Source organism: Prosopis cineraria, unplaced genomic scaffold (genome assembly GCF_029017545.1).
Source record: "Prosopis cineraria cultivar Desert tree isolate PC_DT_omini unplaced genomic scaffold, ASM2901754v1 PC2, whole genome shotgun sequence".
Classification (NCBI taxonomy): domain Eukaryota; kingdom Viridiplantae; phylum Streptophyta; class Magnoliopsida; order Fabales; family Fabaceae; genus Prosopis; species Prosopis cineraria.
Window position 1 is genome coordinate 5420912 of NW_026555333.1, and position 127089 is coordinate 5548000.

The 127089-nt window shown below is 33.5% G+C and overlaps 7 protein-coding genes and 1 long non-coding RNA gene across 11 annotated transcripts; 3 read left to right on the forward strand and 5 right to left on the reverse strand.

The window, feature by feature from the left end:
* Positions 1-3695: 3695 nt before the first annotated feature.
* On the reverse strand, positions 3696-5908 carry LOC129303904 (protein DETOXIFICATION 48-like). Its single transcript, XM_054943489.1, has 2 exons — positions 5568-5908; positions 3696-5409 (listed from the first exon to the last, which is right to left on the reverse strand). Exons 1-2 carry the CDS (start codon positions 5682-5684, stop codon positions 3922-3924), a joined length of 1605 nt encoding a protein of 534 aa, XP_054799464.1. The 5' UTR covers positions 5685-5908; the 3' UTR covers positions 3696-3921.
* Positions 5909-8586: 2678 nt separating this feature from the next.
* Positions 8587-15431, reverse strand: LOC129302868 (sucrose transport protein SUC4-like). 2 transcript variants are annotated; one of them, XM_054941744.1, is made up of 6 exons: positions 14694-15431; positions 12140-12879; positions 11161-11224; positions 11033-11076; positions 9625-9784; positions 8587-8838 (listed from the first exon to the last, which is right to left on the reverse strand). In XM_054941744.1, the coding sequence occupies exons 1-5, from the start codon at positions 15193-15195 to the stop codon at positions 9626-9628; spliced, it is 1509 nt and encodes a 502-aa protein (XP_054797719.1). In that variant the 5' UTR covers positions 15196-15431; the 3' UTR covers positions 8587-8838; position 9625. The 2 variants fall into 2 exon arrangements, with proteins under 2 accessions (XP_054797719.1, XP_054797718.1); XM_054941743.1 differs by having other exon boundaries at positions 8791-9298; positions 14694-15430.
* Positions 15432-39995: 24564 nt separating this feature from the next.
* Positions 39996-43341, forward strand: LOC129303303 (receptor-like protein kinase 7). Its single transcript, XM_054942523.1, is given in 3 exon segments — positions 39996-41589; positions 41592-42608; positions 42707-43341. Coding segments are annotated over 3 exon segments (2949 nt in total). The 5' UTR covers positions 39996-40049; the 3' UTR covers positions 43099-43341.
* A 12366-nt stretch (positions 43342-55707) lies between these two features.
* Positions 55708-59607, forward strand: LOC129303044 (receptor protein-tyrosine kinase CEPR1). The gene is made up of 2 exons (XM_054942042.1): positions 55708-58651; positions 58968-59607. The coding sequence occupies exons 1-2, from the start codon at positions 56173-56175 to the stop codon at positions 59351-59353; spliced, it is 2865 nt and encodes a 954-aa protein (XP_054798017.1). The 5' UTR covers positions 55708-56172; the 3' UTR covers positions 59354-59607.
* Positions 59608-72043: 12436 nt separating this feature from the next.
* LOC129298100 (uncharacterized) lies at positions 72044-72657 on the forward strand. The gene is made up of 2 exons (XR_008590303.1): positions 72044-72184; positions 72314-72657. It is a non-coding gene; the product is annotated as an uncharacterized LOC129298100 (long non-coding RNA).
* Positions 72658-76371: 3714 nt separating this feature from the next.
* On the reverse strand, positions 76372-80219 carry LOC129303224 (xylulose kinase 2-like). Its single transcript, XM_054942384.1, has 11 exons — positions 79988-80219; positions 79109-79763; positions 78888-78976; positions 78234-78298; positions 78076-78131; positions 77743-77863; positions 77572-77646; positions 77447-77500; positions 77255-77349; positions 76999-77173; positions 76372-76811 (listed from the first exon to the last, which is right to left on the reverse strand). The coding sequence occupies exons 1-11, from the start codon at positions 80044-80046 to the stop codon at positions 76579-76581; spliced, it is 1677 nt and encodes a 558-aa protein (XP_054798359.1). The 5' UTR covers positions 80047-80219; the 3' UTR covers positions 76372-76578.
* A 1855-nt stretch (positions 80220-82074) lies between these two features.
* On the reverse strand, positions 82075-85537 carry LOC129303219 (xylulose kinase 2-like). 3 transcript variants are annotated; one of them, XM_054942377.1, is made up of 11 exons: positions 85434-85537; positions 84604-85258; positions 84425-84513; positions 83876-83940; positions 83698-83753; positions 83373-83493; positions 83200-83274; positions 83077-83130; positions 82888-82982; positions 82626-82800; positions 82075-82461 (listed from the first exon to the last, which is right to left on the reverse strand). In XM_054942377.1, the coding sequence occupies exons 1-11, from the start codon at positions 85490-85492 to the stop codon at positions 82397-82399; spliced, it is 1509 nt and encodes a 502-aa protein (XP_054798352.1). In that variant the 5' UTR covers positions 85493-85537; the 3' UTR covers positions 82075-82396. The 3 variants fall into 3 exon arrangements, with proteins under 3 accessions (XP_054798352.1, XP_054798351.1, XP_054798350.1); XM_054942376.1 differs by having other exon boundaries at positions 82075-82513; XM_054942375.1 differs by having other exon boundaries at positions 82075-82519.
* Positions 85538-99999: 14462 nt separating this feature from the next.
* On the reverse strand, positions 100000-114219 carry LOC129301991 (uncharacterized). The gene is given in 25 exon segments (XM_054940645.1): positions 100000-100290; positions 101127-101177; positions 101615-101820; positions 101897-102109; positions 102112-102154; positions 103280-103525; positions 103621-103680; positions 103773-103962; positions 104207-104340; positions 104453-104692; positions 106242-106526; positions 106589-106702; positions 107365-107449; positions 108086-108270; positions 108363-108505; positions 108900-108993; positions 110616-110670; positions 110870-111000; positions 111002-111065; positions 111189-111253; positions 111762-111916; positions 112875-112960; positions 113056-113190; positions 113261-113339; positions 114030-114219. Coding segments are annotated over 25 exon segments (3540 nt in total).
* Positions 114220-127089: the final 12870 nt, after the last annotated feature.

The following is a 127089-nucleotide window of genomic DNA, read 5'->3' on the forward strand; positions in this document are numbered from 1 at the left end:
AGCATATCCAATATCCATATTTTGAATATAGTTTATATTAATATAGATGTACGGAATTTAGAATATTGGGGAGGGAGGGAGGGAGAGGCTATATGTATATACATACATATATACAAACATATATATAAATGAGGTCAATCGTCGGCACACAAGAAAGTGGTCATTATAGGGAGAGGCATTGATGGAAGGAGCAGAAAGCTATTATTATTTGGGCATTAAATTTATGGTTGATAGCAATAAACCATCTTTTCCGTGCCAACTTGATATTGCCTTGATATATTCTTTTTCCCACACATGTTCATACGCAGTGGACGATACTTACTCCTCTTAAACTAACATATCTTAAACCCTCTCTCACTCTCTGTGATTCTCTGTCCATACGCGGCTAGCTACATACATTATAAAACAACCATAGAGCCTGTCATTATATAAGACAACTTTTACAGTTAGGGTCCATTATATACATAATACTACAAAGTTTTAAATGTTGAGGATTAGGAAAGATATATATGTATATATATATATATATAGGTGTAGAGCACATAATAAATATGGGTGTGGGGGCTACTGGAGTGGAATTAAATAGTGGAAGAGGAAGAAGAAGAGAAGAAGTGAAAAGCAGAAATGGATGGGAATATTGTGGCATCTGTGAAGCGTACGACATTATGAATAAGCCACACTCAAATGTTAGACCATAAATGAACACATTTCAGGGAGGAGCTTTAGCAGGCTCTGTCATCATTAAATATATGGTAGGACCAAAACCTTTACTCTTCAAAAATATTGTGGGGGCTATCTCACTCCCTTCCCAGCACACACATATATACACACATACACGCATACATCTTGTCAACCTCAGTGACAAAAATAGCCAAAGCAGAAGTTAGATTTGGATTTTTCAATTGTAGATATACAATTAGATTGATTTAACTGGGACTCATTTTTATTTTATTACATGGTGCTGGTATATATAAAATGTGAGAGATGGGTTTGGTGAGTGACAAGACGTTGGCATATATACGGCCAATAGCCAGAGATAGAGGCGATTAATTGATCTAGTAAGAGTGTTCGACTTCCAAGTGCGTCACCAACCTCACCAAAAAAAAGAACACGTTGAACTGATTCTCTAGTCTTTTTGTTTAATTATACTTCACTTTAATTCACACTCACATATATGTACATGGCTTGGTGAATCCTTTTTGCACAGCATGTGAACGCATTTCGGCCAGGTGGGGCGGCTTCAATTCAACTGCTTCTTTCTCCTCTAAACCTTTTCTTCTTTCTATGAAAAGTGCCTATTGTTATATAAATTGTTTACGTATATGGGTGCATTATATTATGCTGGCCAATTTTAAGGCATATATAACTATATAAGCTGACATGGAACGGCCCACGTGTCATACTCTCAACGTTTGCTCTTATAATCAACAAATTTCCTTCTGCGCCACCCATGACATTGATTGAACTCTTAGCATCTAAGAGCCTATTATATAAGATAGTCAAAATGACAAATCTGATACATTTACTAATTAATCGCTGCTATCAGTAAAAAACTAAACGGCCCGCGAAATTCAAGTCTATTATGACCAGCTATATATGATAAGGCGGAAACTTCATATAAATATGAAAGACTAAGAAATGTGGCAATAGAGATGAGATAATATACATAATGCCAAGAAAAGTTCTGTCGTGTGCGTTCACATGGATAAATATACTGAGTCGTGTTGAAGAGAATAGTGTGAGATAAACAAATAGTTTTTTTTTTTGGGGGGGGGGGGTAGATGTGTCCAAAATTTAGTGAGGGACATGCTCATGAGTCAATAGAGGGTACATTATCAGTACATTGATCCTCCACGTTTAAAGTCCTCTTGCTTTCTTCTTTGGACGGGTATATATGAGATTCAGAATATATATGGTGGGATGAAATGCATATATGTATGAGATGTGCAGATAAATGATGAAAATAAGTAAAATCAGCATACGGAATATGGTGGGCATACACACAGCTTTCACTTGTCTGCAACTCTATCATGTCATGCTGCCAATTCCTTCTCATCAATTTGATTTCCTTGCTTCAAAAAAGTGCAATATTTCTAAGAAAGTGCAACATTGATTCCAACAAGAACAGTGCAGGATATAGCATATGTGTTGGCTTTTGAATATATACGAATGGACGCTGTGTTCATTGTTGGCCACAGATGCAGAAGCGAAGCACATGGAGTAATATCAGGAAGGATAGATACACTGATAAAGATGAAGAGACATATAATGAAAGAGTAGAAGATAAGGGGAGGAAGAAGACGACAAAATGTGGCGCAGGGAGACAGGGGCAATAATGAAAGGCTGTATTTTGCTTCTGAAGATTCAAACAGGCCCCTCCAATTCCAAGCAGATATATAGGCCTGTTTGAAATCTATTTTTATTTTATTATTATGAAAATTAATATTTCACAAAATATATTTTAAAAATAAAAAATTTTTATTCTTTAGAATAATAATCATAGAACAATTAAAAGTTGTTTCTATTTTTGTTATCCAAAATACTATTTTTATTTTTTTATTTTACAAAACACTTTTTAAAAATATATTTTCAAATAAATTTTTTTATTTTTTTATTTTTAAGAATAGAAAACTATTTTCAACTCTTCTCTTCTCTCTCTTTGGCTTTTTCTGCATCCCCCAGCCCCTTCTCCGTGCGCGCAAATCAAAACACCATTGCCAACACCTCAGTCTTTTCCTGTTTAATTTCTTCACCTCCATTTCTCATGTCAACCATTTACCTTTGACTCCTCTTCTATTATTCTCCCTTTTTAATTTGTCACGTAAATGATTTTTTAATTTCTGATGAGATTTTTTACCAATCCCCATGAACGTTCTCTCAAATTTTCATTTGAGTGTAACATTTTTCGAGAGTTTTGTTATTATATTCATACTTTTATTTAAAATTTCTTTAAAGAGGATATAGTACTATTCATTTTTTAATAAAATAGATATAATTAAATAAATTGTCATTCTTATATTATATAATTAATTGCTTTACCTCTTTGCGAAACAATAATTAATCAAGAAAAATTCAAATGCGAAACAGCTAAGTCATATTTATGAACTTCTTAAAACATGAACTTCTTTTATTCTTATTCCTCAAGAGAGTAGTTAACCATAAAATTGACGCCACGGCCATTACAAACATGCATGGATGCAGCTGAGGATGGTGGAAGGGGAAGAAGAAAAGAGGGATTTATGCGGAGTTTAAAAGGAGAGGTGTTATTGTATATCCATTATTTTTCCATTTTGGTACGGCCAATAATTTACCAATTTGGGGAGATATCTTTTCGAAATGTTTCAAAGCAACTGATACCTCTCTCTGTCTCCCCTCGAAAACCCATAGCCCACAACAGGAAACTAAGGCCCCGCTATCTTCTTTCCTATCTCTCGCTGTCTTTATCATTACTTGTCAATGCTGTGTTCGGATTCACTTTGAATAAAATTTATTTATAACTGTATTTTCAATCAATTTAATCAGGAACTCAACTCAAACATGGTATTTTTAATAAATGAGAGAATTAGGATAATATTTCTAAATATTTAAAAAAAAAATTGCGCGACAGCTCTTATCCATCCAAACAGGCTCTAACACCGAACACCAATTTCCATGCCATTTTTAATTGTTAGATGAATTCTTCGACCAAGTATCTATTAATTTATCATATTTTTAATTAGCCAAAAAACTATATTTTTAAACTATAAGCAAGTCTAATCAAATACAAAAGATAATCATGGTAGCATAAGTGAGGAAGAAAATGATTATATTGTACAATACAATCCAATAAATAAATAGGCTCATTTCAATCTCGCTCGTGGAAATAGAAGAATGGGGGGATACAGGAGTAAAAAACCATGACGGTGAATCGATTAAATCGCTTCATGTTGAAGGTTGGGCAACGGGCATGATGAGGGGTTGTGATTCAAGAGAGGCTGGATCACTGATCACTATGTCTTTAAGTGAATCCTTTCTGTTACACTCTGTTTTTGTGAACGTAGGCAATGAGCCAGACTTGGCACCAGCATCAGTTGAAGTTAGCTCTCTTGCTCTTTCTGCGAGCACATTCCAATCTGTTCTGCAAAGAACAATCAGCATGAGGCAGGCACACGAGGCTTGAGCGGCAAGCAACCCGAGCCACAGCCCGGCAAAACCCAGCTTTCGGATGAACCCTAAAAGGATCGCCACCGGCATGCCCACCAGGTAAAACGAACCCAAATTGATGTTAGCTCCAATGGTGGGTCTGGCGCTGCCTCTCAGAACTCCACACCCGATGGTCTGTGGGCAGTTTCCTAGCTCGCAGAGGCCGGCAATAGGCAATGCGATGGCGGTGAGCTTCAGGATTTCTTCGTCGCCGGTGAAGAATCTCCCCCACTGATGCCTCATTACGGTGGCGAAGCCCATGGCCCCCAGGCCCAAGCCAACGGCGCAGAAGAGTGAGACGATCATGGAAATGCGGGCTTTTCCCGGGCGATTCGCGCCGAGCTCGTTTCCCACTCTCGTGGAAACGCCGAGGCTTAAGGATGATGGGAAGACATAGACTAGAGATGTTGTTTGGATCAGAATTCCCATGGATGCAATGGTGGCTTTGGGGTTGCCCAGGAGGCCGCACAGCATTATCATGAGCTCGTACCACCACCATTCGAGACACACAGAGACACAGGTCGGCACCGCCAGAGCAAGAATAGAAGACCAGCCCTTGAGACAGTCAATGCTCAGAGGGACCCACGAGTCCTTGCAAACATTGGAGAAGTAGACAAAGGAACAGATGAAAAGGAAGAGATTAAGGTTGGTCCAGGCCATGGCTATGGCCACACCAGCAATGCCCATCTTGAAGTGAACAACCAAGAGGAAATTTAACGGGACGTGCAGGAGAACAGAGACGGCCGAGCAATAAGTCAAGGGCCAAGTGATGCTCTGGGTTCTGAGAAAGACTCGGAGAGGGTGGAGAAGGGAAAGAAAGAAGAGGTCAGGAATGGAGAAAGAAATGAAACTTTGTGCGATTGAGGATATGGCCTCATCTTGACCACACCACAAGAGGATGGACTTTATGTTGAGCCACATGAAGGAGATAGGGATGCAAGCGGAGAGGAGGAGGAGGACGGTTCTTTGGAGGGTGAGGCCGAGGAGCTTGCCTTGCTTAGCGCCGTAAGCCTGTCCACAAATGGGTTCCATTCCCATTGCCAATCCAGAGATGACAGAGTAGCCAGTGATGTTGGCGAAACCTATAGAGAGAGAGCCTCCTGCGAGCTCCATCTCGCCTAGATAGCCGAGGAAAAGCATAGATATCATAGCCCTCGAGTACATAAGCAAACCAGTTATGGCTGTTGGGCCTGATATCTTCCCTATGGCTTTTATTTCTGACACCACCTGAAAGAGCATGCTAGTTAATGACGAGTATATATGTCATAACAACTTGTAGTGTTCTGTTTATTCCTAACTGAAAGAGAGAGTTCACTAGCGACTTTAGCTAGTTAATGCACATTAGCATTAATGGCTTTGTTGCAGTTTCGTTTCTGTTTCATTACCTGAGTAAGAGTTGGCCATCTGTGAAGCTCATCAGGAGGATCCATGATCTTGTGGCTAGTTATGAGATGATGGGTTTGTGCTGGACACGAAGAAGATGGCTGCTTGGGATTGAACATGACTCGCTAAGTGTGGATAAAAGGGAATAAACGTAGAAACGATAAAGAGATATTAAGAGGTTGGAGGATATGATATGAGAACCCCAAGTTGCTGGCTTGGCGTAGTATTGGTTGTGCGTTTTGTTTGTATTGTGTCTGAGAGAAGATGGTGTTTGTGTATGGGAAGGGAGGTGAGGGAATGGGTTTATATGCATGAAAGCTCGGGCCCTACCGTTGCTCAAAAATGAAACGTGTCGTAAATAGGAAAATGTTAAGACTGATACAAAAAGGGAGGTTTTAAAAAGAAAGAGAAAGCTTGAACGGAAGAAATGAATCTGTGAAGTATTGTTTGTAATTATAAATTGATTCTAAAGGTAAAAGACGAAAATAAATGAGTGCGAAATAAAAAAGAACATCTGGTTTATTTATAATATCTGTCTTTTCAAATGCATGGCTGCTCGAGTATTGCTTGATTACTGAGAATCCAACTTGAAGATGCTGTCTCTCCTGTATATGGTTTTGCGGAGAGCATAATATGTTTCTTTAAATCAGGAAGGTGAAAAAGAAAAAACGGGGCATGGCATCTGGAGAAATAGGAACAAACAGCCAAAAGCGGTAGCGTTGAGTGCGGAGAGGAAACAAGTTCGGTCTTACCTGTTAGAGGACGGTAAAGCTACAGAGAAAAAGAGAAATGGATTTATTCGCATTTAGTGGTTTCCTAGCCGTCAAACCTATGATTTGTTTGGTCTGATAATGATGGATGGTGCTAGTGGTGGTTTTAACTCGCTCGGGTTTGTTAATGGTAAGTGGACAATCTTCTAAATCACCACGTTTGGGCCTGGACTTCTGTGTATGGCAACAAGAAGAATTTTATCCTCAAAATGGGAATGACAGGTGGAATGGAGGAGGTGGAGAAGCCAATTCTGCTTCTTGTGAAATCAACCCCATTTTTTTATTTCTTCCTCCTCTTTTTTCTCTTTAGTTTATCAGGTGAGGTGGAGTAATTGTCAAGTATTTCTGTGGTTGGGAATATTAGTGCCAATATAAAATTTGAAGAAACAAGCCTTTTTCTACTGTGGCTGGCTCGTTGGTTCGTAATCTTTCGAGCAGAGAAGTGCCTTGCATGTTCTGAGACAGCCATGCATGTTTCATTCTTCCCTTACCAAACTGATGAATCCCATTCTCAACATAATTCTCGTGTCTACAACCATCTCAAGATCCCCAAAATTTTTCCCTCACTAGTTGCCCCAATAGAGTTGAAGCAAGTTCTCTCCAGAATCCAATTCCAGGCCCCACAGTTTCTGAGCTTGTTCTCAAGGGCTCCAGAATGGAAGGAAGGATTACTATATATGAAACATGCGTTGCATGCACTCGAAAATCACCAGCATTTTGGTTCTGTTATGATAAAAACTTGGGAGACAAGGGTTAAATCAAGTGGATAATATTAATATCAGCCTGAAATGAAGCTTTTTAGAAACCCAGGTGCATCTTCATGGATATATATATATATATATATATATAAAATAGTGTGGACTATGGAGACAGGTGTTTGATGACATGGATGGGACCACAAGGGTGTTAATGGGCAGATGGTCATATGGAGAAGAGACAGATGGGAGACGCGAAACCCTGGAGAGAATAACGTGCTCCACTCTCAACCATTTAATCTGTATCATAAAGGGGATGACTCTCCCTGACTCCGCATGTATAAGTGGGCATTGGCTATCTCCTTCTGGGACAACAACACCCCTATCATCACCAACCACAAACACAGACAAAAGATTGAAGATAAAACTTCTTTTCCCTTCCCCCCCCCCCCTCTGAGCTTTAGCATCCTGAACAATCAGTCTTACTTTATTCTATTGGATATCAATACTGCTTTTACACAACCATGACCATCCTATGTCAGATTCCATCTGTCTCTAGCTCAAACAGCTGCTGTGAACCAAAGATATGGATCACGCGACAGAACCAATGCTTAGAAATTAGCAATCCAACAGAACGGGGAAAATGAAAGGCCACAAATCAGTGTCATCAAAAGAAATAATATGATAAATTGGAATTCCCCTTTACAATTGGCATTCTGATGGAATGGGCAGGGGATGCAGAATAAGTTGTAGATTCACAGCATAGAATCCCGCGATGAATGTATTGCCATCAATCAAACAAGACGTCTAGTTAGTGGAGATCAGACAGAATTTTTTCCCCCAAGAGATAACGATATAGAAAGCAAATTTCGGAAGAAGAGTGGCAAGGCATCTTTAGAATTTGACGTTAATAAGGATTATATTACCTTAGAAGACCGAACATATCCTCTAAATGCATCCATCTAACTCTAACCAAACTTTTCCCAACTAAAAGAGGCAACTAGTCCCTGCGGCTCCTATCAGGAGTCAATTTTTCATCATTCTTTTTCGTTTAATACAGTTTACAGTGGGTAAAAATCGTAACATTTGAGTCCAACGCAGAGCAAGAATTAATATATGCCACGATTTACATGGAGAGGATCCAGGAAATGTACCTATAAAAACTCACTGAGGTGAACTCTACGGTCCTTCTCAAATATAATGGAAAACTCTCTAATTAATCATTAACTTCTGCACATAGATACAGCCCAGCAATGATATTAATGCAGTTTGCCTAACTAAAGGATGGCCTGCTTATAATCTGATATAATAAGACGTTCGCCCAACATTTACCACTTCCTTGCCTCAAACATCTTTCATACAAATCAAAGCAGTAGATTGAGCCATATCGATTTTAAAAGGCTGCCCGGATGGTAAATTCCTTTTGTGCAGTTGCGACTTGGACCACTAATAGTTTCAACTTTCAACAAGTGATAACCTTAGTGCTGGTGTTGACATGTTTAAATACTCTTGAAGCCTTTTGTAGCTACGCATTGTACGGAGGAATTGGAAGCAAATCAGGCAACAGCGAACACTCGAAGTGCATTAATAAACACAAGAATTTATTCCACAGCTCGTGGGAATGCAAAAGAATCAAAATAAAAAAAGCCATGTACACAATTTATGACATTTAAAAGAAATACGTCCTCACGAGCCTTTTTTCTTTTAAATACTATTGAGCCGTGTCTCCATGAAGGTTTTCATCCAACGGCACAATTCAATTCGCATATTCACTGTTTACTACTTCTAGGCATACTCAGCACAGTAGCCTGCACATATATATTAATAATATCAATATGTATTGGATTCCAATTCGTTGTGGTAGGACCACCACCACCAAATGATGAACAATGCCTCAGAATTAAAGAATTTTCACAAGGAATAATTTCCAAACAGCAGCAACTCAAGTTTGTTGGAAATGATGCCCCATAGTGAATTTGGAACCTATAGAAAATGCTTCAACTACTTCCCACGGCACATAGCCATAAAGCAACATCTTCCTAAAGAGGGACTGATTTGCAGTGAAATTCTCCACCAACTGCAGATAATCTCTACTCATTCAATATTTGGTGACAGCATTTATCATTAGATTTGAGTTCCCAGGATGTTAGGAAAAGAAATGCTATATGAATTGCTTGTTTTATGCTGTTCCCTTGACGGGCAGAGTATCCATCCTTTCCTAAAACCTGCGAAGGGTCCCTCATAGTATAAACCGCCAGACAATTCTCTCTGTTTTAAAATAGACCATCCGCTAATTAGGGTCACAAAAAAATAAAAAATAAAAAATAAAAATAAAAATTGAGTTACCAAACATGCAATTCAGAAAATAATAGCACTCAAAATTCAGCTCATTGGCTTTAATTAGAGACCAATATGATAAATATAAACCCCAAGCATTCAATCATTTGTTAGAAGAGACCGGGAAGGAGGATCTTGATGAAAGGAAGCTCAGGAAAAATATAACAAAGAAAAATCTCACAAACTCTTTCAACTTGTTCAATTTTCACCATCCCCTCAGAAAGAAATCAGAGGCAAAAGTATAAAAGATGCGGTACCTCATGTGTGGGTTCTGAGCTTTTGACCGCCAGATCGAGGAATAGCCAAGACTGCAATGAGTCCACTAACAAGAGATGCAATAGCTGCCACAGCAAAGGCTGGGGCGTTCCCTCCACCAAATAGCTGATCCCATGGTCCACTTCCAAGGGACACCACCATCTGTCCAAACATGATAAGTGTATAGCTCAAGTAACTACGGAACAACAAAACCTCCTCAAAGCCAAGATCGTTTCTTAGAATATGTCCAACAGGTGAAATCAGCCTATTGTTTTTAAGTTTAAATATATACTCAAATAATCTGGGGGAAATTTCCCTAGGAAAGAAAAATCCAAACCATATGTCAAATTATATAAACTGCGGCCCTTCACTGATACTTATACATACACGTCATGTAAAGGATCAGAAACATAAGTGAATATATGGACATAAAAAGCTTTGGTTAGAGTTCAAGCTTTCAATGATATTCTAAGCAACAACAGATCACACAAAATCACATAGTATGTTTTCACTAATTTCTGCAGATAAATGACAAGCAAAGAGCTAGAACTATGAATATAAAGATATGTATGCAGAGTGAGCTTTCATTGAACATCGTGTTAGCGAAATGATAAAAGATCCAGACCCTACCTCCAGACAAGTATCCAATAAAGACTGCATTTTTTTTTATTACAAACATCAAGCACTTTGCTTGACAGGGTGCAGAAAATAGCATGTGAAATTGAGCAGTATATATTGAATATGTTGCAAGGAGGAAGTTAAAATCTTTATGCAGGTGTGATATTTATGCCTTCTACTAGAATATTTACCAGCAGAAAGATTCTTGAAATTTTAAGGGTTCTATTTTACTTAGCAAGTGGCTTCCTCAAGCGTAAGTTTCCCAGGCAGAAATGCGAACAGATTAAAAAGTTGCTATTTTTTGAGGAGCTTGTTTGTTTTATCACTGTTTTCTTTTTTTGTTGAATTGAATTTCCATTAATTTCATTCTCGGAATTCTCTCCTAATTAGCTTTCTTATTTTCAGAGAGAGGGATCTCTCTCCCCCGCCCCCCTCCCCCGCAGGGTGGGGGGGTTTCAAAAAACTTGTAAGGCATCCCTTAAATGTAAAACACAGGATCAAATGTAAAATACTCCTGCGATGTCAGAATACCCTGCTTTAATCAAGGCAAACGTAAAACACAGGATCAAAGGTTCTAATCTTTTACTGGATCCAGTATTCATGATATAACATGCATTGAGCCTACATTATTTAATTACAACACATTTATATGATACAATTTTCTGAGGAATGTAAAGCAAAGAGTATCACCTAAATTCCGGATACTTTTTTTTTTTAATTATTTGAAGAATTACATCTGCAAGCATATTTCATTTTATTTATATACTTAGAGGAATGTAAAAGCTGTAATACCTGCGGGATCACTATTGCCAAATTTAGGACACCCATTGATAACCCTGTAAGGACCAATAATCAATATCAAAAATTCTGCAGTCCCATCTCGAAGAAGGAACAAGTAAGGCCATAAAATAGGAGGCTACCTTGGCCAAGTCCCAAAGACTCAATGTGTGAGGAAATTAATGCATATGGAACACTGTAAGTGATCTGCAACAATTATTCCGCTAAGTCAATTAAATCAAATCTAGAAGCCTCAAGTAAGATATACATCTTCAACTAATGCACTATTTGGATGACCACTTTCAAATTAAAAACCCACAAATAGTGTAAACTTTCAACATTTTCACGATTTACAGGACTCTTACACATTATGCTGTCTGACAAATAATGGCACTCAATTTAAAAGGTATTAGCAAGGTTTCTTGGAGCTAAGTCAGAAGATGCATGGGGGCAATCAAGGGTGGTGATTTCAAAGTCCTTGTATAGTTCAAGAATGTGCTGAAGAGAATGTAGCCAAGTCAAGTCAATTAAGCCCCTTCGCATGTATGGTTCAAGAATCTGAGTATTATCCTGTGCACGAGATGCAAAGCAACCCATGGTGGTGATTTCAGCATCCCAGTATCTTAGTATAAATGAATCCTCCGCCACCAGAAGTTGGCTGACATTGTAAGAATTCCTATCTTAATAGCTCAATGCTTGGGTTGAGGAGAATGGAAAGGAAGGGGAGGAAAGTGAAACTTTAATTTTGACAGTTACTTTGATTTAGATTTAAATCTGAATTTGTTTATCTCAAGATATGTTTAGATAACAGAGAGTGGACAAGAAGAAAAGAACAGAAACGTTAATGTAAATCTAAGTAGAAGAAAATGTTAAATTTAATATTTCACCTCCGCTTCCTTCTCTTCCATTCTCCTCAATTTAAAAATAAGTTTCAAGAAGTGCTTTATTGCATGTTATGCAAAATATAGAAAAAAGGAATTAAGTTTTATATAATGTTTAAGAGTTTTATATGTTGTTTATCATTCAACACTGAATTATTAGATCCATCCCAGCTTCAATATAGACCTTAGGAAGAAAGAACATCAAGGTGCTTCTAGCAGTAGATTATCTTGAGCAACTTACCGACAGAGGAAACCCAAGAATTGTAAAAATTATCAATGACACAATCACAATTCCAATCGGTGGTAGATCTTTGCCCAGGTAGCCCATGTTCTTTGCTACATAGGTCACCACAAGCATTCCTATAAAGCAGATAGTCATTAGGATGTTTGAAATTCCCCATACAAAGCCAGCCCCTCGCTTCCTGCAAAGCCTCTCCATGAGCAATGATGTTATTCCAAGAACAACTGAATTCAGCAATAAACCAAGGGCTCCCATTCTAACTCCAGCATCATACTTGGCGCCTTCATTTGGATCACCCCCATATATCTCGCGGCCCATCCAATCAGTATCAAAGAGGATAAATGGAAACCATCCAATCCAAGTCAAAGCAGTAACAGACAAAATTATCCATATAGGGGACGTGAAATATCTTAATGTCCCAAATAGCTCCCACATGAAAGCTTCTCCTGCGCTACCTGATTCTCCTTCTGCTTCTTCAGCATGAGGTACACCATTTGAACTTAAAGGCACCTCATGAGCAGCAGTAATGCTGATATATGTGGTGACAGCAATGAAAACAATGTCCAAAAGGAAAGCAGACTTGAGATTTGCACAACTGGCATTGCATGCAGGAGTATAGGTAAAAGAGAAAATTCTGAACCAGCCGTTGTATGATCCAGTAGCATAGCCAAGAATGTTACCAATAGCCATAAACAGAGAGTAATAAGCATTTGCCACACGTGTCCTTCGGTGATCCTTGCCTGACATTCAATGAATACAAAGTCTTACAAAGATAAAGAACATGAAGTGGGGAAAAAGGGATATCAATGCATTGAATAACTTTCCCAAGCAAAGCCCGCACAGCAAACCCGCTCCCCCCCAGAAATGATATATTTATTTATCAATGTTAGTTTGTTGACAAAGCATGGAATATGACACCAGATAGAGACAACAAGCATATAGATGAGTCTGATGACCATGACATAAAGTGATGTCACAAGAATCCAAAGCACCACATGCATGGCATTCCACCTAGACTCATCAAGCAGTTCCAACCTATTTCTATTTCCTAGGCACACCCACACCCACACACAAGGGGTGGATTCCACTCAGACTTCTAAAGATATATGGAGGGTCCATTTCATATTCCTCAATTCAACTTCAAAAGAAAGAAAGCTTTGAAAAATCAAAGCTCGAAGATCAAGAACCCTTTAAGCTGTCCAAATCCTTCAAAACTCCTCTCCAATCAAGTTCGCCATGTGTCTTCAAATTCTACCAATGGATATGTTCTACCACCAAATTTAGAACAAGTTTGCCAGTGCAAAGCTCAAGACAGTTAGAGATCAAATAAAACACTTTCTAGATTTCCTATCAAAATTGCAAAGAAAATCTTTAAGAGATAGTAAACTCATTCAACTTAGTACTAACAAAAACTTTGTTTCCCACATTCTTTAAATTCATTGTAATTGAAATTTTTGTACAGTATTGCATGAGAACAAATGAAAATACTAAAAAAATTTAGAAATATCCAGAAGCAAATACAGGAATATAATTTCAAACTTGAAGCAAGAGTTCAAACAATGCAAGTTCTAATATAGAAATGGTAAACAAAAAAGAGGAATGATACATGTAGCACTTAATTTGTCAATACTATGCTTCTTCTCTTCTGTTACCAGCAAAATAATCCGCAAATGAGCATCTAGAACTGCTAAGTTGCACTCAGAAAACATTTCAGTCCTATATCCCAACATATTGTCAATACTATATGTTCTCCAGGGGATTTGTGAGATGAAATGAATAACTTGGATCCAACTTATAGATATAACGTCAGTAGGAATTTTTCAGCTCTCCTTACCAAGTGATGATCAAATCAATAGAACGTTCTCTAGTTCAACCCAAGTAAGGGGATCTGGGGTTACCCATAGCTCGGAAGTACTGATCAAAGGAATTTTCTCACCTTCCTGGGCATACTTATTTACGCTACTTTGAATATAAGACTTTGCAAGGAACCCCACATCCAGATACAGGAAAAAGGAGATAAAGAGAGGACCTCTATTTCAAACTGGAAGATTTCATTCCACCTTTAAATGGTCCATATCTGTCATGTTGTAAAATACCGTTTTCAAGACCTAATTACCAAAGTATATATAGAAAATCGTGTTCGCGGGTAACTTCAATACTAAGTATTATAGTTCTTATTCAATAGTCAAGCTCATCTAGACACAAACTAATTCAAGATATAACTGGTCAAATTCATCAGAAACCATCCAAGTCAACTATGCGTTGAACATTGATGAAGATTCTAGATGGATGCCAACACAACATCAAGGAGCACGATCTTTTCTAGAAGCACATTGGTTACTGACACAAATTGCAATAACGTACGTGCTAACATCCGGATAGATGCAGAATAAGTCAAGTGTAATTTAAAAAGAATCGACAAACAATGACGATTCTCCGTTTCCGATCGGATGTTAGCACTATATCCTAATCGAGTTGGGCGATAGAATGTTCAATTCCTCAAACGATTGCAAATTCAATGCAAAGGACCGAGAAAATTGGAAGAAGACTTTACCAGTGAGATCAGCAAGCAAAGCTCTACAAGGACCTTGAGTCATGTTGTTGGCCATGTCCAGAATCCAAAAGCCAAACACAAAAAAGGCCACAGCTCGGGGCCTTGAATTCTCCGTGTCACCGAACAACCAACCAATGTCAGCGGCGTAACCAATTATCAGAACCGAGGCAATGATCGACAATGTTCCAACCAAGATAAACGGTCTCCGGCGGCCAAACCGGCTATTGCAGCGATCACTCATGAGCCCAACCAGAGGCTGAACAAAGAGACCAGAGAGTGGGCCACAGAGCCATATGATACTGGACCAAGCGTGAGAAATACCGAGCTGCTGTACATAAGGCGTGAGAAGAGAGAGCTGCAGAGCCCAGCCAAATTGAATGCCACCGGCGACAGAAGCCACTCGAAGCAACTGCCTGAGCGGGACCCTGGGCCGAGTCGGCGTCCGTGCCGTCGACGGCCGAGCTCTGGACCGGTGGTGACGACTAGACTCCGGATTGGTCATCGGGGGGTATCGTGACGTATCGTCACCGTCCCAATCAACCTCTCACGCACGCACTCACTCTCTAGGTCGATTCAATCTGGGTGAGACCGGTTCCAGCGGGTGACCCGCACGAGTAGGAAGAGAAAGAACAGGAGGTGGTGGCGGTTAAGCTGAGAAGCGTTGGTTTCAGGTGCGGACTGTCCAAGTATGAAGCAGACAAGGAGGAATCTTGGTAAGTGGAGGTATAAAAGTAAAGTACTACTCCCCAGTCGCTTTTAACTCCTCCCTCAGTCCTATATATGTTTTTAGAACTTTTTTTGTATTTTTCTAAATACAAGATGTTACCAGCATTAATGTTTTAAATAAATGAGTTATTATATTTTTATTATATTAAAAATAAAAAAATATAAGTACTCATTAATTTATTTTTAAAAAATATTTATTTTTTCATTCACAATAGTTGGAGGCAAAACTAAAACATTAAAATCGTTTTAAGTAGATAATTAATTTTTATTAATTTAAATAATTTAATTAAAAATATCTTATATATAGAAAAGAACGGAATATTTGATAGAGTTAGAATAATAAAATTATTTAAAAAATAAATTATTTTTTAATTTTGTCCTTAAATTTAAAAAGGATAATTTGATATATGAAGATATTTTTTTAAAATTGGTTGTAGGTAATTTTAAAATTGTATATTAAATATTACCAAAATAAAAAAATAACTTATATAAAAGATAAAAAAAATCTTTTAAAATTGACTCATAAAAAAAATGAAATAAATGGAGTTATACTATTAATCCTTTAAAGCAAGTAAGTACCGTATAGACAATCATTAGCATTGATGAGTTCTACGTATCCCTTGAGTGCGGGAAGGAACGCCGAGGCCTGCCCTCGTGGGCTGCGGCCTCGTCTAATTAACTACTCTATGTAAATAAATAAAATGAACGAGTAATATATTTTATTATATGCATACAGTTATACAGAGCCGCTGAATGCGCGTTCACAGGGCCAGTTTGCAACTCCGACCTCCCTCTCTGTCTCGATCAACGGATATGTCAAATGTCTGTTTATGAATAAGTCCTTGATCTGACAAATGACAGAATTACCCTGGAAAAGATGGCGATGAGGAGATGAAACGACAAGTGGGACGGGATATTAACAGATTTATAATTTATAATTATAATTTGCGATTTTGTTATTATGGACCAGTAACAAGGACAGCTGAAATTGTAACTGCCGTCTACATGTGTCAAGCAACGCATGGATGATTTGGCATAAGCAAAGGTCGGCGAGCCTTTTTCCAGACTCTATCACTTAAATGTGGCCTGCGTTGCTTGATTGAGGAACGCTCCACCGATCCCGCCATATTTGATATGAGGTCACCCCCTTTCTTTTTCATCTTTAAGACTGTAAGTATACTTGCACCGAAAGGGCGCTGTATAAATTACCCCACAAGAAAAAAAAGGCGCTAGCAAATAATACCTGAAATGGTCAGGCTAACAGTTATAACTCAAGACTATGAAATAGTGAAATTAAATTTAAAGACCGTAGACATTCTCTGCAGTTAAAAAATTTTACTTCTAACTAAAACACTCATCATGCCCGTGCTATTGAGAATATTGAAATTGGGCTAGAAATTTTTTACCACTTGTGTGAGAAATAACTTAAACTAACTTGAAAAATATTTGAATTTTGAATTTGTGATTTAGTTCAAGTGTACCAGCTTTAAAAAAAAAATTATGTCACTGCTACCAAGCGTATTGGATTTGGGTTGAAAATTTCATAATACTTGCTAGGGAGATAATTCTAATTTGACTTGGAGAATATTTAACTATCAAACTTGTGTTTTAGGCAGAGTATAGTAATTTTTTGCGGTTTCAATTTCACTGTACTATTGATGATATTGGGATTGGATTAGAGATTTCTTAATACTCTATTGGGAAATAACTTTAACTAAACCTGAGAGATTTGTCTCGCCAGTAGCCAACCTACCTTGGTGTGAGGGGACACTTGCCCCTTGTCACTTTTGCAAAAATTATACGACAAAATGTAAAAATTACTTTTTTTGATCCTATTAGTTCTAATATTTTGACCCTACTTAGTTTCAATTCTAGTAGCTTGTCATTTTATCCCCACTGACTTAAGCGTTTTAAATCCGCCACCGTGTCTGCCTTCTAAACTCGTGATTTAGTTCAAGTGCGTTGATTTTTTATTTTATTTTCCATGTCATTATTAACAAGGACATTAGAATTGGGTTGAGATTTTTTTTTAATACTTGGCTGGAATATGATCCTAACTGGCTTAAAAATATCTAGTTGTCAAACTCATGATTAGTGCACCAAATTTTTTTTTAATCCATTTGAACCACGATATAAGTTTTTGTTAATTAATTTATGTTCCTAAAAAGGTTGGTTAAGATTTTAATTTTCTAAAAAAAATTCACATATTTTCAATTGTGCATTTAAATAAAATAAATATAACATTTGACTCATTCAAAAATGCTCATTAATACTTGAGTGAAATATAATAAAGTAATGGTGTAATTAAATACTCCCTCTATTTAAAAATATAAGATATTTAATTGAATTTCACCTTTAATAAAATAGTTGCTTACTTTCAAACTAACCTTATTTTTTCATATTTATCTCTATTAAATATTCTACAATAAATATAAAGTCACTATTAATAAGAGTATTTTTTTTTTAAAAAAAAGCAATGATTACACCTTGAAAGATTAAAAATGTTTTATATTGTTAATATCTAACTCCTCAAAAACTGCCTTAAATTTTTTAATGGATAGAGTATATACATACATACATACATATATATAACATATCCAATATCCTATATTTTGGACTAAGTGGGGATCTTAGAAAATGTCCTATATTACTACCTCCATTAAAAAATGTAAAGCATTTTTTTAAGGGTTGTATGTTAAAAAATACAAGTCATTTTTAGTATTTTAAGGTGTAATTATCATGTTTTTCAAAAATTACTCTTAATAAATAAATTATTTTATACTTACCTTTTAAGTGAAACTTTCTATTAAATAAAAGTAAAAATGGAAAGATGACTTCAATTTAAAAAAAATAATTACTTTATTAAGGGTAAAAGTTGATTAAAAATAACTTACATTTTTTAAGAAAGGAAATAAGTTTGGATGAATATGTCTCTTGTATTAGAATGATGGAATTGAATTGGGAATTTTTTTAATATCATGCTAGGAAATAATTCTAATTAATTTTGAAAGTCTTCTTACACTAATCAAAGGGCAAGGCTGTGTAAATAGCAAGGCAAGCAAGACTACTACCTTAGGCCTCCAAAATGTTTTCTAATGCTCTTATTATACATGCGTGCCATTAATGTAACACCCTCAAATTTACAAATCGATTTTTTACAAATTATTAATTCAACAACTCATTTTTTTTCATTGAACCCTTATCATACCCTTATCATGGTAGAAAAATTTCTACCATGATACATCCAAAACAATATACCACAGGTCTTAAAATATCTCAAAAAGAAATTAGAACCATGAGGGATAGACATGATCCTCATAGCATATTATTCAAATCAGATCATAAATTAAAAGGGACAGACATAATCCTCTTGAACATATAAATGCATTTAATAAAAAGGATTAGACTTTACATGCTCCACAAAGAAGATATGTCCTAAGTTAGCACAAGATACATTGTATAATCCAAAATAAGAGGTAACGTAAAAGATGGTGTCTCATACACCATAATTACACTTCTAGTGCTTTTTTGGCTGAACTCGCTCCTGTAAAAATATTAACCACGGGGAATGAGACTTAAAAGTCCCAGTAACCAAAAATTAATATGTAATGATGCATGCGGATGTAACTAATCATGCGATTGCTAAGTGGGCACACAAAACATTTAACCGAACAATATTTTCAAATAAACTGAACAAGTATTTAATTGCATGACTACACCTTATATCCTCCTTTCGCCATGCTCGGACGCCAAATCATCCGGTCAAAGGTGAGTTGGACCAAGCGACACGCCACTCATTGGGTCCAATGAGGGCTTACCACGTGGTAATAATTAATCGAACAGAAATTTCCATTAACACCATACATTAAAATACCCTGACAAGTCATGCATCATTCAAATATCCAAACAGGAATATATCCGAACAATAATATCTCATCATGATAAACAAAAAATAAATTTTTAACCCACTTGGCAATGATTTCACGGAAGTATATAACAGTATTTATTTTCAATAATTCATAATTTTTTCAAACAACAAAACAACACATAACCATTCACAAACACACCCATCACAACACATTAATAATGGTTACCTTGTGTCTTGAATAACAAGTTCCCCTTCACAACTCCTTTTTTACCACTATCTTTATCAATATAATTTACATAATTATTTCACAATACTATATATTAATTTTACATTAAAATAAATAACTCTAATTTAAATAGTTAGAAAGTCTTAGATCTATAATCCATATTAACACTAATTTAAGATTTATGTCTCATTTAACTTTCCAAATTTTTTTCTAAAATTCTCATACCCTAATAAACTATTTTTTTATCCTCAAATCACTTCTAGTATCACAATTTCATCATTCTATATTTTAAAAATTCGTCCAAAAATAAATTAAATTTTAAAATTATTCTGAAGCCTCAAATCACCTTTCTATAATCTCAAAAATACCTATTCATACTTAAATAAATATTTAATAATCATAGGTTTATCCCTACATCTCAGATTCCACATAAATTCAACCATATAGATTTAGATTTTAACTCAAAAATTCTTAAATATGAGTTTCAACCTCAAGAAAATATTCTATAATATTTATTATATCCCTAAGATTTTTAACCTATATTTTTAATCCATCATATCATCAGATTAACTATCCTATAGAAAAATTCTAAACAAAATATTTACTCTATCCTAGAAAATAATCATATCACTAGAAAGCTAATATTATTTAGAAAATAACTATAAAATTAATTCTGTAATTAAATAAATTTTTAAATGCTAATCTAAATAGGAAAGTTAGAACATACCTGAAAAAAAAGAAAATAATCCCCCTTGCGAGAAAACGCCGAGCAACGTGAGAGGAAGAGAAAAAAATAATATAAAAATGGGATTGTGCGTCCCAAAATTATATTAAAAAAACTATAGGTTTGAATTTAATTATTCAAACCTTTGGGCTAAAAGTTGCAATTTCCTCTAAATTGCATCTTAGCCTCTCATGCTTCCCAATGCACACATAGAGCTGGTAAAAAGGGCCGGCCCTTGAAGGGCTCGGGCCTAAAAGGACCAGCCCTTTTATGCCCGAGTTTCTTTTAGGACCCTGATATTTGAAGCCTGGCCCTTGACATAACGGGCTCAGGGCTGGCCCTGTAGGCTTTAGGCCTTTTTAATTATTTTTATTTTTTTTAAATTTTTTAATTAAATAAAAAATTATTTCATTTTAATATAATACTCAATCAAGAAATGTACAAAAAAAACTAACTAAATAACATCTAAATGAACTAAAAACACAAATAAAATAATGGTAATGCAATAAGCAATAGATCGGCTAAGCCGACAAACATCCAATCAAAATTAGAAGAGTAAATGTTGAACTGAATGAATCATTATCATAGATCTAGATGAATTAGGGGATTTAAGGTTGTATTTTTTTAGAAAATAGTAGCCAAGGATTTCTATATGAAATTTATATCAATTAAGAATCAATTGTTGTCAAAACCTGAATGAAAAATAAGCTACAATGAACTATTGTTAATTTAAAATAAGTTGTTATTAAAACCTAAATGAATACTTATTGATAAAAGCTAACTCGAATCCACAAGTATCTACTCAAATTTTAACAACAAGTGATCATTGACTGATATAATTTTTTATCAGTGATTCTTCATTGCTATTTTTCCTTCTTTTTTTTTTCCTTCCATCCTCAGTAAATATGGGCTAATATGTGATGTAGAGTAAGATTTAGTTTTTTTTTTCAAATATAACAAGAGTAAAAATTATGAGAATTAATTTAAAAAAATGTATATGCGGGCTTAAACGGGCCAGCCCTCGGCCCTGCAGGGCTGGCCCTTTTAAGCCCTAAATTAAACAGGCCAGCCCGTTTAAGCCCGATTTATCATTTTGGAATCCCATTTTCAAACCCGACCCTACTCTTATACGGGCTTAAACGGGCTAGCCCGATGGGCTCGGCCCGTTTTCCCGGCTCTATGCACACACTCCCTCCTTTTTATATATAAAGGCACCTCTTCTCTTCCCTCATCTAACCAATGTGGGACTTAGAAACAATAACCTTCCACCCTCCTTTTTTTTGTTCCTTCTACCTTCTCTTTTTTTTTTAACTCACACATAAAATTATTTATGTATTATATCTTAATTAAATATTGCTTATGTGGTTTTAAATTTAAATTTTTAAATTCATAATTAAATACCTAATCATAATATTATTTTTAAATAACCTCAAATAATATAAATTTTTATTATTATCATTTTTTTCCTCAAAACTTAAATTCCACAATTTTTTTATTATATAAAAATCAGGATGTTACAATTAATATTTGTAATGTTATATATTTAATTAAATTAATCCCAGATAAAAGAGAAATAATATTGATTATTTTTTAAGTTGACAAGCTTCAATCATTCTCAATATAATATCAATTTGCCCCGTATCACCTTGCTTGAACTCCCTTTGACTGTCTCACTTTTTGACTTCCCATTTTCTTATCCTAAAACCCAAAGCATTCTGAAACATTTGTATTAATGCCTGTATGGTTTTATATCATTAAGGTGGAAACTTTGAACTTCATTGCATTTTTGTTTAAAATATATTAAAAGGGAAAACACACATTAAGTTTTTTTAATAATTTTATCTTAGGCCTCAAAACTTTTTCACGTGGCCTTGCAAAAGGGTGACCTAGTCAAAAATTATTTTTTATTGAACATGAGGATTATAGGCTTTAATTGTAATTTAATCACATTGTGTCTATGCAATGTTGTAATTATCAACCTCGGGGGATCCTTATTTGTGATTTTCCCTTCTCAATTTCATGGGACATGTTTGGAATTAAACGAAGATAATAGGCTGCCGGGTCGTGTGCTGTTTGCTTTGGAGGGAATCAAGGGATTAATAAATATGCCCACGGGACAAGCTTGCGAGCTCCCGAATGAATTCAGATATAATTTTATCTTTAAATTATTTTTTAAAAAATAAATAAATTAAATTAAAACAATGTTACATCTGTTATTTAAATGTCCGTTATTGTAATTAGTGAAATTTACTTTTTATGAGTTAAAGTATAATTTTATTTTTAAATTATTTTTTAAAAATAATATTGTCCTCGTAGTTTAAAAATCATAAAATTTTAAAAAAATAAAATTATAATAATATTAAATATATATATATATATAAAATAAAAAAAAATATAAACCTTTTATCAAGCAATTCCACTGCCATCAAGTCCATCAAAACTTTTCCGACCACCTCTATTTTAGCACTGGGTTTCCTTCACTCCTCTCTTCTTGCATTTTAATCAAACGACGGTTAGCGAATACTTCAACAACAACAAAACAATAACAGTTAATTAATTAATGAATAATTAAATACAAGTCACGAAAACTTACATATAAGCCATGAAACGCCATGTCACAGACGGCGGAGTCATCTATGAGGACGGCATGAAAATCTTGAAAGTCGCGGGCGTCCCATGAGAGAGTCGGTGATTTTCTGATGGGTTTGCGGTCGGTTAGTTTGCAGCCGAAGATAATTATAGATACAAATATAAATAATTATAAATTTATTTATATTTAAATTAATCAAGTTTCACTTATATTTGATAAATTATAAGATTATAATCTATAATATTATTAATTTATGACATTTTATTAATATAATATAAATTTTTTTCTTTATTTATTTATATATATATTTAAAATTATTTTATTTCGCATTATTATAATTTTATTTTTATTTATTTTTATAATTTTTAAATTGTGAGGATAATATTATTTTTTTAAAAATAATTTCAAAGTAAACTTACATATTAACTTTTAAGAAGTGAGTTTTATTAATTACAATAATAAATATTTAAATGATAAAAATAATATTATTTTAATTTAATTAACTTAAAAATAATATTATTATAATAAATGATTGAAGAATAATATTATTCTTTTAAAAATAACTTAAAATCAAAATTATAACTTAGCTCATGGATTTATACAAATTTTATATTGAGTGGGGCCCTCCTCCATATGGTCCCTATCGCGACACGACAGCCTGTGATTGGGTCGGTAGAGAATAGAGCGCAACGGTAGCGTGATCCGCGTTTGGGTTAGAGTCCACGATTGGTCATATGGGGACACCCTCATCGTAGTTGGCTTGCTCTTTTATTTGATTGTTCATCATTTTATGTGGCTGTGACGTCCACGTCGCGTTGAATAATTATACTGGAAAGGTCAAACTGCAAAAGATTGTGCCTGTGTGGCCGGGCATAAATAAACAACGAGGATATTTTTTTAATCTATCTGCTTGACGTGTGCTTATTTTTTTTCCCGTTTTAGTTACCCTTTCCGATCTGTGTTATAAAATATTTTTAAGTGAAATATAATCCTAATACTTAAATTAATTTTTAAATTATACACTACTTTCATATTTACCTTATTTAAGAAGCGTCTTGATTACAATTAGAAAATTTTATTAATTATATTTCCAATTGAGATTTTTTAAGAAAAGTCTTATCAATTGGTTCTTAAAACTCAAAATATTTTATATTTTTAAATATATAATGCTTGAAAAATAGCTCATGATAGTAAACGGAACAGAGGTAACTGTCACTCCCAATCGTCCTTGTGGAAATGCCTTGTCCTTTACACTGTTGAAGTTTCTAATTCTCCCTTGCGTTATTTTTGAGTAAAATAACAAACTTACAGTAATCAGTTTGCATGTGTTCGATCTAAACTTAATGTTAACTAAATAATGCAAGATCAATTTCGGAACGTGTGAGTTGTGACAGTGTGTTTTCCAAATAAATCCACTTCCACTGGCACGTATTTTAAATGTCCTTTCTAGTACAATTTACATTGTTTGCGTTTAATCAAATAGAAATTATTTGGCTATACAGACTAACATAAAGCTCTGAAAAAAAAAAAAAAAAGCTTATTGTCTGCGTGACTCATCAGACAACGATATTCGGACGTTTCTCTTTTGTTTTTATTTTTAAAAATTTGGTTCCTCTCGATCATTTCCTTGTCCGAGGAACCGTGCCTTTTTCTTCTGGAAAAATTGCATTTGAGGATTAGAGGTGTGACTTTTTATAAATTAAATTCAATAAAATTTAAAATTTCACTACAAAATCAAAAAATTTGTTGAAACTTTTTTTTTATAGAAAATAACCAATATGTCCTTCATTTTTTATATGATATTAACAAGTTAAGTTAAGAAATTAATAACTATTATTGTGGAATTTAAAATTAAAGCTACAAAATTAATAAGTAATGTAGTTCAGTTGAAAAATTTATAAATTTAATAAGTAAAATTAAATAATTAACAAGTTTTATTGAAAAATTAACAAGTAAAATTATATAATTAACAAGTGACATATTCAATTGAAAAATTCATAAATTTAACAAGTAAAATTAAGTAATTAATAAGTTATGTTGAAAAATTAATAATTAAAGTTACATAATTAAGTCTAGTTAAAGGATATTTTGGTCATTTATTTTAAAAAATTATTTTAATTTATTTTTTGGTCCTATAATGTTATTTCAAATTTTATTGAATCTTATTTGTAAATAAGTCACATTCCTTGTCTTGAAATGAATTTCTCCCATTTCTTTTCAGATTTTACAAATAAGGCTGCGCTATGAAAACGTAATAAACGAATATGAGAGATCCGAGTTTATTGTGTGGTGTCATTTTTCTGACATGTCATTTTAGGATTAACAACAGCCATGAAAATTAAATGCTGTTGTTCTACATATAGTGTGCTTGCTATTTGATTCTTGAAAAAAAAAAAAAAACAATTAGGTACACGAGAAGAAGAGGGGAAAAAGAAAAAAAAGGCTACTGCGGCAAAATAGAAATAACCACTGGCCTCCTATTAATGCACGACAGCACGAGGGATTCTCATTAGAGAGAGAGAGAGAGAGAGCGAGAGAGAGAGTGTGTGTGTGCGCGCGCGCTTGAAACCAACACAAGCGTCATGATATCCAATACAATCGTCCCATGACAAAAAGAGAGGACACATGTCAATCCAAAATATCTATAACCAATAGTTGAGTTTAGCACGCATGAAAGGTTTGATACTCAAAGTATAATAAATCAAAATTTAAATGTTCAATAACAAATATATTCACATTTAACACTTAACTATATCTTAAATATAATTATTTTTAATATAATAATACATGTGAAAAACATGAACTGTTAGACATTTGGATCACTTGATCCATCTCAAATATAATTAGATTTAATTTACATTTAGTCACTTTATTTGTAAACAAAATTAATAATTAAAAATTAAATTTTGAACCACTCACATAAAAAATGAAGGGAGAATTGTTGAAAAAAATTCACCACAAATTAATTTGATCACAATGACTTGGGAGAGATTTTGACTTAAGGTCCTTCCCTGATATTAATTCGAAGCTTAAAATGACCAAAATACCCTAACTAAATGCTATTCTCTCTGCGCCTATCAACAACTCTGGCAGCAACTTCCTCCTCTTCTCCTTACTTCCTTCATCATTCATCACCTCCTTCTTACTCGATTACTCTTCTCCATCTTCACCTCCTTCCTCTTCCTCTTAAAATTTGTGCAAAGAGCATATGGGGCATATCAATGGCATCAAGGGTTTCTCTGATAGGGCGAAAGGCAAGATTTCCATGAGCTCTAAGGCATCAATGGAGTGATCGGCATCTGAAGCGAGGAGTAGAGCACTTGGGCTATGAAGAAAGCCAAGGTCATTACTCACCATGGCTACTGTTGGGGGCACTAACAGTCTTCCTTCACCGAAGGGTGTGAACTTTGAAGGTCTAGCGTCTTGATGTCTATGTCTAACCTATTTCTTGCATTCTTTCTTTCTTTTGGTTCCTTCTTATCATCGGCCTTATAGTTTGATGACAAATATTGGTTTATTAGTATCATTGGTTTTGATGAAGAGGAGGAAGACAATACAAGAAATGCAGGAGACAAAAAAAGAAGAAGTAATTCCTTTCCATTCTTACCCTATGATGCAAGATTGATCTTTGCTAACTATGTTAGAAAACCTTTGAAATGCATCGTTCTTGATGAATTTGTGAGCATCTGCATTTGCTCTGGGGTCTGTGTAGAAAGATATATTGAAATGCATACAAGTATAGAAAGATATATCCAATGTTTATTTATATAACTTTCAGGTTTTGTTCTGGTCTGTGTAGTGCCCAGATTATTCTACTATATATCTTACTAATTTCTTGTGTTGAATGAAGGAATCTAAGCTAGCTTGTCTTATAGTTTCCAATTTGCATTTGTTTCAACTTGTGCCTGTTTTTCTTCTCATTTGGATGAAGCATTATTTGTTATGCACAGGTTGTTTATCACACTCCTAGTTTTGTTTTGTTTATGTTTTTGCTTTATGTTATTTTTTGTATAGAAAGGAAAATACATGCAACTCATTGCTCGATATGGAAATCATTGAATGTACCAGATAAGCGTTATGGAACAAACCAATTTTCCTTTTCAGCAAGCTTCTAAGGTACGTCTTGATGTCTTTGCTTTGACTTCTTATTACTCAAGGTTCCTCTTTATCATATTCACTATGATTGTTTACATTCGTAACAAACCTCTTAGTCCCTTTCATGGGCATTGTGTCATAGTTATATCAAGTTAAACGCAGCTTTAACAGCCCTTGTTTTGTCCGCAAAGAGTGAACTATCATCCCCTCTTTGGGTCAATATTGCCATGCTCATAATGGACTAGGATGAGCAAATGGACTGGAAGCTGAAAATTTCGTGAGGAAACAACTTTAAGCATCAAAAGGTTCCAATTATTATGAACTAGAAGAAGATCTTGAAGAAGATCCCATTAAAGAAGTTGAGCAAAAGCAACTAGATAAAACAACTCTTAATTACATTTCTTGGTGGCATTGAATTATATTCCCAAAGTTTGTACAGATAAAATTTTATAAAGATTGTATATATGATAAAATTACTACGTGAAATGTAAAATAAATTTATTTTAAGCTCAATGTAAAGTGTAAAACATGAACCATGTATTATGTTAATGTGAATGAATTGTTCCATATTTCAAAAGTTTCATTATCAAGTTGATGATTCAGGGACTCTTTTTCATTTCTAACAATTCATTTTTAGAATATCAAAACAAGATTTCATGAAAACTGATTTTTTTCCCCTTTAAAATTTTGTAAAAGGATGTCCTAAAAATTGAGGAAACCATTGGTGTTTCTATGAAAAATGAGACAATTTTCAGAATATGCAAAAATGCATATTTGAATATAAGGTGCATTCTATGTAAATTTTCATAATAATGATTTATGTTTTCATATATCCATAGATGTTTTCATGAGAAATGATACAGTTTTTAGAATATGCAAAATGCATATTTGAATAAAAGGTGCATTTTGTGTAAATTTTTATAATAATCAATTGCATTTTCAGAATATCTATAAGTGTTTTTATGAAAAGTGATACAATTTTCAAAATATGCTAAATACACATTCGAATATAAGGTGCATTCTATGTAAATTTTCATAATATGCATCTATAATATCCTAAAAACACAATATTGATACAATATTTAAACCTCAAATTCTAAGTCAAATTTGAATATGCATTTTTGAATATTTTAAAAATATAATTTTTCTTTCATTTATTCAAAAAACTATTTTAAATATTTAAAAAATTTTACACTTAGCGTCATATTTTAGAACCATATACTGGTATCTCTAACCATGTGTGACCCTTGTTTCAAAACATGTAAGCACCCTTCAAAAAATTGCAAAAAAAACCTTCCATTTATTTGAATATGCAAAAGTGTTGTTCAAATATATGGAAGAAATTTTGCATTTTGTTGAAGATTAATCGCATATTAAGGATGAAAAATTGCATATGGTTTCAAAAGTATTCATAAAGGAAATTAATGAGTGATATTTAAATATGTAAAAGAAATTTACATTTTATTGAAGATTAATCAAATATCAAAAAATAAAGATTGCTTGTGTTTTTAAAAGTATTCATAAGAAAAATTAATGAGTGATATTCGAATATACAAAATTGTTATTCAAATAAATTGAAATTTTCTCGCATATATAAAATTAAAATTTAAATGCATATAGTGAAGTAATCATTGCATATGACTAAAAACCTTTGCTTATAATATTTCAAAATGCTTTTAAGTTAAAATTTTTAGAACATATAGAAATGTTATTTGAATAAATGAAAGTTTATTTGTGTATAATTGAAGTTCAAATGCATATATAGTGAAAGAATTGATACTTATAAATAAAGACCCTACTTTTATTATTCCAAATTACCATCGAAAGACCTTGTTTGATATATTGACACTGAAAAATCTTGTATTAAATATTGACATGAAATTATTAATAGTGAAGGACCTTATATGAAATATTTACAATGAAGAATCTTGCTCTGCTTTTGAAATATTTACAATGAAGGATTCATTTTCAAAATTTATCCCAATTCTTTTTTAGTAAATAAATTTGTAGTGAGATTTTTTAGAAAATTTTTTCTTAAAAGCCCCCGTTGCTCAAGTCAACTCGATGTAGTAGCATCGTTAACTCTATGCTGTATTCCCTCCAATCCACTTTATTGATTACATTTTAGAAGGGTGAAATAGTTTACTTCATAAGTCATTTGATTAATAGTAATGTTTTGTTTTAAATAAAATATTTAAACTACCCTTAAAAAGTAAGAGAGAGAAAATTATAAAATTAATATTATATAGTTTATTTATTTTTTTAAAAGTTATGTTTATAATTTTATTTTTTATATTTTTATTATATTAATATTGATAAAGTTGGTAAAAAAAAAAAGGAGCATCATCCATTGCTTAAAAACAAAACTATGCTGTCCCATCTAAGTGTCAGTTCTCAGTCCCTGGCTTTGCAAGTTATTCCCCCACCCCCCTTCTGTACGCGGACATTTAGGCATAGTTAAAGTTGAAATCAAGATCTTATAATTGTATTGTAGTATTTAAAAAAGAAAAAAAATTCTTTTTGCCCGTCACACGAATAATTGAGGTTTCATTCTTTTGTTTCTTGGGCCCGAACACAAGAAGCTTAATTCATTGAAGATGGATGGCTTTAGGGGTAAATTATAAAAGAAGAATCATAGTATAACATCTGGCTGGAGGAGGGAAACTGGGGCTCAATGCAATTAAGGCCCATCGTGGCCCATAGCTTCTATTGCCAAGATTGAGAACATACCTCAATCACAGAATCTGAAATCAAATAGGCCGTCAGGCCAGCCACGAAAATCGCCTGTCCAAATGCTGGATTCTCTCTTGCGCTTCTATTTACGTGTTCATGTGTTTTCAGCTCATTTGGGGAATTTTTTTTTTTCAGCGTGAAGGGTAGGATTCACTGATAATAAACATTATTTCTTTAAAGGTATTCCCTCCATATAAAAATATAAAGTATTTTTTGAGAGATTAAATGTTAAAAAATATAAAAAATTCTTAATCTTTCAATATATAATTATTTTTTTTAAAGATGCCTTTATTGAATAAATTATTTTATATTTATTTTAGAATGAAACACTCTATTAAATAGAGGTAAATATAAAAAAATAAGATTAATTTAAAAATAAATAATTATTTTATTGAGGTGAAATGTGATTAAAACTGTCTTGTATTTTATAAGATTGAAAGTAATTAAGATAAATGAGAGAGCACTTCGAATAAAATTGTTAACTACTAGCTGAATCTCTAACTTGCTTGAATGAACCACTCAAAACGTCACACATGCTCTGAAATAATCACTGCAGCAGATTTGGCAAATGACTATTATTTTGGGATTAGCGAGATGGCTAGGCTGGTAGCTATAGATATACGGGAACTTAGAACAAGTGTTACCAGAAATGAATCCAACAAAAAGAAGCGTTAATAATTTAATAAGTGTAAACGCATCAATTTATCCCAATTCATTTGAGTTATGCCCAATCCACTTGCAAACAATCCTGTTTCACCAAATCGACGCACTTGCTTTGCATCTACTTCGTCTAACAGTAAAGTTGCCAGAGCATTCTCTCTCAGAAATATGACTCTATAACCATGGGGAGAAATTAATGCGTGATTAATTTCAAACAACCAAATGACAATGAAAGATGAGGAATGTAACGGAAGTGATGTCGGACACTGAGATCGCACTATCCATTTCATTTGACGGTAAATCAGTGGCGGTCAACGAGCAAGTCGCCATCCAGGCTGCCATGTTTGATTTATCTTAATTATCATATATTCGCCTGCAGTGGATGTCTCTTGAAACTATGGCCCAGTGATTTGATGGGAAAGCCCTTAACCCATAAGAGAAAATTGGAAGAGAGGAGAGAGTGGCGGAAGAGGAAAAATAGTAAACACAAACGATGCTTTATATAATCAGGAAAAACTGAATGGAAAAAGAGTAAACAATATAATACAAGATCGTTGAGTAATATAATTAGCAAAAATTGATGAAAATTAAGATAAAATGAGCTATAGTAAAAGTGGTAGAAATGACAAAGGAAGAGGATACATGATAGGGGTGCTTTTTTATATGAACAAGTACTAATAGTATGAGATTAAAAGTAAAATCCACCTCGCAACTTTTTACTTACAAAAAAAAAAATTGTTACTGTGTTATAAGATTATTTGCTTAATGCATGATGAGTGATCATGACATACTCACTTGACATGATATGTGACACAACATGCACCATCTCAATACAATGTAACTTTGCTAGGTGGGTCCAACTTCCTAGCAAACGAGAGGAGGAATCCAATGATGCATTTTCCTGTTCAATGTGTCTAAATTCCACAATGTTGGAAATCGTTGGCAAAAAAAAAAAAAAAAAACACCAATTATGGAAATTGGAATGCCCCAACGCAAAACAGCGCACACTGCCTCTCCATTGCCCATAAAATATAAATACATTGTCTCTCACCCACCACATTCTTCTCTCCTCAAGCTCCTCGTCTTTCATTCTACAAGTTTATCTTTTATTTTTAAGTGATAATACCACGAATCCTTAACATGCTTCCTCTAGCCTTAATTATGAAATAAAGAAAGAGATTTTTTTTGTTTTTTGTTTTCCTGAAAGATGTGTTTTTGACTTTTTATTACAACCTTTTTTTTTACACTTTTATTAGAAGTTTGAGGGAAAAAAACATATTATGATTTAGAGTGATAAGCTATTTGGCAAAAAAAAAAAAAAAGACGGGTGGAAAGCTAAAACCAGCCAGCAGCAACTTGTTTTTTTTTTCCCTTGGAAAAAAAACGATGTCTTTCCAGAACCACTTTTAAAAAGAGAGGGTGGACTCTATCTCCCTAATAAATAACTACTCAGACAAATGAAGTATATGTATTTCTTGTAATAAATCATGAATGCTACATTCAGGACCAACTATATTAGCAAGCGAAGGGAGCAATAATTTGCAGGGACGGCTGAAGGCAGGGTAAAGAAACATGAAAATGAAAATGAAAATGAATCGGAAACAGAAAAACCAGTAATATGAATGAACAGACATGATTGTCAGCAAACACTATAAGTTGTTCTCTTTTTCTTTTCAACCAGTATATATGAGTTTTCTGTTCATAAAGTAGTCTCTACGACGATTTTTGTCCCTCGCCAGGATCACTAGCTGAGAATAATGAGATGCCTTATATATCCCTTAAACAAAGTATTTCGAAACATACAAATCTTGGACAACATCGGAGCAATTAGGTGTGGCTGAATATTCTACAAATCTACAGATCTAATCTAATCCCTCTCAATATCTACCCTTCGTGGCTGCCAACAAGTTGCATAATATATACGACACCAAGAACTAACTATGCTGTCCCTCCTCGTAGATAAGATTCTAATTTGCTCTTGAATTTCCTAGCCAGCCTGGCTTATTCCTTGTGCATCTCACATGGTCACGTATATACCCTCAAGAAAATTTTAATTTCCTCCGTCCCAACAAATTAAATACCATGGAAGCTTCTTCCACACCTTTCCCACATCACCTTATATATATAATATTAAATGTCTTGCTTTATTAATTTAGTTACCTAAGTTTTGCGACGATGCCGAGTATCCATTAATCTTGTTCAATAAATTATTCATATTGAAGATCGCGAGAGGATGTTGAAAAGGAGTGCAATAGATTTGGTATAAGCAAGGTTTTGCCCCAACATAATTGAATAACTGATCAAGGCCATTTTAAACAAAGAATGACCCGAGTGAAGGGGATGGTTTGTTCAATGGGTGAAAGCGAAATTGAATTAATTATTAGGCAACAAAGTGGTGGAATGTTTTTGACTGCTTTTTTGCAGATCATCTAGAAGATATTGACAAGCATGCCTTGACAAACACACATAAGCAAGGAATCTAAGAATTAATAATTGAATAAGAAAATGACAAATCCAGTCCATTTAAGTTGTGTTTGCTTAGCCCCTTTGTTGGCCAAAAAGTGGCGTTCGGTTGCAGTGACTAGATATATTTGCAGTGAATCTTATTTTCGTGGATTTATATTCAGTTGGGCAATTAGCATTCAAATTAAATATTAAAACTAGCTAGCCCGCAAATGAATCTTATTTTCGTGCATCTATATTTCCATGATGTATAAACAAATATTTAAAAGATAACACACTTTTTATATGAGATGCCTGCACAGGGATTGTTTTGTCCATTTAATTATTGAAATATTCTATACCTAACAAAAAATGTAAGATGTGCGCAAAAAAATGGACAAAGAAGTCTTAGTTTCTCGGTTTTTAAATAGATAATATGTGATTATAAAATATCTAGAATCGCTTTTCTTGATAGATCTCAGACGAAATGAAAGCAGCTGAGAAGTTATACCAACAATTATTATGAAAAAGCTCGGTCATGTTTTAGAAAAGGAGAAGGAGACAAGAAAATCAAAAGCGGATGGAGGTTCATTTCATGGAGACCGGAGCACTAAGGTCGGCGTCACATGGTGCCAACCATTAATAATGGAGTAACACTGTCATCATTTTACCCTTTTGTCCTTTTTTTTCAAAAACAAAAGACAAAACTAATGGTATAATAACCATTAGTACCAGCACTATCGAGGTCGAAGTTATTGGAGCTAGAACCAGAGGGGCCAGAGCCACAAGGGCCAAAGTCATCAGGCCACTATCAGAGGGGTTAGAGCCACAAGAGTCGAAGTCATCAAGGCCAATACCATCTAGGCTACAACTAAGGGGTTAGCACCACAAGGGGCGCAACTATAAGGGCCAGCATCAGAGAGGTCGGAGCCATAAGAGTCGAAGTCATCGGGGCCGAAGCCATTGGAGCTAACACCATCGAGGCCACAACCAAGGGGTTAGCACCACAAGGGCCGCAACTACAAGGGTCAGGATCAAAGGGGCTACAACCACAAGAGCTAAGATTAAAAGGGCTGAAGTCACAGGGGCTACAGCCATAAGGGCCGGCATCACAGGGACTAAAGTCAGAAAGGCAAGTTTTGCAAGGGCTCTTTCCGCAAGAGTTCTCTTTTAAAGGGCTCTCTCCATAGAGGCCCCGCAGCAACTAGATCTTATAGAACCAGTCCTTAAAAACTCGAAGGGCTTATTCCAAAACCAGCTATTAAGGTCCTAAAACCTTGAGAAACTTTATTCTAAGCTAGACCTCATGGTCCTTCAAGAAAAGTACCAAATCAACCATTAATCAGAATGAGAATAAGCTGATCCTCCAAGACATATTCATACAAAATTGGCCTACGAAGGCTCCGACCAATTTGTATGCGGGGGGTATTGTTTGTACCCAAATTATAAATTTGGAGGCCCAGGCCCAACTCAACTTAATTGGCCTTAAAATAATTATATAAAAAAGAATATTTATGAAGTATTAGCCATTAAATCAAGACCATCACCCATAATGAGTGAACATGATGAAGGAAGTGCTTCATAAATTCAAAGAAAGTAGCAATCATGGGGCTTGGGTACAAAGCCAGGATCATCTATAAATAGAGGAACTCTCTCTCAAAAAGGGTATCATCAGCATTAACAAATTACTAGTCTCAGACTCGGCGTCTGTTATTTTATTTTTCTTTTTATCATGTAGTTTTGGTCTTTATTTTTCGTTGTACGGCCAGCATAACTCGCCACCTTTTTTCTTTAATTAATGCCTGTTTACTTTTCTGTATCTACATTAGTATTCTTCACTTTGCATTCTCATATCTGGGTGAACTGTGATAAGAGAGCCTAGGTTCCTCACATTTGATTAGAAGTCAGATTCTTTCATTCTTTTGAGACCCCACATTTTTGACACGTCTCGCGACACCACGCCTTAATTGTTTGTTTTTCACGAACACCTTTAAAATAATTATTAACATTAGAGTTAATATACAAATCCATCTTTTAAATTTTCACGCTAACACATAATATCTTTAAATTTTTGTTAGCATGATATTGTTCCAATATTTTTCAATTTGATACAATTTTAGCCTATGACCGTTATCTGACTGTTATTTACCTAGTTGGCAGCTACATGATATAATTTAAAAAAAAAAACAAATTCATGTCATCTCTTCCTCTTCTTCCTTATCCAATCGCAATCTTATCCAATCTTCCTTATCAAATAGAAAGAAATTCAAGCATGCTTTCCCCAAAGACTGTCTTCAAGCATAACCAAAAAAAAAACCCACAAACTCAAGAACACACGGAGATCAAAACCCATAATGAAAACAAGCAAGACTAAACCCAACAAAGAAATCTAAACATACAAACATTCTGTTCAAGCATGCTACAAATCTTGCCGTGAAGCCAGTAAAACTGGCCCATGCCAGGCAAAGCTTCATCTAATGGCAAAGGCTTATTCTCGCCATCCAGCATTTTCAGCCACTGTAAGCCATATCATATCGTGTCATAAACCAGTCAAGAATCACAACCAATACTAAACAACACATAGAATCAAAGAGAAAACGTGAACTGGGGGAAAATAGAAGATTAATCAATTAGGAAAGGCCAAAAAAAAAAAGGCATTGAAGACATGCTCCCTTCATACCACATATCAAGCATCTTATAAAAACTTGGCCCGATTTAAAATATAAAACATTGAATAATTTTTATATTTATTTTTTTAATTATATCCTTTTTTCATTTATTATTTTTCTTGAAGAAAATTATATATTAAAATTTTAATTATTATTATCAAGGCTCTTATATAAAATATTCAGTGAGAATATAAATAAAAAGATGTGGTCAAATAATGATCATTGAAGTTAAACCCTACTGACAAGATAAAATTGTACTAAATTAAAAAAATATTGAGGCAACATTGCATCAACAAAACTTAAAGATATCGGGTGTACTTGTATGAAAATTTAGAAAATAGATCTGTATATTAACTCTAACATTAATCAATCCTATTTAAAGAGAGAGAAGGGGGAAAAATCTAAATAATCAGTTTTGCTTACATTTGCAATTAGCGGTGGTGGGCTCCTCCCATGGACCCCACGTCACGAAATCATATTATGAAATTGATTACACACTGTAAATCCATATCCCCATTTGTTGCCTTATTTCTCCCCCCAAATTTAATTTTATTAGAATTTAATAATTTCCTCCATGATGTTGACGTCATTCTCAATCCCCCCCCCTACTCTGGATTGTTCAATACTTAGGCCCATAAATAAATAGTAACTTTTACCCAAATTCACTCGCTGCAGCGAAATGAACAAAGTGGTCCTCCTAGCAATGAATAATTCACAATAACAGTGCGCTAAACAAGTAGGCTCGAGCGTTGTCTCGTGATTCCGTGGGTTATAACCAATGAGCGTAGAATCTGATTCAATAATGCGCTGCGTGGTTACCGAATTGTTTTTTACCAAACCAGTCCCGTGGGGAGTGAAAGGCCCCCTTGCATCGATTTGACTGATCTTGTTTGGCAATGGGGCATTGGATTGTAAGTACGTGGGATTTGGGTTGACCCCTTTGGGAACGAGTTTGACCACAGAACCCTGGATCAAACCACTTTTTTGGAAGAAGACCGGGTGGACCCCACTCGTCCGCCTTCTTTTGATTTCAGTGCAGGGCCGTATCACTTGGGACTTAAAATGAGACAGCGCATTCACAACACCAATGTGCGTGTGAATGGTGCGATTCTTCAAATCAACTTTATGGAGTGGAGTGGTCAGTATCTCAGTGGACTTGTTGGAGGGTCCCAGTAGTGACGTGGTCCATCTTTCTTTGTCTCTTTAGAAGACCACAGCTTTACTCTCCAGTTTTCAGTCCGTTTCAAGATAATCTCAGCGTTTGGTGGGAAAAAAAAACACAAGAAAAATGAGAAATCATTTTTTTTAAAATTACATATAAATTCCACTCAAAATATTTAATTAATTTCAGGTTAATTAATAGTTAAGTTTTAAAAATGATAATAAGTTATCAATGAATCTGAAAATAATTAATTATTTTGGATAAAATTTTAAAATAATTCTCCCTTTGTTTTTTTTTTGGTTGATGAATGCCATCTTAAGTTGTTACCATCTAGGTATCTATAGAAATAGGTTTTTTTACCAATATACTGTAAACAGTAAAATTTTTTATCAAAATGCTACATCATGAAAATTATTTACCCAAATGCTACATCAAAAATCATTTATATCGAGAACGAGTTTGTGAATATGAAGAAATCATTCAAGCAAATAATGATTTTATAATCAAAAATTATTTTTTTAATAAATGAAAAGTGAAATCGTTCATTGGGTGAACGATTTTAGTTTTTTTTTATTGACATGATATTTTATTCACCATTAATCGTGAGAATATTTGCTTTTCCTTCTTGCTTTGCTTTTCTTGTGTGATTCATTTAAGTATAAGATAGATGGCCACTTGCTATTATTAAAGCTCCTTCGACACTTGAAGAGTTTGATAGAATATTTAAGTACCTAAAATGATATTGAAGACATACCTACAATAGATCCAACATATTAGTAGTGATATTGGGTATACGATAAGTTTTTCACTTTCTTCCAATAATATTATTAAGAAAAATTGGGTGAGTTGAAAAGTGATGATGATAAGGGTGGTACACAATGGGACTCAAATTGAATAGGATTTGGAGATGTGAAAGAAGGTGGTGATAATAATAGGCTAGTATGTAATGACATTGACTAAAATTTTGAGACTCTTGTTTCCTTACATTTTTATTTTCAATCGGTGGTTGGATAGATAAATAGCTACCGCATCATTTGCTCAGTGTATCTCAAGAAATTGTAGATGAGGCAACTTAATTCTTAGCAGAACATGTTGAGGGTTCATGTTAACTTGTTGTTCTCTCATTACAAATAAGATGTTGCATTGATCGTGAGCAACCCTATCTCGATAATCAATATAATGAGAGCATTTTGATTGAGAATTAATCATTAGCCAATATAAATCTTTTGTTGTGTCAACCTAAAATAAACAATAAGACATTATTACATTATAATAATTTGTTTATAAAGAAAAAATTGTATTAGTGGAAGAAGGTGAAAAACTTACCATCTATCCAATATTACTACTAATATGTTGGATTCATTGTTGGGTATATCTTCAATACCATTACATGTACTCAAATGTTTTATCAAACTCGAAGGCAGGAGGAGCATTAACAATAATAAGTGGCTATCTATTTTACATTTAAATAAATCATGCAATAAAAATAAAGTAAAAATTCTTATAGTTAACAATGAATAAAATGTCACATTAATAAAAAAAGTTGAAATCATTCACCCACTTGTCATTAAATAAAAAAATAATTTTTAATTATAAAATTATTATTAATTTGAATGATTTTTTCATAGCAATATACTTATTCTTGATATGAATAATTTTTAATATAATATTTAAATAAATATTTTTTAAGGTGCAGCATTTTAATAATTTTTTGATTGTTTGACAGTACGTTGGTAGCAAAGCCACAGAGATACCATCGGATCGTCAATTCTGGGGTTAGGAATGTGTATATATATATCAAAAGCAGAGACTATTAATCGGACCATGCGGGGATAGCTTAGCCATAGCCTTATAGGAAGAGGATGAGTCGATGAGTGATGGTTCTTGCCAAAAAAGTTGCTGTCAACTATCATCACATATTCCACGTGGCACATCACCGTTGCGTAGCTACTCGTAAAAGGTCAATGTTAGCGGCTTCGTTCCGTGTTTCCTTGGCCTTCCCCCTCTTGCCACTAATTGTTCATTGTTTTAATTTTCATACAAATCCTTTCCTTTAATTTAGTCGGTGACAACCATATCATCAATCTCTCACGTGTACTCCTCCTCTATTACTGAACACACACACACACACGCGCGTGTACTACTCCTGTGTCACTAACAATATTCTTTTTACATTCATCAACATTCTTCTGCTTTTACTCTCCCATTTAAAAATATAAAATATTTTTTAAAAAATTAAATATTTAAAAATATAAAATATTTTTAATTTTTTAAAATATAATCATTATTTTTTTAAAATTTTTTTTATTAATGGTGACCTTATATTTATTATAGGATAGTTAATAAGAATAAATATAAAAAGATAGAATTAGTTTAAAAGTAAGTAAGAATTTTATTAAAATAAAATTTTATTAAAAATACCTTATATTTTTAAATAGAGAGAGTACTTTTTATTACTTTTTACCTGCTTTGCAAAATAATATGAGATACTACCAATCTAAATTTATAAAATAATTTTAAAAATATTTTTTATTTTAAAATATAAGATCATTTGAAAAGATAAAATTTTATTAATAATATTTTTTAATGTTACTTTCTAAATAAATAGATAATTAAAATAATATTATAGCATAATGATTAATTATATTAGAACTTTTTAAGAGTTTATAATTTATTTTTTAAAAACTAAATTTATGAAATATTATTATTGTATTTTATTAATATATGTAATACTATTTAAAATTATTTTATAATTTGAGAAAGAAGAAATACTATTTTTCATATTAAAAAATATAAAATATTTTTTAAAAAATTAAATGTTTAAAAATATAACAGTTTTAAGATTTTAAGATGTAATTATTTTTATTTTTTTAAAGTGTCTCAAATAAATAAATAAATTTATATTTATTCTAAAATAAAATAATATTAAATAAAAATAAAAATAAAATAATAATATTAATTTAAATATAATTAATTATTTTATTAATAGATGAGATTCATATTTTATACTGTTGAAGGGATGGAATACACCAAACGTGACGAGATCCAGATTCCCCCCCCCCCCCAGATTTCAAAACAGAACCTTCCAACACTGTCGTTTTCCCGCGGGCCCCTGCTGGTTTTGGGTTTACGTGTCCCAACCATAGATTTCAAACAATGGTTAGAATAAACCGCTTTATAATGAAATATTGATACAGTGATGGAGAGCGAGCCTGATTTATTAAGATTTTTTGAAAAACAAAAACAAAAATCAAATCTTATTCCCCTATGAAAATCAAAATTAAAATATACCGCACGAAGAATTGCTCTTGGTCTGATCGCACCAGCACTTAATCTAAAGCTGCAATAATATTGAAAATGACAGTTACTGTTGCTAAAACGGTAATTTAAAAGGTTCGTTGCGACTTGGGAAGCCAACCCGACCAAACGTCGTCTCTTTCCTTTCCTCTGCATGCTTCGTCATGTTACTTCCCTCCACCTTCCACCATCGTGTCTCTGCCCTTGTCTTTCTCCTCTGTTTCGTCGGAGTCAACTCTGATGAACCAGAACGTCAACTTCTACTACACCTTAAAGCAGCTCTTCAGGCGTCAAATCCCAGCGTGTTTGTCACGTGGAATGCTTCTAATTCAGTATGCAGCTTCAACGGAATCACGTGCAATCCAGGCGGTTCGGTGACCGGAATCGATCTCTCCGATAACATGCTTGCTGGTTTTCTTCCTTTCGACTCCATTTGCCAGCTCCAATCGCTCGAGAAGCTCTCGTTTGGGTTCAATTCATTGCATGGAAACATCTCTCAGGATTTGAGAAACTGCGTCAAATTGAAGTACTTGGACTTGGGCAATAATATTTTCTCTGGGCCATTCCCTGACATTTCTCCTCTCGCCCAGTTGCAGTATCTATATTTAAATCAAAGTGGCTTCTCTGGAACTTTCCCATGGAAGTCACTGCAAAATATGGCGAGTCTGGAGGTGTTAAGCGTCGGAGATAACCCCTTTCACCTCACTCCTTTTCCTTCTGAAGTTGTGAACCTCAAGAAATTGAAATGGCTATATCTGTCAAATTGCACTCTTGGTGGGAAAATACCAGCAGGGATCGGTAACCTCACAGAGCTCATGAACTTGGAATTTTCCGACAATTTTATATCTGGCGAGATTCCTTCAGAGATCGGCAAGCTTCGAAAACTATGGCAGCTTGAGATGTACAACAATTCGTTCACCGGGAAACTTCCATATGGGTTAAGAAACCTCACAAGGTTAGAGTACTTCGATGCGTCAATGAATAATCTGGGAGGCAATCTTTCTGAGTTGAGGTTCTTGACTAATCTGGTTTCTCTGCAATTATTTGAAAACGATTTTTCCGGGGAAATCCCTCCGGAGTTTGGTGAATTCAGAAAGCTCGTGAACATTTCGTTATACAGAAACAGACTGACTGGTTCTATTCCTCAAAAGATTGGATCTTGGGCTGAGTTCGATTACATCGACGTGTCCGAGAATTTCTTGACGGGTCCTATTCCTCCAGACATGTGCAATAAGGGGAAAATGCACGAGCTGCTCGTACTTCAGAACAAGCTCACCGGCGAAATCCCGGCCACTTATGCTAACTGTTTGTCTCTGCGTCGATTCAGAGTGAGCAATAATTCTCTCTCCGGCGTCGTACCTTCTGGAATTTGGGGGTTACCAAACGCTGAAATTATCGATATTGAATTGAATCGCTTGGGAGGTTCAGTTACTTCAAATATCGAGAATGCGAAGACGTTGGCTCAAATATTCGCTAGACAAAACCTCTTATCCGGTGAAATACCAGAAGAGATTTCAAAAGCTACCTCCTTGGTGACCGTTGACTTGGGCGAGAATCAAATTTCTGGGAAAATCCCAACGAGTATTGGTGAGCTTAAACAATTAAGCAGTCTAAATTTACAGAGTAACAAGTTATCTGGCCCAATCCCAGATTCTCTGGGTTTGTGCGTATCCCTCAGCGACATCAACCTATCTCAAAATTCACTTTCGGAAAAATGCCTTCTACTCTGGGATCTTTACCAGTCCTTAATTCTCTGAACCTGTCAACAAATGAACTTTCTGGCGAAATTCCGGCGAGTTTCTTGCGACTCCGATTGAGCCTTTTTGATTTATCAAACAACAAATTAGCCGGTTCAATCCCACAAGGTCTGTCTTTTCAAGCTTACAAAGGAAGTCTTGATGGAAACCCCGGTCTCTGCACCGTGGACGTCAATGTCACCTTCTTCAAGCCTTGCTCTGTACATTCCGACATTCCCAGACATATCCGCACATTCCTCGTTTGCTTCTCAATAGGCTTAATCATGCTTCTCCTCTGTCTGAGCCTTTACTGGCAACTAAAGAAGAAGGAGGAATATCGAGAACGCTCTCTAAAGGAAGAATCTTGGGATATAAAATCCTTCCACGTGCTAAGCTTCACAGAGGATGAGATTCTAGATTCCATCAAGCAAGAGAATCTCATAGGAAAAGGAGGCTCCGGGAACGTGTACAGAGTCGCGCTCTCCAACGGCAAAGACCTCGCCGTTAAGCATATATGGAAGACCGACAGCGGCGGTCGGAAAAGGAGCCGGAGCAGTGCTCCTATGATCGGGAAACGCGGGGAAAAATCAAAGGAATTTGATGCGGAAGTTCAGGCATTGAGCTCAATAAGGCACGTGAATGTGGTGAAGCTGTACTGCAGCATAACAAGCGAGGATTCGAATTTATTGGTGTACGAGTATATGCCCAATGGGAGCTTGTGGGATATGCTTCACACTAACGAGAAGATGCAGCTGGATTGGGAGACAAGGTACGAGATTGCCGTGGGAGCAGCGAAAGGGTTGGAATACCTCCATCATGGGTGCGAGAGGCCCGTGATTCATAGGGATGTGAAGTCCAGCAACATTTTGTTGGATGAGTTCTTGAAACCCAGGATTGCAGATTTCGGACTAGCTAAGATTGTCCAAGTCAACGCGGGCAAAGATTCTACTCATCTAGTTGCTGGAACTCATGGCTACATTGCCCCCGGTAAGTTTTATCTTGACAGTTTTTACTTTATTTCCTAGTTTTAGCTTATTGCTATGAGATATGAAGAGTCTTAGCTTGGAAAAAATGTTATGGTGCAGAATATGGGTACACGTACAAGGTGAACGAGAAGAGCGATGTATATAGCTTTGGAGTGGTGTTGATGGAGCTGGTGACGGGGAAGAGGCCGATAGAAGCTGAATTTGGGGAGAACGAGGACATAGTGAGCTGGGTGAGCAGCAAAGTGCAGCAACAAAACAGGGAGAAGATAATGGGAATAGTGGACTCAAGAATCCCACAAGTGTACAGAGAAGAGGCGATGAAGGTGTTGAGGATAGCTATTATGTGCACGGCCAGGCTGCCAGCATTGAGACCCACCATGAGAAGTGTGGTTCAGATGCTGGAGGATGCTGAGCCTTGTAAGTTAATTGTGGTCACCAAAGATGACTCTGCCAAGAAGCTGCAGATCCATGAGGCTGCAAAGCTTTCTTGAGAATTTTGGGTCTGGACAATACAGCACTGTACAATATTTGACTCTGGAGTTAGTCGTAGCCAAGTTTGGAGAAACCCAGGAGGGTGAAATTAGAAAATAGGACTTGCTGATAATAAAAGGAACTAAAGGATGGATCCGAGTTAGATTGTGTTTCAACTATGAGCATGGGTTGTAATATAATGCATTTTAATCAGCTAGTCACGTAAATCTTTAAAATCCTAATCCATGGTCTCTTTCTCTGTCTCTCCTCGGATCTGCATGAGTTCTCTGTTGATCAATGTTACTGTTATTTGACTTGTGATCAAACAACCCCCTGGGCCTCAATGTTCGTGCCGGCATGTCCACAGGGCCTGTGCAATCGTCAATTATCAGTATCATCAACATATATCGTAAAGCACGTTCAAAGCACTGTACTTTTCTCCTCTCTTTTTTTTTTTTTTTTAAAAAATTAGTTAGTGAATAATTTTGTTAAAATACACACACACACATATATATATACATATATGTATGTATGTATGTATATTGTGGGACCCATGATAAAAAAGTGGATGTAGGACTTGTCATTAAAATTGAGTGTGGGCCTATATTTGTAAATTTTAAAATTTAAACAAGATATAAAAAATAATAAAATTTTTATATTTTAAAAAATCATTGGTATTTTACTATATATATTGATACATCAAGAGTGATATTTTACTCCAACAATTATCAATTAATGGTTAAATAAATATAAATGAAAACATAAAAATAAAAGATACGTTGTATATTTTGTGATTCTTAAAATAGAGGCGAAAGTAATATATTTTATTTTAAAAATGTTAAAATAAATTTTTAATATTTATTTTTATTTTTATTTTTTAAAATTAAAACATTCCTATGCATCATACAAGGTACAAATTTAGTTAATTTGGATTGGGTGTTACACAATTAGTAATATATTAAACTTAAAAGAGATCTGCTACAAGTGTCAAGTGTTTAAAATAGAACCTAAGTTTAAATCCATCAAAAACTAAATCCACAATGTTAGGCCACAATACATTGAAAATACTAAATTACTCCATTTCAATTCTTTTACACATTTTATTGAACACATTGAGTGCATTAAAGCTTAAACTACAATATCAAGCTTCTTCCTCTTCACCCCTTCCCAAAAGTTCCCAACATCCGTATTTTAATTAATCAAGCATTCCTAATTTAGTTGGCCCTAATAAGCTCGAATATAACTTAAGGCTCTATTGTAATGTCCAGCCCTAGCCCTTAAGAGTAAAGGGTTGACTTTGCGAACCTCAACCTTAGTTTTTTTAATTTAAAAACATAAAAAACCTAGTTGTAATCTTAAAAAAGGTTATTATATATAGGATTAAGTTTAACTCAATACACACCATAACAAGCATGTAAAGCTTAAATATCAAGTCTAATATCAAATAGGGATATTAAAATTATTATCAATAAAATTTATACTTTACTGGTATCATCAACTAAATTTTAATGAATGAATGAGGAGTGAAGAAATGAATTTGGGGTTTAAATTCTTTTAATTAGATACTTAGTATTTTATTTTTTCATATTAAAATTTTTTAAAAAATAATAAAAGGGCTTACAAGGGTTGGCCTTAGTTTTAAAGAGTCAATTTTATTTTTTGGAGCTTAAATTATTATTTGTAATCTTGAAATAGTGGCTTGACTTTGATCAGACTTAAAAAGGCTAACCTTATGGATTTAACTTTACTTGATAGCTCTACGTGAAAACTTAGGCCATTATAGAAGGAATTCGAGCCGTTTTGTTCTTCTAGGCGTTTACCCAGAGATTAGCCCAATATTTTTCATAAAAAAAAGGATTCAGACTATGAAAGTGATAATTATATGCTCCTAAAAGAAATTCAATAGTTAAATAATCTATGTTAACAAATATTTTATTTTTGTTCCTTTTTTCTATTTTCAGGAAACTCGCTGTGTGTTTTTTAAACATGTGTTAATTCTACAATGAACAATTTAAAATTTATCATAGTCTTTTTATCGAAAGAAGAGAAAGCGTCGCAGTACTTTTGAGTTTTCAACACTGGACACATCCTCTAACTCTGAATTAGACCCGAGAAAATGGGTCAAACTTGTTGAGCCTACCTATTTAAGTTTGTATAATAGGAGAGCTAGGCTTACAATTAAAACCTCAAAATGGAAAACGATCTCAAACGGATTGGTCCATTTAGGCCTTAATTTAAACAGGCTGGCCCTAATGGGCCGAGGGCTAGCCCGTTTAAGCCCTTATGATTTTTTTAATATCATGGACTGATGAGTGAAAGACCAATGGGCTTGACAAAAATTGTGTGAGTTGGAGCTCATATTTACTAAAGGACAGAAGGAGGAAATTTAAAATAAAAAACCAACCCTAATCTAAATCTTGTTCACTTTTTGATTTTCGTGCATAATGCATCGTCTTTCACTCTTTTTGGCTGAGCTGCTAACTAGCTGAGGCTGTGGAGACAATTAGACAACAGTGAAGTGAGGCTCTCATCTCTAAATCTTCTTGCTCAGTCGTTTTCACCTTGCTCTCATCTGAGTGTGGGGACCAGGACAATGAAGTTGCGGTTGTCAGTTCATCACACTCTCATCTCCATTGTTGACATCCATTGCTGTAGCCGCCTCTGCTGTTGATCGTCGTCCAATCTACATTCCACGCTGCTAGCTATCATGTTTTTTGCACAGCTCGCCATCATCCGACCTCCCTCCTCAGCTCGAAATCAACGTTCAAAGGCCGTAGCTCTAACCCTCATTGTGGTGCCGACCTTCCACCATCTTGCCGTTGTCGTTAAGGTCGTGCATTGGTGTATTTTTACCGTTAGTTCAAACACAAGTTCACCAATCACCAAGGCCGAAGACTTCTCCTCTTTTGCTTGCGTGATCTCCGTTCTTGTGAAATCACAAAGCTGTACTATGCTGAGTTCTCTGTTCTTGAGTTCACAAAGTTCTCATTCATCAGTGCTGTGCTGTGCTCGTACTCTTCGACCTTCCCTCATTCATTGAATCACACAAAATTACTCGCACAGTTTTGAGCTTTCTCCTCTTTTGCTGGGGCATTTGGGTGTTTTGTTCTAGCTTTAATTTGTGAGTAATTTTTTTCCTTTTACTTTGATGCAACGCAATAGGTAAACAGTATTTGAAATTTACAATGTCTGTCTCACAATCACACATGTTCACTTTCAACCTAGAGTCTTGAATCACTTCCGGCTAGACCGGCAACAGCGAGACCCTAATTATAAAAAACGACCAAATAAATTGTACCCAAAAAAATTAAATACATTCCACTAGTCAACGCCAACACATGTCCATATAAATATGGGCTGCCTGTAGACCCCACATTTGGGCCGTACCCAACCATCTGTGGCCTTTCAACATGGGCCTGCCTTATCCTTACGGTAGCCCAAAATGAAACTCAGACCCGTGCCATCGATCATCTTCTCTGCACCAAAACATCCAATTTATTGTGTTTGTCACAAATCGCATCTTAAGGCTGGACACGAGGCTCAGTTGGGCCTGTAATTAAATTCACGGCCCATTGGATAGTGATCCTTTACTGGGCCTGAATTAGATAGTTTTGTGGGAAATTGATGGAGTTGGGAAGATGTCAATCCCCCAGACTTTTGGCTCTTTGGGTTTGTATCTTTGGGATTTAATCCCTTCTTTTTAAGAAAAAAATCAGGAAAATGTCAAGATGTGTATATAATTTTAATTACATCCCCTCATCCATATTTTATTAATTTTAAATCATATATAATAATATAATTTTATAATTGGACACGTGTGATCAGAACTATTATTTTAATTTTCCCTCACCTATGCCATATTTTTACTGAAAAAATTTATAAATGTTGGGTTTAGTCAAGCCTGTAGCACGAAGTTGCTGCCGCCGTACGTAACATTAACAAAATATTAACGGCTCTTCTTGGTTATTGCAAAGAGATTGATATATTTGAATGTAATATAATTTTCTGTTAAAAAATAATAAGAAGTTTTAGCGTTTCAAAATGTAATAATATGTTTTTTTTTAAGTGCCCATAATAAATAAATCTTTTTACATTTATTTTAAAACTAAACATCATATTAAATAAAGGTAATTATAAAAATATGATATTATTTTAAAACTAACAAACTATTTATTGAATGGTGAGATTCAATTAAAATAGCATACAATTTTTTTAACGGGGTGTAATTAGTATCACCTAACTTTGTTTGGCAGACCATGTAAAATATTTGATTTTTTTACTTTTAAACCATGCTGGAGAAGATTAAAAGGACTGAAATGCCCCTCCATGGTGAATTGTGGTTGGTGGAGGAGGACAATAGATGGCGGTGGTAAAAAGTGGTCACCATTAGAGGATAATGGCCGATTTAGGGGGAGGAAGCCAAGCGTTGACTGCAACGGATGGTGGTCAACAGCAAATGAAAAGGACGATGAATGGTTGACAGCAAAGGATATAGCTGCATGTATGTATCGTAAATAAGGATGATCATCGATGAAAGAGAGAGGTGGTTGATGGTAAGAAAAGATATACAACTAAACATGTCTGGTGTAGTGATATTAAAAACTTACGTTACATAACCAAGTGATACATGAAGCCGAAAAGGCCGCTAGGAAATTTTAATTTCAAGTTGAGTTGAAGAAAATAATTTTGGAAAGGTTTAATTCCACCTTTAAGAAGGACCATTATTTGCAATACAAATTTTCACCATAGGGTTATAAATTTCAAATAACTTGATTTATAGTGATAGTTTTCCTCACATCATGAATAAAAATACAAACTCTCGTTGTGATTATCCTGAAGCATGCTAGTAAATATCTTGGCCTTGTAGAGGGAAAATGTTAGTAATAGTAGTGGGATAGAAGAGTTTGCTCACTTTTGAGAAGCCATAGATTACGGGGTCAAAACAAAGCAAAGATAAAGATTACAGTTTATGTTGAATATATATGGCAAACTTTTAAAATATATAAGATGACAAACTTTTGAAGTTACTTAATAATTAGCGAATTATTCAAGCAATACGAGAAACATTACCCAGCATGACACCTGAAAGAATAGCATTATTCTCCATTTTATTATGAGTGCAGTATCAGTATCACGGAGCAGTGAGAAGAAAAATAGTTCACCATTATGACCCTTACCTCTTCATTCTAAGCCACATAACTTGTTTCTCCATTACTGCTAGCTAATAACTATAATATATTATATGCCCCCATCTTTTCTATGTTTTGCATTAACATCCCATCATGCTCGTCACTCTCATCCTATGTGAACATGACAACTAATTACTCATCCCATATATAGCAATTTACTTTAATGCAAAAAATAAATAACTCAGTTATTCCATTAATATATATTAATTTCTGTGGAGTATAGCATTCTCAAGTTTTCCTTTGAAGAAATTACATAACTGGATGGGCTGTTACCACAAAATATGAGCACAAACCCTTCAAGTATGCCATTCGTTAGAAAATTCAAGTTACCTTAGCTGGCACATACTCTGTCTGTTTTTATTTATAAAAAAAACTATTATTTTTAATTTATTTTTTATATAAAATAAAATCACATTTTTCAATAAACATTTATTAAAAACTTTTTAAATTACTCCTCATAATTTTATCATTTATAGTCAAAAAAATAATTAATGAAGGTTTGAATAATATAATTAATGAAGAGCATTATAGTCTAAATTTTTTATTTTCAAATACAATTAATATAATTGATTGATTTTTTTAAACTGTGTAATATAATTTTTTACACGCATACATTTATGGAAGAGATATAAGAATCATTTGAAGGATAGTAACTGTAATCCTTCCTTCTTTTTTTTTTGGTGAGGAAATATTATATTCTATATGAGAAGAGCATGATTACAGTGAGACTTTAACATTTAAAGCGAAGAGATTTATATGTACTATTGCAAAGGCACTACAGCTAATTGACTTCCGGAAGCTCGTCTTTATTCTTATCCCATAAAAATCAAAGCAAATAACCCCAGAAATTTAAAATAATTTCGCTGCAATATGCTGGGACGCGGCCTTTTGCAGCATGAAATTAGCTTATCAGAATGTGTGCGGCCATCCCCGAGACGTTTAATTAACTCCTTTTTTTTTTTGGAGTGATGAGATAATTATTTTGTTATCAAAGATTCCATAGTCCTGTTTTGGAATATAAACCATTTTTTGGACGATGGAATACAAGCGAAATTATCCATCAAACAATGGCTGTCTATTCGATATAAAAGCTTGGCTTCATATTTTATCTTCATTCAGCACCTCCAAAACGAAATTGCTGGTAATGCGAAGCAAAAGCAACTGATAAGGAATTTCCACGTGGAGATTTTTGTAGATATCCTTCTACGCCTTATAGTAATTTCTCTGCGAAATCAGCATCGCGCTTTTGGAGAGTGGGCATCGTGGCTTTGTCCTTCCATTATTGAGCACTCAAATATAATACAAATGCCAGAGATTCCCATCAATGATACACGGACTCAACTCAACAACCCTTCTGGGCTTTCCCAGTAGGGCCCGCCAAACTGTTATAGACCTCCACTTGTGGGACTTATGTACGAGCCACACGTGTCCATTCAGCTGTCAGCCTAAGAAAATGTTGGGACAACCAAAAAATTCTCCTCCCCATATGAGATTTTTGTGGTCGTTTAAGCCTTATTTTGATCAGACAGATTCTGGTTTTTAAAATTTTCACTTCTAATGATGAACCCATGACACAGATGACATGGCATGAGGATAACAAGTATGAGCATGATGGCATGAAAGGAGTCCAAAGTAAAAAGAAAGGAGCCCAAGACAAGAAGTAAGGAACGCAACACTTCTAATTCAATATGCTTAAAGACCCTTTTACCACATATTGGAGATTTAATGACAAGAGCCCAAACTAAAATTATGAAACAAACCTTGTTCAGTCTTGTGCAAAAAGTTCAAGAGCTTGGAGAGTATTAGGACACTCCTCTCAAACCCAAAGGCGAGCATCTAGACATGTATAATGTGCTTAAGATCTAAATCCATGAAAAGTCAAGTTTAAGAGGTGCAAACCTTAGCCCGATGCAAGGAAGATTGCAAATTGAGCCTTTTGTAAGCAAGGAGGCTATAACACCCTCGATTTTAAACCAGATTAATTAAGCTCGATTAAATTAATTAAGTGTATTAGTGAGATGTGTGGCCAGAGAGGCTTAATGGACATATTTGATTATGATTTCCAGCCCTAAACGCGAGTTTAAAGGAAAATTGGGTCACCCAGCAATGAGGAGAGGAAGAAATTTGAAAAGGAAGGCTCTGTGTCATGCGTTGTGGCTTATGGATCAAGCCATCGTGGCGCGTAGGTCCTAACACGCTTGAAGGGACACTCTTTGTACTATGTGTCACAACGTATTGTGTGTCTGCTAAGGCTTATAGACACTTTTTTATAGAAATAAGTTTATTCTACAGTTCACGAAAATGAGAAGAAAGGCTGAGTTTCGAGAGGGCAACCGAAGAGCAATGTTAGGGCTTGAGGAAATTGACTATTGAGAGTATTTTGGAGCTCATAAACATTAAAGATAAGCTTCTTATACTTATATCTTCTTATTTTCTTCCATTTTCTTAATGTTAGAAGTTAAAGTTTAGTTGATAATGATGATTTTTGATCCATATAGGTTATGGGTCTGAACCTATTAACTTAAATAGAGTTAATGGGAGTAGATTGAGCCAAAGAAACTTGGTATTTATAGGTTTTTATAGATTGGTGGTTAAGGAGCAATAAATATGTGAAATTCCCATAAATATGTTAGTTGGAAACAATATGATCTCATTAATGATCATTAAAGAGCTCAATGATGTTAATGAGGGTTAAAGGAAGCTAAAAACCCTACTGGTATTTTTATATGAGTAGAAAATGAATCTTGAGCATGAAGAAGTGTTAAGTTCCTAGTGAAAATTAGTCCGAAGGTGAATATTGATGAGTTTTAATTGTGATTGATTGTAGAGAAATCATTTTGACACCACTCAAGCTTCTTAAAAGCTTTGGGAGTAAATATTTGAGAGATGAAACCTTTAACCTCTCAAAGGTTTGAGGTAATCAGGAAAATTTTATCTTTTATTTTTCTGTGTTAATTAGTTTATTGATTTGCATTTGATAATTGAATTGTATGAGATTGATTGAAATGCAAATGTGACATGTTTTGTTTAAAAAACCTATGAGGTGGTTGACTAATTTAGTTCGATGATTTTGAAAATTATGGAGTTCAATGATTGTGAATGTGTGAGATACAATGATTATGAAAATATAGAGTTTAATGAGTTGTTTTATTTGGAGTTCAATGATTTTGAGTTGTGATGGGGTATAATAACCTTGTAATGGAAGAGTTCAATGAAACTATATTTAGATAGTTCAATGATTAATTGAAAATATGAATTTTAATGAATTGGTGGTGGAGTTTAATGATTTGATTGTGTATAATAAGTAATTATCATGTATGTGATTGGGTATAATGATATGATGATGCATGCTTAAAAAATTGTGCATATCTATACATCGCATGATCATGAGAGGCAGGAGTTTACTTAGAAAGAAGAGAAGAGAATTAAATCCATGTGGTAAGGCTCCCATCTGAGTTGATAGCTTGCATGGATTGTTTATATTCATATTGTCCCACTTGTTCAACGAGGGGCTATCTCACTGGTTTAACGAGGGACTCGAATTTAGCTTGCTATCCACTAGTTCAATGAGGAAGCTAGTTTAGGAAGAATGACGCCCCATAGTGTGAAAAAATAGGAGAAATCGTGTTTCACAAGTAAGTTGGGAAAAACCTTGGCTGGATAACCCATCACGAGTATTTAGGTTAGGGAAGTCCTAAATTATAGACTATCCCAGTGTGCTATAATCCACGGTTTCATGTCAGAAAAATAAAGGGGATATAAGGAAGGTGTGATCATACATTTAGTGTGAAAGGGCACATGGTTGTTACTTTGTGATCCTAGTAAAATAAAAATGTATGAAAGCCTTATTCTTTATGAAGTAGCATTTAATTAATGAATATCTTATGAGTTGTATCATTGTGAATGGGAATGAAGTTGAACTCTTGAAACACGTTTTATGACTTGTTATTGATTACTAAGTCATGTGTGTGTATTGATAAGAACCACGGAGTTGAGATATGCTTTTGAACATATTCATGTTCTGAAATTGTTTTATAACTTATCACTTGCATTTAGATTAATTAACATGCACTAGTATGAGTTAGTTGGACCTTGATTATTGAGTCGTTGTACTCACCCTCCTATCTTCAACATTATAAGGAATAGCTTAAGAGGATCGGCTAGAGAAAAACAACCAGAGGCGTAAGACTACAATCCTATTTAGAAGGCCTCTTTATTTTGAGTTTTCATGTGTATGTGACAATTAAAATTACCAACTAGGGATATTCCATTTTTTGTTCTTGTATTATGTGTTTTGTGAGTTGTAAGTATATTTTGGGTCCTAGAGAGTAAGTTTATAAAATGTGATACCTGTAATAGGGTCAAAATATTAATGCAAGTAAGAGTTGGGCATATTGTATGATATTTATGAATTATTTGATAAAATGAAAAATTTTAGTTCCCCCTTTTGTTTTTGAAATTTAGGAGTTGAGCGTAAAAAATGTGATTTATATGTATTAAATGCAAGATGGTGTATTGCATAGTTCCATCTTAGTCTATGGCATGTGGTTGAAATGGTATTTGTGGCTTTTGGTTTGTGAAATGAGATTTGGATACCTTATTTTGTGAAAAATATTGTGAAAGTGTAAGTTTTAAAAAAAGTGTTCAAATTTTGAATGAGTAATAATTTTGTTATGAAACCCAAGCATTTAACTAGGACTAAGAAAGAACTTCCTGTAGACACCTAGTTCTCGTCAATCGGACATCGGACGGAGGTTTAGGATGCATTAGAAGTTGCCTCAAAAGCTGTCATTTTGACAGTAAAATTCTGCTGTCATGGATCATGTAATGCATAGTGGTGTATGTTCAACGAGCAGCAACACACATCGTAATTTTCGCTAAATCACTTTGTTTTCTAATTTTTTTGCAAATGCACTAATTCTTGAAATAATTCTATGCTTCCATATAATTGTAAACTCTGATTTATTTATTTCAAAATCTTTGAAGATAGTTTTAGTTTTTAAAAATTTGAGATCCCAACTTTTTTACCTATTTGCAAATTTGACATTATTTCATTTACCTTAAACCAATCTCTTTAACTATAGAAATTTGAAGTTAATCATGGACTAGAGAAGGAGGATATTACAGAGGCATGAAATCATAATAAAAAAGTTAAGGATGGTGTGATTTTGAGTCCCTTATAATCCTTCAATTGTCTCCTAATTTAGTGGTCCTTTGACTTAACTCCCTTTTTTAAAAAGCAAGAGTAGTCATAATTTTTTATTTTGAGTCTAGTAAAAAATTAGGATTAATTATATTATTTTTTAAGTTTCGTAATCCCATAATTTTATGATTATATCTCTTAAATTATGTGGCTAAATATTTTTTTATTTTATATTATTTTCATTATCCTTTTAGTATTATGAAATTAGAGTTTTAATTTTAAGAAAATAGTCTTCTTTATAAGCTTATATATATTGAGCATGCTCCTTCTTGTAAATAGAAGAGAAGTTGAATGAAATTATTTATTTTATTGTTTATAACTCTTGTAAGCCTTAATGTTTTGTGGTGACATCACATGTAAGAAACAGACGTAATCAAGAGCGTGATCAACTTTTGTGGTATTTTTAAAGGTTGAGGTTTTTAGAAGCAGTGCTCTAGATGATCTTTTTCTTGATCATTATCCCGTTATTTGTTTCATTTCTTTTTTTGTTTTCATCATAAATTTTGTCCCCTTCTTTTTGTTCTTGTGTTTTTGTTATGTTTCAGGGTCCTATCCCTAAACCAACACGATTCCTCTTCCGCGTCTCCTATTAGATTAGTATCAAAATTGATATCAAAGTTTTGGTTGCTAATTTGCTAATTATGGTTCAAATTCTTGTTCTTTCTTCTTCTTGATTTCTGTTACTTCCATCTTCTTCTTTATTTTGAGTTGTTTCTTTTTATGATCATCTCTTATCTACTACATCTATTTCTATTTTTTTAGTTTTTTTCTTTTTCACCTTTGTGACTTTTTCATCTTATGTGAGTCTGCAATGAACCTGAAAATAATAAATTTGCAATGAAAACAAATCCAATCACCAAAGCACAATAAAAAGAAATGAACCTGAATATACGGAGTCAAGAGAGAAAGTTGCAACGCCCATCTTGGCAACCATACAGCATGGAACAAGAGTTATCAAGTTGATATTCCTACAAGAAGGAAGGTGTGGCGATGGCAACTGCAGGAGAGTCACTTGGAGATCCACTGGGAACTCGAGCAACTGATTGAATCAAAGAATTGATCCTTGAAGACAGGGTGTAAGGAGGTTGAAGACAAACCGAAATTGATAAAAGGGGTATGCTAGAGTGACTTGAGCAAACTCAATAGGAAAATCAAAATGGGTCTCAAGGTTAAAGATAAAATGTAAAGAGGGATCCTTAAAGGTGTGAAGCTAGGACTTGTAGAGAACATCATGCCTCACCATCGTTCGTCGTCGATGATGAGGTACCAAATGCTGCATTGGGGAGGAGAGAGCAGAGGATATGATTGGGGTATTTTAGTCATTTGAAACCTCAAATTTATGCCACAGAAGGACTTGATTTCAGAAAACTTTTCAAGGCCTTATGAGCAATTGAATTTGTGGTCAAATATTTTTCAGCAATTTTCCCAATACATATCTTTTACAGTGAAAAGCACCACGATGCAACAAGGATCTAGTTCCTGCAACCAAATATAGAGATTTGACACAGCGTCCTCCAAACTAAACCCACTACGGCCACAACTCTATCTGTTCAATCAACAAAAAAATGGATTCACAACTTTAATGCTTTTGAAGCAGAGAAAGAAAAATGCTCGACAAAGGGTAAAAGAGACAAGAAAAGGACAGCCTTATCCCAGCGTCTTTATTCTCCACCCTCACTTGTTCTGAGATTAAAACAAAGCCCTTCCTTTGGTTTTCAACCACAACGGTCCCCAAGTTTGGTTTGACGGCTGGTTTGATCATTATCCTCGGATCAGTAGACTGTAGCAATCCGTGTTGCTCTTATTCCTATTCCTCAAAAATTGCAGTTGCTTTGCCCAGAACAGGCTATCTGTATAAATTTGCTCGGAGAAAAAGAAGGGAAAAAGGGTCACATACCCACAAGCACGTTAACAAAGAAAAATGGTCCCTCCTCCCTCCCTATATCCTAGATCAAAATAGGGAACAATATGGTCCCAGCCCCCTACGAAGAAAATTCTCTGAAACAGATTAAATTATTATTATGATGCTTCTTACCTTATATTGAACTGCAAAAAGACGGGATTTATATTTCTCAGTGTTTAAACTTTAAGGCTGCAGGCAAAAAGAAAGAGGAGGAGGGAAAGAGAGAGAGATTGATGAACTTGAATGTGTATACAATTAAGTAATAAACACCCTAATAAGAATACAAATGAACTTAGTTTGCTCCTACGCACAAGTGTATTTTCTTGTTTGTCTATAACCTAAAATAATAAAAGTCAGATATATCTTTCAGATTTTCCGTGGGAATCATAGAGAAAAAGATCGATCGCACCTGGAGGAAAATAAATATGATTTTCTCCCAAAAGAAAGAGTAATCACATCAAGAGGCCCTGGTCACTGAAACATGCGGTGATTAAGGTCAGATGTAGTTTATTCTACGTCCTGCGTTTGTGAGCGTAAAGTGCTTCTGTTGATGTTATTCTTCAAGTGAGCTAGTGGAGTATAACCGTAAAGCCTCTTTACCAAAGATATTCACCTCTCTCTTTCTCTCTTTCTGCAACAGCTAGAACCTGCTTTTTGATCATCAAGGCTTGTTAATGCACGCTGCCCCATTTCGATCCACTTAAAACATTCCGTCTTATATACATCTCTCACTCATCTCCTTCCTTGCAACATTCACCGTAACTCCCAGTGTACGGACCCATCTCTCTGTCCTCTCAAAATGGATCGCCAATCCATCTTCTTTCTTTTCGGACTCCTATTTTCCTTCTCTCTTGCATCACAAGCCATCAGTGACGGACAATTACAGTTTTTTTCTCTAATGAAGAACTCCCTCTCGGGGAAATACCCGCTAAATTGGGACGTCACAGGAGGAAAACCTGCCTGTAACTTCACTGGAGTAATCTGCAACAACCAAGGGGAAGTAACCAATCTTGACATCTCCGGTTGGTCACTTTCTGGAAATTTCCCTTCAGATATATGCTCCTATCTGCCAGAGTTGCGTTTTCTACGTCTCGGCCACAATCGTTTGAGAGGAAAATTCCTTGATAGCGTCATCAACTGTTCTCACTTAGAAGAGCTTAACATGAATCACGTGTACCATACAGGAACCCTTCCAGATTTCTCACCTATGAAATCTCTAAGGATCCTGGATTTGTCATACAACTCCTTCACAGGTCAGTTTCCCATGTCGGTATTTAATCTTACCAATCTTGAGGTGCTTAACTTCAATGAGAACCCCGGTTTCAACTTATGGGAGCTGCCAGAAGACATCTATAGGATGAGAAAACTCAAATCTATGATCTTGACGACATGCATGGTGCGTGGCGGAATCCCTGCATCCATAGGAAACGTTTTAACTCTGGTTGATCTTGAATTGAGTGGGAATTTCCTCACGGGTAAGATTCCTACAGAGCTTGGGATGCTGAAAAACTTGCAGCAACTTGAGCTTTACTATAACCAACTTATTGGCAATATACCAAAGGAGCTAGGAAATCTCACGGAGCTCAGAGACTTGGACATGTCAGTCAATAAGCTGTCGGGAAGTATTCCAGAATCTGTATGTCGTCTTCCCAAGCTTGAAGTCTTGCAGCTATACAACAATAGTCTCACAGGAGAAATCCCAGGTGTGATAGCAAACTCAAAAACCTTAAGAATATTATCTCTTTATGACAATTTTTTGACCGGAGAAGTCCCAAGAAATCTGGGTCAGTTTTCAGGAATGGTAGTTCTTGATTTATCCGAGAACAGACTGTCTGGTCCATTGCCAACAGAGGTTTGCAATGGAGGTAAACTGATGTACTTCCTTGTTCTGGATAATATGTTTTCTGGAGAGCTACCAGAGAGTTATGCAAAGTGCTGGACAATGTTGAGGTTTCGAGTCAGCAATAACCATTTGGTGGGCTCAATTCCCGAGGGACTCCTTGGTCTGCCGCACGTTTCCATAATTGATTTGAGTAACAATAATTTAAGTGGTCCAATTTCGGAGACTATTGGAAATCCTAGAAACTTGTCAGAACTATTCATACAGAAGAATAGGATCTCAGGCGTTATACCGCCTACCATCTCTCGAGCCACCAATCTTGTCAAGATTGATTTCAGTAACAACCTTTTGTCCGGTCCAATACCTTTCGAAATCGGTAATCTTAAAAAGCTTAATTTGCTGATGTTGCAAGGGAATAAGCTGAATTCCTCCATCCCCGGCTCACTGTCCTTATTAAAGTCCCTCAACGTTCTTGATCTCTCCAACAACCTTTTGACCGGTAGCATCCCTGAAAGTTTTTCTGATCTGCTACCGAACTCTATCAACTTTTCAAATAACTTGCTCTCTGGTCCAATTCCTCCATCGCTGATAAAAGGAGGTTTAGTCGAAAGCTTCTCAGGGAATCCTGGTCTGTGCGTTTCACCCGTCTATGCCAACTCATCGGATCAAAGTTTTCCCACATGCTCAAAGACTGGCAACAAGAAGAGGCTAAGCACTTTCTGGGTAGCAGGGACTTCAGTGGTTTTGATCATAACTGGAGCAGCCTTGTTTCTGAAAAGAAGGTGTAGCAAAGAGAGAGCTGCGGTGGAACATGACGAAACATGGCCATTCTTCTCTTGTGAAGTGAAGAACTTTCACAGAATTACAATTGACCAACGGGAGATCGTCGAGGCCATGGTCGAAAAGAATAGAGTGGGGCATGGAGGGTCTGGGATAGTGTACAAGATCGGGTTAAAAAGCGGTGAATTTGTTGCTGTGAAGCGGCTATGGAGTCGAAAGTTAAAGGATTCTGTTCCAGATCAGGATGGTTTAGCTTTAGACAAGACGTTGAAAACTGAGGTGGAGACCCTGGGAAATATAAGGCACAAGAACATAGTCAAGCTGTACTGCTACTTCTCGAGTTTGGATTGCAGCTTGTTAGTTTATGAGTACATGCCAAATGGTAATCTCTGGGATGCTCTGCACAAAGGTTCGGTCCATTTGGATTGGCCTACTCGCCATAAGATTGCCCTGGGGACAGCACAGGGTCTGGCATACCTCCACCATGATTTGCTCCCTCCTATAATTCATCGAGACGTCAAGTCAACTAACATCCTTCTCGACGTTGATTACCAACCCAAGGTTGCGGATTTCGGGATTGCCAAGGTATTGCAAGCAAGAGGAGGGAAGGACTCCACATCTACCGTTGTTGCGGGAACATATGGTTACTTGGCACCAGGTAATTGCCAGACCAAAATATGTTGTTATTTTTACATTAACGTTGCCTAAGTATACACTTCAATTATATTAATGTTAAATTTATTGGCTATCTTGAGTTAAAAAATCCTTTGTGAAGCTAAAAGAGCTAGTTTGGATAATACAGCTAAATTATGTCTAAATACCACATAAAAACTGAACCAGGAAATGTAAAATAGAAATTGGTTTCAATCTAGTAACATCGTGCTCCTCTAATGTATATCTTCTAGTTTTGTTAATTTAATTTTTTTTTTTCCGTGAGTAAGTAAATAATTCTACTTCTCTTGTGCCTGTAACAGAATATGCTTATTCTTCCAGAGCAACTACCAAGTGTGATGTCTATAGTTTTGGGGTCATTTTAATGGAACTGATAACTGGGAAGAAGCCTGTGGAGGCAGAATTTGGAGAGAACAGAAACATCGTATATTGGGTTTCAAATACGGTCGACAGCAAGGAAGGGGCTAGTGAGGTATTAGACAAGCGATTAGAAGGGTCTTACAAAGAGGAAATGATTCAGGTGCTCCGAATTGCCATCCGTTGCACCTACAAGGCTCAAGCTCGTCGACCGACCATGAAAGAGGTAGTTCAAGTGTTGATTAAGGCAGACCCGTCTAGCAAGTTGTCCAATAAGACCAAAGAAACATCAAATGCCACTTTGACAAAGAACTCATCATTTGAACTGTAGACAAGCGAGGAGCTTAAAGGGTAAAAGAGGGAACTACATTGCAACTAGATAAGCAGTCTCATAGTAATTGAGAGATGCATTAAATATCACGACTTATTTTCATCCTCCCAAGACTAGTAATTTGTAAATTCTATCTCTAGCTCTGACTCTTCTTTCTCTCTGCTTCCTTATCTCGTATACTATTTTGACCTTGTAAAAACTTAAATTTGATTATTATCAATGCTAGTGTAATACACAGTAGCCATATTCCATAAGCCCACTTGCTACCATTCACCAACTCTCTCTCCGAGGAATTCTGTTTTTTCTACTTTATTGTGGCTTTCTTTTCTTTCTTTTTCTTTTTCCCCCAATATATGATTGATAGAGCTCCAATAAACGGAGCATGTGTTGGTGAGGACCAAAAGGGTGCGACTTGCGATATGGAAGGAGCTCTTTCTATTTTTCTTTTATAAATTAACAAAATGGGTCCTAGATTCTAAATTCAATATTATGACTTTATTTGTATATGGAGGGGCCCTAATCAAAGCTATCCACTTGAGAAATATAAATGGGATGACTGATCGAGGAGCATCTTTCTCCATTTTGGTTAAGATAAGAGAAGAAAGTAATCGCATTTAAGCGATCCTTTTTCCTCTTCCTTTCTTATCTATGATTGTTTTGTCAGAATTGATGATTAGGGAGAGAGAAACCAATCATGCTTCACCGTAGATAGTGAGCCATGAGCCTCCACTTACAAGTTAAATGCATCTCTATATTATTGAAGGAATTTCAAGTAAAAGACTAGATTATTCCAATGTAAAGACAACAGCTTATAAAATAGTTCTCACTGCTAGAGTTTTGGGGGACTAGATAATTCTCAAACAGTAGAATATCAACCCGCAAGAAGTTCAAGTTTTCGATCACAAGGCAGAAGGACTTTGTCCAAATTATCACAAATATGCAAGATGTTTGTATCAATATAACTGAGTAATGCAACAGTACGCAGACCTGGAACAGGAATTAGTGGGTGATGAATCGCAGACAAAATGTCATGTGATGAAAATTATCACGGTTTAAAAGTAATTTAAAAAACACACACACACACACAGCACGAAAAGTAAAAACATGCTTAAAAGCTTTCCTACTAGTGTGCAAAAATGTATGCCCGGTCAAACGTGTGTGCCCAACTCCTATTTCCAATCGTGCATGCGTCGTCTGCTTTATCAGTGGCAGGTGGGGTCACCTTAGAATGAGATTCACAACATAACATTTCTTTTTGGCTTGGTGGAGAGGCCATTTAAAAATACAGAAATAAAGAAACGGTGAGAAGCTTCTACAGGAGAATGGTTCTCAAATAAAAAGGCAAAGGCAAATTGTACCAATGCATGCTTGGCCATCAGACAGGCATGTCCTCCGTAAGTACAAGAAGCAAGAGAGAACAGACACAAGGACACCAAGCAGATCTAATTATGCATACTCCGACAGCATCTGGGATAAAAACAGAGTCACAGTTACTTCTATTCTTTTCTCGTCTCATCGACACATGACCTACCGCTGAATCAAACGGAAGCTGCAAACCGGAAGTTCTTTATGTTTGTTTCATGTTTGAGCAAACTTGTTCGTACAGCAAGACATTGTTTAATCACAATTCAAAACGACTTCCAATAATCGCCCAATTCCTTGTTCATGCATCAAGGAATTGTTGAGTCTGGATTCAACTTCACTGCCAAAAATACGATCAATGAATCATAAATTAACAACTGTAGGCTATAAATTGAACTTACCAAATAACAAATGAAAATGATGCATTATGAAGACAATAATTGCCAATCCGACTAGTAACACGAGAGAATATTGTTGACGAGTTGTGGAAACGAGGAATTATCTGCTAATATGATGACTAGTGTGAACTGAGAGGACCCCACTCGAAATCCCAGTTGGCGATTTAATTTAGTTGGTAATAATTTCAACTTTCAAGTGACGATGGATAGTAAAGTTGACAATGTGGACATTATTGGAAACAACTTCGACTCTCCAGGCACTTGAAAATTGAATAAGAGATTATGTCATTTTGTTTCAGATGCCAGATAAGTGTGTTCTCGTAATAAAATATTAGTGGCGCATTCACGTCGAGAGAATTTAAAATTGGTCTAAATTTTTTCAGATATCTTTTCCCCCAAACACAACGCAAAGTGTCAGGTATGTGAGGTACACGGGAAAAAAAAAATTGAACAGATACTTAAACAGGGACTGCCCAGTGCTCTAGCTTTCCGTTAAACGCAGAACTTAGTCTCTATAACGTGGAAAATTCATACCTAAGGTGATGGTTGCAATTAATTTAGGTGAATTGAATCCAAACTTGCATCAATCACGACCGTTACTACCGAGGAGTTGAGGAACCTAGTGAACATGGATAGGAATCATGACGATGGGGAGGGAACTTCCAATTTCGAGGTGAAGGCGAAACCCGCATCTACTTGCCATTGTGCCTTGAGCGCGAATACAAAATGACGGTTTAGAGGGAACGCTGGCTGCGATCATATTTTTGGGCCTTGTCAAAAAACCCGAACCAGGCCCAAAAAAACCCGAACCTTGTGATCCATTTGAACCCGTTTGATTTTTTTCACTTTAAAAAATGTTTACAGTTAAAAAATTAAGAGCTGGACTTTTAAAATTCAAACTGCTTTCAGCTGGAGGCTTAATTTCTATACTATCTTTTGCTGAGATTTTTATATTCCTATTATTATATTGTTCTGTTAGTATTAGCCAACTATTGCATGTGTATGGTAGGAGTGTTTAATCTGAACCTGTCCCGATCATATCGAGACGAATCTTGTCCCGGCCCGAAAATAATCGGGACGGGACAGGAAAGGGGTTCGGAACGGGATGGGACATGGGATTACCATCGGGACGTCCTGTCCCGTCCCGAATATTATATATATTATTTTTTATTTTAAATATATTAATTATATTAATATAATTTATACTTATATTAATTATATCAATTCTAATTTTAATACTTACAATTCTTATTTAAAACTAAAGTGTTTTTATATTGATAATTTTAATGGCATGGAGTAAACATGACAATATCTTTTTTATAATATATTAATTATATTAATATAATTTATTCTTATATCTATCTATTTAATAACTTTTATTTATAATATATTTCTTGCTTATTTTTAGAAGAGTAATTAGCTTAGTACATCTTCACTAAAGTAGAAGAATAATTATTTGATGTTGTATTTGACTTGCTTGTTGTTGCTAATCTTATAACATAAAGATCACTTGTATTTTTTATTATAATATGTAGTGGTGATTAATATAATTCAATAATTGATTTTAAATTATTGTTATTTATGTACTTGTGTTATTTTGATTTTAAACTTAATAAATTATATAATTTAAAATTTTAATGAACATTATTATTCAGATCTTTTTCTGATATTATTTCATTTATCGGGACGACGGGACATCCCGATCTTGTCCCGATTCCATCCCGACTCTTAACAGGACGGGACGACTTTCGGGAGGGGACGGGACACGGGACCAAAATTTAGTCCCAATCTTTTTTCGGGACAGGACACGGGACGGGGGTGTCCTGGTTCCATCCCATCCCGTGAACACCCTTAGTGTATAGGAAGCCGCGTTCTGATTTTAATCCATTTAAATATATTAGGGGTGACACAGCTGGAGGTAATTAGGGAGGAAAAGTCAAAGCCCGAGCTAACTTACGCAGCAATACTAATTGTGTGCTTGATTTTCAGTTTATTAAAAATTTAATTGTTAAAAATTTATTTGACAAAAGTCTAATGAAAGTCCATTATTATAATAAAATTCTTGTTTGGATATAATTTTTTAAAAATTAATTTAATTAATTAAAATTTATTTGAATTAATGATAATTTGTGCTTTAAAATATACTTTTAAATATGCAATGGTCAAAAAGAATATTAATTTATGATAATTAATAATTTTTATTATGTAAATATAATATATTAAAAATGTTTGAAAAAAATGTAAGAATAAAAAATATAAAGTTTAATATTAGAATAAAATATGTAATAAGTAGTTCAGGATTCATTAAATATTTAATGGTTATTAACATTTCGATCTATAATATATAATATGATATCTAATAGAATCATGAAGCTTATTCATCTCTGTATCAGAAGTCACATTTGAGATTGCATTTGAAATTGATGATGAAAATGCATGCTCATTAATACCATCATGAGTGTTAATCATACTTGTATCCTCAAAATACTTAAAGTGGAAATTAATTACAAGTTTTCTTCTAATAAAATTATGTATGGCTATTGTTACACTAGCTATATGAACTTGCGTTACAAATAGATAGCTAGGCATGTATTGTGAGATTGCAAATCAATTTTTCCAAACCTCAAAAATCCTTTCACTTGTAGTCCTTGAACTTGAATGATAATAACTGAACACCTTATTATTGTTTGCAAATCTGAATGAACACCGAAAATTTAAGAGGCGATGTCTGTGAGATCTTTTAAGACCTAAATATCCATGTGACGTTAAATAGCCAACACTCACCAAATAATATTTACTTACCAATAAAAAATAAAAATTGTAGGAATTAATTAACTATTGAAACAAATTATTTTAAATTAGATAATTATGAAATATACCTTAGGGGTAATGTGACTGTCTTGTGAGTACGTGGTCAAATATACGAGCATCATGGGCAAGCCATTCCCATCCAGCCATAGTATAAGTGAAGCACGTATCTCAATTACATATGGCTATTATATTTTGTATTGAAATATCTTTCCTTCTAATATATTTTCCTTACTCTTTAACATTGACTATGCACGAGATATGTGTTCCTTCAATTATTCCTATGGCGTCTTTGAAGAATGGCCAATATCGCAAGCCACCTAAAATTTTTGAATGTAAATTTTGAAAAATGCAATTTTTTGGTTGCACATATTTCTTTGCTAGCTTCTTACAAGCATAAAATACATTTTTAAAAATGCCTATTAATAGTCTCTGTTAAATGTTGAAGCCATTCTTATGCCATCCTGTTCCCCACCCCATCTCTAACAATATATAGAAGCATACTAACTATTTTATGAATCCATGTTCTTTTGGTTGGACATAGACCATGTTGCATTAGTTTGTCACAAAGTTAAATAAAAACATCATTTTTCATGCGAAATATTTCATAATAATGTTAAGGATCCCCTTGCAAAATTTCTTGCACCTATGGATAACTTGATTGCAAGCTAATTCTACAAGGTTCCTTAAATAAATATGTTGTTGAGTAACTAGCTACTAGTGTAGTAACAGCCTTAGCCTCATTTTCTTGCTCATGTAAAAGTAATTGTAATAAATGAGACCATGTACTTTTATCCATAAAAACTACACAACATAATTTAACAACCATTATACCATTATTTGTAACTTAACATGAAAACACATAAAACAAGAGTTTAATAGCACAATTAGTCTAAAAATAAAGTTAACAATATAAACGACATTATAAAGTTCTAAAACATAGAGAAGGCGAGCAATAATTGATCTATGTTGTTTTCTTGGCCAACTACTTTAAATAGGCCCAATATAAATCCCCTTATGATTTTATCTAGCAATGCCATGACACATTGTTTAAGAAGTGCCCCATCATAAGCAATCTCCTCAATTTCATAAAGTTTCATTGCAACATCTAGAATAGTTTGATCAACTAGTTTTGTTCCACTCTCCATTGAATCTAACCATACCCTCTTGTCTATGAAATAACACGAACAAGTAACAAATCCAAGTGTTTTGACTTCTCTCAACTTCAAAATATCCTCCAAATCCAAAACGGTTCTCGATCCGTGACAGATTTAAGGTATCAAGCAATAATCAACTCCAATTGGTTTTTATAGAATGGTGGATGATGAAGCTTGAGAGGCTGACAAAACAAGAAGATGGATGCATGGGGAAGGAAGAAATGGAGGGAGTCAACTCTGATCTATGACCACATGACGAAGGAGAGACACTAATGCAAGGCGAAGAGGAGCAAAAATAGGAGTGAATACGTGAGGCTCGATTGTAGGAGAAGAATGGCAAAATAATGAAAGGTATCATGGTCAAATATAAAATCAAGCACCATTATTAATGATCCCATCCTCCACATTTATATTTCAAAAAGCATGAAAATGGAGCTTTCAAAATTTCACTTACGATTGAAAAGTACGTTTGTAAAGCACATTTGAGCTCTTTAAAGTACACCCAAACAACTTCTCACATCTCAAAAGTGGGAAGTCCTTTTGGGATGTGGAAAGCTACTTATCCAAATGGTGCCTAAGTTTTATTTTTTCAGTGTCTTATCTTGCAAAAAAAATTTTCAATAAATAATTGTAACTAAAAAAACAAAATAGTAAGTCAATTTATATATTAAATTCTCAAAAAGTGATATAGTTTCAACAAGCCAGACCTTGGCATTAGTGTAATCCACATAAAATTATAATGGAAATTTATGCATGAATCCTGAATAAGAAGCCTACTTATAAATGAGTTCCGCATATTTGTAAAAATATAATCAAGTTCATTTAGGCTTGTTTGTAATTTTCCATGAGTATAAAAGGTAATATTATCTCAACTCTAAACCTATTTAAATGTAAACGTCATAATTTATTAGGTAAGTGTATATTTTTATTCTTGAATTATAATATAAAAAACACCCAACACCCTAAACTATTGGTTGAAGCAATTTCACCCTTATTTTTGTCCTATAGTCAAGTCCCTAATGTTGTTATTAAAAATATTAATTGGGATTTTAATGTTAACTGTTAGGGAATTTTTAATGATCAACACTGAAAATTTGACAATAGGCAAAATTGTTTCGTTGTAATTACTCTAAGAGTAAAATTATTCTAATTAATAATTTGCGTTATTGGGCACTCCTCATAGAATACTTCAAAGATAAAAATACACTTCTATCATGATTAATTAATAAAATTTCTTGACTTACAAGAGAAATAAAATTAAAGTGAGGATAGTGTGATGATTTTTCACGCATGAAAAATTACATCAAGATTTTAAAGCACTGGTATTTTTGTAAAGGAATTGATTCGAGGTTCTCATGACCGAGATGAGGGTGCTTCCACTTCATACGTACAAGGCACACGCATGAAGCATCCAATAGATTAATCAGAAAAAAATAAAATAATATGAAATACTCCCTCATTCCAATTTATAAGATATTTTGAGGATAATTTAATATCTCAAAATATAAAATACTTTAAAAAGATTAAAATTTTATGAAATAAGCTTATTACAATGTTACCTTTTATCTCTCTCTATTCAATACTAATTAAGTGTAGATTTTAGGTTATTAAATGAAGAATATTTTTAGAAGTTTATATTTTCATTTTAAAAAATTACAGTTGTTAAGTGCATTTAATGAGATTTATTGATATGTGAGATTTTATTTAAAGTATCTTATAATTTAGGATCGAAAGAGTAATTATTTAGCTAGTTTCCCTCCACATAATTGATTACTTTCCCTTCATCTTCTCACTTCTTTTAACATTTCTTCTAACCTTAATTACAAAATAAACTTAACTTATTACACTGCCACAGATTAAACTTGTAAAAAAAAATGAGTGGCTTTTTTTTAAAATTTATCTTTCATTGAAATTAACAATCACGATAAAATACTGTTTAAAAATTAAAAACATGCTAATAACTTATGACAATTCAAGAGGAACATTGTCCAAAAAATTGAACTATCACATCTTTACATTATATTTAAAATCAAGTATAACTTCAAAAGTTTATCCTATTATCATGCAATAAATGTAAGGTGGATGAGAATGGCCATTAATTATCATGCGGCCTTCAATGCATTTAGGAGGCAGCAACAACTGTATACGCGGAATTTATGTCCGAGTGTTGGTTTCTCTTCTCTTTCTTTTTCAATTTTGTTAGACAAACTGCCTCGTACATGCTATCGTCAATGAATCCAGATTCAGTATTGCTGACTATGCCCATGACCGAAGAAAATCACCTCAACATGTTCGATTTGCAATACCCGAACTTAAAGCTTTCTAAAAAATGTTAAATTTATTATTGCTCGGCTAAATTATAATTAGTTTTGAAATTATGTTTCCTTCCATTCCAAACTCCGCTCTTTTTTATCCTTTCTGGTTCTGCTTCCTAATTCTCTCGCGCGCGCGCACTTAATTGGAAAAGGGTATAATTGAAGTTCGATGTGAAGGCGGCATAAATGAAGTCGAAGAGGCTGAGGGCGGCTATTCCATTTATTTAACCCTTCAACTAATTATCTCCATCTCTCTTTCTCCTAAACTATTTATATTAAGTATGTTTAATAGTAATATATTTTATCAAAATAAGTAACTTAAATTATTTAATTAAACATATCTTAAATTTTATATATTTTTATTTTATTTTTTATTTTCTAGATGTGAGATTTTGATTTCTTTATCTTCACTATTCTCTTTACTATTTTCTTTTTTCTTAATTTTTGTTTCATTTTCTTCTTCTTCTTATCTGAGCTTTTTTTTTTTAGTGTCATTAGGTCTATTGATTTTCTTTTTTTTCTCTCTTTCTTTCTTTTTTAATCTCCTTTTTTTCCTATCATTTTTTGCATTTTTTTTCCTTTATCTCATTTTTCTTGTTTTGATATCCAATTGAATGACTCGTGATTTTATGTTGAACCTTTTATATTAAGTATATTTGGAGGTAATATTCTTCATCAAAGCAATTTAAGCCAACGTCTTAAATTTTGTATATTCTTAATCTATTTTTTATCTTTTAAATGTGATACTTTGATTTATTTTTTTCTTTCATAATGGGAATTTTGATTTCTTTATCTCTATTACTTTTTACCTTTCCTTTTAATACCTCTATCTTTTTCTCTCTTTTTCTTGTTAAATCACATACCCAAATTTAAAATAAATTTAAAAATATTTTTTAAGATGGGGTGTTAAAAAATATAAAATATTTTAAATTTGTTAAAGTGAAATTATTGATTTTTTTCCTGGTCAAAAAGATTAGTAGTGTTTTTCTAATAATATCCTTAATCATGAGGTACAATTAATAAAAATTTTTATTGAGATATCTTATTAGATAGAAATAAATATGATAAAAATGTGTAATTAAAAGATAATTAATTAGTTTATTGAAAAGTATCAATTAAAAGTTTCTCCCAATAAACTTATCCTAACGTGCCGGTACTACACCTCCTTTTTTTCAGTCGTCGACAGTTTTTCCATTTGTTGATGAACGCGTCTCTGGTCCAGGAACACTTGTTTGTTGATCTGCTAATCAAGAGGTGTTTGACCAATTCAGTCCTGGGAAATTACACGCACACACGCACGATTTGATAATTAAAAAAAAAATTAAAATATCTTATAGTACTAGAGAGTATTTTATAGTACTACTCTCTCCATTTTCAGTTACAAGAGAAAAAAATCAATTCACATAGTTTAATAAAATTAGTTAAGTATAATAATTATATTTAAAATAAAAATTGAATAAAATTATTCTCATAGTTAATTAAATAAATTTGCCTAGTGAAAATAAGCATTGACTTTATGAGGAGCACTTTAAAAAAAATGATAAATAATTGTTAAAATTTATAATTTATCTTATAAATAAAACCAAAGAAATAGATGATAGTAGTTTATCTTCTATTTGAAATGGAGGGAGTAGTAGTAGGTAATCTCGCCGGTAGGTCTTCTAGAATTTGAAGATTTTTGAGATCAATTTTTTTTTTTTGGTAGAAGATTTTTGAGATCATTTATTTTTGTATATTACTCCGTCGTGTGGTTCTTAAAAAAAAAAGTTAAATGAAACTTTAATCTCTTAAATTTTTTATATCTCTTGAATTATACCTCCATTAAATATTTTATATATTTGTATTGGTGATAATAATTGAAATTTCAAAATATTTCTTTTAAAAAAATAATAACAAATGAAATAAAGGTATAGTTAAAAAAAATTACCCAGTGTTTTAAATTTTAAATCAAATGAAACTTTTAGAATATGTGTCCTATGTTATGGTTGGGTGGAAGTACCATTCAATTCATACATTGTATGTATAACATCAATAGAAAAAATAATTGTTAAACTTCAACTAAATAGTCAAGGTTATAATAAATTTAGAATGTAGGGTTAAAATACAAAATATTTTAAAACTTTTTTGTGAGGAACACCTGATACCTTACAATTTTATCTAGAGCATTATCGCTTCAAGAAAAAGAATACATTTTCATCCTATCATTAACATTGACCTAAATTTTATTGTAATACATGTCCTCTTCTCCCTCACTCTGCATCATTCTTCTTCCTCCTTCTCTCTCTACACTTTGAATTTCCCAACTCTCCCATCTCGCTCTCTCCCTCTTCTCCACCACCCACCGCCTCTCCTCCCCCTCACTTTTCTCCTCTGCCCTCATATAAATCAATGGTGGTATGTGCTTTGGAGGACATGGCAGTGATAGTAGGTTACAACTTAAGTAATGTCCCAATTCTACAGCTAGGCTTCTTCTTTGTCATCCCAAACAACCTAAAGGACAAACACCTATCGATCTGTGCTAGAACAAGAAAAGAAGATGACAAAGAAAAGAGCAGAGATGGAGGGTCTGTGCTCATCATTTCCTTCTAGGCCCTCATAAGCATTTCTCCTTTCGCTAAGCTAACCTAGGAGTTTGTTAAGTTAGTCTTACAATGTTAAGAGATTTATTATGTATATTTTCTATGTACAAATTTGTACCAATTATTGAAATAATGTCTAGTTGGTTGTGTTTATTTAATTGTTTTGGGATTTTTTTTCTTGCATGAACATGGCTTCTGGCTCCCTTATTCTTGGTAAATCCTTGTTGATCATCTGATTCGTTGGAGTTTATCTTTTTGTAAAGCATTATATAACGGTCTTCTCACTCGTTAAATCCTATACAATATAGATGTATGAGTTGGTGGCCAATGTAAATGACTTCTTTTTGCCCACATTTATCGAAGCTGAAAATTTTATTGGTTTTTTACTCTTGTATCTTTTCTAACTTTTCAGGCACACGAGTAAAATAACGACGAAATATGGAGGAGAAAGGAGAGGGGGTAGTTGGCAGAGAGGAGGGAGAAGAACAGTGCAAAGTGAGCGAGAAGAAGACACGTGTAAAACATGTGATATTTGATAGTTAAATGTTAGTTGATGTTATCGATAAGATAAAATTCTACTATTTTTAAAAGTTTTGGGTGACATTGCTCTAAACAAATATTTAGAATATCAGGCCCTCGTTACAAAAAATTTTTTAAAGTACTTTTACCTTTTATCCTTACAATTCAAATACTTTTTTTATGTGTACCCGGGGAAGAGACACAAATCAACTCATAAATTTTATAAAATAATAATATTATCATTACTTGAAGTCGATGGTGGGCTCGGTGTAGTTGGAGAAACATGGATCGTGGACTTCGCATGATATACACATCAGAATTTAATTTCCCGGAAGCCGGACCATGAGGGTAGGGTCTTCAGGGCCTTCCAGTGATTCGATACATTACATCCCCAATAAAAGCCACATTCATTGCAAGTCTTCTGGACGTTCCAATTACATACATGCACCTGCTAACAATATACCACACATGTGCTCTGGTAAATCTCACAGGTATAATAGTTAAACATCATTGAATAATGAACATAGCTTGTTTATTTGTTTTTATCCCGATTTTAATCTTTTCTATACTCTCTTTCCACGCATCTTCCACACTTCATCTCATCTTGTTCATTTAATTTTTCAATCAATTTAATGGACAAGTAATCTCTTTGATTCATATTATAGAGCATATTTATATTTTTTTTATTTTTAATATAAGGCATATAAAAGTTTATTTATTATTATTTTTTTAATTTTACCTTGATTAGAAATTTAATTTTATTGCTTATCATACTGTTCAGCTCTCCTTTCCCATTTTGAAAAGGAAAAAGTTGATTTTTTTTTATTTATTATAAGACATATCTAACAAAAGTTACTCCCTTAGCCCCTCTGTATAGGGCATTTTTTAGGAGTTAATTGATAAAGAGCATGGAGATGATCAAACTCATTTTATCCTTGCTAGCCAGACAAACACTAATAAATGATATCATGATTAATTTGTATCTTGAAAACCTATGAGTAAATCTCAACTATCAAAATCAATTCAACACAAAACATAATTACAATTCAAAACTAAAAGGGATTTGCGGACATCGGGGGTTAAGGGATTTTTTGTGCATCCTATATATACTGGAATCTAGCACACTTTAATCGGATGATTGATCAGAATCTGGATTAATATAATTAAATCGGACAGATCCTTTTAGACACCTAAATTCTCAAAACTTTGAACTTGAAACCACTCATTAATTAAATTGGTACAATTTGTTTACTAACCTGGCGTTTGCGGTGTCGAGAGAGCCTTTTCATTTTTAACGAGACATTGAAAGACGGAAGGAAACAAATGGGTAAAATCGAAAGAGGGAGGTCAGTGAGGGAAGTGACAAACCCCGGGAAGCATTAGCATCTGGAAGATACTGCAAAACACCCTTTAACCGGCCTCCCCTTATTTCTATAAACATTAAAACACAATTTTGAGTTTTTGACTCTCTCCTCCCACCAATCAAAACATAGCCATTCTGGACAGGCAAGCCCTCCCTCTCTCTCTCAAACCCTCCAATGAAGACAGACAAATCTCCCTCTCCCACGCTCATTGCGGCAGGGGCCTTCCTTCCCTGTCTTCTCTGCCTCCTCCTCTTGCAATGGCTCTCCTCCAGGACATGGTTCTCTCCTCCATTTCATGCATTGGCCTCTTTGCCCTTCTACCCCTTGAGGTATCTCCTGCTATTCCCTTTGTAAATCCATGCTCCTTTTTTGTCCATTCATAGATGAGAGCTCTATAATGTAGCTCTCTCTCTCCCCTCTCTCTCTCTCACCCTTCTCCTCTCATTGCGTGGAAAAAGGCAGACAGGATGGAGCCAGGCAAAGTCTCTCTATATATAGTTATATGTCAATATAGTTTCCCCCCCCTTCTATTCAGAAGCTGCAAAAACATTTTGCTTCTTTTCTCCTGGGTTTTTCTTTTTAGTTCAACTCTTTTAAAGGAAGACAAAGGAGCATACAACTCTTCATCGATAGTGGGTTCTCCGAATGCCGAGAAGCACGGAGGGATTTTGATGACTTATTGACTTCCCCCTGTATGTACCCTTTAATGATGTACCCATCCTATTAACTAATGATCATGATGATGTATGTTTTTCTTCATTTTTTAATCCACTCATTTCTTTCAAGTTTCCGATTTTCTGTTTCTGCCATCCCACATTTTTTCTTCATTGTTGCCTTCATCGTTAGAGTGTTTATTTATCTCAACCTGTTTTTTTTTTTCCCTTTTTTGGCGGTGTCCTAGAATGTGTGTTTTGTGGGGTTATTTGAAGCCAATAAGGGGTTAGGGACGGACGTCCTGAATATGAAACGGTTCCGTCAAGCTATTGGTAGTATTTGGACTTGGGAAAAGCTAGCTCCTTTTCGCTTGTCTTTCGAAATAGTGGCCAGAAAGAGGGGACAGCATGATCACTAGATTCAAATGTGGTCCAAAAATCTGACGGACCTATGAAATTGAAATTCTGATCATTCCACTTTTATGCATCAGTGGAGCAGTCTCAGTATGATTTGACGTTACCGGGACTTGCATGATCTTATTCTTTGCTTGTGAGTTGTGACTTGGATAGTTTGGTTATGTACCTTTTGTCATTTAATTTAATGACGCTCATAGGCTGCTGATTTTTACAAGTATTAGAATTAAGAGTTAGAATGCTGGGGTAAAACTCTGGATTCCACAACCCTTCAGACAAAAAATGAATAAACGAAGGCGTAGAAACATAGAATGGTATTTTAATTAAACCGAATTGAGCTAAATCATGTGTTAGAAAGAGCTTCATCCTATCAACTGAGCCAGTCCTCGTAGCTGATCCATCGTTCTTTTACCTCTATTGTGCTTAGTTCAAATGATAAATTTGTACTCCTTGCACTCTCTAATCTCTACAATAGCTGATTGACTCGTGACATATTGCATGATTTTACTGTTTCAGCAGAGCAACTTCCGTAGTTCGCTAGTTACAGGATTTGGAGTCTGCTTTCTTTGATACCTGAAGTTAATTTCGCAATGATCGCTGTCTTTTTACTGGAGTCACACGCACGCACGCACACACTGTCCAATGCTTTAATCATTCAAGGTTTCAAGTAATTGTCGGTGCATGTCAAACAATTAACGATCATGGATTACTGACTTAGTGAATTTCCCCGCAACAAATCATATCCATGTGTTTCAAACAAAATATATTGTCTTCTGTTTTGCTCTAATACTTATAAATATAAGCTAGAATGGGTCCATGCAAATCAAAGGCCTAAGATATATATATATATATATATTTACAGCTTGTGAATGGTGAAGCTTTCTACAGTTTATTGATACATTGCTGACGAGGCATTGTGTAATTATTTTACTGCATCATTGATATGATGATTTTCCTTGCTAATTCTTGTTTCACCTCATACCAGTCTTTCTGTAGATACAAGTTAGATGAGTTGTATTTTCCTTTGGCAAAAAGAAGAAGAAGAAGAAGAAGTTTGTTGAGTTTTAGGATTGTTATTTCACGGTGGAGCCAGGGTTTGCTTGGATAATTCTCCACTTTTTTAACGAAACCTTCGTAATGCATCCTGAATGCATTCATCAGCCCTTTTGAATTGGTTCACTGGTTAGTGTGCCAATTTGAATTGGGTCTGTGTGCATGTGCGCTGTAGTATTCTAAGTGTCAGTTTTAATCTTCAATTTGGGAGGAGGGGACATGAATTGACAGTGACCAAAACTGTGAAATCCATGCTCGTCGCCTGTCTTCTTGTTTTGTGCTGACATCTGTACCTCTTGGCTTGCTGTTGCATTCAGCAGTGTCATATTGGTCTGTGGCTTGAATTTTACAGAACATAGTGAAAAGAGAATCTGTCTGTTAAAAATTAATTAGTGAATATACTTTGCATGGAAATTGATCTGTTACATTTATGACGCTTGGGTGAATTATTTCCTTGTCTCTGTGGTGGCAATGTTGGTGATGATGGTAAAATTTACTGTCTTGCTACCTTGTTCTGCCATGTGCCTGGCTTGCAAGAGGAACTGTAATTCCTTTGGTATCTGGTTGCCAGAAAGATTACTCCTTCAATTATTTTATCTTAAACTCACCATGCGATGCCATGATGAATTTAGGATTTAAGTATTTTCCCTTTGTCCATTTTTTCGGTTTTAATATTAAGTAGTGCATGCATTGCATGGCGATTTAGGAGTAAATCACCTTGTTAATGAGTCATGAATAGTATAATTTATTAGAACTTTTGTAATATATATAGATTAGATGTAGATAGATTATCTGAGAGCGCGCGCGCGCACACATATATATTAGGTGTAGACAGATTATCTGAGAGCACTTCTTTTCCTTTGAAAATGTGCCTTGTGACGTTAACATCAATAAATGTTCTCAATCCTGTAGCAGCAAAAGAAGTAAAAGTTGTGGATTGTCAAGCACATGCTATTAAACAAATAGTTGATTGTTGATATTTTATAATTAAGTTTCATAGAAATCTTAAATCTTAATCGTTCTAATACCCAAGGGAAAAACTTAAAAAGGGAATGAAAGAAAGTAATTTTAATCGTTCCGTTGGGCGTTGGCTAGTAAATGTCAAAGCTAAATTATTCCGTTTTCTCATTCTTTCCCTAAAAGAAACTGTTCCATTAGTTGAATTGAACCTCAATTGCGTCACATCTAACTCCACGCAACTATTTTGAAAGGGAAATTGCTATAAAATTCGTTTTTGAGAAAGGAAATTGTTTTGACAGAGCACGATCAATTTAAGAATTAGATGTGTCTTAAATCTATGTCTTTGCATCCCAAACTTATGGCTTTACATATCAAATTTATCATCTTGCCTATGGCTTTACTCATTAAGCCTATCAAATTGCACACTCTAAAGCTCCAAATTTTATGAAAATATATTTATTATTCTGAAAGTGATGGTCTACAAGAAAATAATAACATGGATAATAGATTGTTTAAACCACAAGCATGTAAATTATATTATATTTTCAAAAGCTAACATAAAACTTTGTCATGTAATGTGATAGCCTGATAGGTTTAAGGTATAAAATGATATATTATTATTGTGCATTTGGTCCTTAAATTAGTCTTGATCCCTCTAAATGATTTCCCTCACAATGAGGGATTTTATGATAATTTTTCCATTTTGAAAATCAAGAAAAAATAATGGTAATTAGGGAAAATAAAGCAGATATGAGTCGAAGTAATCTGGATTGGGTCCCAATTATTGAAGTGCAAAACTATTCGGTGTTAGTGGCCCACAAACTTGACGGCCTGTTTGACCAGAAATGGCAGATGGATTCATCTTTGTTTCATTCCCCCCCCCCCCATGAAAAGTCTTCTTGTTTCGCATTGATCGAAGAGTCCAAGTACTGAATGTTAGACCAATCATTGAGTCAATTAAAATACTGATTTAAAAATTAATAATTAAACTTATTGTCCAATTGTGATCAGATTGATGATGAACAAAACATTTTATTAAATTTATCATGACTTTGACCCAATTTTCAATACTATATTAAAGAGCTGGGTTTTTTATTCTGAGATCAAAACAGAACCATGTGTGTGTCAAGTTTTCAAATATGAAACTAAACTTGGCCCTCAAAAGCAAACACATTTCTTTAATATATATATATATATATATATATAATGTTAACAAAGGAAAAAAAGAGTGAACTCAATCCTGAATTTTGGTTTTCTCGCACGAATATGAAAAATATTACCATTGTTCCAAAGGGTTGAAACTTAAAGCTTGCCTGTTATAAAGATTTTTACATTTACAAGTGCAAATTAAAAAACATGATTCTGGAAGTGATTTAGAAACACAATTTTGCATTAAGTGCCGCCAAAAACTTTGTGAAAAAAAAAAAGCAATAGAATTTAGTTCAATACAAAACCACCAAACCATAAACACCTCGTGTTTCTCAAATTCAAAGCCAACTGATTCCAGAAATTATGAACAAAAAGTGGGATGGAGATAAAGAAAGAACTCATTCAAGCAAATTATTGACATACAGCTTATTCTATTGACAGCCATTTGGATCATATCTTTGTCCTTCTCACAAAGAAAGATTGCAAATTTCAACTCAGACGCGTCCAAGCTTTTGCACCAGACGATTCTCTATCTCAATTCTCTTTTTCATGAACAAGGCATACTTAGAGACCAGCTTCTCATCTCCAGCCCTCACTGAAAGTTTGCAGCTCAGGGATGTTTGCTCCAATTTGTGCATGTACAAGTTAGAAATGGGAATGAAACTTCCCTTCTCGCTGCAAACAAAGCCATGGGCAGCTCTCAATGCAGCTCCAAGAGATGCAGAATCTGTTCATGTTAAAAATATCAATTAGTCCATTTTATCGCCTACACTAACAATAAAAAAAGAAAACACACTGGTGAATCAAAATCTCAGTGAAAAACTTCTCAAAAGAAAACCAATAGCTAATTTATATCACAGGATTGTAGTTTAAATTCAACATTAACAAGAACTAGATGATTTTTTATAGCTTACCAGGTCTTTCAACTGTATAAACATCACAGCCGAAGATTGATGCAATTGAGCTAAGGAGGGAATGATTTGCAGATGCTCCTCCTGTGGCTATTATTCGTTGAGGAGGGGAAGGCATGCCAAATCTTTCTGCATGAGCTCTCATTGAGAGAAATTGACCCTCAATTATAGCTCTTACCTGTAAGATAGAATGTTGCTCAATAGACAAGTTCAAATAGGGCTTCAATTATTAGATGGTTTGCTATGTATGTATTCTAACCTCAGAAGGAGCATCAAATTCCTGCACTTCACGTTCTGTGAGTCCATCCAGTGTATCACCCGTGAAATTTTCTATCACATAGTGGTGAAAACCAACTGGTAGCATTTAAAAAAAAAAAACTGTAAGTAACAAACTGATTAAAGTTTATTTATCATTGCCACACAAGTAACTTATTAAGAAATAAGAAGCCACCTGGGAGAGGAGGGAGGATTTCATTTTCCTTGTAGTAGAAACCTAACTTTCCACCTATCAACAAAGTGATGTGAGAACGGAAACCATTTAACAACAGCCACAAAATTGCAGAAAATGATACATACCATTCAGTGGTGGTGTTTGCCGCAGAAATTTATTAAAAGTATCCCAAGATTTCTCAGCAAAGTGGTTGCGTACATCTGATTATTGAGACAAGTCCATAAGTGAGAAATCACAATAACTGTATAGTGAATGGACTTTGCACCATTAAAATATATATCAGCTAACAACAATACCTTCTCTGGTAAGGGACCCATTTTGGTAAACTAACATTACCATGTAGCCTTCTGAATCAACTGGACTGGGGAAAACATGTCCTTCTAATCCTGGATTAGGATCTTTAGTTATCATAAACACCTGAGAGGTGAGTAAGAATAATTCAAAGTCAAGTTGAGAAAGAACTATATTAAAATTTGCCTCTATAGGGATAATGATATTAGATTTTCAGAGTAAAAAGCCTTGAAGGTAGCAAGTCTTAGATCTGGAAGTCTTGTTGCTGTAATCATTCACTAAATTTAAAGAGCAGGGCAGAAGTAAGATAAAAAAGATAACACAATCTCTTAACTTACTGTGTCACTAGTGCCAAGACTGATCCCCAGATCTCCTGGAACATTCAGGGTTAAACCTGCAGATTCAAAAAATTTTAAAATTTTGATAAATTGAGCAGGAAATAGAATAGTGTAAGGGCATTTAGCAGCAAATGTTAGAAATGAATAAATGGAGGCACCTGCAACACTGTTAGGATTGTCTCCCGACCAATTAATAACCAAGCAGTTCTTGTTGAAGCAGTACCTAATTGGAGATAAATAAATTTAAGGGTCAATCTTAGCATTCTTAACATAAGATGATTTAGAGCATTTCAGCTAGCAATTGGATGTATAGAGTTCCATTGAATACCGTCTATGTATTATGGCAGACAGCTACAAGAACATATAGCTATGCAAAACAAAACATAAAATATAGATCACATAGAACTATACTTGAAATAAAGCTCAGTCACTCATTCTACAGGACAACTAGCTTAATATAGTTGTATACTAATTTGGTCGTCAAATTTATGCTTCACAAACATTCAGGAGAAAATAACATTAGCAGGTGAAAACTAATACTCTAGTTTCTATCAAACTAAAGTTTTGATTCGTTGTGATTCCTTCGTCAATTAGCGATTAAGTTACAAGAAATTGGAAACATGCAATTGGAATTAATCAACTTTTAGCCATACGCAATTATTCCCAGAGTACGCAACAGGAGATAAATTTTGTCTGCATTTTCATTAATTTAGAGTATGTAGTTACAGTTCACAGGTCATTCTGACTGGAAGAAAAAACTCAGCTTTGCCATTAAAGTTCCCCTTCAAGATTCAGAACTTTACTCAACATACCTCTCTACAAAATATGGAGCAATATTTCCAGCAACAGCAAATGCAGGGGCTAATTCTCCAAGTTTTGACTCCAAATTAGGGGCAGTTGCCTGCAACAACCATGAGAGTTAAATCGTGTTTGTTTAATTGAAATTCTTAGTTTAGTATAACTATAATGTCCATGAATAGTGGAGACAAGTTCAACATGAATTAATTATATGAAAGATCCAAGCATTACTAACCTCAAGTGCTAATTTAGACCAGTCTTTTTTCCTTATGTCCATCAAATTCATGCCCGCACCATCAGAGTGATCAATAGCAGCATAAGCGCCAATAAAAAGAGACGCCATAAAAGAGCTAACAAGGGATATTTTCTCAGTGTTATTATAAACTTCTGGATGCGTATTGAATATTTTCTTGATTTGGGGACCAGTGAATCTTTCATATGCTCGTGATCCCGTCACTTGAGCCAACTCCATTGCTCCCCCACAAGCTTCCTCAATCTTCCTACACTCAGCAGTGGTGCTACTGTCCATCCATATTGGGGATTCCTTGATGGTAAAAGCATTTTCGAGCTGATCAAACAGTGACTTCTTAGGATCCAATGATGATAATACCTGAAAACTACCAGTTTTCCAATAGACACTGCCATGTTGTTGTCCACTACCAGAAACAGCACCAATTTTCCCCAACTCTATTTCTGATTTTGCGAGCTTCTGAAGCATAAGATCCAGAGCTTCAACCCACATTAAAGTGGGTGAAACGATTCTTCCATTCACAGAGGGGTCTCGGTATACTCCATCTTTTGTTTTGTAATGGGGCAGATCAGAATCGAAACGAACCAGCTCTGACAGAACAATTTTCAAGTTTGAGTCCAATATGGTCGCCTTCAATGACCTTCAAACGCCAAAAAAGTGAATATTTATTCAATTCAAATTACAAAGCAGAATTTAAGGTTGACAATTGTAGCCGTAAAACAACAATGCAGGGGAAACAAAATAGATGAACGATCATGGTTTCTGAATATAATAAAACTACTCGAACTCAATCGATATCATGAAAAATGAAAGGAAAAACCCAATTCCGAGAATTGACGCAGTTCGGTGAAATCACAGACTTACTGGGTAGAGCTATCAAATCCAAGATAATAAGAGTCATGGGGAAGAGAAAATTCTGCCATTAGAGCGAAACACACCACAGCGACGTATGTTACTACTAAAATTAGAATTAAAAATGTTAATCGATCACACGGTATTATTATCTCCTTGGCTTTTATAGGAAGGAGGTTTCGCTCAGCCAACTCATCTGACGGGGCTTTCGGATGAACAGAAAAGATTTGGATAAGATAACATTAAATTAGTCAAAATTAAGATTGTTTCCCTTTCTGATACTTTGTTTTCCAAGTAGTCCGGGATTCAAAGCATCGTAATTCGTAATGGTAGTCTAGAGGTAATGATTCGGGCCCAACAACAAAAAATAAAAAAGAAAAAGAAATTATCTGGTGGTACTGATGACGATCAGCGATGAAGAAACCCAATAAATTTACACCTTTTTTTTTTTTTAATTTAAACTTATGCTTCCCCAGTAGTCTAGTTGTATTCTCTTTGAGAAATTTTTATAAATAGATGCAACCTCAATTAAAATTTATTTCTTTTGAAAAATTATCTTGTCACGTTAATTTAACTATATCACGTATTATCTAAATTTAATTTTTTATTAATACTTTAGATTTTATACACAATACTATATCATAGTATTTTTATAGTATATAAAGTATTTTTAATCGAATCTCACTTTTTAATAAAGTAGTCACTTATCTTTAAATTAACATTATCCTTTCATATTTATCCTTATTTAATAAGGTGCTACACTCTAAAAAAAAAGTGATTTATTCAATAGAAATATTTTTTTAAAAAAATAATAATTACACCTTAAAAAATTAAAAATATCTTTCATTTTTAAATATTCAATCCCTCGACAAATGTAATACATTATATATACTTGATATGTTTTTTTAATTAAATTAGAATGCATTTTTTTTTATAAATAAGAAGCATACGTCGTCAATCATAAATATTAATCCTTTTCTCTTGTTTAAAGATTATTCTGTTCGAAATACCGAAGGTCAAAAGGAACAAGCAAATTTTAGTTGCAAAACAAGTGAAATTCAAAATAAAAAGAGAGTCAAAAATAAATATTAGCAACAATTGTTTCCTACAAGGTAAGTCAACGATAAAATAAAAAAAAACATGTTCTGATTTATTTAAAAAAACCCTTAATTATACAAGTTTCTCGCTGCATTTTTAAAATATGATAATACATTTTTATCATAATTCTAGCATTTTTGTATAACTAATATATAGTGGCAGAAGAATTCATGAAAATAGAATTCTTTAAATCATAAAATATAATATATTCACAAATATTAATATTTGCTCAAAGTTATCTTGTGAATGGAAGTAATTCTAGTTGAGATACTGTCAAATATTAAATATGAAAATTCAAACTTTAATTTATTATGTTATGAACAAGTAACTCTTTTATTAAATTCACCCCGTAAATTTTATTTTCTATTTTATATGTACCAAACATGAGAGCATGATGTATAGTCTTTTTTATTTTTATATATTTTTTAATCTATGAAAACTTCTTGGGAGTAATTTCAGTAAAATTCAAAAGCCATCAAATAAGAGAGCTGAAAACCTAACACGACCGAAATGCTCATGTACATCCAAAGCTAACTGATTTTATTTTAGCAACAATTATTACCATGTTCTCAACAATCTTGATCATGTTTTAGTTATTCTCAACAAGAAACAAAGAGAAAAATAGCAAATTTCAACTTAGACGCTGTTGCGTTTGGCACCGAATTTTTTTTTAAAATTTTTTTGATAAAAAGATCAATTATATTTACAACAGAAAAAAGAAAAAAAGAAAGTCATAGAGTTAAAAGTTATACAAGAAAAATTAAAAGAAAATAAATAGTGGCTTAATTAAACAGGACCCCACTTCAAAAACTAAAAAACATATTTAAAATATACTTAATATCTTGGACTATAGGACATTGACATTGGGAGAGAAGAGATGACCAGCTTTCCCAAGTGCATAGCAGAATTATACTAATTCGTCTATAACTTGCACATCCACAAGAGCAATCTTTGAATGCAAGCCACTGTAAAGAGATCTGGTGGAATGAAGGGTGAATGCATGAGCCGAAGTTGTTGAAGATCTTCATCATTGAGAGATTTTCACAAGACAAAAAGGTTTTTTTTTTTTCCCCTTTTCTTAAATTTGTGGATAAAGACTTGCTTTACTATGTACATTGATCCAGAGCTGACTCCCTAACGTTGATAACAGAAAAAAACTACCAGTGAACATAAATATCGTTGTGCAAATAAATTACAGCATACAATGTCAGATGCGTCCATACTTTTCAATCAGACGATTCTCTATCTCAATTCTCTTTTTCATGAACAAGCCATACTTGGAGACCAGCTTCCCATCTCCTGCCTTTACTGAAAGTTTGCAGCTCAGAGACGTTTCCTCCAGTTTGTGCTCGTACAAGTTTGATATGGGAATGAAACTTCCCTTCTCGCTGCAAACAAAGCCATGAGCAGCTCTCAATGCAGCTCCAAGAGATGCAGAATCTGTTCCTATTGAGAAATATCAACTACTCAAGTTTACACCTTGTTAAGTCAAAACTCAACCAATGTAGTTTAAATTCAATATTAACTACAACTAGTGATGTTTATAGCTTACCAGGTCTTTCAACTGTATAAACATCACAGCCGAAGATTGAAGCAATTGAGCTAAGGATGGAATGATTTACAGATGCGCCACCTGTGGCTATTATTCGTTGAGGAGGAAAAGGTATGCCAAATCTTTCTGCATGAGCTCTCATTGAGAGAAATTGACCCTCAATTATTGCTCTCACCTGCAATTTAGAACATTGCTCAATAGAGAACTTCAAATAGGATTTGAGTTACTCCAAGGCTTGCCACATATGTATTCTAATTCTGACCTCAGAAGGAGCATCAAATTCCTTCACTTCGTGATCAGTGAGTCCATCCAATGTATCGCCAGTGAAATTTTCTATGATGTAGCGGTGAAAACCAGCTGGAAACAAAAAAATATTTTAGTAACCTATTGATTAAAGAAAGTTCATTCATCATTGCCATACAAATAATTTGGAGATAAGATAAAACGCCACCTGGCAGAGGGGGGAGGATTTCATGGTCCTTGAAGTAGAAGCCTAACTTCCCACCTATCAACAAAGTGATGAGAAATAGAAGCATGTAACAACAGCCACAAAATTGAAATGTATGATACATACCATTCAGAGGTGGTGTTTGTTGCAGAAATTTATTGAAAGTGACCCAGGATTTCTCAGCAAAGCGGTTGCGTATGTCTGATCATTGAGACAATTATGGGAGTGAGAAATTATAGTAACTGTAAGGTGGAATCAACTATGCATACAACCATACATGTATCAGTTAACAAAACTACCTTCACGGGTAAGGGACCCATTTTTGTACACCAACATTACCATGTAATCTCCTGAATCAACAGGACTAGGTAAAACAGGTCCTTCTAACCTTGGATTAGGGTCTTTAGTGATCATAAATACCTGAGAGATCAGTAAGAAATGTGTCATAACTCAAAGTTGAGGTGTGATTGAACCTATATTGAAACTTGGCTCCAAAAACACACTGAAATTATACACTAAGAGTCTAAGATACAAGCATTGGAAGGTCTGTAGCTGCCATCATTTACTAAATTGAAAGAACAGGGAAGATGTAAGATAATTAAGATTTATATATTCTTAACTTACAGTGTCACTAGTGCCAAGGCTGATCCCCACATCTCCTGGAACATTCAGGGTTAGTCCTGCAGATTCAAAAGGGATTTAAGTTGTCATAAATTTAGCAGGAAATAGAACAAAGAATGTGTGCACAGGCGCAGGTGCTGGTGTATGGCAGTAAATGTCACAAGTGAACAAATAAAGGAACCTGCCACACTATTAGGGTTGTCTCCTGACCAGTTAATAACCAAGCAGTTCTTGCTGAAATGGTACCTAAGAGGAGATAGAAAAATTTCAGCGGTCAATCTTTGCACTTTGGACATTTTCCTTTCCAAAAGATGACCTAGACTATATCAACCACCAACTTGATGTTTGAAATTCTATTGAATGTTGTCTATATCTTTTTAGTGACAACTGCAAGAAAATATAGGCATGCAAGACAAAACAGCTGAAAGATGTAGATGATATGGAAACATATCGGATATTGAAATAAAGCTCCGCCAGAGATTCTAACTCCAAGCGACAACCAGGGCAACCAGCTTATGCACTGACTTGGTTGTAAAGCTATGCTTTGTCCCGATTCTTGTGTGGACAAGTTATCAAGTTATACGAAATTACAAACATTGGCATTGCAATTAACCAATTTTTAGCCATTAGCAATTCACAAAACGCAAACACAAGATAAATTTTGTCTGCAATTACATTTTTGGGCTTATAGGTACAATATTCAATCATTTCAAAACCATGTGCAACAGACCTCTCCACAAAATATGGAGCAATACTTCCAGCAACAGCATATGCAGGGGCTAACTCTCCAAGTTTTGACTCCAAATTAGGGGCAGTTGCCTACAACAACCATGAGAATTAAATCGTGTTGGTTCAATTGAAAATTCCAAGTTCAACATGAATTATATGGATGATCCTAGCATCACTAACCTCAAGTGCTAATTTAGACCATTCCTTTTTCCTTATGTCCATCAAATTCATGCCTGAACCATCAGAGTGGTCTAAAGCAGCATAAGCACCAATAAAAAGAGATGCCATGAAAGAGCTAACAAGGGAGATCCTGTCAGTGCTATTATAAACTTCTGGCTGCGTATTGAATATTTTCTTGATTTGGGGACCAGTGCATCTTTCGTATGCTCGCGATCCTGTCAATTGAGCCAACTCCATTGCTCCCCCACAGGCTTCCTCAATCTTCCGACACTCAGCAGTAGTACTACAGTCCATCCAAACTGGGGATTCTTTGGTGCTAAAAGCATTTTTGAGCTGATCAAGTAGTGACTTCTTAGGATCCAAGGATGATAATATCTGAGAACTACCAGTTTTCCAATAGACACTACCATGCTGTTGCCCACTACCAGATACAGCAGCAATTTTCCCTAAGTCCAATTCTGATTGTGATAGCTTTTGAAGCATAAGATCCAGAGCTTCAACCCACATCAAAGTGGGTGAAACGATTCTTCCATTTCCAGAGGGGTCTCGGTATACTCCATCCTCAGTTTTGTAATGGGGCAGATCAGAAGCAAAACGAATCACCTCAGACAGAACAATGTTTAAATTTGAGTCCAGTACAGTTGCTTTCAGTGACCTTCGAAGCCAAAAAGTGTAAATTTTTATTCTATTCACGTCAGAATAAAGAAATTAAGGGGAGAGACTGAAGGCAGAACACAAAAATGCAGGAGAAACAAAACAGAAGAACGATCTTAGTTGCCGATTAAAATTAAACTATATGCTGATGTAGTTTGGGGAAATCAGAGACTTACTGGGTAGAACTATCAAATCCAATATAGTAAGTGTCCTGAGGAAGAGCGAAGTCCGCCATTAGAGCGAAGCATGTCAACGTTGTATATTATCGCTACAACTAGAAATCATAAATATTTGGTCATAATATTATTAAAAAATATTATACTGCCTTTATTAACAAAATATAAAATATTTTTTTAAAAAAAGCAAATTTAAAAATATAAAATATTTTTAATTTTTTAAAATATAATTATTATTTTTTTATTAAATAGAACATTTTGTATTTATATTAAAATGAAACGCTTTATTAAATAAAAATAAATATAAAAATATATGATTAATTTAAATATTAATAATTATTTTATTGAAAGTGATATTTAAATATTTTATATTTTTTAATAAAAAGGATAAATAATTTCATGAAATTTATTCAAAATAAATTTTATTAATTTCTGAAAATTTACATAAATTTTATGTGACTTAATAATAATTAATTTATTATATAAAATAACATAAATGGTTTTAGATTCTCATCCTTTTAACTATCGTTGTCTGACCATTAGCAGCCGTTCGGCATTGATTAGTTGAAAATAATTTTATTTTAAAAAATATTTTTATTACAATATTAATGCTTTAATGTTTATGAGACAAACATCATACATTAACAAATAAATATTCAAAATTCATAAGTAAAATTTCTTAAATTTACAAATAAATATCTTGTAATAATTAGTACTTTAATATTTACAAATTAAAATTCACAAATTTACAATCACATATTTGTAAATTAAAACGTTAAATTTGAAAATTTGAGAAGTTAACTTATAAATATTAACTTATTAATATTTTAACAGGTTCCCTAGTAAATATAAAAAGTTTAAGCATAAATATTCATAAATATTGAATATTTACTTATAAATACATGATATTTGACTTGTAAATGTTAAAGTATATATAATTAAATAATTTTTTGATCATTCAAAGTTATTCAATCATCCTCGATAGTTGGTCAATGCAAGTCAAATAAGTAAGGGTCTAAAAGCATTTATGTCATTTTACATAATAAATTAACTATGACTAAATCTTATAGAATTTCATTGTATTTCACAAAATTTATGAGGATTTATTTATAAATAAATTTATCACATGTTCTCATTTATAATTTTTCCTTATTATTATTTCCTTGGCTTTTATAATTAATTTATCAATGAAACTTTTTTAAAAATTATTTCCCACTATTTTATTGATTAAATATTTTTATTTCCTTTGCTAAACAAAATACTTTTAAAAATTTATATTTTTTAAAAAATTTTAAACTGTATTTATTTATTTATTTCTTTATACAAGCACGCAAGATCCACACAACACCTACTTAATAATATTCCCCTAAGTCACTAAGAAATAGAAACTACAACCTCCATTTTTTAAGAAATGTGAAATGTCATTGAACCAAGTGGGTCTCGAGCATACTGATAAACCATTTCTGTTGGTCAAAAAAACAACTGTATTTAATTAATTTCATTGATTTTCACAATTTTATATAAAAAAATTCCATGAAATAGAGAGGGAGAGTACTCCTTAAATGGTAATTCAATTTAAAGATAAAGATAAAAAGAAACCTAATAAAAACAATTAATAAAATCATTTTTTTGTCGATGATTATCATCATTCCGGCTTCGTGGATTTTGACTCTTAAAAGTTAAAATAACAAATATACTGCGTTTTTCATTCCATCTATATTCTTGACAATAAGCCACTTGTCACTTTTTTATTTAATATGGACAAATACAATTAAACGAGCGCATATTCTCACCTCGATCATGGTTGTCCAAAACATGATCTTTGCAATTGTGACAGACTTTTAATGTTTTAGGCCATTAGCGTCTAATTGCTTTTGTTTTTTATCTTTCTAACTTTCCTGCTTGCGCTTCCCACCTTAATCCCCTCCACACCAAAAAAAAAAAAAAAAAAAAAAAATCTTTGCATGGATGGTGTACAGCTTTTTTACTAAAATGCTGCACATAGTAAAAAAAAAATTCCTAAAATACTATAGCATGAAAAGTATTTTTTAAAATACTACATTAAAAATCATTCATGGAAAGAATGATTTTAAGGTTTTGCAGAAGTCATTCTTACCCGGAATGATTTTAGAGTGAAAAATTATTTTTTATTGCATTAAAAATAAAATCGTTCACTGCCTGAACGATTTTAATTTATTATTGCTGATTTTTTCTCAATTACTGCATTCTTATAACATATTATTATTTTGTAAAAATCTTTAGCATAATGCATGATCACGCAAGAATAAAAAATTCATACACAGTGGCTATAAAAAGATATGAAAACATGAAGATGCGGTAGCAAAGTTGAAATCAAATAGTGCAAAGTTAGTTTTTTCAATGACATACTATACAATATAAAGAAATATTAAAATATTACACAAAATGCTATATTTAAAATCATGTTTGGGGAGAACAATTTTTAAAATTCATCACCGTAAAAATAATTTCTTTAATGTATCAATTCAGTTTTAGAAACAATTTATGAACTTCATCTACACCTTACAATTGCAATAATAATTTAGTAATCATTTCAATGAAAATGATAAATAATAATTGGTTCTAATATGATTAAGAAATTATTATGAGGTGTATTATGTTAAAAATTATTAATAACAAATAAATAATTATTCAGGCTTTGCATCGATGGTGTACACAACATCCCATGTCATTTTAAAAAGTAGACAGTATGCTAAAAATAAAATGATAGTATAAAACAAATAAAAATTCTACACTTCAAAAAAAAAGTAAAATATCTAACAATTATTAGAAAAAATTAAATTTTTTTAATATAAACATGAGAATTATATACTTTTTATAATTTAAATTTTCTGAAAAGTATAATCTTATTAAACAGATAATGAATCAAAAATTTTTTCTCCAAGATGTAACAAAAATTTAAACATGCTCTCAAGTCTAATATAAAATATAAATTCTATTACAAATCATTTTATTTAAAAGCCAGCGAATTCTTTAAATTTCTTGCAATGCAAGCGCCCACTACCTGATCTTATTGAAAAGTAAAGTCACACACCATCATCTAAATTTCTTTTTTGTTTTTAGTTTGGATAAAGTTGTATTTGTGTAATGCACTAATTTTTTTTTTATAATTTAACTCAACCATATTTGGGTTACAGCCACCCAACACATTTTATATCAATAATTTTAATATAAAATATGTTATAATTAGCTTCAACTAGCACAATATAATATTTCAGATAGATTTTTACCTCCCACATGCCATTAGGCTAAATCACATTTGTCCATCTTTATACTCCCAACAAGTAAACTAAATCACATTTATCCATCCTTATACTCCCAATAAGTAAAATAAATAATTTAGTCAATTTTCAACACAAGCCAATTATTTGGCCTCATAATCATGACATTTTAACCAATCCAAAGTAAACCAAATATTAAAATTATAATCATCCAAAGTATATCAAAAATAGAAATAATTTAAAAGGCATGATTACATTTATATATTCATATAATTGTCAATAAACAAAAAGCCCTAATATTGACAATATAAAACATTATAAATCATAAATCAAATACCCAAAAGAGACAGTGAATCTATGCCACTAAGTTTCTGGGACTCCTCTACGTGTCACTCGTGGCTCTTCTCCTAAAAATTGTTAACCACATAATGAGACTCAAAAGTCTCAGTAACCAAAGCCAATTTATGATAGTGTATACAAACAGTTAAGTGTGTGCTTACTAAGTGAGAATTAAAAATAATATAATTCCAACAAATATAAAAAATATTACAATACACACAAACAACCATCCTTATATCCCTCCATTAATCTCGAGCCGTAACTCTCACTCGGTGCTAAATTATCAGGCCAAAGGTAGATTAGTCTGAGCCCTTACAAGCCACCTATTGAGCTCCAATAGAGGCATACCACGTGGCACATAAATACAACAACAATAGTAAGTCTCCCAACACCTCCCACAATAACCAAACAAATTCATAATAATATTGCACAATTATACAATATTACAAAATTCATAATTTTCTCAATAATCACTCAATTAACATGAAGTAATACTAATCATAAATTAAAAGCATGGTTACCTCGTGGCTATTTCAATAAATTATTCCTTACAATTTCTCTCCCACTACAATCTTCACCAATAATACAATTTACAAATAACATATTATTTATAAATATTAGTTTTAATTTTTTGAAACTAATAAAATAATTCTAATAATAGAATTAAAAATATAACATAATTCATAATCTCAATCTTAATACAAATCTAGAGTCAATACTATTAAGTAAAATTTTTAACTCCTCTTTTAGTCATAAATAAACATTAATAATCTAAAAATCAACTTCTAAACTAATTTCTATTATCAAACTTTTCTTTTTATTTTATAAATTCACACCTAAAATACTCAAAAATTAAAAATTGAGTCTCTAGCTTAGAATCATAATCCTATAGCTATAATAATTCATTTCTCATCCCAAATAATCATCTAAACCTCAATAAATCAACATATATTTTTAAATCTAGTTTAGAATTTGATCCATAAGCCACAAATTCAAAGATCATCAATAAATTTATACTCTAGAATATTTATTATACTACTAACAACCTCATAAACCATATTTATTCAACATAAATTTATCCCTCTTCAGATCCTAAATTTTCTACCACTACAAAATCAGAAATCAAAGAGGAAAGATGATTAAGAAAATTTTTTAAAATACTTACTTAATCTTGAAAAGCTTAAAATCACACCCTAAATATCCTATTAAAAACTCTTACCTTAAAACCCAGCACCGGCGAACTTGGCTCACAGACGCTCTCTCTGCCTCAGCTCGTGCATAGGGAAGAATGAAGAAACAAAGAAGTGAAGAAAGAAGGAAGGAGGTGGGTTTTTATAAAAAATTTAATGAGTCCCACATTTTTTTATTATTTCTTCTTTCCTCTCTTTTCTTCTCTTTTGTTTATTATTTTATACGCATGATTGTTGTATGCGGCGGCCGAAAGCAAATTCTCCTTTTCTTCTTCTCTCTCTTTTTTTTATTCATACCTTTTCTCTTTTTATAATAATAATAATAATAATAATTTAATAATATTATTTTTTAATTAATTAATTAATAATTTTTTTAAAAAATTTTTAATTTAGAATTATATCCTAAGTTAGATTTAATAATCATTTTCTACTAATTTGCTTACCTTAAAATATTTTTTAAAATTTTTATTAACTTAAATTAACTATTAAAATTTAAATTGAAATGTTACAGGCACTTTACACCCTCCCTCCCTCCCTCTCTTCTCCAGTGAAAACTTCTTTCTTCATCTGACGAGAAATTGACCATCATGCTACAGAAAAAAAATTATTTCTCAAAATATTATAATTTAAAAATTATTTATCAAGATACTATAAGTTAAAAACTTAGTTTGATAGGCACCGAGTTTTAAATTTTCTCTTTCATTTCCTATCTATAGAAATTGGCTTGCATCTCACCGAGTTTAGATGTCAGATTTTTGCGTGCTTTTTTTCTCTCTCTCTCTCCTTCACGTAGTTCTATTGTAGCTCAGAAAAGTACATAAAGGAAGATGGATTCAAGACAAGGTAAGGAAAGATGCAAGCTTCACGTGCCAATATTCCTTTTGTCTTTTCTATGTCAGAAAAGTAAAATAATATAATAATAAAAAATGTAAAAGAAAATGCTTGCACATGCAATTGTGAAAACCGATGCCTACATATTATGTTACTCAGCTTCTGCAATACCGAGTTGTAAGTCAGAAAATGCTCCTCTTGCGCGCTCTGCCAGCTTTACTTCAATTTTTTTTAACATTACTATTGAGATATAACATTACGCTGCAAGATGTGTATGAAAATATAAGCAGTGTCAAGTCTTGAATTGAACAGATCCGTGAAACTGATTTTTGTGCTGTATTGTTTATTGGCGTGCACATTTTTTCCTTCCCTTATTTCATATCATGTGCGTCCACAATAAAGAAGCTTTGAAAATAAATATAAGTTGCACAATTGTTACATGAATTCTCCTTCTCCTTTTCTTCATCTTCCAACGTTTGCATCTTCTTTCTCCTTTGCTCCTTTTTTTTGCAAGTGTTGCATTTGTCTCTCCTTAGCTCTCAACAATCTTGCTCATTTTGACAACAGATTGAAGAAGGTAAGTACATCTATCATATGATTTAATATTTTACTTATGATAAAAAAGTGTTTTATTTTTTATATATGTTTAGAATTTGTTTATGCATGTAAATATTTATCTTATTGTAATCTTGCATTATTGTCTGATGATGCTATAATTGTAGTTTTGATTTGATTGTAAATTTAGTTTTTAAATTTTCATTTGTTGTGTCTTAATAATTATAATTTTAACTTGATAGAAAATTAATCTTTAAATTTTTGTTTGATACAATTAATTTTAATTTAATCATTTAAAATATATGCCCTTACATTTAAAAAAATAAAATTATAAAACTGAAGTCACATTTTTTGCTTTTCCCTCTCACTCTCAACCATTTTGCTTCTCTTTAATTAAACACTCAGCAAAAGATTCAAAGTCTAGGAAGACGAATGTTAGTGTGTTAATTAATTATTATATGCTGCTAACCCACATTTAATTTTATTTGAATTAAATGAATATATTAGATATAGTTAGTGACATACATGTTCTCTTTTTATAAGTGGACCATATCTGTGGCTGATGAAGCTAATTAAACTTGGTCAATAATAAAAATTTATAATTAATTATGAGATATAAATGATACTTTTTAAAACAATTAATAATTATATTTACTAAGAAAAATATATATACACAAAATTTTATGTATGTTTAATAAATCTAGGGAAAAAAATCACCAACCATTTTATATACACATAATTTTTTAGTAAAAAAATTACAGATATCTTTAACAAGTAGCTATGTTTTTACAAGTGATTTCTTTAAAAAAAAAATGAAATGATTAGTTCAAATATATAAGAAGCTTATCTAATTACTTATGAAATGGTATTTTAAAAAATTATTTTTTAAAAACATTTTAATTGTTTAATGATGATTTAGCCTTTAATCATTATTAAGGTAAAAAAAATATAAACATAATTTTAAAGGGAAATGCAATAAATTACTGTTATAATTTTATAAATAAATAAATCATTCATGTGTTAAAATGTAGATGCTTGAATGTTACTAAAAAAATGCTTTGATGCTTGATTTATTTTGTAGGGATTAGATTATTTTTTGGTGCCTTGATATTAATTTGATTAATAAAAATATTTGCTTAAATATATAGGGAAAATGTACAATAGAAAGGAGCTAGTGTGCATATATGCAAATGGTCGAATTTTCAATGGTTCAGATGGTGTGACATTTGAATCTGATGAGATAAGAATGATGAGGATTGATATAAATATTACTCTAGCCTAACTAAAGTAAGATGTTAGACAAATACTAGAGCTTCCTTCTAATCAAATTGTGTCTAATCTAGTATATAGATATCCAATAGCTATAAATCCGCCAAGATACTGGGCATGTAAGTTGCGAAATGATTCTGACATAGAATAAATGTGGCATATAAATTTACGATATTCAAATCAATTGACGGGACCAGAGCTATATGCACACATTTTAAATGTAGAAGTTGATGACATCCCTGAATCACAACCACTAGAAGACTTTGTTAGATCTTCATTTCCATCAAATAGTAATCGCGTAGGTCTAATGGAAGAAGGAAGAAGGCTCAGCTTGCACTTAGAAAATTTTCATCCATTTGATCTTCTTTACAAGCTCTATCTGAAGATATTACGGATGATTTTGAAGATGAAGATGAGTATAATTTTTATATAAATGGTGGTGGTGACCATAATAATGATGAGGCCTTTGAAGAGAATAATGAAGAGGCTTCCTCAACTTTCTTCTCACGAATTAATATAGAGTCTGTAGTAACTCCTGAGTTTAGTGGAATGGGAGATCTTTTACCTCCCAATGATGGGCAGGAGTTTTTCATTAGTCAAATGTTTAATAATACTCACACACTAAGATGTGCAGCCAAATTATACTCTGTTTGAGTTCATCACACATTCAAAGTGTTTCATTCAAGTAATAAGTACGAAGAATATCAATGTATAAATTATAAAAGTAGTTGCAATTGGAGATTAAGGGCTTGTAAAAAAGGAAATAGAACATCATGGCACATTACAAAATATGCAGGGCCTTATACATATTTAGCAACCTCATTAAGTCAAGACCACCCTAAGCTAGATGCTGATGTCATCTCATCCTCTATTGTGGCAATGGTAGCTGATCGACCAGATGTGAAAGTATCCCATATAATTGAGCGTATGCAATCCATGTTTGGGTATACAGTGTCATATAAGAAAGCATAAAAGGCTAAACAGTTAGCAGTTGCAATGGCTTTTGGTAATTAGGAGAGCTCATACTCATTATCACCAAGGTGGTTACCTGCAGTCCAACATTTCATGCCTGGATCATGCGTGAGATTTAAAAGTAAGCTATGCTTAGAAGTTAATTATGAAGGTCAGCTTGTGGAAATGTTTGTGTGTGTTTTTTGGGCATTCAAGCCATGTATTGATGCGTTTGAACACTTAAAGCCCATTATTCAAGTTGATAGTACTTTTCTATATGGAAAATATAGATGGTGATAGAAATGTTGTATCCCTTACATTTGCTGTGGTTGAGGGAAAGACAAAATCTGCTTGCTCTTGGTTCTTGTATAATGTTCACACATATGTCGTAAAGGTCAGAAATGGAATATGTTTAATTTCTGACAGGCATTGCTCAATAATGGCTGCAGTTGGGGATCCACATGTTAGGTAGCAACTACCGAATGGATACCATGTATTTTGTTTAAGGCATATGGCTGCAAACCTCCACAAAGCACATGGGACAAATTGGTTAAAGGAAAAATTTGTAAACATTGGTATGAGTCAATTATTTTTTTAATAATAAAATCCTATCATGATATAATTATTGATTATATATTTCTTCTTATATGTAGGTTATGCATATGAGCGTCATGTTGTTAACCAACAATTGGCCGAGATAGCATTAATCCATGAGCAAGCAGCAAGATGGATAGGTGAAATTCCAATAGAAAAGTGGTCACGTGCATATGACATTGAAGGTCGGCGTTATGGTCACATGACAACTAATCTAGCAGAATGCATGAATAGTATTTTTAAAGGTGTTCGAAGCTTACCAATTACAGGACTTATGAAGGCTACTATGTATAGGGTGAATAACTATTTTGTTAAACGTGCCCAATAAGTTGAAGCACAAATAGCAGCTGGTCAAATGTTTTCTGAGACAATTAGTAAGAAGCTAGAAATGGCCACACAAGCTGCATCAGCTTGTATCGTTCGCACTCTTAATCGAAAGGAAACATCATTTGAGGTGCAAGAACCATACAATGTTCAAATTCAACAATTTGGACGCTATTGTAAGGTTAGCTTGAATGAGAAAAAATGTGATTGTGGAGAGTTTCAAATAGAAAAATACCCATGCATGCATGTGATTACAGCATGTGCTAGTGTTGGCTTAAACCATTTACAATTCGTGGATCCCATTTTTACTTTACAATATATAAGGCAAGCTTATAGTAATGAGTTTCACCCCATAGGAGATGAGATTCATTGGCCTGAAACCAATATTCCTAGTTTGATTCCTGACCCATCAATGATTAGAGAAAGAGGTCGTCCTCGCTCAACTCACATACGTAATGAGATGGATTGGACTACACCTATTGAGCCAAATAAATGTGGGTTATGTAGACAAATGGGTTATAATTGCTCTACTTGTCCAAATCAACAAGCATGTAGAAGTTAATTTGTTTGATTTGTACAGAATTTGACATTAATTATTCTAGATAAGTGTTAATTGTAATTGACATTCTTCTTGCTATTAGAAATTTCTTTATTTCTTCAAATTGTATTGCAGTAGCATATAAATGGCTCAACCAAGGCAAGTTATTAACTCAGGCCCATAAGAAAATACATTATTATACTTACAAGAACAATATATTTCACAGACTGTATGGAATGACAATATAAGTATCATTTCTCCTTATCTTGTCTAAAATTATTATACTTGACAATTTTATCAAGTTTAATCATTTTAGCACAATCGCATCCTTCGAACTTGAAGAGTCATGCATGAGGATCGATTGATAGATCCACCACTCCAAATCATAGAGTACCTTAAACAAGCTAGATTTTATGGAGTTGCAAGAATAGGACAATTTGAATACGATCCAATTTTGGTCTCAGCACTTGTTGAGAGGTGGCGACCTAAGACACATACTTTTCATACCATTCGTGGTGAATGCACAATAACTTAACAAGATGTTGCTATTCAATTAGGCCGTCCATGTGTTGGAACTCCTGTCTCTGGTAAAACAGACTGGAATTAGTTTAATGTTTATGAATGGCTCCTTGGAATACGACCACCAGAAGATAAAATATTAGGACAAAGGCTTGTAATTTCTTGGCTAGCTGAACACTTTCACTACCTTCCAGATGATGCGAATGATGTACAAGTTCAAAAATTCACAAGAGCTTACATACTTAGGTTGATTGGTGGGTATTTAATGCCAGATAGGTTAGGTTATAAAGTTTATTTAATGTATCAAACAATATCATCGATGAGGTTAAGAGACTCATGGGTTGATGCTCCTTTGCTTCACCTTCCAAGTAATGTCATAGGATGCTCATAATGTCTCATCTCTCTCACTTACTTAGTCTTGAAAAGCTTAAAATCACACCCTAAATATCCTATTAAAAACTCTTACCTTAAAATCCAGCACCAGCGAAACTAGACGCTCTCTCTGCCTCAGCTCACACTCTAATATTTGTGAACCCATGAATGTAAGGGCTTGACACGGAGCATGGTATTTTATTACCTTTATTGATAATTTCTCACGATCAAGCCATATTTACTTGATTTCTCACAAATACTTTAGGATTTTGAAGAAGCTGGTTGCTTTTTATGGGGATCTGTAGTATTAGCACATCTTTATAGAGAGTTATGTAATGCCACCAACCTAACTGAGCAAGGGATAGGTGGATGCTTAGCACTACTTCACTTGTAGACATGGGATCGCTTTTCGATGCTCGCACCAGAGCGACCTCCAACTCCAGATACACAAACAGATATCTATCCTCTCATACCCCCTCTTGGATTTAGGTAGTGCTTATTTTAGGATTTCATTTACATGAGTTTATATTATTTATTGAATAATATAAATTTAACAAGTTGTAAAAATTAATCACAGATGGAAAAATGTGGGGCAACTACCTCGTCCTAGTGCTATGGCATTACAACAATATAGACTTTGGCTCAATGCAATGGCGGAGGATGAGATAATTTGAAAACCATATGATTCTCAATTGGTGCAACTTTTGATTCCAAGTTATTACTTAGTCACACCACAGATTTGGAGGGCTTCAGTTCCCTTAATATGCTTTCACATAATAGAATGGCATCATCCTGATCATGTCATGAGACAATTTGGTCTTCAACAACCGATTCCTTTTCCCCCAGTTAGTTTAGGGAATGTCCACACATTACAACTTAGGGGAAGAACATCATCAAATTGGATTAAGGAGTATGCAAACTTCATTAATGCATGGGAAGGATGGGAACATGCTATTGTAGAGTCTCCTATATCAAACGAGCCGTTAGATCACACATTTGAGTACATGCGATGGTATTGGAGACATACTCGAAGGTGGATTAGCTCAAGAACTGCTACAACTGGTTTTGCAGTAAGTATTCACTATCATTATATTTTTACAATTGATATTCCTACTTCTTAATATTTTTTAACTAATTTCAGGCAAATATAGCAGAAGATTTATATAAGTTAAGTCTTCAAAACCCTTTACAAATACCTATAATAGATTATTAAGAAAGGTTTTGTCAAGACCAACGTAATATATTACTTGTGTTAGGAGAGCAACGCTTCACAATGTTCCCTTAACTTGCTCCACCTGCAGTAGATGTGCCACGCCCACATATACCTCAAGGTAGACAAAGTAGGAAACGTGGAGGCTATTTATTTACACAACCACCTGATGCCATTGAAGATGAAGTGGAACAAGACCAAGGATGCCCTTCTTCTTCTAACTTGTTTACTCAATCCCATCACATGCCCCCATCATCCTTGTCCCACTAGTTTAGCTCTCCAAATATTGAACAATTTGGTTCATTCACTTCTTTATTTGATGATCCACTGTTATTTGTAGCCAAATATAATGATTACACATTTGAACGTGGAGGGCCCTCGAATGAAATATTTACAACTCCATAGCATTTGATCTCCCCTACAGAGTCTCCTATTTTTGATTTGAATACCCCACCAATTGTACCAACTGCAGAATCATCAAAATCTCAACACGAAGAGCCTACAAGACAAGGGCTATCACACCGTGTTATAAGAAGACCAAAATGTGGCACAGGAAGCCATTATGCATAAATTATGTTTTTTTAATGTAAAAATATTTAATCTTTAATTATTCTAAAAAAACAATAGCCTTTCGTTATTATTGATTCATTTTATTATTTTATACTTTTAAATCATTATTTATTCTACTTCAATCTAAATTAATTACAAAAAATATCATTATATAAAATAATAAAAATCTATTTAGTAGCTTATTATTTCATTAATGATTATTCCATCAATTTTTTTTGTAAAAAATAATTTAGTAATCATAAAAATAATTATTTTATCATCATGATTATGTTAATAAAATTAATTATTAACTAATGATGGATTAGGATAGGGGTGGGTAGGGAATAAAATGTGAAAATTGACTTTAATCAAATCAAGTTGTGTACATTCCTATAAAATTAATTTTTACTTCTATAGCATCTTAAAAAATATTTTTTTCTTTTATAGTATTTTAATACTTAATTATTTATGCAATATTTTAGTATTTTTGCCAATCATTAATCAATATTAAAAAAACTACCCATGATGCACGAGAAGCATTGACATTGACATTAGAGTCTTCATAACTTTTCTAATATTTCACCTTTGTTCTCTCTTATTTTAATACCCTCTGCCAACATACTTTTCAGAATCATGAAAATAGCACCACGTGAAGGAGAGAGAAAGGAAAAAAAAAGTAGGCAAGAATATGACATAAACTCGGTGAGATGCAAGCCAATTTTTGCGGGCACGAAATGAAAGAGAAAATCTGACAAGCCAAGTTTTTAACTTATAGTATTTTGGTAAATAATTTTTAAATTATAATATTTTGAGAAATATATATATATATATATATATTTGTAGCATAATGGTTAATTTGCCTCATCTGACGAATCATAGAAATTTAAGGCATCCAAATTAAGCGATAGCTAAGTTGATGGCTGATTGAAACGCAATAAATAAACCCAAGAAACTGAAGAGAGAGGAAAAAATGTCAGATAATCGCAATGCTGTTCGTGCATCCCAACTTCCAACTGTGGATTCTCTCCCCTAGGGCTGCACAAAAGACAGGACGGCACTGGACTTCACCCTAACCCGAAGTCCGGACTCTTTCATGAAAAAGACTGGATTAGGCAACCCGTAGTCCAATCTTATTCAGTGATAACCTGAAGATTAACAGGACTGGACTTGGTCCATGGGACTAGGAGACTGGTCCTGTCAGTCTAGTACTCACTTAGCTTTTTTTCCCTCTTTTTATTCTATGAGAGGCAATAATCCATTCCAACATAATAAACTCAATTAAGATAGTAAAAACACTGATAATAACAATAAATCCATAATAACTTCTAACAATAAGAAAAAAAATATTTCTGTTATAGTCTAAATTATTTAAATTTATAACTTTAACAAAAACAGTACTCAACAAAATTTAACAACACTATATTACAATAACAATTTAGAAACAAACTTAATAAATCTTTATGTAATCATCTCCTTAGCATCAATTACACTTTAAACATTTGTCAAAAATAAATTAATTATAATTATAATAAAAAAATTAGTAGGACTGGATTGGACCAAGTGGTCCGGATGCTGGTCTCTTGTCCAGTCCAACCCGAAAAAATAGTCTGGTCTTTTTAATTCTTTTGGTCCTGAAGGACCAGTGACTATACAAACCGAACAAGACTGATACCATCTCGGGTTGGACTGGACCAGACAGGACTGGAAGACTTTTGCACAGCCCTACTCTCCCCTATATCTCTCGAAAGCATTTCTAACCTATATCTGCTAGAGATGTATTTAAGTCTACAATATATAATTACATCATATATATATATATATATATATATGTATGTATGTATGTATATTCCTGAAGCCCTGCCTAAAGCTACGTATCCAAGTAGATGTCTGAAGCTAACATGCTGAAGCTGAATAAACATATAGTTCAGACGTCCATAATCACTGACCCCCAACTAAACCATTCCTTGGCAATCATGGGACACCCTGTTACTGAAATCTGAGAACTACAAGTCTCAGAAGTCAGAATAGATGATAATTGTTCATACCTTAGCATATCAAGCAGCTGCTATCGAAAAAGCTTTGGAAAAGACCACATTATGAACTTCGCAAAAACGTCAGATTCCAGAAAGTCTATATGAGCGGCTCGCCCTATGAAGGAGTTCAGATTCTTGCCATAGGCAGTGGTATCAAAATTAACATCAAAGCGCATAAACACTCGACGCTCAGAGGGATTGGCACGGATTTGGTCCAAGCAACTATTTAGCATCTCCATGAACGCTCTTCCCTTCTTTGAATTATCATTTGAAGCAGCTTGGCATGACTGAATTCTAGCAGAGTGGTAGGGCACATAACCATCCTGAAGAAGCATCGTCAATTAAACAAGCCAAAAGAAATTCTAAGGTGGATACAAGCATGCCAGAAGAAAAGGTAAAATGGGGAGAAGAGAAGGGAAAAAAGGTATACAGGACTCACTTAACTCACTTTTATGCAATGCTTTAACCTTCACTTGAAAATTCACTGTTTTATTAGACCCTAATTAGGGAAAAAGATTACGCTGCCCTGCTAGGCTGCTAGTATAATGCAAAAACTTTATTGCCCTTTGTCTTTGAAGACAATTAATTCATTTCCAGCATAAAGAAACGCTTGCAGAATTTAAAACGTCAATCATCAAAATCCCTGTTGTATGCTCTCTGGAGTTGGAACTTAGGAGTGTCGAGACCATTTTGTAATTCATGCTAATTTTTTGTGTGGAATATCTAGTATTCTAGAATTGTTTCTCATAGAGTTGAGGGGACTTAATAGGAGTTTGGACTATTATGAATCATGACGGAATAGGACCCTTTCGAGCGAAAGCTCTACTACCAACAATACTGGATTTTCAGGGTTTGAATTTGAGACATCTAGTTAAGTTGGTACAAGTTCTTTACCAGTTGAACCCAACATCCGGTGGTATAGTTCATATTATTATTTCAACGAGAGCATGCTTCTTCTAGGTCTAATGACCTCGATTTCTTTGCCCCAGAAGAAAAAAGTATGCCTTGCTCTGATACATGCCATGGAACCCACTGAAGGAGTTCTATTCTACTCAGACATGTTTAAGCTCAACTATGATACTGATGAATAATAACCCAATTTCTAACAAAATATCAGTATAAGCGTTCAATTTACAAGTGACCCACGAGAAATAAATACTTGAGGAGAAGATAACAAGACAATATGTTTGAAGTGGCCCAACGTCTCCTGCTGAAATTAGAAAGAAATAAAAGGAAGGAACAATATCAAAACCTCCATCAATAGTATATACAATTCATCTCTCTGTCGCAGCAAATATTAAATTAAAGATGAAATGCATGTGACCTCTTTATTTTTTCAGGTTTAAGCATCTAGATCCCTCAACCTCAGAAAATGTCCTAATAGCCATTTCTATCCTTTTTTTTTTGGTATCAATCCATCCTCACGACCACCTTGACCTTTACATACTATAACCAAAAGTCACAGACATCAATGATTGCACATGAACACAATGTAGCTGTTGAAACGATTTTTGAGGTTATCAGAAGCTGATCAACAAAATTAAAATTTGAATGGCTTTGCAACTTTCTTAAAAATAAGTCATGCAATAAGTAATACTAAACTTGGGCCCGAGACATTTGACCCTGACTTTCATAGGACCTCCCTACCTTACAGAGTTTATAGAGGAAGGTATTTTGGATATCTGAATCATCGGTGAAAGTCAACTGATAAATGCATTGTGTGCCTTTCAGTGTCTTCAAAAGCCACAATCCAGAATTAAACAAAGAGTTTGAACTATAGAGATACCCCAAATGTGGACCAGATACAGAAACATATGTATGAAGAAGTCTTAGAAATGGCTCCATCATGCTGTCTGCAAACAGAACATATTTTAGCACTAAATGTCAAACTGACGAACAGCATTACATCTAAATAAATGCATGACCAACCTACAATAGCGGTTCTTATAATGAGGTTACCAATAGAGTGTCCAACAAAACTTAGCCGAATATCTTCTAAATTCCTATGTTTTGATGCTTTGTCCATTCTTCTTTTAACAAAAGATATAACTTCTTGAGCTAGCCTTTGTCCCATTTCTCTGAAATCTCCAGATGTTTTATCCTCATTAACCTTGGACATAAGAACTTCAGCCTTGGGATCATCAACAGCCATTGATTTTGGATAAGCTGTAGATCCAGATGATGCCCCTATAAAGTTTTGAGTAATGAAGTATTGAGTAACTCACCAAGTTTCCGAGCCAATTAAAATACTGAACAGAAAATATAGATGAATTGTAATCCAGCAATGTTGTTCTACATACGATGCAATTGAACTTGGCACACTTACACTATGATGTCTCCAATATATTAAATTATATAGTACTATATTAACCAAATGCACCAAGATTACAATAGGAGAGTGAACCAAACTACTCCAAACAGAACATACATAGCTACTACTATAGGCTGAGCTAGGGTCAGTTCAACTCAATCATAAAACAATCTGATCAGCAACTTCATTAGGATAAGACAAACTTTCCCATTAAACAGTATTTTGTATTTTGAATGAAATATATTTATATGTAACTACAAAAAATTGATGGCTATTGACTTGTACTCTTGTAACTTTTACTTGAAATTTATATAACAAGTTAGGGAAAATACAGACACCCCTGTACTTTGACCACTTTGTAGACAACAAACCATATAATTTAAAATCCATAAAATATACCCCATGTATTATAGCATTCATGGAAGTAGTCAATGCTTCCAACACATGATTTCAACAGATTCCAGTATGCCACTTATAATTTATCATTTATAAATTGTAAATGAACAATTAATCAGAACATGCCATGTGTCCTTCCATACACGGTCGTATGGGGTTTTAGTTAAGTTCCAATAGAACGTAGATGGAAAGGTCTGCTTTTAACTTTCAAGTTAGTTAAAGTACAGGGGTTTATTACGTGGATTTCAAAGTAATTGGTGGCTTTTGGTAAATGAGTCAGAGTATAAGGAGCACTGGTGCATTTTCCCTAATAAATTAAGATAACACGAGACTAATTTAAAGTCGGGCTTACCTAAAACAAGCTCAGGCTAAAGAACAATCAAGAAAGTTTAGCTTCATCCCTCAGCTCCTTCATCTTTTCTCATTCACTCCCATATTCGAAATTTGTAAAGCACAACTTAAATTGGTAATAGTCTAGAAAAACCTTAGTTGGTTCATCAATACATGACTTTAAACCACATTCTAAAATTCTTATGCATAGTTAAAAAGCTCAATTCCCGCTTAAAGGCAAGGTACTGGTTTTGCAATAAATTCCCCAAACTTGCCTGAAATCCATGCACAAAGACAACAATCTTTAACACACGAGAATTACTCTGTGGTGTGGATTTCTTGTCTACAGTGATAGAGCTGTCAGTTTGTAAGGTAAGTGATTCTAGAAGTTTAACATGTCTTAGGTATGAATTTTCACTTTTAGTACGCTGTGGTGTGCTCATCATACGGTCTACAATCATAACTGGTACTCTTGAAGGATCTCCAAAGATATACATATCTTGAATTGACCGGTTGTTGATCTGCAATGAAGCAGTAATTAATTAATAACCCGTGTGAAAATCAGAAGTTGAAGCTAGGGGTCCAAACTCCACATTAATAAAGGGGAATAACTTACCCTCATCTGTGCAATGCTCTTTCGATGAAGATCAGCACATGTAGCTGCAATTTGAGGAGGCTGTGCAAATTACAGGACAAAATTATAATATATGCAGCCTTTTACATTAAGAATTATCATTTTCCATTCAAAAGGAACAGACACACGCGTACATTATCAGGTAATTGCCATGAACTGGCAGTTCTTCTATGTACACCACGGCGGGAAGATTCATCACTACCACTATTTACATAACGACGAGGCATCTCAAACTTAGAATACACCATCCATATTGACCACTCAGCTTTCCGATCCTTAGCCCATACATCACGTAAAAACTCGAGAATCTTCATTTTGTTATCCCTAAGTAGTTAATATCAGCTAAGCAAGCAAGCCAAACAGAAGTTCCATGATACTTGTCCTATCATTATAGAGTTAAAATTATAATTTCAGGCAGTTACACTAGACCAAGCTCATGATACATTCATGTATATATGTGCATGGTTGGATCTAGAGCTGGTCCATAATTGAGAATCAGTCCTCTGTTCAGTTCAATTTAACAAAATTAGGTAGAATAAAATCCTACAACATTTGATAGAAAGCAAACTTGTGGAACTTAAGAAACATGCTCCATAAATACATGGACTGATCTCCAAATGAATGATAATAACCCATCAGTTCACTCTTGAATAAGGAACAAAGAACTTCAGCATTATGAAGATCCAGAGGACCATTTCCTCTCTGTGCAAGCAAGAGAAAAATAAGTAAGAACTAATCAAGAAGGAAGCATTGAGATGGCATAAATGGCCAAATAAAATAAGAAATACTATGCAAGATTAAAGAATGTAAGGACCTCAAGAACAATTTGTGGCTTGCCTTCTCCTGAAACTTCAACATCTGCTTCCAGCGGCTTTGCTTGCAGAATAGAAGTTACTAACGTTGGATTATTCATTTTTGACTCACAAAAGTCAATGGCTCGCCCAACTGCTTTGCTGATTTTTTGTAGTTCTTTAAGACATATATCACAAGAAGTTAGTAGTGCTTTAACGACTGCAACATTCTTTGCAACCTCAGAAGTAACCCCACTTGCTTCCTAATCAGTCACACAAAGCATTGTTATTACAGGAAGAAGAATGCATGAAGGACTAAAACAATATAAATTAAAAGGGTGAGTTTCATTCTCCTTGACTCCCTCATCATTTAATAAAACGACATGAATATTACTAAATTCCCCGTGTTGCTTTTTTCAATGATTTTTACCCCATTCTCAGAGCTAGACACAAATTTTAAGTAGCGCCTGGAAGCCTGACATTTCAAAATGTTCTTTAGTTACATTGATACAAAGAAAAATTGTCATAATTGTACCACCATCTTCATGGAAAGCAGGTTCAGATAGTAATCAAAATATAACTGAGCAATTGAAAGTATAAATTAATAGGAAAAGGCATTCCAAGCACGACATAAAATGCTTGCATCTAGGTAAGTAAATATGTATAGACATTAACTTCCATGTTTCTGATGCATAATTGAATGCAACATTACTGATAACAAAAAGGTGCAAAATCATGCATATAGACCTGACAAACTAGCTAGTAAAATACTAAAATGACTCACATTCATGAAAACTGAAAACATTCCCGTGCATTGCATGGGATGTTTATTATTTTCCCCCTAACAAGTGATACATAATTTGAAAAAAAAGTTACAAGTAGGGTATTTAGAAAATATCACTTTAACTAGTAGTACACCTATAGTGATTGTGGAAATCCCATTAATTGTGTAAATAGCAAATAGGCTTGATTTTTTTTTATTATTATCCCTTCTCCTTCGCCTCTGACCATGAGAATTAATGCTGATTATTCCTTACCTAGTCATAGGCTAGAAATCAAGGATTAGATTAGCCTAGCACTGTGTATATATTGTAAATCACATGTTCATGTTCATATATACAATTGAAGCATTTTAGTCGACTCTCTCTCTCACATGGTATCAGAGCTTGAGGAAGAGATCGAAAACGTATCTGATTCGGAAACGGAGATGGAGCCGACTGGAGCAGTACGCGACACCCAGACAACATCTACGACTGACCCGAGAGGCTCTGATAGCATGATTCCAAATCAGAAAGAAGGAACGAACCACTCTGCGAGTGACTCTGGGGGGTTCAACAGTCTTATTTCGAGCCAGAAAGGGGGACAGTATGCATCGATGCCGAGCTTAGAGGGCTCAAATATCCTCATTGTCTCTGAAAAACTGACCGGAGACAATTACCGGGAGTGGGCACAGATGATGAAGCTCTCTATCAAAGGTCGTGGATGACTGGGCTTCCTCAATGGCGACTCTGTAATTCCAGATGGCTCAAATCCGAAAGCCCTTCGCCTCTAGAAAAATAAAAACTCGATGGTCACTTCCTGGCTCATTAATGCGATGATTCCAACAATAAAAAGGAGCTTTATGTATCTACTTACTGCAAGAGAGATATAGGAGGCTGTACGAGAGGCATATTCTGATGGAGAAAATGTTTCTCAAATGTTTGAAATCAGAACTAAATTGTGGCACATGAGTCAGGGTTCTCGTAACCTTAATGATTATTATCTTGAAATGACTGCTCTTTGGCAGGAATTGGATCTGATTAATGAAGATGCCTGGAAGTGTGCTGAGGATGCTGCCCAGTATAAAAAACGCATTGATAAAGAAAGGCTATTTGAGTTCATAGCAGGACTCAATCCAGAACTTGATGCGGTAAGGGGGAGGATCCTGAGTCTCGTACCATTACCATCTGTTCGTGAAGCATTTGCTGAAGTAAGACGTGAAGATGCATGTCGGCGTGTTATGCTGAAAACTGATGCTAAGGGGACCATTACTGCACCTGAACCATCAACACTTGTCACTAAAAGTGCAGATCCAAGAGGCCAGAAGAATAGACCCACCTGTGAACATTGTAAAAAGACAGGTCATACCAAAGATACCTATTGGGATATTCATGGCAAACCCCTAAACTGGAAACCAAAGAAGCCAAGGGGTCGTGGTTATCACACTGGCACAGAAAAGAGTGATGACCAGCCCATGACACCTCAATTACATCCAGCCACCCAGCAGTTCCCTCCTGAACAGTTTGCCAAATTCATGGAATTTCTTAATACCCTCCACATGCCTAGCACAAAACAACCAACAGCCACAGTAGTCTACAAAGGGAACTTCCTACAAGCCTTACATGTCATTCAACATCTGTGTATTGAAAATCTCTCGATTGTAGACTCAGGTGCTTCTGATCACATGACGGATAATCGAGAATTATTCTCCACATATACTCCATATGGTGGCTCCCTTAAGGTTAAAATTGCTGACGCTACAATATCCCCAGTCGTCAGTGTTGGAGACATAAAAGTTTCCGATAAGCTGGTTCTTCATTCTGTTCTTCATGTTCCAAAATTGATGTATAATCTGTTATCTATGCAAAAATTGACCAAGGATAAACACTGTCATGCTGACTTCTATCCCAACTATTATATGTTTTAGGAAATGTCAACGGGGACGATGATTGGCAGTGCTAGAGAATTTGATGGTCTTTATTACCTTGATGCATCCTCTAACGAGTATGGTAGCGTTTGCAATAAAGTTTCCTTTCCTAAGGATAATAGTATTTTGTTATGGCACCAACATCTTAGTCATCCCAATTTTCAGTATTTGAGTCAAATGTTCCCTTCTCTTAATTTTAATAAAAATGTTTTCAAGTTTTATTGTGATGTTTGTGAACTTGCCAAGCACCATAGAACCACTTTTTCTTGCAATATTTACCAACCTTCCCAACCATTCACCACTATTCACAGTGACCTTTGAGGACCTAGCCGAACTACCAACAAAACACATAAAAATGGTTTATAACATTTATCGATGATCACACCCGTGTTTGCTGGACCTTTCTCCTTAAAGACAAAACTGATGTTGTCCCTGTATTCATCAACTTTTACAAAATGATTCAAACCCAGTTTCACACCTCTATTAAAATCCAACATACCGATAACGGTACTGAGTTTATCAATAACTCTTTAGGCAATTTCTTACAGCACTATGGAATTGTTCATAAAAATACTTGTGCTTATAGCCCCCAACAGAATGGCATAGCTGAAAGAAAAAACCGGCACATTTTAGAGGTTGCTAGAGCCCTTCTTCTTACCCATAATGTACCCAAATTTTATTGGGGTGATGCCATCCTTACCGCCACCCATCTCATTAATCGAATGCCTAGCCGAATCCTATCTTTTAAAACCCTACTTAAGGTTCTTCACATCACCCATCTTATTCCTCACCTTGAAAATAACCTTCCACTGCGAGTTTTTAGGTGCACTGTCTTTGTTCACATTCATCACAATAGTAAACTTGACCCCCGTGCCGTTAAATGTATTTTTCTTGGATATTATGCTTCCTAAAAAGGGTATAAGTGTTATGATCCTCTCACAAAGAAATTCTTTATTAGCTGTGATGTCACCTTCCATGAAGATGAATCCTTTTATCTGAAGTCTCCAACTCAAGGGGAGAGTGTGAGTGACTTGGAGCCTTCTTTAGAATCCTCTTTCCAACCTGAATTAGAATTACCCTATGAGTATGAACCTCCATTAAAACTTCCATTTGAAGTTGGTGAGTCAACAATTGAACCTGAACTAGATAATGTACCTACCACCAAGGGGGATCCTAATAAGGGGGAGAGAACAAACACTGATAAATTCTATAATCGGTTCTATGTTCGGAGGAAAACATCAAGGAACCAGACCGAAGTTCTCGAAGCTGACCATGATTCTGAACCAATGACCAATCCTGAATCTCAAGAAGATATTACTGACTGTGATCAGCCAGGAGGAGTAGAAAAAGATTTGGATCTTCCCATTGCACTTTGGAAGAAACCCAGATGCTGCACTAAACACCCAATAGACAAGTTTGTCTCTTATAAAGCTCTCTCACCTTGATTTCAAGCCTTCACAACCAATTTGGATAGCATTACAATCCCAACATGCATTGAAGAAGCACTACAGTCCCCAAATTGAAAAAATGCTGTTATAGAAGAAATGAATGCTCTCAAGCTAAATGGTATATGGGAAGAGGTTGAGATACTGCAAGGAAAGAAAGCTGTAGGTTGCAAATGGGTGTTCACAGTGAAGTACAAAGCAGATGGTACTGTTGAAAAGTTCAAGGCCCGTCTTGTGGCAAAAGGTTTTTCCCAAATCTATGGAACTGATTATACAGAGACATTTGCACCAGTTGCTAAGCTCAACACAATAGGAATTCTTATGTCCCTGGCTGCAAACCTTGATTGGCCATTATATCAGTTAGATGTAAAGAATGCATTCCTAAATGGAGACTTAAAGGAAGAAGTGTACATGACGCCACCACCTGTATTCCCTACCCAGGAAAGGAACCCAGTCTGTAAATTAAGAAAATCCTTATATGGATTAAAACAGTCACCTCGTGCATGGTTCAAAAGGTTCACACAGGTTCTAAGAAAGGAAGGGTTCAGTTAAGGGTAGAGTGATCATACATTGTTCTTCAAGCACAAGGAAGGAAAGAAAACCATTCTAAGCGTATATGTGGATGATATCATCCTCACAGGGGATAACCATGAAGAGATGGAAAAGATTAAAAAGGCATTGGCCAAATCCTTCCAAGTCAAAGACTTAAGGGAAATGAAATATTTTTTTGGGAATGGAAGTAGCACGATCTAAAAAAGGGATTTATATATCCCAGAGAAAATACATTCTCGATCTGCTAAAAGAGACAGGAATGTTAGGGTGCAAGCCTAGTACGACACCCATTGAAGTAACATCAAAAAAGAAGAAGATAAAAAAAGATGATAGAGAAGAAGAAGATGAAGAGGAAGAAGAAAATGAAGGGAAAGATGTTGACAAAGGAAGATACTAAAGATTAGTTGGGAAACTTGTCTATCTTTCCCATACTAGACCAGATATTGCATTTGCAGTAAGTATAGCAAGCCAACATTCTCATACTCCTAAAGAGAAATATTTAAAGGTAGTTTACAAGATTATACGATACTTGAAGGGCACACCTGGAAAGGAAATATTATATCGAAAGACAGAGAAGAAAAATGTAGAGATATTTACAAATGCTGACTGGGCAGGCGCCCATAATGATAGAAGATCAACATTAGGATATTGCACATATGTGTGGGGAAACCTAGTGACATGAAGGAGTAAGAAGCAAAACGTTGTTGCAAGGAGCAGTGCGGAAGCTGAATTTCAAGCAGTAGCTCATGGTATATGTGAAGAGATATGGGTAAAATGGGTATTAGAAGAACTGAGGATTGAGTTAGAACTTCCAATGAAGCTGTACACTGATAGCAAAGCTGCTATAGACATCTCACATAACCCAGTTCATCATGACAGAACCAAGTATGTTGAGGTTGATAGACACTTTATCAAAGAAAAGATTGAAGGGAGCCTTGTGTCACTCATACATGTGCCGTCATGGAATCAAACCGCAGATATCTTTACCAAAGGCTTGAACAAGGAGATGTTTGAAAAGTTTGTAGGCAAGTTGGAAATGATTGACATATATAGTCCAACTTGAGGGGGAGTGTGGAAATCCCATTAATTGTGTAAATAGTAAATAGGCTTGATTTGTTTTTTATTATTATCCCTTCTCCTTCGCCTCTGATCATGAGAATTAATGCTGATTATTCCTTACCTAGTCATAGGCTAGAAATCAGGGATTAGATTAGCCTAGCACTGTGTATATATTGTAAATCGCATGTTCATGTTCAGATATACAATTGAAGCATTTCAGTCGACTCTCTCTCTCACAGTGATAGATTCAATTTTCCCCAATTGAAAACAAATACATCCTAAATCCTGAAGAAGAATCAAAGAAAAATAAATTGAGACAATAATTGTAAATGTCATCTCCTTACTTACTACCAAGAAAGACTGATGGTTAGCATTGCGAACAAAGCCACCATAATCAGCAATGGTTAACAGAAAGAAACATCCAATCCAATGTTAAGAACATACTGGATTCAATGTGTCATAACTTTCATCAGCAATCCCTCCAGAACTGCCAGAATTGCTGAAACGGCTCAAGTTAATAGGTTATTCTATGTAAAGAAGCATACATACTTTCAAAAAAACACCAAGAAGAATAAGAAGAAGCATACATGACATAAAGTTTACAATCAAAAAAGATTAAAATGATCTTCTGAAAGAAATTACAAATGCTAAAATAAGATCCTATGCCAATCATATGCAAATAAGACTATGTAACAAACCTTGCTACCTTCAAAGCAGACCTGTAAGAAGCAGCTTTCAGTAGACTGACATGTACACTTACATCAACAAGCACTGCATGCAAGGCATCAAAATGGACAGGACAATATGAATGTAATCCTAAAAGGGCTTTTTGGAGGAATGCGAAATTCATGAACAGCTGCAGGGGAAGCATCCAGAGAAGCTTGCAATCCAACACTGTAGATGGTGCACTCAGGTCAGTATATAAATGTCAGCAACGACAAATCTACCAAAAAGGAAACAAACAATTCTTTTGCCTCAGACTAATGGGCCAATCAATATACAGCTCCTATTTCTCACCCATCCTCCAAATTAGGAGCAAACATCAGTTCAAACTTCAAAACAGCAGCAGTTGCCAGTAAACCCTGCATATAGATTCCATACAAAAAAGTTCAGTGTGACCAGAATGATAGATTCTACAAGGGAAGAATAGTGAAAAATACTAGTATTTTACTTCATCTTTCCAGAAGTTATAGTTAATCTTGGCTATTCTAGTGCTCCTCTTAACCATAGAAGCAAAATGCTGTGCATCAGCCCAAAACTAAGTATTAAGCTAGTGTCAAGATAAAGTATGTTCCTCAACCTGACAACCACTTGACAACCGAAAATTACAAATTAGTTCCCATTCTATTTTTTTTTCTTTGCCAACAACTGTGCATGCTTGTGCATGTGTATGAAGGAGCGAGTGCAAGTGCGTATAAAGAATGTACAACCTATGGCAATTAGAATGTCAACCTTGTCGACAGGAGGTATATGACCTTGGGGATCTCCCTAACAGGTAACTTGGCAACCAAAGAACAGTTGTGACCTCAAGAGGTTTCTTTTCCAATTGATAACCCTATAAAATAGTGAAAAAGAGAAAGGAACTGCTACCTCAAATTTACCAAGAGATAAAACGAACGAGATCATCATACATAAATGAATGTCCTGTCTAGCATATTTTATCTGAAAGGGATGTGTTGAGAAACTGTGGTCTGCATCATCAATTCTCCATATACCATATAAATTACCAGAGCCCAGATCAGGAGCTGCAAAAAAGGAACCCTACCTCAGTTATTCGTTCAGTATATAAGAGAAAGACTTTCTGATAGCTTTTGTATGAAGGAAAATGAAGTAAGAGGAGTATATTCAAACTTAAAAGGGATTAGGTTTCCACAATCTCATGCATGGCACGCAATGAAATATCCTAGGCATACCACATATGTAATTCAGATTTCCAGCATGCTTAATCTTTTTCACTTTTTTTCTGTTTGGCTACTTTTGTGCCATGAATTTTTTTGTTCATTATACCATAATTCACACAAAAGGTCACAAGCCTAGTTAAGCTCTAAGCTTCTTTTGAATTGATACAAAAACCTGCTTCTCCAAATTGAATAGATTGGACAAGGGTCTGCTTTGTACTATATTCCAAAAGTCCATTGGGATGATGAACTATAAAATAGCTGCATAATAAAGCCTCATTTCCTCCCTCAAAATTCAATTTACACTCAGTAACGAATACCATCAGAAACTAATCTTGGAAAGAAAAATTAAATAAAATTTTAATTTATTATAGAAATTTATGGTATTCAATCTGAAATGTCACTCATCACTAGAGATAAATGAAAAATAATGTAATAAAATTATATTATATTATATTATAACCAAAAGAAATCAACCCAGCAGCGCAAGAAAAAAATAAAGATCAGATACAGCCGTCAACTATGGATTAGTACTTGGCAGAAGGAGCAGGAACCCTAGGCCATGATGTATAGCCCAGTTCCCTCAAACACTCATTCAATATGATGTTAGTGTAAAAGAGACATAAGTCGTCGTGGTCATAATCATATTTGCAGGTATTTTGTGATACCTTTTAATGTACACCCTCATTTCACTCTAGACAAGACTAAAACCTTTCAAATTTTCACTCTTTATAAAATAATATGCAACAAACAAGGGGGGCACAGAGACAGGCATGAGCAAAGTAGACATGATTTAACAAATTACCTTCGTATTGAACAACTCTAGCTGGAGTTCCTAGGGAAATTTTTTCATTGTCCTCCCATCTAACAGTAATCTTAATTTTATACCATCTACGAAGAAAACATATATTTCAAATTATCAGGTGAAAAATTCATAGAGAAAATTAGTTTTTTTTTTTGGGGTGGGGGGGACAATGTACAGGTACCCCTGCTGAAAAAGGTCAAGATTGTGAAATCTATGAATGTAGATGGCAATCTCCTGAACAGTTTCCAACATAGCCACAAGCCTCACTCTAGCTGAATGTGGCGCCACATTAGAATGCTTCAATATTGGCAGACTTCTATATTTCGGACCAAAAAAAGCATCCTAGTCACTGCAGCATGCAATATCACCATCATCGTAGCACATGCCTATCCTTTTGCAAGTCAATGCTAGCAGCTACTCCGAGTGTCCCCTTGAGATCTTGACATTTATGTCTCTCATCTACCCCTAATTCGGGAGCAAGTTAGCCAGACGTTTAAAATGAACAGTTGCATCGATCTGAAGTAAGGTTGTAACACTGACATTAAGTTTTTCATAAAAAGACAATTGCAACACACGTACGCACTCAACATGCGTAAAAAACGTGGAAGCCGATATTTGGTGAAATAATTCGTTAAATCATGCGAATTCTTGTCCTAGAACACTTGACTGTAGATTATGAATACAATATTATGGTCCAGTTGCGTTTTAAATAAATCCTTGATTCGCAGATGGAATGCAATTTTTTTTTTTTCCAAAGGAAGTCTTGACAGGCGGTGGGAGTGCCTGCATTACCTAGCAAACCAAAAAATCGAAAGCAATAGCAATTTGTAATACATGCGGACAAAATAAGGCAAATTTGACGTTGAATTCGTACAAAAGGTTTGGCAAACATAGTAGCATTAAAAAATCGAGATTACTATAGTAAGCCGGTAAAAAGAAATATAATGCTTGCAAAATCCTCGAAAGATATAGTCATCGGTTGCACGTAATTAAGCACATTTTCTCGGTATGGTGTCACCAAAAAGGTGCAAAATCCTCGACATGTAGTAGCCAACTCTGTTTTGATTGGTAAATAATACAGAGTACGAAGGTCTCAAAAATGGAAATGATGATAAGAAGGGAAACAGGGGGGAGAGAGAGAGAGCGTGCCCGAACCTACAAGGTGGAGATCGGAGTCTGAAATGAGGAAGAGATTGTTGAGTGAAAGCCAGAGGGTTCGTAGTTGTAAGAAATCTGGTTGGGAAAGGAGAACGAGGCATACGCGCGCGGATTGTGAACGTAACGATTTGCGTATCAGAAAAACACAGGCAGCGTGAGAAGTGGAGACCACATGGGTTTCCGCCATTTTCCCAAGTTCGGGACTCTAGCCACAGTGCGCGCTCCTTTTCTAAACACAACCATCGTAACGTCCATCAACAAATTCGAGCCCCTTCTGGAAATCATCAATATATAACGTCAATTTATAATGCTAATAGATATAGTGTATATTTAGATTAAAAGGTTTGTAATTGAGATTAAAAATCAAACAAGGTTAGTAAATTAATATTAAATAAAAATTTTATAATTATAATATAATTTATATTTGTTCACCTTTTTTTTTAAAGTTAGTTGAATAAATTAAAATTTATTTTAATAATTTAATTTAAAAGTCAGTTGAGATGTATAATGATAAAAATAAATATGAGTTTTATTATATATATTTTTTGATTAATTTGATATTTTTAAGAAAAATATGAAGCTTAAAATTACAATTTTTAAAATAATAAATTACAAATATAAAATACATTAATATGTCAAAAATCTTAATTTTTAAAAAGGTAGAATTAAATAATAAGATTTAAAATATTCAAAAAATTTAAAATAAATTTATAAATTAAAAATATTCAATTCTTATTATCTGTAACTTGGTCTCAATTTGCAAACTTTGTTCCATTCTAACTTTATTTTATTTTCTCCCTCTATTTAGTATTTAACAAATAAGAATATATTAAATGGAGTGTATTTTAATTAAATAATCAAACAAGATTTTAATATTTTTCTTTCTTTACTTTGTCTTAATTCATAAATTATAATTAAATATAAAATAATGAAATACACACAACTATCTTCTTATTCCTTAAAATTTAGAGCGCCACACATACTCTCTCTCTAAAAAACATACATTACGAACACCTTCTTCTTCCTCTTTTCCTTTAAACCTTATATTTCTTCCTTATCTTATAAGCGTCTCCACAAACCTTTTAAGCATCATCTCCCTTCTACACTCATTCCCTCCATCTTCTATTCTCTCTACCCACCACTAGTGTTATTTCCCTCTCCCACCATCATTGCATATGTTGTCTCCCTCTCTATCTCAATGAATGAAGGAAAGCAATAAAGACGAGGCAAACATGATGATCCTCGACCTTTATGGACAGCAACTATGGCGAGCATAGATACAATTAATGGCAATGCCGTTGGAGGTAATGGCTGGTGCTTATTAAAGTGAAGAAGGAGCGAGTAAGGTGAGAAAATAAGAACTAGATAGAGGAATATGATAATAAATGCCCACCAATGTTTATAACGTGAGTAAAAAAAGAGCTCCCTTATCTAGCTTCATTAGAAATGCTCTTTTGAATTTTTTTTTTATTCAAACATATTTTAATGAGCTTTTTTATCCCAACTGAGGTCAGAGTCTCCTAAATCTCAATTGGAAAGTGGTCTAAACACACACATAATCACTTCAATGTTGCCCGTAAAATATAATAATAATATTATTATTCTTTTCAATTTAATTTATAAGTCACTTTTAATATGTCATTATAATTGAGAAAAACCTTAAGTTTGATTAATTATGTTTTAAAATTAAATATATTTTTACTTCTACTTATAATAAGGAAAAAATTATTTTAATTATTTTTTAATATTTAAGAAGGGTAAAAAAGCAAACATAAATATAGAAAATAGTAAAATACCTTATAACTATAATTAAAATTAATCTTTTCTCTTTTTCTTAAAAGTAGAATTAGAGAAGTACATAATTGGTTTAGGGCCAAAAAACAAGGGGGGAGAGGTTGCTAGTAGGAGTGTTTGATAAATAGTAATTTCATATATTTTTATTTTTTTAATTTAAACTTTTAAATATTTATTTAAAATTAATTGAGTTTAATTAGATATTATTTGAATTTATTTTCCAATCTTTAATTTTGAGATTTTAACTACCTAAATCTTGAATTCAAAATATAAATGATCTCTTTAATGTCTTTGCACACTCATTATTTAATTTTATTTTATTTGTGTAAATTTTTTAGATCTAATTTAGAAAATATCGATGGATATTATTTTAAAAAGAATAATAAAAGTATACTTAAAGATCAAGTCAATAATCAAATTTAAAAAACTTTATTTCAATTTTTTATATTTATTTTGGGTCTCTTAATATATTTTTCAATTATAATTATTAAGGGTAGTTCTGTCATTTTCATCAAATTATTAGGCTATATTTATGCTGAAAATGCACGCACAAATCAATCTGAATGGAATAAGAAGAATCGCAGCACAAGACGCAACAATTTTGAATTAATTGAAGGAGGAGAGGCATACGTGGCGATAGCTCTTCGTCTATTATTCTTTTCTTCAATTTTCTTGTGCGATGTGTTAGGCCTTTAAACTCTTCTGTTCTTGAACCTTGCCAATCTTAACATAATTAATCTCTTAATCTTGACTAAGTCAATCAAATTTTCAAAATATAAACAAAAAAACTAAAGAACTTGGTACGCCAGAGAGAAAAGAGAGTTTAAGAGAAAACTTAATTTGCTTGTTTTGCTTCATGCTTACAAATGAGAGGTGAAAAGTGTTTATAGGTTTTCCTTTTTTCTAAAAAGTTTTCACCTCATTAATGAAATTAATTCAATCTAATGGTGTACATTTAATATATATCAAAAATATATTAATATTTACAAGAATATTTTTAGAATGTACAAAAGGAAGATATCCTTAAAATAATTTATATACTTCAAGTACTTTCAATACTTTTTTAGAGATATTGGGGTCTTATGAAGTCATACCAGTGCATTCTAAAAGTCTTTAGCGCCTTCTTGATTGTTCTGAATCTCTTTAATCTCATTTGGATCATTCCAGAAGCTTCTAAAATATTTTAACCTCGATAAAATTTCTGACTTTGTCACAGATGGCTTCTCATTTTCTCATGCTATGCTGTTTAATTTTTAAAATTGTGAACAACTAATTTTTATTGGTATGATCAATCAAAGTCATTGATATTTAGGGAATAATTTATTTTAGCTTTATTTTAGTTTATTCTTTTTTTCTCTACCTTTGAATTTCATGTTTTAATTACTATTATTGATTATAGTAGTTTTATTGTGTGATTTTTGGGCTACATATTTTATTTGAGGTTCTGCTTGTTGTAATCAACTGATATGGCATTATAAGATCATTTTGGCTTGGCTTTGGTGATTATTCATACCTTTTTTTTGGTGTGATTAACATAAAAATAATTGTTAGGTTGTGGGTTAAAAGAGACTTTAATTGATTCATAACTTAATTTCTTATTTAATTCATGAATAATAATTTGGAGAACATATATAATAAAACCAAAATAATAAAGTTAAATAAATTTAATTTATTTTGTAAATGAAAAAGATTAAGTTTAGGTGATTGTATTATAATTGATTGTACTGCATGTACTTGATAATTTTCTCAGTTGAACTTGTTTTAATTATTTAATTTTAATTTAACTTTTTTAATTAATTTTGTCATAAAAAATTCCCTCTACTATCTAGCTTTTTACAATTCTAATTCCATTAGTTAATCTATTAACTTTTAGAGAGACAACCGAGGCCATGCTTTATTGCAAGATATATTTTTTTATTAATTTTGATACTATTTGATAGTAGTATTAGTGCTCAACATTATACCTATCTAGTTTCCTCCCCAATTATTGTAAAGGGCATCCTAAATTAGGACTTAATCATCACACTAATCATGGTTAATCAAGAACTAACCCAAATGGATTATTCATTACGAGATTAACCTAAAAGAATTCTTAACATGCATTTTTTTTTACAAATTATTTAATACAAAGGGATCCCAAGTCTTTAAAATATTTTAAGAACTCATATAATTTAATTAAACATATACGGAAGCATGATAATAACTATTTTTACCTACACAAATATTTTGGCCCATAATTATAGCATAAGCATCAAACCACATTCCCTAAGGCCTAAAATACATTTTTTCTAACACAAAACCTATAATGCAAGTGGATCAAGAATATATTATCCTAGATGGCAATATCATAAACTAAATACACATATCAAATAAAAGGAGAGAGGCCTACAGAAGTGATTATTATCACTTAGCCTAATGTTCCTTTCCTTTGTTCTTCTCAGATGAGCTAGCTCCTGTAATATGTTAAAAGAGAGGGGTGAGTACAACCACTCAGTAATCAAGGTATATCTAAGTTATACAAATGAATGATAATTAATCATGAATGCAAATGACCAATAAATTTATCAAGATGACCATTCAAACAATCAAATTAATAACATGTTAATCACATTAACATTTAACTCATGTAAATAATTTCAAGAATAAAATCAAGAATAAAATTTGCACAAATAGCCACATATACATTATTCGCATAATTACTACATGTCCTCATTTCTACAATTATAATCATATTCTCAACATAGCCATCAATTACTCAAATGGCATAATAATAATAATATGCATGATTAATGTCTTCCTTATATCCCCACTTATTTCCTCTGATATGAAATTCGTGGGCCAACAACTGGAAGGGATCATCCATGTGGTAAGACTACCCAAAACTTTAATCATATTATGAGGGGCTACTGGGTCAGGGTTACCTTACTCACTTATGAACACGATTTTCCCCAAATCACATACTATAGGGTGTCATACCCAAAACTAGCTCTACCCAAAACTCTAGGTGGGCCAATAGGGTCAAGTCCTTTAATAGGAACAATGCGCTACAGTACCTTACAAGGTAAGTAGCGGTTATAATCCCTAGGATTATTGGTTAATAGCCAAGTACCATATGAATTTTGCATAACCGCTAACTCCTTCACTAAGGCGAACTCCCGCCATATGATCATGCTCATGAGAAAATGCATTTGAAAAACTCATATATATATTTCAAAATTATCCCACATGCTCATCAACTTTCATCATTGTGCATAATCCACAACTTATAACCAAGAGTGTACACATAATTATCAACCATCAATCTCATTACTCACAAGTCATAGAGTTTCAGCAAAGTCACATGCATTACAAACAACTATTTTAAATTTAGATATATATATATATATATATATATTATTTTACTAACATAATTAATTAATTAACATACAAATGCATAAAATAGATTTTTCCCGATTACCTCAACCTTTGAGAGGTCAAAGGTTACCCCTCAAGATACAATACTTCCAAAGCTTGAATGGTGTCAAAAGAAAATTAATCTACAATTGATCATATTCCAATGTGTCAATAATATTATTAACACAGTTTTCACTCATACTCTAACACCTAAGTATGTCTTTTATTTTATATTTATTTTATTTTTATATATATATTTTTTAAGAATTTAATCTTAGTCTCTTGAATTTTAAAATTTAATTTCATGTATTTGAACCTATCTACTTGGTTCAATGGTCTCTTTCACAATAATTTCATTCAAATATTTTTCTAATATCAAAATTTCTCTTTTTATTCCAAAAATTCGCACATAAAAATATCCAAAAATTGCAAACTTGATTTCAAGCCTAGAATCATTATTCTATATCATAATAATTTATTTTTCATCTCAAATAATCATCTAAATATCAACAAATTAATTTATATTTTCATATTTAACTAAAAATCTACCCATAAGAATCTATAAAATAATACTCTAGAATATTTATTACACTACTAACAACCTCAAAACCATATTTATTCAACATAAATTTATCTCTCTTCCAAATCCTAAATTTTCTACCACCACAAAATCAAAAACCAAAGAGAAAAGATGACTAAGAAAAATATTTAAAACACTTACCTAGTCTTAGAATACTTAAAATCTCATATGAAGTATCCTATTATGGAGCTTCACCTTCTAAATCAGTCTGCCTCTCCGTCAGCGTCGATCGCTCTCTCGCTCACTCTCTGCCTCAGCTCGCGTATAGGGAAGAAATGAAGGAAAGAGGGTGGTTTTATAAAAAAAATACTGCGAGTCCCACATGTTTTTTTTTTATTGTTTCCTCTTTCCTCTCTCTTCTTCTTCTTCTTTTTTTTATTATATATGTACACACATTACACCGAAAGCGTCCCTCCTCCCCATTTTTTTTATTTTTTTATTTTTTTATATATGTAATCATGGTAGCTGAAAGCATCTCTTCTTCTTCTTCTTCTTCTTTTTATACCTTTTCTTTCTTTTTTTAATAATAATAATAATAATAATAATAATAATAATTTAATATTTTTAATTAATTAATTAATTTTTAATTTTTAATTTTAATTTAGAATTATATTTAGATTTAATAATCATCTCCTACTAATTTGCTCACCTCTAAATATTTTTTAAAATTTCTATTAATTCAAATTAACTATTAAAATTTAAATTGAGATGTTACAATTATATTGAGATAGGATCTTTCTTGGCCCTACAAAAATGTAGGATGGACCTTTACAAGACCGGGTGAAAAGAGTTTAGGAGAGGACAGAATACAGGATTGCCTTTAAAATATCCCGTCTCATGTATCACACACACACACATGCGCTATTTTTTCTTTTAAAAATAGGCACCGAATATATTAACTATAATGTTGTATTAATATATTTAATATATATATATAATTTATTCTTATATTAATTATATTAATATATTTATTCTTATATTTAATATATTTATTTGTATATCATATATATGTGTGTAATTTATTCCAATATTAATATAATTAAAATAAAAATAAATTATATTAATTATAATCTCAATATTTACAATCCCTATTCAAAGTTAAAAAGTTCTCAATACTGGTAATTTTAATGACATGTAACAATTAGTAAATAATACAAGGTAACCTCTTTTTTTGTCTTACAATATATTTATTATATTGATATAATCTTATATTTATCTATTTAATATTTTTTATATCGCATTTATTGCTTTATATTCTAAAGAGTTAATAAGTTTCAAAGATCCCAGCTAAAGGAAAAGAACAATAACTTAATGTTATACGTGGCTTGTGTATTGTTTTCACTCTTGTATCTTGGTGGTCACTTGTTGTTACTATCATGATATGTTGTGTTTTATATATACTTGACTTTAGATTGTAAATTTATAGGTGTGATTGATGTAATTCAATAACTAATTTTAAATCAGTATAATTTTTATACTTTTATTGTTTTGATTTTAAATTTAGTAAGTTATGTGAGTTTATATTTTAATAGATATTGTTATTCATGTTTCTCTTCCACATCATCCGCTTTGCCAAAATGTCCTAATTCTATCTCAATTTTTAACTAGACAAGATAATTTTTAGGATGAGATGAAATGGGATGCGAGATAAAAATGTAATCTCAGTTATTTATTAGGAATGGTACTCTCTTCAACACCCCTAATTGTTAAGATTTTGCATTTCGCAATAAATAATGCAACTTTTGTAAATTTTAGATTCACACGCACAGTGTGCCATTCACTGTGTTCACGATGCGCGGGCATATGGCGCTTTTTCCATTTTCTTATTAGTCTAAATGGATGACCATAGAACCATATAAACGGGCCAAACATTCCGGCTCAACGTCAAATCAAAATGGTAATTAAAGCCAAGTTAGGCCCGTGAGCCTTTGATTTTGAGTTTTGTTGTAAGGCAATGATTTGATTTGGAAACCCAGAACTTAACTGGGCACTAGGTGATGATGAAATTAAGCAAGCTGTGCTTCTCCAAATATGGAATCAGATTGCTGCAACTAATTCTATGTTGATGATGTTAAATCAACATGGAATAAAGTGGCTTCTAGTTCTTTCACAATCCAAGTTGAAGTGGAAGTAACTAATCAGCACATTCATTGTTGAGTTTATAAGGGAATCTCTATCACCCAAGAGAAGTGGTCTTTCCGAATACGAAAAGCCATTTTGATTCCCAACAGCCAATATTTGCTGGCAATAGTTTGTATTTGACTGACGTGGCTATTGAACAACTCAAAATAAAGTGAGATGCGTACTCTTCATCAATCTTACCACAAACAATATCATTCGTTCTTCTTAGGTCTAAGCTATCATTGGCAGCAAGAAATTGATTTTTGTATGAAGTTTTAGTTACCTTAAAGACCACCAAACACAGGGACGAATCCAAAAGTCCTATTGGGTAAAATTTAAAATCACATGAAATATTTTTTGTGGGGGGGGGGTGTGGGGGAGTTATAATTAATTTTATTATTTTTGTACAAAGAAAAGATTACACTAAATACCAAAAATAAAAAAATAAAAAATGGAGGCAAGCATTACAGCAAGAGCGGCATGTTTGGTTAAGCCTTTTATCGCTCAAAACCAAGGTTTAAAAACCAAGGCCGAGGTTGGGGTTGCAGGTTGAACATGTTTGGATAAAATTAAAAACTGAGCCAAGTGATTTTTTATTTCAAAACACATGTTAAACCCAAAGTAACTTTTTTCTGCTTTCTAAAGCTGAGCTGCGTTATCTTCGTTTTTCATTATAGCGGCAGTATTTAATGACTGTTTAAATTTGTTTACCTACCCTAATTTGTCCTTCGCTGGACCTTCTCTCCTCTGTGCTGGTTCGTCTTGATTTTCTTATCCAAATTTAAATTTATTTTTATAATTTTAATATTTTTTGTTAAAGAAATCAAATTACACGCATCATAAAAATTTATGTTCGCTTCGGTAATTATATGTCTACATTTATTTTTAAATTGTATCGTCTAAATAAATTTCAATTCGCTAAACTGACATTTAAAAAGAAAAAAACATATCCAAGCATAAGTTATAGCACTATGTTAAAAGATATTTTTAATTGAATTATATATTCTCATGAATTAGTTAATTATTTTTTAAAATTACAATTTTTTTTTGTATTTATTTCTAGTGTTTTGATTAGAAAATCTTATCAATTACATCCAAAGGTATTTTTTTGAAAAAAATATTATTAATTGTACATTGAAAGATCTAAAATATCTTATATTTTTTAACATCTTACTTCATAAAAAATGCCCTCTATTTTTTTACTAGAGGGAGCAGTAACTAAGAGCTTATTTAAAACTATTTTTGTTTTACTGTATTGATAACTTGTATTTTATAGAACATGTTTTAAGAATAAAAAATAATAAAAATAAATATTTTTTGCACTCTCCATTATTCTCCATAATAATAATATCAAAATATTTAAAAGATGTTTTTTTTTCTGTTCTTTAAAACAATATTTTTTTATCATCTAAAATACTTTTTGAGAGCAAGTTACCAAACAATTTTTATTATTATTATTATTATGGGGAATAGAAAATTATTCCTAAAATAAATTGTCAAACAAGCTCTAACATTCTAACTTTAGTTTATTGAGAAATTCTTAGATAAATCCATCATATCATGTCATCTAACGTCTATTTAATAAAATTATATAAATTCAATTAAATAAAATTTTGTGTTATCATCAACAGAAAAAAAATTTATGTGCCATTATTTTTAATGGCTTTATTTTTATAATATAATATCTATTTAATTTCTTGCATTTTCTTCTTATATTATCATTAATATTATAATTAATTTATATTTAATATAATATGAATGTCATATTCTTAAAATTTCTCCAGTTTATAAACGGCAGTTTGCAGAGACTTTAATTTTTGAAACACTAATCCAAACGCAAAAGCGGCTTCACGTGCGCTCCTAGAAGAGAAGCTCTTTTAAATCACGGCCTGGACGAGCGCGAAGCATTTAAGCAAATATGCTCCCAATGCTAATGGAAAAACTTCCTTTGGTGAAAAATATAAGGAATTTTTTAAAAGTTAAATATTTAAAAATATAAAATATTTTAGTTTTTAAAAATATAATAATAATTTTTTTTTAAAGTATTCTTATTGAATAAATTATTTTATATTTATTGTAAGGTGAAATATCTTATTAAATAAAAATAAATATAAAAAGATAGCGTTAATTTGAAGACAAGTAACTATTTTATTAAGAATGATATTTAATTAAAAATATTTTATATTTTTAAACGGAGGAAATAACATTGAGTAGAAAACTTAATCGCAAAGAATATATTAGTGACCGGGTAATTAGAAAAGGAAATTAAAGCAGGACTTGGCTAATAAAACATAATAATAATACTTTATAAATTTACATTTTTAAAATAAAATTATAAACTTTAAAAAATATCCTTACACATTTAATTATTAATATTATTTTAAATCTCTCCATTTAAAGGATAATAATAAAAAAATATTATTAATAAAATTTTATTTTTCTTAAATTATCTTGTATTTTGGATAATAAAATTTATTTAAAATTATTTTATAATTTAAAATGAAGGGAGTAGTAGAGTTTGCTTTTGGAAAAAGCACGCTGGATACATCAATCGCGTGGGGCTATACCTGGATTAGACGGCCATTTTGGGTGACATCAAGAGGATGTGAGTTATGAAAGCTTTGATTTATTTCATATACGACAGACTTAGACCTTGTGGCGAAGGAAATTACAATTACAACTTATAAGATTAATAATAAATAATAATAATAATAATAATAATAATAATAATGAATTATTAACAATAATGTATCTTGTAGCGGTGGAGAAAGATGAGAGTGATGCGGGGGTAGACATCACTCGTGGTATCATTCATTTCCACTCGTTTTTTTTTTTAATTCATTTCTCCATCTAAACTTAATTTCTACCATTTTCGTACATCTAAGATTAAAAACCACTAGTTTTATGTTGCATTGAAATCTTTGCTTTTTGTATGTATACTAATTCATAAGTAATTATCACGCGTTAGAGTTTTGTAAAGTTGTTTCTTAATTAACTTGCTTAAATTCACGTCAACTTTGACAATAGAAAACTATCTAGCAACTCTTTTCAACGTTTCTTTATTATATTCAGTTAATTAATTGAAGGTATAGTTACCAGAACTGAACGGCTATATTTAACTATATATGTTTCTTGGTGGTTGCACAAGTGATCCACTTAGAAGATAGGAAAACCATAGACAGAGAGAAAAATAATATACACTCCCTTTTTTAATATTATAAGATATTTTAAATCAAATTATAATTTTAAAAAAATTAATTAATTATCTTTAAAATTGTACTCTCTTTTCATATTTACTTTTATTTAACATGATATTAATTAAAAAAATATATTAATTATACCCTTAATTAAGAATATTTTTTCGTAAAAACTTTCATTAACTAATTATATCTTGAAAGAAAAAATATTTTATAATATTTTACCTTAATAAAAATATTTTATATTTTTGAATATATATATTCTATATTTAAAGTCATGATGGAAGGACTCGATCCGTCGACATATGTTCCTATAATAATAAGTAAAGCTTGAACATATACATTGGATGTCGTGTCTCGTGGATCCCACTTGCTTGTTCACATGTTCTGGACGAAACCAGTGTAACCCTTATCAGTAAGCAATGGCAAATCAGCGATCACGCGGTTATTTGAATCCATACGCGGTGCGTCACAATAATTATTGCTAACGGCAGCTATAGCTTTGCCTATTTGGGTTACTGTTTGAATCCATTAATTTGTTATTCTTTTTCATATTATATGCACGGGCACACATATACATAGTCCTTGTTCGTCCAGTTCTATATAAGTAAGCCGCCTCTATGTCTTTCCCTGATCGCATTCTTGTGTGGGATACAAACCCTTGACAGTTTCAAAAGGTGTCTCCCACGATTGAAAGCAAAGGGAGAGATACTACAGTCTACGCACATGACCAATTACAATTTAGCATCTCCTTAAATCTGTTATCATCAATTTGAGACACCGAATTTGTTGGGTCCTACGCTAAATTAAGTCTACTCACACTCGATATCTCAGCAAAGTTAACCTAAAAATTTGCACTGAGAGAGACACGTACATATACGTTGGATGTTACTGTACGCGGATTAAAGCCATTTAGATATATTAATGCATATTTTCACATGTCAACACACGAACTTCTCCTCATGAAGGAGTACTTATAATAATATAAAATTAATAAATAAATAAAACATGAATTATATATGTGAGGTGGTTCATTGGTTCACCTAAACAGAAGAAAAAGGGTTGGGGGTTGGGGATCAAGGGATGCTTCAGAAAGTAGCGATACATTGAAGTCCGCAGAAACATATATATAGATAGGATTGGTTTCAAGGATAGATATACGTGCCTTTATTTTTTATTTGGAGTTATTTTAAGCACGCAACCGATCAATAAATATATACTCGGCAGATCCAGGTTTTCGAGGAAGCGATGATGATGAACCCGAATATATATGTATGTATGTATATAATACACCTTATGATGGATCATGCCTAAAATCTGGACAGTCTAGTGTGGTCCTTTCATTAATTGGCAAAAGTGGTGCAATTGGATTCGGATCACAAGCCTATCACTGTTGATTGGACTTATTCTTCATTCGTTGCGCCGCGCGATAATATTAGCATATTCTCGGGCCTTGACTTGTGCGGTCACTAAATAGTAAACTAGTCAAACCGCCAAGCTATTCTATTCTTCTCTCATGTCTAGTTGCTGTTTTGATTTTTCTCCTTCATTGATTGCAAACGACCAAAGAAGATGCTTATGCTTGTCAAGGATAATTCAGCATAAATCAAAAGGATCGAGAGAGACAAGTTTTGGTTTTAATCTGATCTTCATCATCGTTCCAAAAAAGAGATTCTTTTCTTTTTCATTTAAATATACATGAAGTTTAGAATTTCAATACGTCTCACGTGATGATCTCTTCATGCACCTTTCCTCGCTTCAAATAACATGTGAAAATTATTGAGTCTCAACTTTTATTTTTTAAATTAAATCAAAAGGAAAAACAGATCTTTGATTGTATATTATGCATGGGTTTAAGTTAATTAAATTGGACCGACAGCTTTTAATTTAAATACTCCAAGGATTTGTGAACTGAAATGATCAGGAATTTTTGTTTGGGATATTGATTACTTTTGCAGGTGGCTCTTACTGG

Excerpts from the sequence above, each read along its gene's own strand:
- LOC129303904 (XM_054943489.1), bottom strand. The coding sequence starts at position 5,684 with ATGTTCAATCCCAAGCAGCCATCTTCTTCGTGTCCAGCACAAACCCAT. Across the intron at positions 5,410-5,567 it reads GATGGCCAACTCTTACTCAG|GTGGTGTCAGAAATAAAAGC; the intron begins GTAATGAAACAG and ends ATGCTCTTTCAG.
- LOC129302868 (XM_054941744.1), bottom strand. The coding sequence starts at position 15,195 with ATGACCAATCCGGAGTCTAGTCGTCACCACCGGTCCAGAGCTCGGCCG. Across the intron at positions 11,225-12,139 it reads TTCTTGGGTTTCCTCTGTCG|ATCACTTACAGTGTTCCATA; the intron begins GTAAGTTGCTCA and ends TAATTGTTGCAG. Across the intron at positions 9,785-11,032 it reads TGGCAATAGTGATCCCGCAG|ATGGTGGTGTCCCTTGGAAG; the intron begins GTATTACAGCTT and ends ATGTTTGGACAG.
- LOC129303044 (XM_054942042.1), top strand. The coding sequence starts at position 56,173 with ATGGATCGCCAATCCATCTTCTTTCTTTTCGGACTCCTATTTTCCTTC. Across the intron at positions 58,652-58,967 it reads ATATGGTTACTTGGCACCAG|AATATGCTTATTCTTCCAGA; the intron begins GTAATTGCCAGA and ends TGCCTGTAACAG.
- LOC129303224 (XM_054942384.1), bottom strand. The coding sequence starts at position 80,046 with ATGGCAGAATTTTCTCTTCCCCATGACTCTTATTATCTTGGATTTGAT. Across the intron at positions 79,764-79,987 it reads GGATTTGATAGCTCTACCCA|GTCATTGAAGGCGACCATAT; the intron begins GTAAGTCTGTGA and ends TGGCGTTTGAAG. Across the intron at positions 76,812-76,998 it reads TTATACAGTTGAAAGACCTG|ATTCTGCATCTCTTGGAGCT; the intron begins GTAAGCTATAAA and ends TAACATGAACAG.
- LOC129303219 (XM_054942375.1), bottom strand. The coding sequence starts at position 85,492 with ATGGCGGACTTCGCTCTTCCTCAGGACACTTACTATATTGGATTTGAT. Across the intron at positions 82,801-82,887 it reads AATTTGATGCTCCTTCTGAG|GTGAGAGCAATAATTGAGGG; the intron begins GTCAGAATTAGA and ends TCTAAATTGCAG. Across the intron at positions 82,520-82,625 it reads TTATACAGTTGAAAGACCTG|GAACAGATTCTGCATCTCTT; the intron begins GTAAGCTATAAA and ends ATTTCTCAATAG.